Source organism: Pongo abelii, chromosome 9 (assembly GCF_028885655.2).
Source record: "Pongo abelii isolate AG06213 chromosome 9, NHGRI_mPonAbe1-v2.0_pri, whole genome shotgun sequence".
In the NCBI taxonomy this organism is placed as follows: Eukaryota; Metazoa; Chordata; class Mammalia; order Primates; family Hominidae; genus Pongo; species Pongo abelii.
Window position 1 is genome coordinate 43447638 of NC_071994.2, and position 144179 is coordinate 43591816.

Consider the following 144179-nt stretch of genomic DNA (forward strand, 5'->3'; position numbering starts at 1 on the left):
GACACAGAATTTGAACAATATTCATGTAAATAAATGTATGAAAATTGTTACTAATGGGTGGAAGGGAAGGTACTACAAAGATTAAGACAAATTTCAGAGTCAGTACATTCAGTAACCCCTATATCATATACTATTGGAGGTAGTGGCCAATAGTTGGAGAAAAGAGCCAGGAGAAAAAGAGAAAGAGCCAGGAGACTGAATGATTATTTTTAACATGTCACCTGTCCAGGTAAGGAAAAGCAAAGATGGTGGCAAAAATCAAATTAAACAGGAGCTTATAAAGTTGAATGATAATATATACTATAAAATGATTTGGTTTCAGAGTGGGTAAGAGGGATGAAAGGGTAAACTCTATCGAGTTCAATGTCTGCATAAGTACAGAATGGCAATGCTATTAATAAAAATAGAAAAGGAAAAGTATCATGGGCTTACAAAAGCGAATTGTCTTCATCTCTGTGCACAGCAAATTGGAACTGACATGCGTTTAAACAGAGAGGGCCTTGAATCAGGAATGAACATAGATTTGGAGATCAGTAAGAGTTTAGGTCAGGGATACAGAATTAGAGGTCATAATCTTAGAGGAGATGGATGAAACTACAGGACTTGTACCAAGAAGATAGCATACCCAAACATGGATTCTCAGAGGAAGAAGGAGGCTGACACAAAATGTAGAAAACAAAAAGATAAAATAACAAGATGAAACCTTAATAAACATCAAAGAAAGTGAGGATATTTAGTTTGGGAAGTGACCTTAAAGCAATTTGCTTTATTAGAGTAAAGAAAGTAAAGGGAATTCACAGTGCTTCAACCACGGGGTACTAAGGAAGAAATAGGTGATATAAAAATAGAATTCGGTCTTTTTGTTTGTTTTTTAAGAATTTGTCTGGAAGAACAAAGCTGCAATTGGTAACTGTAAACAGTAATAAGACTTCAATATAGCAACTTCTCAGAAATAATAGCAGATAATAATAATGGGAAACATGATCCTTGATATAAATTATATAAAACAAAACAGCATATTAATAACAGTTCAGAAGTTAGAAAATAACATTTTAAAAGTTAAATAACAAAAGCCACATATTTAAAGTGTTGTTCATTTTGTTTCTCACCAGTAGATTCCTGGCATAATATGACATCACAATAATATGAAGTTGGGACAGTCAAATATCAAATGAAAAAACATTGTATCTTAGTATCTTCTTATTGTTTTTGTTATCTTTATATTGGATCATTTGGATTTATTTCTTGAGTTCATTCAGAATTTATATATATATATATAATCTCCCTGAAAAATCTTGAAAAGGCACAACACTGCCACATATTAAATCCATGCATATCTCGTTATATTGCTCTCTACTTTATTGTGCTTCACATATCATTGTGTTTTTTAAAACTTGAAGGTTTGTGGCAACCCTGCATCCAGCAAGTCCACTGGTACAATTATTCAAATATTGTGTGCTCACCTCATGTCTCTGTGTCATATTTTGACAATTCTTGCGATATTTCAAATTTTCTCTTTACTGTATCTGTTCTGATGATCTGTGATTAGTGATCTTTGATGTTATTATTATAATTGTTTCGGGGCACCATGAGTCGTGTTGTATAAAATGGTTAACTTGGCCAGGCGCAGTGGCTCATGGATGTAATCCCAGCACTTTAGGAGGCCGAAGTGGGCAGATCACCTGAGGTCGAGAGTTCGAGACCAGCCTGACCAACATGGACAAACCTTGTCCCTACTAACAACAACAACAACAACAACAAAGCAAAATTAGCCAGGTGTGGTGGTGCATGCCTGTAATCCCAGCTACTCCGGAGGCTGAGACAGGAGAATCACTTGAACCTGGGAGGCAGAGGTTGCGGTGAGCCGAGACGATGCCATTGCACTCCAGCCTGGACAACAAGAGCAAAACTTCGTCTCAAGAAACAAACAGAAAAAGATGGCTAACTTAACCAATAAATGTTGTGTGTGCTCTGACTGCTCCACCAACTGGCCATTCCAGTCTCTTTCCCTTCCCTTGGACCTCCCTATTCCCTAAGACACAGCAGTATTGAAATCAGACTAATTCATAACCCTACAGTGGCCTTTAAATGTTCAAGTGAAAAGAAGAATCGCGTCTCTCACTTTAAATTAAAGGCTAGAAATGATTAAATTTAGTGAAGAAGGCATATTGAAAGCCATGAAAGGCAGAAAGCTAGGCCTCTTGCACCCAACAGTTAGCTGAGTTATGAATGCAAAGAAAATGTTCTTAAAGAAAATTAAAAATGCTAGTCTAGTAAAAACAAGAATAAGTAAGTGGAACAGCCTTATTGCTAATATGAAGAAAGTTTTAGTAGCCAAAAGAGAAGATCAAATCAGCTATGACATTCCCTTAGGCCAAAGCCTTACCCATTCTACCAAGGGTGAGAGAGGTAAGGAAGCTCTGAAGAAAAGCTTGAAGCTAGTAGAGGCTGGTTCATGAGGTTTAAGGAAAGAAGCCAATTTTATTACATGGAAGTGCAAAATGAAGCAACAGGAGCTGATGTAGAAGCTGCAGCAAGTTATATAGAAGTGCTAGCTAAGGTAATTGATGAAGGTAACTACACTAAATAACAGATTTTCAACATAGATAAAACAGCCTTATACTGGAAGGAGATGTCACGTCAGACTTTATAGAGAAGAGAATTCAATGTCTGGCTTCAAAACTTCAAAGGACAGGCTGACTCTCTTGTCAGGGAATAATGCAGCTGGTGACATTAACTGAGGCCAATGCTCATTCACCATTCCCCAAATCCTAGGACCCTTAAGAATTATGCTAAATCTATTCTTCCTGTGCTGCAGAATGGATTTACAATCATTCTGTAGCCATAGATGATGAATAATTTTGACTTTCAAGTCTTATTATTTAAGAAATACATTTGGTAAGCCTACATCTGTCATATATAGTGATTCTTATGATGGATTTGGGCATAATAAATTGAAAGCCTTTTGGAAAAGATTCACCATACAAGACGTGAAAAAGAATATTTGTGATTCGTGGGAGGACGTCAAAATATCAACATTAACAGACATTTGGAAGAAGTTAATTCCAACTCTCATGGATGACTTTGAGGGGTTCAAGATTTCAGTGGAGGCAGTAACTACACATGTGGTGGAAATAGTAAGATAATGACAATTAGAAGTGTGGCCTGAACATGTGACTGAATTGCTTCAATCTCTTGAACAAATTTGAATTGATGAAGAGTTGCTTGTTACAAATGAAAAAAAAAACGTTTTCTTGAGGTGAGTCTACTCTTAGTGAAGATAATGTTAATATTATTGAAATGTCAGCAAAGGATTTAGAATATTTCATAAACTTAGGTGATGAAGCAGCAGCCAGGTTTGAGAGGACTGATTCCAATTTTGAAATATCTTCTACTGCAGGTAAACTGATATCAAACAGCAGCACGTGCTACAGAGAATTCGTTTGTGAAAGAGAGAGTCAACTGATGTGACAAACTTAATTGTTGTCTTATTTTAAGCAGTTGTCACAGTCATTCCAATCTTCTGCAAGTACCAAGCTGATCTGTCAGCAGTCATCAGCATTGAGTCAAGATCTTCCCTCCACCAGCAAAAGGATTACAGCTCTCTGAATGATCAAATGATTATTAGTAATCTTAGCAATAAGTATTTTAAAAATTAAGGTAGGTACATTTTTAGACTTAATACTATTGCATACTCGATAGACACAATATAGTGTAAATGTAACTTTTTTATGTACTGGAAAACCCAAAAATATGTGTAATTCACTTTTTTGAGCCAAACCCACAATATCTCTGAGGTCCAATAGTGCTGTCCAGTCTAGTGCTGTCCAATAGAAATATAATGTGAAGAACATATAAATATGAATTTCTTATAACCGCATTTCAGCAGCATAAAAACTAACAGGTGAAGTTAGTTTTAATATAAATTATACTTAATCCAATATGTCCAAAATACTATAATTTCAATACTTAATTAACATAAAAGTATCTAATAAGATATTTTTCATTCTTGTTTTTATGTAACTCTTTGAAATCTAGTGTTTATTTTACACTTTAAGACATCTCATCTCAGACCAGCCAAAGTTCAACTGCTCAATAGCCACATGTAGTACTGTACTAGACAAAACTAGTGTAGATAGTTGCCTATTTCCAATAGAATATTTTATTTCAAGATGACCATTGTATAATTTAAAATTTTGAAAACATTTTAAAAATCACAATTAATGGTGGGATTTAATATTATGATGTTTTAACTCTGTTTTGAGGATTTTCACCTTTTTCTCTTTCTCCAAGACTAAAATTCAGTCTAATGTTTCAGACTGTTGAAGTTTAGACCATTCATATTGTCCTTTATAAACATAGTTTACCAAAGGTAATTTTTTGTAGTTTCCTATATAAATGAATTAAATGCTAACACCATTTTTTACAATTTTATCTAAACCAAGTTCTGAATATTAATGTATTGCTATGTTCTTTAAACTTAACCAATGTCTACCAGCCTCAGTACCTATAAGAAGGGCTTATTGGTGTTGCAGTTCTTGAGTTATCATGTTCCTTATACTTGAACAACTATAGTAGGTAAAAAAGTTTGGGGGCCACACTTTCTCTCACATATAAATATAAATCATCTGGCTTCTGTCATTGGGTGTTATTAGGCCATTGATTGTGGCCATCTCATTATCTATTAGCTGAATTTTGTGGCCAACTCAATCCTGGATTTTGTTTTCAAATTTACAAATGCTCATCTATTGCGTTTATATATAAATAACAAACAGCCTTGGTATGATAGTATCAGGATGCTCTTTTTGTCGCACTCAATATGCTGTATACATTTCCACTATATCTAGACATTGCATGTTACTACATTGGAAGTGAAAGGCTAACCATGTTGTTTCACTCATTAGAGGTGACTTAATTGCATTGCTTTGGTTCTGAACATATGTTTTTATTTTATGTTGGAACTTCAATAATGTAATAAAGCTATAGCTTAATTTTTTCATTATGGATTTTTTTTCTCTAAAACATGTTTGGCCCTTTAAATCTGAAGATTCTTTTTTTCTCTCAAAAACTATTTTTAAAATTATAATATCTTTAAAAATATTTTAAATATTAATGTTTGTTATTAATGTTTCTGTTGGAACATTTTTGGCATTTGCATCTTTCTTTCTCCTATCATTACTTCAAGTGAATTGTTTTATTTAATAAAATACAAATCTATTTATAGGAGGAACTTCATTTTTCAATTTTAAGTTATCGCATTCTTTTAATTTTACTTTATATATTACTTATCTGATGGATTTATTTTGGTTATCAGTTTGTTTTCTTAGTTCTGCAATCTCCATTTTTATCTCTGTTGTTTTATCGTTATATCTTTGAGATCCTGTCGTAGTGAATTATATTTAACAGTAAATTCTCTTGTTGAAATTTTTTTGTGTCTCTGAATTTTATACTTAGAGAAGTTAATATTTTGTCTTACCGTTTCTCACCCGTCTCCTGCATGTAAATTCTATTCCTTTTACTTTTTTTTTCTTTAGATTCTTTTCCTAGCTAATGTCTGTTTTTAAAGGAGATTTAATGTAATCTACTTTCTTTATTATACTACGTGGGAAACTTTCATTACTTTAGTGTCATCTTACCTGCAGCTAGTTTGCCTTCCTTGCTGAACTATTAACTCTGTGTGTGTGTGTGTGTTGTGTGTGTGTGTGTTTACATGCAACCAGTGAGGGATAGATCAGTTGAAACTCTGAAAATACTTTATTGGAGAGAATATTTTTCCTGTAGTATTTTAAGTGTCTTGTTAAATTTTCCCCACCAAATAAGAGTTATATCTCACTGCCACGGAGGGATATTCTTGGAGTTCGCACTATACCCCTGATTAAGCGTGCATAACTAGAGCATCTCCTTTTATTGGAAGAAGTTAACACAGGATGTTCATTTTCATTGTTTTATCCTGCTAGTAACTACAGTCAGAAAACATCACCAAAAAGATATGAAAAAAATTAAAAATATATTTTATTTAGGTTTATTATTTCAATATATATTGCCTATATATTGCCTGTCTACTAGATACATTTTTACAATAATTTTTGCAAAAATATTATATGGTCTTTGTTAAATTACCTTACATTGAATGAAAACATGATGAGCTTTAAATAATTCTTGTTGCTTTCAATCTAAATTTAATTATTCTGTATTACCAGAATAATTATGCAAAGAAAATTTAATCCGATAATGTAAATGCATATATGTAATAAAGAGACATACATCTTCAGGAAGAAATATTAATTAGATTCCACAGTGCTGATAATGTTGTATGTGTTATAAGTAAGAAAGTCATTATTAAAATCCAATTGGTATAATTTAGTTCAAAGAAGAAATCAGAGATGTACATAATTAATTTTTTCAAAAATATCAAAGAAGAAATAAGGAATGTACATCATTAATTCTTTAAAAATATACTTACTGAGCTCCTACTCTGAGAACAGCACTTTTCAAGATTCAGAGTATATAGGAGACAATTAGGTACATACAGTCTTATACTCCAGAAGAGGTGGTAGATAACATATAAGTAGACAAATAAATATGCAATATACTTACAGACTTTATGAAAAATAATGAGTCTCTATATCCTCTGATATAGAGGATATAGAGAGGTATGTGGCTATTTGATATGTTACTTTTCAAAGACAACTAAATGTGTTTATTTGTGCATTTATTTGATGAAATAGTTTGGAGGATTTAGTTTGTGCAAAATATTTTCAATTTATCTGCTTGAGAGTTTGGGTATTTTAAAAATATTTTTATAAAGTATAACACTTACACAATATAATAAAATATTTTGTGTATTTAGATAAATTTTAGTACACCATCAACTAAATAATGAAAAAACACAGAATAATTGTACTGATGGAATAAAAACAATGGCACAAAATTAGAGAAACACCAGCTCATATGAAGTCTGTTGAAATACATTCAGATAGGAATGAGATATTATTTAGATAAGCAGTGGTAATTTAGTTGATGCCAGCATTAACAAATTACATGTTAAATAATGGCATATAAATGTGAATTCATTAAGTTTTGAAATTGCTGACATTCCGAATTTATTTTTAATAAAACAAGAAGTGCTTTGCAGAATTTGCTTTTTATCTGCTGAAGCTCATTGGGTGTCCTGAGGGAAGGTGCTGCTATACACCTTTTTAATGAGGCAAGAAATCACTATTTTTTTATGACAAAGAAAATCCATTATTGAAATACTTATCTGATACAACATGATTATACCAACTTGCATCCTTCGCTATTTTTCAAGAGATAAGTAAACTTGATTAGATGTTTCAGTCTTGCAAAGCTAACACTTTGTTGAAGAATTCAGAATGCAATGAGAAACTTCAAACAAAGTTTGGGCTGACTAACCAATCTGAATTTTTATAATTTTTTATGAATTAATTTAAAGATATGCAATACAGTATCTGAGATTTTTTAATGGATATAATTGAACATATGGAAATATTATATGATATACTTGTAAAGATACAATCTGAAAAATAAACTAAACTTGCTGAGAATCTATTCACCAACTCCTAAATGTAAAATTTACTAATTCAAGTAAGTGGGCAATTTGTATTAATACCTCAAATTTGAAAGCAAAATGACATTTTTTTCTGTTTTTAAACTTCTATCCTATGTGAACTAAACACTGAAAGGTTAGAAAGTACATAGTGTTATAATTTATAGTAATTTATGATGAGAATACATTTCAATATTCTATTTTACAACAAGAATATGACATACAATGGTTGGCTATAATATTTTCTTAATGGTATATATAATATCTCCAAATGAGAAAGACATTGATTAAAAAATGCAACTGTTACCTAGAAAATCTAGTTTAAAAACATTATTAAAATCAAAATGATTTTAAAATAATTTAATAATTGGCTTTACAATAAACAAATGTTAAAATTGTATCATAGATGCACATTTAATTACATAGATATACGTAATTATTTGGTTATATTGGTGCCTCACATATGACTTTGTGAAAAATAAATTATTTCTTAGCTAGAAAAGTTTGAGAATCAGTTTTATGGAAAATATGGAGCCATTAAAGCATTTTGCAAAGGACCATATTTGAATTTAGATAGCTCCTTAAGGCTGAAGAGTGAAAAGTCTAACAAAGTAGGTGTGATGGGAGCCTGGGAGTACAGTCAGAACTCTATTATGGAATTGCAGAGCCTAAGTAATGAGAATCTAAATTATGAGGATGGTAATAGAAATTTAGATGAGGGAAATGACTCAGATGAATTCAGAATTATTTTTACAATGAAATCAAGATGTTTTTGCTGATTAGAAGTGGGGAACAAACATATGGACTGCTTTATATTAATATGGCATCAACATTTCCAAGATTGATCATATAATTAATTATTGAATAAAAACCACGTCTAAAAAAGTATTCTCACAAAACCAAACACCACAGCTTTGTGTCTCATGTGAGTAGTGAAAGTTTCTCACCAACCTCAGGACAGATTTTGCCTAAACCTAAAATCCTCTTTCTATCTCATGGCAAATACAGAGCCTCTTCAACATCTCATCAAACTGAAACTATGGATGGACTAAATAATAAAGTGCTGAGTGAAATGATCCTGAACCCTGAGGGAATATTGTAAGGCAAATGGAATTAGGTAGACTGGGTGCATTGTCCTCATCTCACCATTAGTTGGCTAAATAATGACCCTCATTATTGCAAAATGCATATTGAAGTTTTAATAGTTTCTACATCATCTTTGTTGCTGCCTTTCCTCAAATACCTCCAGTGATGGGGAATTTTCTTTTTCTCGTAGTCACACAATTTAATTAAAAATAATTGTAAATATTAGAATGCTCTCTTTTGATTCAAACTGAAATGGCCCTTCCCCTCAACAAGTGATCCTGGATTTACCTATATTCCAGAGCCATGCAAAACAAGGTCTAATTTCTCTTTATTTTTATACTGATTCCAAATATTCATGCAGTTTTCAAATTTACCCTCTCAGTTTAATAATGACTTCTGTAGATTAAATATGAGAGCTCCTAAGTCCCTGCACTGATGTCTTAGGTAACATGATTATAGCCCTGATCTTTGTCCTTTATGCTACACAATGTGTCTGCAACTCTCCTAGCACCTTACAAAAAATTCAGATTTTCCAGCCAATTGTCTTATTGTTCTGCCTGAGTAGGAGATATTCCTTGGCTCACTCTTGTGTTTGCATGTCACTGACTGGCAGCCAGGCATACTTACACACTACCATGCTAGAAATTTCAGATAAGGGCTAAAGGGACAGCATGAGGGGAATCAGTAACAGTTTGCCTTCCCTGGGAGCTTTGACAAAACATACTCAGATGCTGCTTACAATTAGGCAGTGAAGAGTAAGTGCTTCATCAATTATTCCCCTGTTCATGCTACATCAAGAAGAGGGAACCTCTCCCCCTGACCCCAGTATCTACAACTGTCCATTTATGCACAGCCACCCAAACCATATGAGAACAGCTGGAATGAGTAGTTAAAATAGTAGCATGTTTATTTGCAAACGACATTCAAGCAGGGTTGGATATGCAACATTAACACTCATGCCGGGTTTCAAGACAGCCAAATCCACAAGCACTAGATGACAGAAAACTCAGAAAGGACAGGTGTAATTCTTGGCTAGGCTATGCCGATGCATAATTTTTTTTGATAATTCTTTTTCATTAGAACAGCACTGGAATTGTACTTGTCATGAAAAAACAAGCATTAAAAACTTGACTTTGAAATTACCTGCATTATCTGTACTCTAAACAATAATAATCCTTGAAAGTTTTTCCAAATTCCTCAAATTATTGACTGAGAAATTTGCTCAGTACCCAAGAAATGTATTTTGATTTGTTGTCTAGGAAAATCTCACTTAAATATAAGAAACATACTGATATGGTTTAGCTCATCTCAAATTGTAACTTTCACATGTTGAGGGAGAAACCTGGTGGTAGTTGATTGGGTCATGAGGACGGTTTCTCCAATGTTGTTCTCATGATAGTGAGTGTGTTCTCACGATATCTGATGCTTTAAAAGTGTTTGGCAGTTTCTCCCTTGCTATCTCTGTCTCCTGTCACCATGTAAGAAGATGCTTGCTTGTCATTCACCTTCTGCCATAATTGTACATTTCTTGAGGCCTCCCCAGCCATGCAGAACTGTGAATCAATTAAACCTCTTTTTTTAATAAATGACCAAGTCTTAGGTACTTCTTTATGGCTTGTGAAAATGGTCTAATACAGAAAACTGGTACTGAGAGTAGGGTTTAGAGACCTCCACCTAGAATTCAGAGGATGTATGGAAATGCCTGGATGTCCAGACACAACTCTGTTGCAAGGGCAAAGCTTTCACGGAGAACCTCTACTAGGGCAATTCAGAGGGGAAATGTGGGGTTGGAGCCCCCACACAGAATCACCAATGGGGAACTGCCTAGTAGAGCTGTGGGAAGAGGGCCATCATCCTCCAGACCCCAGAATGGTAGATCCACCATTCTGGCTTGCACCAAGGGTCTGTAAAAGCCATAGGCATTCAACGCCAGCCCGTGAAAGCAGTCACGGGAGCTGTACCCTGCAGAGTGGGCCTTGGGAGCCCATCCCCTGCATCAGTGTGCCCCAGATTTGAGACACGGAGCCAAAACATATTATTTTGGAGCTTTAAGATTTAATAAGTGCCCTGCTGGGTTTTGGACTTGCATGAGGCCTGTGGCCATTTGTTTTGGCCAATTTTTCCCATTTTAAATGAGAACATTTACCCAATACCTGTATCCCCATTGTATGTTGGAAGTAACTAACTTGTTTTTGATTTTACAGGCTCATAGGCAGAAGGGACTTGCCTTGTCTCAGATGAGATTCTGGACTTGGACTTTTGAGTTAATAATGGAATGAGTTAAGACTTTGGGGAGGGTTAGGAAGGCATGATTGGTTTTGAAATGTAAAAATGACATGAGATTTTGGAGGAGCCAGGGGCAGAATTATATGGTTTGGCTTTGTGTCCCCACTGAAATCTCATCTTAAGTTGTAATCCCTACATGTGGAAGGAGGGACCAGGTGGGAGGTGATTGAATCAAGAGGTCTGTTTCCCTATGATGTTCTCATGATAGTGAGTGAGTTCTTATGATATCTGATGCTTTAAAAGTGTTCGGCAGTTTTTTTTTTTTTTCTCTCTCTCTCTCCTGCCATTATGTAAGAGGGTGCTTGCTTCCTCTTTGCCTTCCACCATGATTGTAAGTTTCGTGGGGTTTCCTCAGCCATGTGGAACTATGAGTCAATTAAACCTCTTTTCTTTATAAATGACCCAATATTAGGTAGTTCTTTATAGCAGCATGAAAATAGACCAATACACATACGTTCTTTAAACATCCTACCTTGGCTGTATTCAAGAACTTTAGTACTTTATATTGAATGTTTATTGTGTTATAATTCATTTCTCAATAGTATTTTGTAGATACCATTACCTCTGTTTTGTAGATAATACAAAGTAAGGCTGAAAAAGCCAAGCAATCTGCTTACAGCAAAAATAAAAATAAAAAATAAGAACCAACTAGTGGTAGAACTGGGATTTGAATTTCATTTAACTTAAAGCTCAAACCGGTGTTCTTGTCCATTTACACACTGTTACGAATTTGATTTCACAGTATCTTCCATCAAACCAATTTTTTCTCTGCAAGTGAAAGCCTACATCAGTTTACTGGAACATGTGCTTCTCCACAAATTTCTAAGTACACACAAACAATATGCATTAAAGACAAAGTACTAAGTTATCCAGTGTTTTTTTTTTTAAAAAAGAAAATTATCTTTTCAATTGAAAAATAATTTTCCATAATACAATGGCTATCATATTTTGTTTTGTCTTATTGAATCCAATATAACTATGAAGTCAATCTGTTTACTCTGAGTCCTGAATATCTACTTTATCTATGATTAGCAGGAAATAATTTAGTGCTAATAGTAATAATTAATAATATTAACTTTTGTATTGTTTGATTATTTAGTTTTTATTCTGTGCTGTTGTTTCTTTGTGAGAAGTAATAAGAAGCAGGTCTTTCTTTTTACTGTCTTACCAAATAAAAACTCAACTGATACTCTCTGAGTATCAGATTTCTAGTAGTTTAACTGCTCCTCAATGCTTAAAAAATTCATGATGCAATATTCAAATACTTTAAGACTTCTGTGATGTCTAAGGTAAAAAAGAACCAGCATTGATATCAACAGGACCTAAGTTGAATTCTGGCTTCAACATTTTCTAGCTGTATCACCTTGAGAAAATATTTGACATATTTATTTATATGAGTATATAAGCATATGTTTGTATTTAACATATACTTAATCATATATTTATATTTTATCATCTAAAGTAGAGGTTCTTTACATCATGAAGTTGAGTTGAAGATAAATGCAATAACATGAAAAACAACAAGTATTGTCTCTTTTTAATTTCATTTTTACCAGAATTAACAAATATGATTAACTTCAGGAAGAAAAGCTTTAGATGTTAAAGAATTTCTAATTTAAAAAGTCGCCAAAACAAAGACACAAGCAAAATTTAGCATAAATCTATTATTATGCTGAAGATTCAGGGGGGAAGTCAGTTTCATGTCCTTCTAGTGTTCTTTCTATTCTTTTCCCTTTCATAAGTATTTTATTTGTCTAACTCTGCTTACAAAGTGTTTTCATGTTTCATCTGTCTTTAAGTATATACTAGTTATTATGAAGCCTACTGGCATTGTGTACAATCATGATTTGTATTCTCACCACATGATTTGCCTACCTATTGCCAATTTCTTAATCAAAGAAGAAAACATGTTTACAAAGTAAAGGATAGAGACGGGGAAGGACACGGGAGGAGGGAAAGTATACAAACAGTAGTATCATCAGATCATCAAGCATTTTCTCTTTTCTTCGCATTGAAATTAGAAAAGATGAGACAGCTCTCTTGAATATTTTGGAAACCAACTAACTCATTTATATAAAGTTCTCTTATTATAAAATGTTTATTTGCATAATTGTAAAAATATGAACTGTCAAGACTGAAGCCACTCACGTTTTCTCAAAATACAAATTGGCCTTGGTTTCTTTATTATACAAGATACTGAAATTAGGCCACAGCACCTAGGGTGGGAGAAGTGAGAGGGTGAAAGTTCTAACTCAAGACGAATATTTGACTGCTGATGTAACACTGTTCAAATATCAGTTTTCAAAACAAACAGAAACACACTTTGTTCAATAAATCTAATTTAAAAAGTACTGAGTAATTGGTCTCTAAATAACTTGTTTGTATTTTCCTTGAAGTAGAATTTCAAAAAAATTAGAGCATGCATTTCTTGGCCGTTTTCATTTCATTAGGGCTAAATTTTGGCATTTTGCTTATAAGTATTTCCTGGGAGAGTATTTTATGTAGAAAAGTATAAAAGTATGCATAAATAACAAGCATAAGTATATAAAATAAACCTGTGTTGTCTTAGATTCTATTTTCTCTTCCTTTTCCATCAATCCTTAACAAATCAGGGTTTGCATATCAAATATATATAATTTTATCCCTTATACCTTATATAACATAACAAATCATTAATTCTAGTAGGCGATATTGCATAATGATTTAAAGTAGATGTAAGACAAACCTGTTCAAATCTACATTCTACAATCATTAATTGTATAACTTTGGACTAGTTACTTCATAGTTTTGAACCTAAGACTCCATGCATCTCTGTAGTCTGTGCTGCTATAACAAAATGCATTAGACTGGGTAATTATAAATGACGGAAATTTATTTCTCACAGTTCTTGTGGCTGTTATGTTCAAGATCAAGATTCTGGCAGATTTGGTGTCTGGTAAAAGTGCAGTCTCTGCTTCCAACATGGCACCGTGAACACTGTGTCCTCCAGAGGGACAGAATGCTATATTCTCACATGGCTGAAGGAACAGAAGGCAAAAGAAGCAAACGCTTCATGAAGCCTCTGTTGTAAGATATTAATGGCATTCATGAGGGTGAGGCCCTAATGATCTAATCACCCCCACCAAAGGCCTCACCTTCTAATACCATCACTTTGGTAATTAATTTTCCACATATAAATTTTGGAGCTGACACAAACATTCAGAACACAGCAATGTATAAACTATGTACAACAATAGCACGGTATTCTTAAGGTTGCTACAATGAATATATGGGAACTCCCTTAAGATCTTAGCTAGGCACAAAGGAAGAGTGTGACAAATGTAGGCTCCTCTTGTTTATCATTAAGCTCAGAGTAACTAGATTGAGCACAAGTGTGATGAGGCAACAAAAAATAAATGGGACCAAAAAAAAAAGGATCGAAAACTGAACTGAATATTTTATATTTGATTTTCAAAGTAACAGGTGGTTGTAGAAATTAAGAAAGTGTTTTATTTGTAAGAGACCAAAAGCCCAACCACCAGAGTCTTCACGTATAGGGGTATTACTTCCTCATGCGGTGAGAAATAATGACGTGTGTTGCTGCTATTATCATTTTTGTTGCTCAGTAATATCACCAGACTCAAGCTTTTCTATGTTTAAGCTTTACTATTTGTGGTCTTTAAATTTTTTTTCTACATTGAATTTCTTGCTTGCAATATGACTCTGGCTGCAATAAAATCTTTTTTATTATTACATGTCTTAAAAACTTTCTTCATTTTGTGGACACTTCTCTCCAATATTCAGGGAACTTTTCATGGTTACATCTTGCCATCATGACAACTGTTTGATTTTGCTTATGTCTCCTCTAAAGCATTAAGTATTATTTAAAAATAATTATCAGATAAAATTTCACATATTTTGTGTACATTGGAGCACCTGTCTGTAGTCTCTGTATACTAAAAGACGTTCATTAAGAATGCTTTAAAATGGTGCCTTACATTGTCATTTGTATCTACCAAAATGCTGATTTATCATCTTTCTCCTTTTGTGTATACTGAAAAACATAAGAGTCCAAAAGTTCCCAAACTTTATTTAATTCAGGACTATGAGTCTGTGCTTCTCAGAGAACAGATTGCTTTTGGAAATTTTTGTTAAAATTTGGTAGTAACATTGACCAAATGCATTTAAACTAAAATACAAATTTGATTTTATTCTAAAAGGTGATTATTTGGCTCTAAGATAAAATGAATGTATATTTATAGGATATAGCATGTGGGATGTATCATTGTCACATTAAATGATAGAAAATTATATATCTCAAATTTGGATATAAAAACAAATTCCTGTTTCAGCAGACCAATAAAAATTAAGGTCCTGTAACAAACTTCTATATAGCACGTGTAATGACATGGTAAGTAGTCCCCATGGTCTTTTGCCACACACCAAGTTGTACTTTGAGTCAAGGCTTGAATTGTTAGTCATGATAAGTATGAGTACATATTCAATATCATAACTTTTAATTCATGTAAAGATAATTAGATCTAACAAAAAGTTATCTTTTATCTCTATCAGGAAATTTCATTGCCATTATTATATGAATGGTGTAGTTTTTTCACATTTGTCATTTCTCTACAAATAATTGAGTCAAGTTCAGGACTTTAGAAACTGTGAAAATGGCTGTGTCATTTACAAAATCTGTAAGTTTCATTGATTGCTGCCCTCCTGTCTCATTCTATAGTCAGATAAAAGGTTACTTTCTCATTGATAAACGTCTACCAGGAAGCATAGCAGTAGAAGCTATTGGTAAAATGTCTGAAGGGGGAAAATGCAATTGTGATATACTGTGGAATTGCAACTGGGGATCTGTTTTAAGACTTCACATCTGAGAAACAGCTTTATCTGTTTTCTCCCGCTTATAAGTCAGTGTTTTATATCATAGGTTATTGCCACAGGATGCTGCAATGGCAGTTCTCAAATTTCTTATAGTCTCTTTCTGACTACTCTTTATCTTAACTGCAACATCGCCTTTCCCCAAGACCACATCTTTTCATGTTTTCCCAGCAGAGGTTAAAAATAGAAATAGATGCCACTTTTTTGAAGGAACACCAGTGTCCAGTCCTTTACTCAGCATTTCATTGATAGTGTTACATTTATCAGAATAATAATTCCCTGAGTTTGACATTATTATTACAATTTTATATAACCTGAGACTCAGAAGACCTTAATAACTTGCGTGATGTTAGAAACCTAGTATGCGGGTTGTACATAGCATTTGAGTTGTAAAACTTGCTCTTTACCTTTGATTTGTCCTCTCCCCACATACCATAATGCCACGAAATGGAGAAACATCAATATTCTCCACGTCTTAATATTGCTTCGTGTTCACTCTGCTTCCACCTTCTCATGTATGAAGAGCTTTTCATTGTAAATCTTGTGTTACCTTGCTAAGTTTCTCTCTGTCAACTTAATGATGTCATCTGCTATCTCCTGGTCACTATACTGAGTCTTTGTTCCTGGTCTTGGGTGATTTTAATATCCATCTTGACCACCTACTTTATACCTCCATATTAATGTCTCTTGATTAATGTCTTCAAGGGCCTGAAAATCCACTCCAGCAAACTATACTCACATATATGTCTAGGCTTTTTCCTTACCACAAAATGCTTCACATATGAAATATTATACTCCAGCATCTCACTCTTAACACAACTAGTTGTTCCATCTCTACTACTTTTACTGCTTATTTTCTTTTCCTCATTATTGTATTTCATGTGTTGACATTTTTAAAATTTTAATCTATTAACTCATTTTTTTCAATTACTTTCTCAATAAAGCAAAAGCATAAAAACATCAAAAATGTCATCTGTTAATTTTTAAAAACTAAGTGCTAGAAACTTTATATGTGATCACAGCTGAAGATCATAAAACTGAAGCAAAGTACCCAAGTTCAAACAGGAAGTAAATGAGTAAATAGGATAAAGAAACATGTCTGCCTTATGATTCCAAAGTCATGTTTCTATCACTACACCATGTTGCCATTATGGCAACAATAAGAGGATATAATAGTTTAGTAACCTTTCACCTATTTTTGGTGGGGGCCAAGTAAGAAAACTCTTTATCTAAATAATCATTTATCTCAAAAGGTTGAAAATTGATTATTGGGTTGGGGGTAAGGATGGAAGAAAAGTTGACATATTGTAGTGGTTTTTTGACCTCTAAAAGAGAAAGTTGAGTATATCAAACATTAAGTGTGTATATCAAAACATAAAAGTGAGTCTATTGAGACATTAAAATTTGTATAGTGAGTATATCAAAACATTAATGATATATCAAATCATAATGAGAGTATCAAAACATTAAAATTTTATGGAGAAAACATACTTAAAAAGTTTAACTAGGGGATGAAAAGCGATGGAGAAACACTGCTATTAGGTCACGTTTCAAACTACAGCTGAGTCCCCAATTTGTGTAGAATCTATCTGTACTATTTCAGTCAGTTACAATTCTAATTCACTTCAACTTTTACTTCAATCTTTATTATTTCTTAGAATACTCAATCTTTCAGCAAACAATCACATGCAAAATCACACACGTTTAAACACAGAATTAATAGATGACCTCCCATCTTACCTCATAGAGAAAACTAAAGTTTTTAGGCAAGATATTTCTCAATATTTTACCCCTCCTTACTTGCCATCCTCTGATATGAATCTATACACAGGCTAATATCTTCTTCCTGTCCCAGTAGAAAATGTCTTTCCTCACTTGCAATCTGAAATTTCAACACCTCAGTGTTTTGACACATTGACCCTTTTCTCATATATATATATATATATATATATATATATATATATATATATATGAGAGAGAGAGAGAGAGAGACTGTGTCTTGTTCTAGCTCCCAGGTTGGAGTGCAGTGGTGCGATCTCGGCTTACTGCAACTTCTACCTCCTGGGTTCAAGCGATTCTCATTCCTCAGCCTCCCGAGTAGCTGGGATTACAGACACCTGCCACCATAGCTGGCTAATTTTTTTTTTTTTTTTTTTTTTTTTAGTAGAGACAGGTTTTTACCACGTTGGCCAGTCTGGTCTCAAACTCCTGACCTCAGGTAATCTGCCCTCCTCTGCTTCCCAAAGTGCTGGGATTATAGGCATGAGCCACCACACCTGGCTCATATATTTTTACTTTTTCTTTTGATGTGGATTTTCTATGTTCCCACCCAAATCTCATCTTGAATTGTAGCTCTCATGATTCCCACATGTTGTGGGAGGGACCAGGTGGAAGGTAATTGAATAATGAGGGTGGGTCTTTCCCATGCTGGTCTCATGATAGTGACTAAGTCTTGTGAGATCTGATGGTTTTATAAGGAGGAGTTCTCCTCAACAAGCTCTCTTGCCTGCCACCATGTAAGATGTGACTTTGTTCCTCATTTGCTTTCCACCATTATTGTGAGGCCTCCCCAGCAACATGGAACTGTGAGTCAATTAAACCTCTTCCCTTTATAAATTACCCAGTCTCACATATGTATTTATTAGCAGTGTGAGAACAGACTAATACAGTAAATTGGAACCAGTAGAGTGGGTGCTGCTATAAAGATACCCAAAAATGTGAAAGCAACTTTGGAACTGGGTAACAGACAGAGTTTGTAACATTTTGGAGGGCTCAGAAGAAGACAGAAAAATGTGGAAAAGTTTGGAATGTCCTAGAGACTGGTTGAATGGCTTTGACCAAAATGCTGATAGTGATATGGACAATAAAGTTGAGACTAAGGTGGTCTCAGGTGGAGATAAGAAACTTGTTTGGAACTGGAATAAAGGTGACTCTTGCTATGTTTTAACAAAGAGACTGGTGGCATTTTGCCCCTGTCCCATAGATCTGTGGAACTTTTAACTTAAGAGATTATTTAGGGCATCTGGCGGAAGAAATTTCTAAGCAGCAAAGCATTCAAGATGTAACTTGGGTACTGTCAAAAGCATTCAGTTTTATGTATTCACAAGATGTGGTTTGGAATTGGAACTTATGTTTAAAAGGGAAGCAGAAGGGAAGCAGAGCATAAAAGTTCAGAAAATTTGCAGCCTGAAGATACAACAGAAAAGAAAAACTCATTTTCTGCAGAGAAATTGAAGCCAGCTGCAGAAATTGGCATCGGTAAAGAGGAGCCAAATGTTAATCACCAAGACAATGGGGAACATATCTCCAGGGAATGTCACAGGTCTTCACGGCAGCCCCCGCCATCACAAGCTGGGAGGCCTAGGAGGAATAAATGGTTTTGTGGTCCGGACCCAGTGCCTTACTGCTTTATGGAGTCTTGGGACTTGATGCCGTGTATCGCAGCCATGACTAAAAGGGGCCAACGTACAGCTCAGGCCATTTTTTTCAGAGAGTGAAAGCCCCAAGCCTTGGTGGCTAACATGTGGCATTGGGCCTGCTTTATGGAGTCTTGGGACTTGATGCCGTGTATCGCAGCCATGACTAAAAGGGGCCAACGTACAGCTCAGGCCATTTTTTTCAGAGAGTGAAAGCCCCAAGCCTTGGTGGCTAACATGTGGCATTGGGCCTGCAGGTCCACAGAAGTTAAGAATTGAGGTTGGGGAACTTCTGCCTAGATTTCAATGCCCAAGCAGATGTGTGCTGCTGGGGCACAGCCCTCATGGAGAACCGCTGCTAAGGCAGTACAGAAGAAAAATGTGGGGTGTGAGGCTCCATACAGAGTCCCCACTGGGGCACTGCATAGTAGAGCTGTGAGAAGAGGGCCACCATTCTCCACACCCCAGAATCGTAGACCCACCAAGAGCTTGCACCGTGTGCCTGGAAAAGTTGACGACACTCAATGCCAGTCTGTGAAAGCAACCAAGAGAGGTGCTGTACCCTGCAAAGCCACAGGGAAGAGCTGCCCAAGGTAACAGCAACCCACCTCTTGCATCAGCATGACCTGGATGTGAGACATAGAGTCAAAGAAGATCATTTTGGAGCTTTATGATTCGATGGCCTTGCTGTATTTTGGACTTGCATGAGGTCTGTAGTCCTTTGGTTTTGGTCAATTTCTCCCATTTGGAATAGCTGTATTTACCCAATGTCTGTACCGTCAATGTATCTAGGAAGTAACTAAATTGCTTTTGATTTTACAGGCTCATAAACATTAGGAATTTCCCTTCTCTCAGATATGACTTTGGACTACGGACTTTTCAGTTAATGCTGAAATGAGTTAAGACTTTGGGGGACTGTAGGGAAGGCATGATTGATTTTGAAATGTGAGGACACGAGATTTGGGAGGGGCCGGGGTGGAATGATATGGTTTGGCTTTGTCCTCACCCAACTCTCATCTTGAATTGTAGCTCCTATAATTTGGAGCTACAATGTGTCATGGGAGGGACTCAGTGAGAGGTAATTGTATCATGGGAGCAGGTCTTTCCTATGCTGTTCTCATGATGGAGAATAAGTCTCATGAGATCTGGTGGTTTTACAAAGGAGAATTCCCCTCCATGTGCTCTCTTGCCTGCCAACATGTAAGACATGCCTTTGCTCCTCATTCAACTTCCACCATGATTGTAAGGCCTCCCCAGTGATGTGGAACTATGAGTCAATTAAATTTCTTTCCTTTATAAATTACCCAGTCTCAAATATGTGTTTACTAGCAGCATGAGAACAGATGAATACATCTTTCAGCCTCTACTACCTCAATGCATATGCATATGCCATCATCGGTTATGTCTGCAAATAACAATGCAACTATTACTGTCTTAAAATTTTTATTTTATTTTATTTTTTTCACACAACAGAAATTCTGGAATTAGGTAGTTGATGTCATTGGTTTAGCAGCTTAGCAATGTCATGGGCTATGTCTCAATTATTTTGCCTTTACCTCATAATATCAATATGCAGCTGCAGCTTCATAAATTACACCTCTTAGAGGCCTCCCACAGAATTCTACTTTGGTCATGTTGGCCAAATTTATTTCATGCATGGTTATTGAAACTGCATGAGAGGCTAGAAGGGTGAATAATTTTTCATGCCCCAATAGTGGAAGCAAAAGAGAAGACGAGAGTTGAACAAGAGTACAGAGGTAGTACAGTCTACAGTACCTAACACACCATTTATGTATACTCTGGTGTCTTCTGTCTTTATTAAAAGGAGTATTATACAAAGGAGTACAGTATACAGATACAGAATTTTGAATAGTTCCTGTGTGTTCAGCCTTGTTTCCTTCTCCTTACTGTGTGGCATTTGGTCTCTAAGTCTTAGCCTCTGCAGTGTGTGAATGAACAATCCACTTTCCTATTTTCTGGATCCTTGTCTGTGAACATTCTGAGTTGTGACTTCCTCTGCTTTGAATTAGGAATTATTAATTGTTCTTCCTGACTTAAAAAACAAACTATTACGCAGGCTGTTATTCTACCTCATTTCCTTTGCAATTATAAGTGTCTATATATTTTTATTCCTTTAATAACACTTTGATTTGTTTTTGGTAAAGAAAAAATAAAAGTATGTTCAACATGCCATCTTTATCTGGAAGTTTCATACATTTATGCTGGTATTTTACATATCTGTATCTGTGAGAAGACCGTGAGCCCTTGAGGGCAATGACAATAATAAGTTGATGTTTTTTTAAATTTTTAAATCTTCAGAACCAAGTGTGGTGTTTAAATGACACTCACTTACTTATTACAAGATGAAAGAGAGAGACAGAGAGAGAGGAGAGAAAAAGAAGCAGAAGAAGAAGAAGAAGAAGGAAGAAGAAGAGAGAAGAGAAGAGAAGAGAGAGGAGAAGGAGGAGGAGAAGAAGCAGCAGCTGCAGAAGGAGGAGGAAGTAGAAGAGGAGGATGGTGGAGGAGGAGGATAAAAGGAACAGGAGTACGAGGAGGAAAAAACGGGGAAGGGAAGGGAGGAAGGAAGGAAATTTGTAGATTGTAATTCAGAGGCTTTACTTGGAAGTTATAATTATCTCTTTCAAACTTTATGAACCATTAAAGTGAATTTCAAGCCTCTGGCCATCAGTTTTCTTCTCGATAAACTTGAAATAATACTGTCTGTTTCATGTACCTCAAGTGATTGATATTCCTAAAATGAGATCAGATAATAATTCTGAGCATACTTTTTAAATTTTAAATAGTTACAAAATTTCAGGAGTTATTTCTCTACAAATTTTAACTTCAGCAATTGCCATATTAGGACATTAACAAATGGATGAATATAAAATGACATTCTACATTCATTTCAAACCTACCATGTGCCAGGCTCTATTCATGAGGCTGGAAATATAGCGGTGATCATGAGGACTGATCCTAAACCACATGGCACTATCTTCCCTTACTTTACACTGGAGGGATATAGGGAAAATTGTTTTGTAAGTCATTACAGCTCTTCATTACAGCTATTTATACTAAAGACTAACACGTTATATCATAGCATGTTTTTATATGAGTCTGTGACTTACAAACCAAATGGAAAGAAAAGGAAAAACAAAAATCAAACCTTTAAAACATTCTAGCTAGCACTAGAGTGACAAAACTCTGGATTTACTCAGTTCAAGTAACTTTTATTTTGATAAATTTTTTAAACTTTTGTGTATTTTATAAATATTCTTCTCTCTGATTTAGTACATTTATATTCTACAGTATACTCAAATTAGGATTTTGCTTCTTATCCCTTTTTAAATATATCACTAGTAAAGAGATCCAGCATTTAGTCCAAATTCTTCAGATTGGAATGGAAATTGATGACAATATATGTCCCAAGCACAACTGACACTTACTGCAAAACAATACCTCTCTTTCTCTCAATTTTAATCCATGTATTTTAGAACAATTTTATATATGTTGAGGAAATAATTAAGGAAAAATGATCACATACAATTATTTCAGGATTGTAATAAGACTCCATTAAAAAGTGAAGAAGAGAGAAAAGATGAACAATGATTGCAGCTTACTGCTTTTCATAAGCTATGTCAAATATTTTCTCACTTAGGCTCTGTGCTGATTGTTGGAGGTAGACATTGTTAGTCCTATAGTTTCTTAACTAATGAGGAAACTGAATTCTCAGCAAGATTAAATAACTTTCCCCAAATTTGTCTGTGACTAGTAGCTCTTGGAAAAAAATCTACTGTACCCCAACCAACACACCTACCTGCTTAGTGTGTATTAGGAGGTCTTTATTGTATTCACAAATGGCCTCTTTAGAGAAGGCATAAGAAATACCATAAGCAAAGAGACTATAAACAATCCCACATTATTAATTCACTATTTTTTCACAAAGTTCACGTTAAGACAAGCAAAAGACACATATTTTGAAGGCAGTGTTTCATTAAGAAGAGAAAAAAGATAGCATACCACACTATTATGTAATCCTTCTGTGTTAGACTGGAGATTAAAAAATGCTTTGAAAGAGCTACACTTAAACAGAAGATTATTCAATTTACACAAAGGGAGAGAAAGTAAGTGAATATAAAAGTACAATGCTTTCAAGAGTGAGAGTCTTGGAATTGTAACTATTGACAGATAATTTTAAACACCAGCCAGTTTTTAATTTTGTTTTTTAAATCCAGTAAGGATTATGTGCCCGGTGCCCTAGATGCTAACTGGGAAATGACATGTTTACAAGTCAGTAGATAGGCAGCATGGTGTTGCTGGTAGGATAAGAATATTACATTCAGGCAGATGCTAGTTCAACTTCAGGCAGTGTGCACTCAAGTAGGTTATTTTTTTCTGACTGAATTTGTATTTTTTCTGTAAAACAATGATTTAAAAAGATAAAATTTAGAAAGAGCTTATCAGAGGCGCTGATATGTACTTAACCTCACCATATCAACTGTATCTATTCTTTTATTTATGATATTATATACTAAACACAAGACAACAAAGCCCTTGCCTAAGGAATGTGAATCCAGAAAGAAAGACATACAAGGAATTAGGTGATTACAGTGTAAAATGAAGATATGATGTAAAAACATGGTGCTAGGAGAACATATAGATGGGTCTTTCAGATATGCCAGAGCATCAGCAGAAACATTCAAGAAGAGGCAATGACTAAACTGAATGAGGGATGAAAACAGATGAAGGATACAGGAAAGTATTCTCAAACTGGAGGAACTGGGATGTGGCCAAGTCAAAGCATATTGCAGTGGTCGGTCTGCTGCTGCTAGTCTCTAAAAGTGAATCCTGTGGATGAGAGCTAACAGAAGCTGGAGAGGAAATCTCATTCATCCATTCATCTTTTGCCTTAAAGAGATAGGGAAATGTGAGAGAGAAAATACTTACAGCACCAATCAATGAGAACAGTGCCACAGCACTGAAGCAAGATCCACAAAGACCCTGCTCATTCAGGGACTAATAGTTGGGAGCTGGATGATGGGAGTTCTAGGGATGGAGGATCAGGATGGTGTACAGGCTCTTGGGGAGCTCAGCACAGAAGCTATTTAAAATTGCCATAGAAAAATTTCAACACTTACCAACGATAATAATATTGCTTTTGTGTACTAGATAAATGTCAGTCCCAGAATTAAGTTAAAAGACTGGTAAATTAAATTATGGCTTGAATTTATTTTTGTTTAAAGTTACTTTATTGTAATTTAACATTTTCTCCCCATCCTTTCTGTGTGTATGTGTTTGCATGTGTTCCACAGGATCTGTACATCAGCTAGCAATGGACAGGCCAGGTTTCAAAAAGAAATTTCTTGCTTTATAACATTGAATAGTGAATAAAATTTATGGTATAAAATTTGTGATGCTGGCATGATGAAGACTGTGTCATTCATCTAAATTGACTTACAAATCAGTGACAATCACATTTGGATATCATTTCACCATTTCCAAAACACTTCCACGTTATGAAATGTAATCTCACATTAATGTAGTGTGGTAGATAGAGCAGCTATTCAATAATTTATAAACACTCTTTAAGTGAACTTTCATTGCTGCCATAGCACCGGGAGCAAAGAGGGACATATATTACCATTATATTCACTTTGTAAAGGTGTCACTTGAAACTTGAGAGATAAAATGTATCTTGACAGGCAAAATAAGTTTGGCATCCCCAGACTGAAAATCCAAAGAAATATATGTGGACATAAAACTTCAAAATGAAAGAACTTTCACAAGTGTTCTCATTTCAGTTGTTATGATTTTTAAAAAGGCCAGAAGGTTACTTTCCTCCAAGATCTCTGAAGCACACAAATTTTGGAACTAGATTCTCATCTGAAAGCTTCTTTTCACTACACCAGTTTAATTTAACATGGAGTCAAAGTTTAAAATTTGGTTTCGGAATCAGTAATTACAACTATCTATTTAGTAGAACTTTGAAACTGGAATTCACAAAATATTTTTGGTTAGACAGGAGGCAACAACAAGGATTCTAAACTGGAACAAATGGAAGACTACTGTATGGATAAAATAATGCTCACTTTTAGTAAAATTATTTCAAACCACTCTTATGGTCTTTGTAAAAGTTACTACTAATATTGATTGCACTAAACAATTACTGAGGGGCTCCGAGGATACAGAAGATAGGACCTCTGTTCTCACAGAACTATGTCTGATATAGCACATACATATGAAAGAGAATTATGAAAAATATTATAATTGAGGTTAGAGAAAAACACCTTAAAAGTCAAAAATAAAAAATTCAAAGATAGTGGACATACTTTCTACTTGTGTATTCTTGGCAATTTATTTTGAAGAGTTAGTATCTACAAAATATTATATGTAAAAATATTATAAATCGTTACAAACTAGATATAATACTAATAAAATATAAGAGTAAGAGAGAAAAAGGGGAAAGAGTAAACTCATTTGTTAGTCAATAACTGAAAGTTACATGCTTACATTAAATAACACTAGTGGATGATTGATGCATGCAGAAAAAATAAAAACTAATTTTAAAAATGAGCAAAATAGCTAGTTTAACATAAAATAAGCTACCAGGAAACTAAGAACATTAAAAATATGTACAACTAATAGCACTAGAACAAAAAAACAAAACTCCTCCACACATCCCTGGTTTTGGTTAGAGAGTCTCACTGTAAGAAGATGTTATCTCTAAGTTGATTTGTAAATTTAATAAAATTCTAAAAGAATATAAAGCAGACTTTGTATGCAGTTAGATAAGTTGGTTCAAAAGTTCATATGAATAAACAAATAGGCAAGACCAGCCAGTAAAATGCTGAAAAGATGAAACCAGAAATTAAAATATTAAAACAGATAAACCAGATTTCATTGCATACCATAAAGACTCTAATTAAAATAATGTGGTACTGGTGTATGAATAGAAAAACAGAGTAGTTTTAATTACTTGAGGTATGGAACTTATTTAATCTTTTTTTGTGTGTGGAATGTCTATTCATGACTTTTCTCATTTTTCCATCATGCTTTTGTCCTTTATTCCCCATTTAAAAAAATATTTCGGAAGGACTTTTGTTAATGGTCCCGAAAAGATATTAAAACTCATAGTTTTAAAAATGCAAGTGAAAAAATCATTGAGACATTATTTTTTTCACACTAGATTGTCAAAAATTAAAGTGACAACATATTCTGTCGTAATGCTGTGAGTAAATAGGCATTCTCACACATTGCTGTTGGGAATATAACCTGATACAATCCTTCTAGTGAAAAATTCTGAAACTACACAAGCACTTGCCCATTTGACCCAGAAATCCAAGAGAGTGGTTGAATAAACTATGGTACATGCACACATTGGAGTATTAAGCAGCCATTCAAATGGAGGAGGAAGGTCTCTATGAACTTAGACAAGTGGTTTTTAGCACATATTGTTAAATTTAAAAAAATTAAGTGCAAAATAGTGTTTCTGTTTCCTCATATGTAAAAAGAAGCATATACATGCATATAAAAATAAAGATATATAGGGAGAGGAATGAAAACTCAGAAATGAGATATGCTACCTACAAGGCATAGACTGGGAAGGGGTAAAACAAATAGGGAAATGGAACCAGTTAAGAAGAGACAGGGGAGAGTGATACATCTCTAATTATACATTTTTTATATTTTACTTTTCAAACTCTAGTAAAGTTTCACATACTCCCAGAATAAATTAGATAATATCAACCAGGAAGAAAAAGAGGGCAAAATGGAATACAAATGCTAACAAATAACCTTAAATTGATTACATATGCATGTATTTGCATACCTGGTTTAACCTGATTAGAGATGTAGAAGAAACAAAATGAATTCTAGAAACAGAATTTTTACAGAAAATCAAAATATCTGTACACAAATACTGTACCCTAGTTGGTTAATTTATTTTTTACAAGAATACAGGTTAACATTTCTGAAACAATGTGGATTGTATATTTAAAAAAACATAAATATATTGTATGTAACTCACTATACAAGAAAGAATTTACAAATAAAATAACAGCTATGGAAATAATTAAAATATGTGTATATCTAATATAAAGGTGTGCATTTCTGCGTGAATAGTGCGTATATTTCCTAGCTATGTCCAGTGTTGGGATTCAGAAAAAGTGACACCTGGGTAGCCATGACGGCACTTACAGCGTTCGCTTGTTAGTGTCACTATTACATAACAGAAATGAGAACTCCTGGGAGAAATAGGCAGATTCCAGGAGTGGGGCAGGGCAAATACAATATGAGTCTTAAATATCTTGTGGTGCCAGAAGGTAAGAAAGTGCTTAAAAAATGATGAGGTCATGTTGAAATTACACAGAAGCCAGTGTTCAAATCTGGGACAACTGGAACTAAATAAATAAGTATAGTAATAGATTAAAAGTCATTAACTAAAATAAACATTAGTAAGTCTATATGACATAAATAAATGGATAAATAAATGAGGTAAAGAAACAGCCCTATTCACATTAGAATTCAAACTAACAAGTGTAGAAATACTGATGGAAATTATCATGTGGCAGACAGCAGAGTAATATTTATTGTAGGAAAGATTTATCAAGGAATGCTAAACTTAGGGAGCAAGTATATATTAATAATGAGATAAAAGAATATTTTTATTGTTTTAAAGTATATTTCCCAAGATAATTGTTGATTATACTGAAAAAAATTATAATGTTACAGAGGAGAAACGTGATTTATACCAACTGTCTTAAATAAGTGATCAAAATTAACAACATAAATAATAAGAAATTTCAACATCATGTATTGCCCAATGCAATATACTAAGAAAAATGTAACATCATTCATAGGGCAACCTACTCCAAAATGCAGAATCTCAATGTAAACATGAGACAACATCAGACAAACCCAAACTGGTAAAACATGTAAAAAATAACTAGTCAGTATTTTTTAAAGGTGTCAAAGTTATCAATGTAAACAAAGTCTGAGGGCTGTCTCAGATTGGAAGAAACCAGGAAAACATAACAAACTGAATTCAATCTGGGTCCTAAATAGCTCTTATATTAGTAAAAGAAAATTAGTAAGACCATTTGGTAAGTTTTAGTAGGCCTATAGATTATGTAATAGAATTGTTATCAATTAAATTTCCTGATTTTGATATTTGTACTCTGGTTGTATAAGTTAGTAATATTTAGAGAATTAGGGTGAAGGGTATGTGAGATGCTTTATTATATTTGAAACTCTTCTCTAGGTCTGAAATTATTTAAAATAATAAGTTAAAAAGAAAACAGAATAAAATCTCAGAAATCAACTTGACATTTCACCCATTCCTGTATTCTTTCATTCATTTAACAAAGGATTAACAAGATTTATTATGTGCTAGGAATTGTTTTCTGTGTTGGGAGGAGAGACACATAAGGTAGATAAAACCATTGTTGTCTTTGAGCTTCTGTACTGTTGAAAGGGAGAATTTATAAAGAAAATTTACACCGTGATTTTACACAGTAAGTACAAGTCCCTTTTAGATTTGCAAAGATAAAGAAAATAAAATAGAGTGATTATACAATTCCTGTTAACAGAAAAGGGACAGGGAAAAGAGACAGCTTTATAACTACAGTGAGTCCATTCAGTATGGCACCTCTTCAAAGTCCACTAACCAAAGCTTACCACACATGAAGATCTGACAGAAAAGGAAAGATGCATCTTGGTGATGAAAATTAAAGCAACTGATGTCAATAGATGGGTCTTTTGATTCTTAAAAGAATGTCAGCTATATTATACGCATTAAGGTTTTTAAAAATACCTTGCGATACAAGCCATAGAATGTCTGTGCTAAGCTGGTCATATATAGGGAATTAAGTATTACAATACACTTCTCAAGGAAAATTGATTAGTTGGAAAGGAATATGCTTCTCTCATTGGAATATTTCTATTCAGCAAAAAATATGTGTTCAATATTTACCTACTTATAGATGCTTCACAAACCACTGATTCCCTTTGAAAGGATAATGAAACTATCTCATTCACAAAAATGCAACTTCCAAGCCAAGCTGAGGCCTGGATGATAAATTATTTTTCAGAACGGGAAGACTAGTGCCAATAGATTTACTTCAATGTAAACATGGTTACATTGGAAACTAAAATTAGGTCACATTTAGTAGGAAAAAAGCACATGACAAAATGATTCTATACTGACAAGAGTGGATTTGGAGATCATAAATTTTGTCATTTTTTAAATAAACGAAGCTCAGGACATTTTGGAATTTTTCAGATGTTCCAAAACTTAAATTATTGTCTTTCATCAAAATTGATTCTTCCCTTTGTTATTTTTGTGGTGAAAAAACAACATCCACTCTCCTAGCATTTTTCAATAATATATTGTCACTTTTGAGAAATGGAGACTGTGTTTTAATAATTATCACATCTCCAATACTCAGCACATATGTGGCACTTAATGAGTTCAATAGCTTGTAAATGAATGCTACAATTTAGAAAGATTTAGTAAATTAAAACAAATTAAGACTTTTTCATGCATTTATAGTTAAAAAACAATTTATTTTTATTTTTATTTTTTTTTTGGACAGGGTCTCACTCTGTCACCTAGGCTGGATTGAAGTGGCACCATCTTGGCTCACTGAAACCTCTGCCTCTCAGGTTCAAGTGATTCTCGTGCCTCAGCCTCCCGAGTAGCTGGGATTACAGGTGTAGGCAGGTGGTGGTAGCAGCAGGCACCTGTAGTCCCAGCTACTTGGAGGCTGAGGAAGGATAATCACTTGAACCTGGAAGATGGAGGGTGCAGTGAGCTGAGATCACACCACCGCTCTCCAGCCTGGGTGACTGAGCAAGACTCTGTCTCAAAAAAAAAAAAAAAGAGGTTATGCGGTTATGCAGACAGCCTTCCAAGATGTCCTGAAATTCCTGGAAATGGTGTCTTTAGTGATACTGTTGGTATGCCAAATTCTTCACGACCTCTTAGTAAACTTAGAACAATAGAACAGGTTTAATTTGTAATTCAACATCCTCTGAGCACTAAAGTCGAATTAATGCCGTTTGGATAACTTGTCACTGTGCAGACATAATATTCAGTAAGCTCAAGTCATCCTCTGTGGTTCCTATAATGGCTCATCCTGAATTTCCCACGTGTCAGTGTCCTGGTAATAGATAGCACTGATGCAGAGAGAATATTTCTTCACCTGTGGCCATCCACTCAAGTTGGCCATGCTGCGTCTCTTACTGCTGAGAAATACTGTGTTTCCCTCTTAAAATTTCAAAGTCCCTAAGCTGGATAAATGACTGCCGGTCACAACATCATAAATGATCTCAGTTTTTCTCCCTAATGGTCATTAATATTGAAAATATTGTCTTCATGGGCAGGAGAGAAGGGTTACCTAATACACTTGATGCTCACCAGAGCTGATCACAGTGCAAAACGGAACTCTGAATTCAGAAAAGGAAGTGGCCACCACTCTGTGTGTGAATGCATTTATTTTCTTTATCTCGTTATTAAAGTTTCCTCTGCTTTGGATTTATAGGACACTATTAAAATGTAACAGCACATGTTACCTACCAGACGGAGAGAAAAGGCCCATCTAAAATTTTAAAACAACACTAAGACTGGCAAGCAAGAAAAAAAAAGCCATATATTTATTTGGTGGAAAGCCCTCACAAACTACTCGATTTGAGGGCAATGTGTACAACTTCTCTAAATTTCACCTTCTAAGATGTGGCTTGTATATACTGTGGATTATTCCAGCTAGGAATTTTTAACCTTACCCCGTTTGAATTCATCAGTACCTTGTGCTCACATGACTCTTCTGGTCTTTATTTCAGGAGTGGATGTTATGACAGAGGAATGTAGGAAGGAAGGATATCAGCCTCTGAACATCCATCCATGTAAAACATTGAATAAGACTAGCTGTTAAACAGGGCTTTTTCTCAGAAAGTTGTCATAATTGTGACTCCATCAAATTCTTCTAACAGCAAGTACTCGTTTGGGCCCATTTTACAAAAGAAGGAAAATTCTTGAGGTGGTTAAGTGAATATAGAAATTTTACTCAAACTTGGCTTCTATTCCACATTTCATGTTCTTTTTACCATGCCACACCATGTATGGCATACCATGCCACACCATGTATGGCATACCATGTCACACCATGTATGGCATACCATGTCACACCATGTATGGCATACCATGTCACACCATGTATGGCATACCATGCCATACCAATGGTTCTAAACAGCCAAAATATATTTTCTAGAATAAGTATCATATTGATGTTAATCTATATATTTCTAAAGTACAGTTACTACCATATATTAACTTTTATCATAAGGTGAACGTATTTTATCAAAACTCCAAGTGTATCTGTTATTATTAGACAATGAAAGCATATGGAAAGAAATCCTTATAATATTGTGTGTATATACACAATTTATATAGAATGTATAATAAATATATGATGTGTATATATCTTACAATATGTCCTTATATTGTGTATATATGCACACAATTTTATATACACAATATTTAAGGATCTCTTAATGTACATTAAGAAATATATACACATTATATATATAACTTCTTAATATGTATATTAAGAAATATGTACACATTCTATTTTTCACCTTAGGCTTTACTATGTAAGAGTTTTTAAAGATCTAGTTCAACTCCTCCTTTGATAGATGAAGAAAAAGAGGCTCCATTAGGTTAAGGGATTTATAGTTTATTCAACTGATAGGTATAACTGGCACCTTGAACTCGGTCTCTATAACTCATTTTATCTTCTACTATATTTGAGCTTTTTTTATATTCTCATAGAATATTTAGGGAAGAAATTATCAATATTTTACACATAGGGAAGTATACCTAAAGTGAGTGATAGAGATACATCTTTCCAGTTAACTAACCTTAGATGTAACATGGCTAATTGGTGGCAAGGATGTCAATAAAACCTGATAAACTAAAACATAACAGAAAAGCTGTTAGGCAGTGTGAGCAGGAGAACGTCATAAAGAAAATGTGAGAGAAAGTGCTTATTTCCTGCATCCATATTTTTAGTGATTATAACTTTGGAATATGGAGATAATTAAAAACAGTCTGTAAGTAATTTTCATTATGAAACGTCTGTCACTAAACGATAAATAAAGATCATTTAAAAAATATAATTATTGGCCGGGTGTGGTGACTCACGCCTGTAATCCCAGCACTTTGGGAGGCCAAGGAGGAGGGATCACTTGAGGTCGGGAATTCAAGACCTGCCTGACCAACATGGAGAAACCCCATCTCTATTAACAATACAAAATTAGTCGGGCGTAGTGGTGCCTGTCTGTAATCCCAGCTACTCGGGAGGCTGAGGCAAGAGAATCGCTTGAACCTGGGAGGTGGAGGTTGCCATGAGCTGAGATCGCACCATTGCACTCTGTACTCCAGCCTGGGCAACAAGAGCGAAACTGTGTCTCAAAAAATAGAAAATAAAAAAAAAGTATGTATATACACACACACACACACACACACACACACACACACCATAATTCTGTAATGTTCTAACTGAAAGGTCTGGCTAAGACACAAGGAAATCATTTATGATCTTTCATTTGCTATCCTTACTTCCAGCATTTGCTACCAACAAGCTCTAATTTAGTGCTGTGCTCATATTAACAATTAAAACGCTATTTATGCTTTTACGACAGTAGTATCTTACATTTTTATTGCAGAGAGGTATTTTGAAATAAATCCGAGAGAATATTTGTTATAATAGCATATATATAATTCTTTTCAGTACTTTTCTTAGACTGAAATTTGTTGACAGCAACAGAAATATGCATTTATGTATAATGATAACTGGTATCATTGAAAGAAAGACAAAACAGAGGATTAGGGTAATTATTTTGTTTCTTAAGAAGTTGTGTAATTTTAAGCAAGACATATTGGGTTTTAAGGGTCTTATTGCTTATCACATCTAGAAAATATGTCTTGATTGTTAAATTAGATGTGAATGCATTGTTCTTCCCTCAATGTTGCTAACATTCCTAGAGCATTCCCTGTGAACAAGGCACTATCTATTCTTGATATCTTACATTCACAATCTCATTTAGTCTGTGCGTAACTCCTTAAAAGTTGTCTTTACTTCATAAATACAACCATTAGGAATCAGAAAAGTTAATAGCTATTTGTAGGCCACAGAGCTACAACATGTCAGAACAGGGATTTACACTTACAGCTTTCTCTGAGAACTGAGTTTTCTGCTGTATTATACAGAACCCCAAACATCAAGGAGGCGTTTCCTGACATGTGAACCCTAAACGACTTAAGGAAATGAGAAAAAGGTATTAAAATTTAAGTCCTGTCAACAAATGAAAACCCTTACTTGAAAGTGCAAATGATTGGGTAAAGATTTGGTTTATTAGATTATTGAAGATTACAACTTCAGTAAAGCAATACTTATAAAAGAAGATTTCATATCTTTGTTCCTTCCCAAATTTAATAGGGTCTCTAAATTATTAAGGACACTATTAATACATATCTCAGATGAGTAAGATTCTCAGATGTTCTTGCATTTTGATAAAAACATACAGAAAATGTAGCATATTCTAACTAAGGAAAGTGAAGAAAAAGAACACATATGATGTCACATGAGAAATATTTGAGAGGACTAGTTGTTTAGCCTGAGTAGGATGAAATTATGGAGCACATTTGCTATGTGTAAGCATTAAAAGTGTCTACATGCAGGACAACAATTAAACAATGGACAAGACATTACAGGCTAGGTTCAACAGATGACGATTGCTAGCAATATATGGAAGGATTTCCTAACAATTAAAGTGGCCCAAACACAGAATAGGCTATCAAACACAGAATAGGCTATCATCTGAAAGGAAAATAACCAATCAAAGAGAAGTCAGTTGACTACCTGTCAGAGAAGTTCTGGCATGGATTCGCTGATAAATTCAGAGTAGGGGTGATGATATTGCTATAAGATGTAAATTAATAATGTTGCAACTTCTTCCAAGTTCAATTCTAGTAAAGCCAGCTCCTTTTGTGTTTATATATGAGTGTTTTTCTTTCAACTTGACTGCTTCAAACACAAAGGAGTGATTGTCTTAACATCATTTTTTTATTAATGGACATAATTCTGTCTTAAATTAAGACTGAGAAGCCTTAGTTGATAATTCAAACAAAACAAAGCTAAAGAAACTTTGTCATGAGCTATCTACCTAGATAACCAATTTAGAAGAAAAATTTCAAAGAGCACAGCATGGCTTGAAAGAATAGAAAACCACCATTTGGCCATGTGTACAGATCTAGAGATGCCACCATGATTACCATGCCAACCCCTCATTTGTTCCTGATTCTTTTGTACTAGCAACAAGTCTATCTTTGGGATTGATTTTCTGGAGACAGGAGGCAGTCATATCCCAGGGTGCTTTCAACAGCTGCAGATTTTCCATATCTTAAAATGTTTTATTTTTGATAGACACAAACCAGATTGCTTTCCTACTTTGGCAAATCTCTTTTTCTAAAGATGTATGCCATGGGAGTTATCCTTTTAAAAGATATCTTTTTTTCTTTTTTGGCTGTAACTAATTTAGCTCATTTTCAGGGACAATATGGAAGAATTTATTTTTATTCTATCAACACATAAGAAATGTGTATCTTCGACTTCCAGTTTCTACTCAACATTACCCCCCTTCCAACCTTAACCACTTCATACCTTCTTCATCTGAATTACTCTAAAACCTGCTCCAATATATCAGCTCAATCACCAGCTTTCTAGAAGTCATTCAGGCCACCTTCTCCCTGACTTCTTGGGAGCCCTTCTCTAGTTCTCATAAACCACTAGGCATAATGATTTCTACCACTATTACTATAACCATTCATTTACCTGTCTCTTATTAAGAATTTAAAAAAATGCTGCTGAGAGGTATAAACTTTGGTTTTCCTCATTACCTTTTCAGAATCTGGCCCAATAATTTTGTTTCTGCAAGACAAAGAATAGGCACTCGGTGAATGTTTGTTAGCCTAATTACATATAAGTCATTACTGTTATTTACAGCCTGAACTTCTTTTTGAGGTAAAGACACTGGAGAGGGCTATTTCTAGTGGCTACTGAAAGGAAAATGCTTTTATTTTGCTTTACACAATGTAGGACCTCTTTCCATTAAGCTCATCCAGTCCTAGAACTCAAGTAAAGTCTGTTACTTTGACTAGATGTGTATTTTTTTGGTCACACAGTCTCTCTTTGTAGAGACACATATCTCATCTTCTTCATAAATTTGATACTATTTATATCCTTAAATCTCCTTATACTTGATTTTTAAACCCATACTGCCCAGCATACTATACATATAGTCAGTAAGTCTGGTATCTTTGAGTATATGCTAACCCAGAATTCTGATCATAGAAAATCTAATTATATCATATTTGGGGGTATTTTGAATAAAGCTATTCTATGGCAATCATGTTGTTACCTATGCAAGATATTCCCCTTGTGCAGTAAACACAGCCCTAGTCTAATGCATTACAGTGGACTATAATAAAACACTTCAAGAACATGCTTATTAGTTACATTTTATAAAAATAATTTCCCACACTTTACCTAATGTATCCACATGATACATTATATATATATATATGTTAGGTTTTTTTTCACAATTTTTATTGTTCTTTCCTAATGGACCACCTTTTTTTTAAGGCAACTATGTCTTCACTAGTGAAAGAAATTTTTCAGGCACAGAGTGTAGACAGTAGTCACATCTTCCCAAATACAGGTCTCCCAGAACAATTAAACCAATGCAATGCCCCTTTCTCAGTATTTGAGAGTTCAGTAGAAATGGTTTGTTTTTCCATTTCCTCTGAGCAGAGGTATCTTAACTAGATTGTTCCTGCTATGAAACTGTTTTTTTGGTCTCTGTCCCTTAATTCCTGGATACGGATGGTTTTGAAACCTGCTTTTTCTATCCTTCTATAGTTATCCTATGGCATTTTCTCTTTAATCTCCTCTTTCTAGGCCTTGAACCAACTTTATTGCCAATCAACCATATTAAAAAATGTAAACAAATTAAAATATAAAATTGTACCAATGAAAGAAGAATGAGTGGAATTAAGATAAAGATATTTGTTTTTGTGTTTATTAAATGAGTTATATAATATTCATTAAATGCAATTTACTCTCAGAGGTAGATGTACAGAGGTGACATAACAACAAATTGAATTCTGGTATCAGAGAGATTACGTAATATATGGAAGAAAATATGAATAGTGAAGGATATGAGACATCCACATAAATGAGTTAATGTATGGTAGAAAATATGGTAAAATACCCTGTGAAAGATCTACACACATTGCTATGGGAGTTTTTAAGACAGTAAAATTATTTATGGCTTAAGGAACAAAGTTAATCAGAGTAATATTTAAAGGGGAAATAATAAACATTGACAAGTGGAAATAGAAAAGTTGCAGCAAAATCAAAACTTTGTAGACAGCATGTGAAATATGAGTAAAATAATGGAAGTGAGAAAGCGTAGGGATATTTCAACCAGTAGGTCACTTGACTGGAAAGCCAAATAAGTGTAAAGGAGCAGTGAGAAAAGGTCATAAAATAAACTGGAGATGAGATCATCGTAGGTCTTGAATGCATTTATTTGCAAACTAACTAGGAGCCAGCATGCTTTAAGAAGAGTATATTGAGTTCTTTGAAGGATAGATGGGAGGTATGAGAGAAGATGCAAGTCCTACTGGGAGACCATCACCACTGTCTCCCTGAGACTCAGCGTGAGCTAGCCTTTAAAATTCTGAATGTGTTCATCCTTACAAACAGGGATCCTTTTTATTCTCCAACCCTTTTCATTACACTTTCTAAAAAATGAAAAACATACTCTTTGGCATATCATTTTATTTTAAAATAGCATTCAATTTTTATATAAAAAGTTGAAAGTCTATTTGAATCAGTAGAAACTGAAAAATGGGCATTGTTTGAATTGTGTGCATCACTGATATGTATCTTTAATTGATTCCATTCTTGAAAGCACAAAGAATTCTCCTGAAAGACTTTTTTTTTTCTTTTTCTTTCTCTAATTTTCTTTGCCTTCTTTACTTCTGTTATTATTTGGCTCTGACTTTTAAAATAAATGTTTCTTCTCTTTATAAACTAGGTAATAACTTTCCCCCAAACATATTTAGAAAGTCATTTGTATTATTCTTTCTTTTTCAATGCAGAGAAAGACACTCAGATAATATTTTTCTCCTACCACACTCTTGTGAATATAAAGACAGCACTTTTTTGGAGTGCTCGTGGACTTTATTGAATCATTTAGCATTCAGTAGAACATGTTCAGGCACCCAATCTGGCTTGGGGAAATACTTGCAGATATAATTTAAAAAGCCATATGTAGTAAGCCATATAAAAACAATAGTAGCTGAGGTATCTTTAAATGTTTAAAACATACCATAAAATATGCTGACTTCCTTAATAATCACACAGCGTGTTTTTGCACACACTGTTTTGTTCCAGTGTTTAAATAAACAATTGCATTTAAAGAACATATGCTAATACTCCTTCTACAGATATTAAGAAAAATCAAAGTACCAAATTTAATGTAAAAAGGTCTCACAGATATTACTAACAGATAATACAAATGTTGTTCTGTTTAAATGTAACACTATGAAATTTATGGTGCCATATTACATGGCACATACTGCTGTCAGGCACTGTGTAATCTAAAATCCTGGCAAAACATCCAGGTTAAAGTTGTTAATGTTTGCTCAGTGCAAGTATTATAAAATCTCAGTGAGAAGTGCTGCTGGCTGATTGGTAATTGTGCACAGAATGTGTCCTGGTAGGGTTTCCCTTTCCTGCCAGCATAGTCCAGTGCTGTTGCCCAAAGGCTCTTTGTCAACCTGTGAGAAACTCTTACAGAACAGTAACAATTTGCTAAAATGTACTTTCATGAATACTGGAAGATATTTATTTGTTTTTAATTAGAGGTCAATATATCCCGGACAACAGATGGCCAAATCTATTTAGGGTATACCTGGAACATAAATATGTTTTAATGTTATTCTTGCTATAACTTTTATTGCAAGTGGCACTTGTCTTTCCCCAGATTATAGCCTGCTTTATGGATGTTACTACATCTATCTTCACAGCATGGTGAACAGGTGTCAACTATTCACCTGTTCAAAATAGCAACTCTGAGAACTTACGTGACTTGATCAAAATCATCAAATGATCTGAAATTGCAGCTGTTACAGACCTCTTAGTTTTTTCATTAATTTAATGAGGGGACCAGTTAAGTAGGGGACAGTAGAAGGAAAGGGGTATTTTTAAAATGACTACTCACCAGAATCCTGGTTTATACAATATTACTTAATCTTAATAATCCTTCAGATAAGGAAATTAGTTTTTTAGAAGTAGCCCATGTTATCTAAGTTCTTGGAGCAAATAAAGAGAAAGAATCCATATTTGAAGCAAATGATCCCTATAACTCTTCCCATTTCCTTTTGAAGGTTAATATTCACTACTATAACAGTTTGTCTTTATCTGCCAAGGGAACTAAACAGAAACAGCAAGTATGATTCAGCTATCTGGGCTTAAGAATGTAAGAGAAGTAGGAGGCAATGGAATCCATCAATATCAAAATCCATTTATTTATACTCCCTATGTCTAGAATGGTAGCTTGCTTTAATTTCCTAAATATTTTTCTGTGTCCTTTCAACTATTATATAGCACAGCTTGCATCTTAAGGTTGACAGAGGATCTTCTCTCCCCATTCCAGTTTTACAGATGAATAATCTATTGAAATGCTTCTCTGAGGGCCACAAGCATAGACAGAAATCTCACTATCAAGATTCCTTTTGCTCTTGGTAAAGGAGACTCCAGAGAAAAAAGTCAGAAAAAGATATATAACTAATTACCTACTTCTCATATATACAATTCCAGATTAACTACACCTGTGGCTCTCTCACATTTTTTAAATTCAGAATGATAGACTCATTAATTTAATTATAAATCTTACAAGAATAATTTCTTATGCATTTAATTCTCATTTAGCACCAACATTTATAAGAAAAATTTTCTTAATAAGAAGGTTGTATTGAATTATAGGTTCCCTGGAGTGTATGTGACCATGTGCATGTGTGTGTGTATTTATGAAATAACAAGTAAGAATCTCTAATTTTCAAAAAAGCTTACTTGTAATATATCCAAAAAGTGGTGGTGGGAGTCATATGAGTTCATACTGCCTTTCCAATGAGAGAAAATAGTTAAATTTTGATAACCCCAAACCAATAAATGTTATTTGTTTTATTTAAGCACACAGAACTGAAAGGGCTCTGATGTCAAATACTAGAAAAGGAGCACAAAAATCATAGTTATCCAAAATATCTTGGTCTTATTTCCATTGCAGGAATTTTTTTATAGTAAACACTAATTCCCCAGACTTTCCACCCATTTTAATCCCAACAATAAGTAGGTCATATCTGGCCAGTCCATTGATTTTTGATCCTACTTAACATAAGAATATTAATTAATGAAAATGAATAAATCACAATTTTTTATCTTTAATGGTTATTGTTCCTATGAAATTAAAGTCAAAAAACCTAAATGTTGTATTTACTAAATTTGTGGGCAGGGTTGCTCTTAATATATGAGAGACAGAGAGAGAGAGAGAAGAAGAAGAAAGAGAGAGAGAAAGGGAAGAAGAGGGAGAGAGGGAAGATTCTTGTTAGGTCTAAAACATAATAAATTTTAATCAATTTATCTATGAAAAAGAATACTATTTAGGCAAATTCTTCAAGAGAACTCAAATACCCTATTTAAAATTTGGAAATAAAAACATTTCTAAACAAGAATCACAAAAGCATGTTTAACTTCAGAAGCAAGTGGCAGAGTTGAAAAGAGGTGAATAATTTTTATTTAGGATCCAAATTTTGAGCTCCTTCATAATATAGTTGATTGGATCACGGTTTAATAACTTTTTTTCTCAGTTCTAAAAAATGAAGAAATGAATAGCTTCCAAAGCAATGGCTTCCTTTAATGTTATTTCTGGGTTCATTTAAATCACTTATTTGAATCTCAATAAAAGTTATTTCAGAAAGAAATTGGGGAAAGATGGCAGTTAATTTTGTTGTATCTGCAAACCCAGAAAAAATCAGATATTGCATATTTCAATATGAATATTAATATTTGGTTCTTTTCCTGGAAATTTGATTTTTCTTCTAAAGTGTCTTACCAGTCTTCTTCTAAGTTCTTTACAATAGTTATAATAATTGATTTGAAGCTCTAAATGCTATTTCCATTAACTGGGTGACCTATCGGTCTGTTTCAATTATTTTCTTTTGACTATAAGTTACATTGTCCTACTTTTTTCCATGTCTGGTAATTTTTAATTACATTCAAAACATGGTATATGAAAGAACTATTAGAGACTAAAGTATGGATATTTCACAAGCCCTTTCTTCTACCTGGAAATTAGGGTATAGACTAACCTTTCTGATTTCTTCAGGAGTTGAGTTGATTCAGGCTGAGTTGCAGCTCATACCAAATTTTACCTGTGATTATTCTAACCACTAACCAACCCAACAACCCAGGGGCTTCCTTCCTTTCTCTGTTATTTTTTCCTACTTTACTAATGTATTTACTTTTATACAATACAAAACCTAGAGGAAAATTGCCAAAAAACAAAAGTGTAAAGCATTCTCATACATCTTTTAACTGTATTTACCAGTGATTTATATTTGTTTCCTTTGTGTTATCTCTCTTTCTCCCTTTGTCTTTTTCTCTCTCCTGGAAAACATATTTATATTTTTATATATATTTTGTCTTCTGTAAACACTTTGATACCATTTTTTCGTACAATTTGTGAATAAGTTGGAGTCATCTTTTTTCCTTTACCCCTAAAAACTCAGCTGCATATTTCCTTAGAGCAAGAGTATGACTACATGACCACATTACTGCATTAAACATGGATTTATTAAATACTACTCTCTACTCTATAGTCTTCGTATTTATATTTTTCTGCCTAGGATCTAATCCTGTATGAAACATCATATTAAGTGGTCATGTCTCTGTGGTCTCCTTTAATCTGGAACAGCTACTTAGCCTTTCCTTATCTTTCTCATCCTTGATATTTTAAAAGAATACAGAGCAGTTATTTTGTAGAATATTTTTCAACTTATGTTCGTCTAATGATTGTTCATGATGAGACTGAGGGTACACATTTTCTGGCAAAAATATTGTTTTCAATGTCATGGTGTCATTTCAAGGAAGCCTATTATGTCAGTTTGGACAGCTCTTAGCTATAGCACAGTCTAAGAAAGGTTTGGCCAAGCCAGTAAAGAGGTTCTGAAGACAAAGCTGCCCTTAGAAGGGTCCAAGTCTTGTAGGGTTGAATAATTCTTTGTTGTGGGGAGCTGTCCTGTGCATTACAGAATGTATAGCACCATTTTTGGCCTCTGCCTGCTAGATGCCAGTAACAATCTCCCATTAGTGACAATTAAAAAAAAAAATGGCTCTAGACATCGCCAAATGTCACGTGGTGGGGGCAGGTATAAAATTGTTTCCACTTGAGAACCACTGCCTTATACATGTAGGTCTCCTGTTCTCTGGTGATGATTAACATATCTCTGAAATCTACCCTTTGCAAACATGAGATTGCCCCGACAGCTGTCTTGTCTTCAGTGGTGAGATATGACATTGCCAAAGCTTTGCCTACACTCCCTGTACATAAATCTTCTCTACAACAAGTGTGTCCTCTGGTGTCTAGTAAGGTGTGACTTCAATGTAAAACCCTCCCCACACCTATTGCAAACATAAGACTTCTCCCCTGAGTGTGTTCTCTGATGCATGATGAGGGTTGCCTTATCACTAAACCCCCACTCACACTTCTTGCACACATAAGGCTTCTCTCCTGAATGTGTCCTCTGATGTCTTATGAGGGCTGACTTCAGGCTGAAGCCTCATCCACACTCCCTGCACACAAAGGGCTTCTCCTTTGAGTGAGCTATCTTGCCTAAATAGATTTGCTTTCTGGCTAAAGCCTTGCCCCCACTCTGTGCAGACAGATGCCTTCTCTCCGGAGTGTGTTCTCTGATAACTGAAGAGGTGTGACTTTTTTCTAAAGGCTCATCCACATTCCTTCTACACATAAGGCTTCTCACCAGAGTGGGTCCTGATGTGCAACAAGAGTTGATTTATGTTTAAAGCCTCACCTACATTCTGTGCACATGTAAATCTTCTGTCCTGAGTGTGTTCTCTGGTGTGTAATGAAAGCTGACTTAACATTAAACCCTCGTCCACACTCCACACACATATACGGGTTCTCTCCTGAGTGAGTGCTCTGGTGTGTGGTAAGGTTTGACTTATCGCTAAACCCTCGCCCACACTCTCGACACACAAAAGGCTTCTCTCTTGAATGTGTGCTCTTGTGTTTAATGTAAGTATGATTTCTGACTAAAGCTCTGGCCACATTCACTGCACAAATAAGGATTCTCTCCTGAATGAACTCTCTGGTGTTTACTGACAACTGATTTATCTCTAGAGTCTCCCACAATCCCTGCACACGTAAGGCTTCTCCCAGGAGTGAGTCCTCTTGTGTGTGATAAGGTTGGATTTATCCCTAAAGCCTCGCCCACACTCCCTGCACGCAAAGGGCTTCTCCCCTGAGTGTATCCTAAGATGTCTGATGAAGGTTGACTTCTGGCTAAAGCTCCGCCCACACTCCTCACAGGTGTGCCATTTTGTGTGTGACTAGGTTTAACTTCTGGCTAAAAGTGTGCCCACCATCTGGGCAGAGATAAGCCTTCTTCCCGGTATGTGATCTCTTGTGTGTGACAAGAGCTGATTTATAGCTAAAGCTTCATCTACACTCACTGCAAATATAAAGCTTTCCTCCTGAGTGAGTCGTCTGATGAGTAAAGAGGACTGACTTCTGGTTAAAGTCTAGCCCACAGTTTTTACAACTGACTATTTCAAATCCTGGCATTTCTGCCCACTTCAATAATTTGCCTGTTTCTATGGGATTTGGCTTCCCTGCTGAGCTCAGTTTTATTTCTCCCATTGTGTTGTCCTCCCTAGAGCTTAGTAGCTGTTGTTTAGGTGGGCTGGAGGTCATTGAAGTAATCTTTTCCTGTATTGTCCCCAAAAAGGATTTAGAGCCCTGTTTCCTGTTTTGACTTTCCACTCTCTCATTCCAATAGCTTTGATAAGAGAGTGGTGTTTGCTTCTCCTGATCTACTTGGCATAAATTCATTATTTGAAAAGTTTCTGCAGCCAATCCTGGGTAGCCCTGAAGGTGATGATAATGTAGCACGTTTTGGCATAATTGCTGACTGCAGAAGGCCAGAGGGGAGGAGAAGCAGGGCTTGAATTTCTGGGTTTGGATCTACTAAACAGGAGGTGGGCAGACATTGGCTCTCCTCTCTCCAAGGCTCTCCCCCTTGCTCCAGCAAAATGACCAATGTTGGTTTGGAAAATGGAATACGCAGGAAGAGTAAGTTGCTCTAGTTTTCCAGCATCATGTCCCTGTACAGAGTCCTCTGGGCAACGCTCGATAGCTTCCACTCTTCGTGGGTGAAATCCACAGCCATATCATGGAATAACAAGAATGCCTCTTCTCTCTTGGCTCTCAAGAGCTCTGTACACATTTTTCTGGTCCCTTGAACAATGTTCCTGAGGAGAGGTGAGGTGTTATCCTCACCCAGCCTTGAAATCTGTTCAGTAGCACAGGAGTAACCTCTGGGCTTGAGCCCCCATTTCCCTCAGTTCTGGCAGGGTAATCTGAACCCAACCCTGGCCATGACCCCAAATGGAAGTGGCTCTTGCTGTCCCCTTCTCTCTGAAGGGCTTCTTTTTCCCTGGAATTCATTTTATTTAGCTTCCTTGAACCTACCGCTCTTCTCTACCCTTAAAGAAGCATATAATTTTTATTATATTCCATCTTTTCTTTTTCTTGTTACCATTGGAACAAAGGTCGTTTCTGTCCTTTTATATTCTAACTGGCAGCTGAAGAATCTTGGCAGGGAAAAAATGAAGGAAAAGTTTAGAATTGTTCATAACAAAAGAACTAGCATTTTGATCTTTTATGCTTCCAATTCTCTCCTCTTTTTCTTTATTATGGCTATCACTAATTGGCTACTTTTTATCTTCAGCCATTAGAATTTTCTCTTAAGCCTTTGAAACAATCTAATCTTTCATTTTAGAAACATTATTCTAGATTAAAATGTCAAAAGTTTTACCTTGCTTTTCCGAACAGGAAAAAAATAAAAAGACAGGTTCATGTGACAACTAAAAAGAAAAAAACACAGAAGTCACCTTAATAATGCTTTTCTTTTTCTTTTCTTTTTTTTTTTTTGAGATGGAGTCTCGCTCTGTTACCCAGGCTGGAGTGCAGTGGCACAATCTCGGCTCACTGCAACATCCACCTCCTGGGTTCAAGTGATTCTCTTGCCTCAGCCTCCCGAGTAGCTGTGACTATAGGTGCGTGCCACCACTCCCGGCTAATTTTTTGTGTTTTTTAGTAGAGATGAGGTTTCACCGTGGTAGCCAGGATGGTCTCGATCTTCTGACCTCATGGTCCACCTGCTTCAGCCTCCTAAAGTATTCTCATTTTCTTTTGACCATTGAGTATGTTACCCAAAGGACTTTCTCATCAATCCGTGAGAAAATCTCTTTCAGCAGTGGCAGAATAGAAAAGCGAGTAGCGAATACAACACATTTTGAGGCATTAAAATTAAGATAAAATAAAATAAGCTAGAGAAATTACCTCTGTTGGTGTAACTGATGCAAAGGGACTTTAAATGATGACTCACAAAACTAACAGTAATAACATTTAATTTAGATCTGACACTAGATATTGATTTACAAGTAACCCTCAGTCTTGAATACTAACCAACAGCATTTGGAGATGCAGTAAAACACAGCTTTACTGAATGTACAGACTATTTAAAAGAGCTTTTCATTTTTTTTCAAAGGCAGCGTTCACTGTAGCTCTCCTATGGTGTTTCAAGGCATGAAAACCAAATAAATAGACATGCTAAAGGAGAAAAATAGTCTTGTGTGTGTTCCCTGGTTTTCACTTATCTACCTATGGTTACACATCCCTTGCATTGTTACAACATTTAGAGTACACAGGAGGAATAATTAAGTGACAGCACTGTTCACACTGATGGACATAATTTAATAATAATAATAAAGAAATGCATTTGTGCTCTACATAGGGGCAGGACTAGTAGGCATTTCTAGTGCCAACTACAAGAGAAGAAAATTCAAGAATCAAAATGCTTACTCTGGAATCTGAGCACAGGGCAATATGAAAAAATGAAATGTAAATCCTCAGCATTTAACGAAGTTAAAATAAAGCAGAAAGTTTAAACATCCACAATAAAAGAAAAACTACAAAATGTTTACATTTAAAATGTAAAATGTAAAAATTGAAAATTCAAGCAGTCATAGCAGCTGGGACGGGGGCTGTTACCTGAAAAACCACAGGGGTGGAGCTGCCCAAGGCTGTGGGAGCCCACCTCTTGCATCAGTGTGACCAGGATGTGAGACATGGAGTCACAGGAGATCATTTCGGAACTTTAAGGTTTAATGACTGCCCTATTGGATCTCAAACTTGCATAGGGCCTGTAGCCCCTTTGTTGTGGCCAATTTCTCCCATTTAGAATGGGTATATTTACCCAGTGCCTGTATCTCCATTGTATCTAGGAAGTAATTAACTTGATTTTCGCTTTACAGGCTCGTAGGGGAAAGGGATTTGCCTTGTCTCAGATGAGACTTTGGACTTGGACTTTTGGGTTAATTCTGGAATGAGTTAAGACTTTGGGGGACTGTTGGAAGGGCATGATTGTGTTTTGAAATGTGAGGACATGAGATTTGGGAGGGGCCAGGGGCTAAATGATATGGTTTTGTTTTGTGTCCCCACCCAGATCTCATCTTGAATTATAATTCCATAATCTCCACATGTCATGGGAGGGACCAGGTGGAAGGTAATTTAATCGTGGGGGTGGTTTCTCTCATGCTATCCTCATGATAGTGAGTGGATTCTCATGAGATCTGGTGATTTTATAAGTATCTGGCATTTCCCCTGCTGACACTCATTCTCTCTCCTGCCGCTCTGTCAAGAGATGCCTTCAGCCATAATTGTAAGTTTCCTGAGGCCTTCCTAGCCATGAGGAACTGTGAGTCAATTAAACCTCTTTCCTTTTTAAATCACCCAGACTTTTAGCAGTATGTCATAGCAGTGTGAGAATGGAGTAATACACATGGGCAGTTCATAAGTGCTAAAGATTCTTCTATTACCCCTGCTCATCCTTCAAGAGGCTAAAAAAATTGGGGCACAACATAGTTACTAATACAGAGGTAGTTTGGACTTACTAACTTCAATTAAGAGTTCTAAATATTTGTGAGAAAGCTAGTACAGTATTTAATCCCTAAAACTTGTGCTGAAATTGACATGCATTTGCTATTATTAACATGGTAAGAAAACCACTAGTCTCTATCTATTCCTTAAGTATACTTCTGATATATCGCTCTCTAGGTGATTAAGAGTGAATAGAGGTCTTAATTTCTCTTGATCAAGAGAAATTAAGCTAAGTGAGATTGAGAGAGCCCTCCGTTAAGCTAAGTGAGATTGCAGTACAGTATTAAAAGAAATTTACAAATTCTCAAGTACTGAAAAGCATATCAGATGTACACAAGAATTTTGGCTAGGGCACTGTGGTAGTCAGTAGTGTGGTGTGGGATAAAGATAAAATCACGTGAGAAATGAGATAAGAGTATAAGTGGAAGTCGAAGTAGATTGAGAATGATTAACTAGCAAAAGAATTGAAAAAGCTGGAAGTTCTTATTTGGTCTACCAGCATCTGGAATCCATATAATTTCTACTAAAATTAAGGAAATAATGTGTGATTCACAGTAGGTACTATATATCTATCTATAGATATATATATATATAGATAGATATATATACACACACACATACAGACAAGAGAGAGAGACAAAGAAAGAGAGGGAAAGAGAATGAAAATGCAAATGCAGACAGAGAGATAAAATCCAGAATTTTAGTGCCTGGAGGGCTTTAACATGCAGTGCCAAGTGTTTTCTTTGCATTTGTATAATATTAAAGGGCAAATAAGATATCTCCAGATAACAGTAGCTTTCTTGTTGAGGTTCTCCATTTCACTACCTACAAGGCTGATGTTTATGGTGCTTGATAAGGTTTTGCAACTTAAACTTTTAGTCCCTTTCCAAGTCAGGTTTTATCTGGAGTGTTCAGTTGGATAGAGGAAGTCATATAGGCTAAGATTTTGCCATTTAAATAATCTCAGTGTAAAATTACATTTGTTTAGGACCCAGAAAGTCAAGACTTAAAGGAAGAAAAGGGGTCTCAGTCCCCTTAACAGCTATGGCAACATGAAATTAGGGTTCACATACTTATAACAGTGTATCAGCAAAGGAATAAAGTTTAATTATATTTAAGAGTGAGAAAGGCATCCTAGACAAAGAATCTTGCAACACCAATATGCAGGATATTGTTTAAATGATAACAGGCCTCCCCCTAAATCCAACAACTTTTGTAAAGCTAATGGGAAGTCATCAGGCTGAAGAGAGGAGAGGAGCCTGAGTGCTGCTAAGGTGCAGACATAAATGATTGTCAGCCATTATTGCAGAGGTTATAAGATATGCAACTTCCTCAATTACTTTTGCAAATCATATCACTATTGTAGAACCTAAAATTGGCCTTTAGAGATATCTTTTCAGGTTTTTTGCAAGTGTGACACCCATGGCTCCACCCAGATACACCTGCTGCTATAGCCCCACCCAGAAGCAATGTAGCAGACAGGAGGACAGCTTTGACCCTCTACGATTTCCTCTCTTCCCCAACCAATCAGCAGCAAGCCTAGCCATCTCCACCCTTCCCCCAAACTGCCTGAGAAACCTCTACCCTAGGAGCTTTGAAGGAGAGCATGTGAGTACTGACATGTCTTCTTTGTGATGTGGCTGGCCTCATGTCTATTCAATTCTTTCTTTACTGTAATGCTATTGTCTTTATTTGTACAGTGGGCAGGAAGAACACCTTGGCAGTTAAATACCTAAATACCTTCAAAATATATAATAGTCTCTCTGTGTCTATAGGAAAAAATAGTGGGGACACAGAGAGTATCTTTTAAGGGGATTAGTTTAAATTTTATTGTGTGAATTATAAAGGAAGGCCAGTAATCAAGGATGGAAGATGACAAGAGCCACAGAGGATTTCATGAAAGCACATTTAGCACTCTTCTTTATGCATTACTGCCCTTTGCCCCCGTGGTCAAGCCAGAACAATGACTGCATAGGGCTACTCTTCTCAAATGCTCTCTCCTCCTCATCCCATGTCAACCATAAATCAATGGGAAGGATTTATGTGGTTTTATGCATTCCTTTTCAACTTGCTAATAGTTGAAGAAATGGATTGTTCTTATATTACTATCTTGTAAGTTTACTGACACAGAACAAACGGAAAAATATAAAAAAATTTATGTATCTTACTATAGCAACAAAGTCGAAACTAGAACATGTAACTCATAGATTATCAATCTGCCACCAAAATCAGAAAATATACACTTTTGCTAGAACTGTATCATGTACATTATTCTTGAATTTAATATAAAGCCATTTTTGAATAGCTTTTGTAGAGTTTTAGAGGAAGGCATAATTAAAGTAACATTTATTGGTGCTACTATTATTTACAAGAAATGTAACAAATTTTTAAGATTAAGTCAATCTTTTAATCTACATAAAAGAAAAAACTGATGAAAATTTTTAAAAGAATTTGGTTCTATATTTCTTATTATTGAAAATTTGAAAGCTAAAATTTTAAAATAAAATGTCAAATATATCTCTTTGTTGACTATAGATCCACTTTATTTAGTTTCATCTCTCTACTCTGTCCTCTTAGAGAAAACAATTCCAGGATTAAAGTGAGGAAAATCCAATTGAAAATTGTGTTGGCTGTCAGCCTCAATTATACTTAGAAAAATCTTGAAAAAAGCATTTTCAAAATTCGCACGTAGGTTGTAATTAGAGTTGGTGAGACAACGTACATTTTATAAGTTAGCAAGATTCTTGAAGAATATTACATGAGTTACTGTACAGCTGTGAGGAAAACACACAATTTACTTCCTTCAAATTAAAGCAATAAAAAAATAAATAATGGCTTCAACCTAGAAGAATGCATTCCCAGCATGAGTTAAAGAGGGCAATAGTGGGAGGTGACACTTTACCCCTTTGCTAAACTGCTTGGTATGACATAGGAAAGTCACTTCACTTGTCTGAACCTCAGTTCTTCATCAACAATGTGGAGAAAATAATAACTCCTACATCATAGTATTGCTTCCTGGGAGGATTAAATTAGAAAAAGTGTATATATATATAAAATGAGTAATAAAAGTTACTAATATGCTTTTATTGTTTTTAGTAGTAGTGTATTTCTAACCACTTTAATGAGATCTGTGGTGTAAAAATTACAAAAGACAAGAATAGTTCAGTTTTTAAAACTGAACTGTTTTTTAATAGCATAAAATGGCAGGAACCATCCAAATACCTCTCAATGTCGCTTTGCCAATAAAAATAATAAAAGACGTTTTATGTCCTTCTGAATAAAAAATGATATGGTTTGGCTCTGTGTCCCCACTAGTATCTCATGTCCAGTTGTAATCCCTACATGATGAAGAAGGGGCCTGCTGGGAAGTGATTGGATCATGGGCGAGGCCATGGCGGGGGGAATTTCCCCCTTGACGCTCTCGTGATGGAGTCCTCATGAAATCTGGTTGTTTAAAAGTGTGTAGCACTTCCCACTTCACTGTCTCTCTTCTTCCTGCTCCAGCCATCTAGGACCTGCCAGCTTCCCCTTCACCTTCTGCCAGGATTGTAAAATTTCCTTAAGCCTCCCTAGCCATGCTTCCTGTACAGCCTGTGGAACTGTGAGCCAATTAAACCTTTTTTTTTTTTTTTTTTTTTTTTTTTGAAGGAGACTCTCACTGTTGCTGGTGCTGGTGTGCAGTGGCGTGATCTCTGCTCACTTGCTCACTACAACCTCCACCTCCCAGGTTCAAGAGATTCTCCTGCCTCAGCCTCCCGAGTAGCTAGGATTACAGGCACTCGCCACCACATCTGGCTATTTTTTATTTTATTTATTTTTATTTTTAGTAGAGATGGGGTTTCACTGTGTTGTCAGACTGTTCTCGAACTCCTCACCTCGTGATCCCCCTACCTCGGCCTTCCAAAGTGCTGTGATTACAGGCGTGAGCCACCGTGCCTGGCCTAAAACTCTTTTCTTTGTAAGATACAGTCTCAGGTAGTTCTTTATAGCAATGTGAGAACGGACTAATACATATATATATAATATATATTATAATATATACTACATATATCAAATGTGTATACATATATTTGAAGCAAAACTTTGTATACGTAGCAGTTTTCTTCACTGAGCTTTGAGCCAGGCAGTTCAAGAGCGAGACACACTAAAATAGCCTAGAGTATTGACACATACTTGAAGTTGAGCTCTATGTAATTGTTTTAAACATAGCTTCTGGGTATAAGTGTAATCAAACTGAAAAGATTTCCACTTATATTTTGCTTACATTTCTATACCACAATAAGATAATTAAAACAATATTTATCAGTACAAGAAATTCTACAGCAAAAACTACAAAACTTGCTGAAAATACGTTTTTAGCTTTCCTTATTTGCAAGATATGGTAAATTGATAAATAAATTTTTCTAATGAATACTATTTAATAAAAACAACTGGAAATAAAATAATTTGGTATGAAAGTCAAATTAGGGAGGCACATTACAATCTGTACATCTTCCAAGGATGCAGAGTGTTGAATAATTCATTCGCTGCTTAACATATTTACACACACTTAAAAACCATGCAAACTGTTTTTATTACTGAGCATTTTTTCATTCTGTAAAAGAATTATGTATTTTTTTCATTTGCAAGACTCCAAAAATTTAGATGCAAAGTAATTAATATTAAGATCTTTCTAATTAAGTCAGCAGAGGAGATTTAGCTGAAACTATGCTAGGTACTCAAATTAAGAAACTGTCTCATTGCATTAAACAGAGTGCATTTATCACAGATAAACTCCCAGACTATGTATTTGATATGCCATTCAATGAGGAAGGAAAATGAATCTTCCCAGTATTGTACGCAAGATGCACAGCATCTTGTGTCTATCTGGTCTAGAAGTCTTGAAGCAAATATAAAAAATATAAACACTATTGTCTTTTAACTGAACCAAAATATAATAGAACCCAAAGTAAGTTCTGTTAAGCTGACTAGCTTTATAGAACAAAATAAACGAAATAATTTTGCAGATATATGCATAAACAGACATAGGTTGTGCACAAGCATCAGAGTATATATGATAACTTACATGATACTAAACAGACATAAATTTGAAACAACTAGGCTATCATGTGCTTTTTTAAAATATCATGAAATATGTCTATTTAGAAAATCTGTCACCAGCTTTGTTTAATATTTTAATATATTAATTTATTCATATATGTTGAATTCCGATTATATGCCAATAACCATGGTACGTGCTACAAACGTAACTCTGAGGAACAGCACGTCTGTCTCAGTTCCTCCCTAAGTAATCTGTTTTATAAAAGTTTCTGATACTTTTCTATATGAATATACATGAACATACAGATATAATTTGGTATCTTTTAGACTGAAAGAGAAATGTTGCTTAAATATTGAGAGTAGCATAGATGAATGCAGATAATAGATTTCTAAATTTCAACATCTGCTTGAGAAATTTTAGTTTCATTTAGATAAAATAAACTGGTTTTAGAATTGACTACATTAATTGAAGTATTTTCTTCATATTTTTATGTAAACACTATAAATGAATTTTTTTTAACTGCCACATTCCTAACAAACAAGTGATGTTCTTTTTAATGCATTTACCTGTGGTTTGGATATATTTAACTAACTTAATTCTACATGACCTTGTTTTGCTTCTTCAGTGGCTCAATCTTGGCTCGCCACAACCTCTGCCTCCTAGATTCAAGCGATTCTACTCCCTAGCATACCGAGAAGCTGGGATTACAGGCATGTATCACCACACCCGGCTAATTTTTTTTTTTTTTTTTTTTGTATTTTTAGTAGAGACACGATTTCTCCATGTTGGCCAGGCTGGTCTTGAACTTCTGACCTCAAGCGATCTGCCCGCCTTGGCCTCCCAAAGTGCCAGGATTATAGGCATGAGCCACTGTGCCTGGCTGCTGCTTAGCATACTTTATCAATTTATTGTGTAAAGTCCTCAATTTTCAAGTAAGGGCTCCCCCCAAAAAAACAATCTCTAATGAGCATGTAATTATTTCAGTTACCACCATTATTCAAGGTTGGATTAAAGTCAGACATGTAGGTTTCTAAGATGAAGGAATCAAATGCTAAAACTAGAAGGAATTTGAGCATTTATAATAACTTTGCTCAAATACTTCTGCAGAAATACCTTTTTATGCCCTATAAAATAGGGAATGGAAAGTAATAAATCAACGTTGCTATAGTAGACTTAGATTTCACTTATGCACATAAAAAATTGTTTCTTACACTCACATAGCATATTTCCCTCATTCTTGACATTTCACAATTTTCTCTTACAGTCAAGTAGGGTCAGCATGGCAAATTGGAAATATTTTACAAGGTTTCAATTTTCAGGAGAATAAACCAAAAAAAGAGAAGCCTTTTATATATTGTTTATGACTCACCATATTTATAAAGCTGTCTTTTGCTTACTACTTCACTCCCAATTGATATACTGACATTTGTGACATTTATCAGATTCAAAAAATATTTATCACATTCTTTTCTATTCTATTTTTTCTGAGTTTTTTTTATGTGCCTGAGGCCAGGGAAAATATGGCATGTTCTGAAAGGTAGTGATTATCTGCCCTGGGTTTGACATTAGAAAATCTTGCTTTAGATCCTAGCTCTTCTCTCCTTTATGATCTAGCTTTTTGGTTGCTATAAGACCTATCCTCCCATTCTTTTTTACTACTAGAATCTTGATTTTGCTGTAGTAGTAAAGTGCTTAGATAAAAAGTTGTGTTCAGCTTCCTTTGCTATTAAATCTGACTATGCAATATGTTTTTGTCTGATGATATTTCAGCAGAAGTTTTCAGAAGGGGCTTGGGAAAGTATCTTAATATGAGGACAGGGACTCAGGGGAAAAGAACTGCTGACTTCTGGCCTTTCTTTTTTCTATTTGAAAGGAAAATGAAAACTAGCTAGAATTGAAGCTGCTCTTTTTTAGTTGACTATGAAAGAGTGAGCACATAGTACTGATGGATAAGTTTATAGAAATATCAAAGTCCAAAATCCTGATTTCATCATGGAACCACTATCCTACCTTGAAATGCTTACTTCTAGACTGTTAAAAGTGTAATAAAAATGAAATTGTTATTTTGTTTAAGCTACTGCTTACTTGGTTTAGTCTGTTTAGATAAATGCAATTCCTAATTCATACATTAGTTTCATCCTCATAGGTATGATATTAAATCCAATCTGAACTTCAGCTCAGAATTGAAAAAACTTCATTCATAAAATGTGTCTATCAATAATTATTTCAATAAGTGAGAGAATCAAATAAGAACCATGAGGGAGAGGACTTATCACATTGCTTGCTACCAAATTTGCCATCAATGAGTCACAATAATTATTGTTCTGTGCTATTTCAGAGGCAGAGACTTTCCATTCTTTTTCTTATTTTCTTCTTTTAAATTGTCCACTTGATATGTTACATCTGAGAAACAAAAAAAGCTATCAATTATTTAATAACCTACTTTTAAGATAAGTACAATCATGTGTCTTCACAAGTCTTTTAATTCTTAAGTGTAACTAATCTATTTATTGGTTAATCTAAATAATTATGAGTTATATAAATTATGGGTACAATTAGTACAGTTATTTAACTGGGTGAATATCAGCAGTCATGCATGATGCATTGCTTTTAAAGTTTGCTTTTTCAAAAGTTGCTCTGAATTTAAGTCTTTGAAAAATCTTAAGTGCACACTACTATTTATTTCAAAATACTGAAACAAAGATTGCTTTAAAATGAGATAAACTGATTATTTTATGAATGAAAAACGAAGGAATGAAAAAGTTAAAAAATATTAAGTATAACTTGAGTTTCCATGCCTTTTAAATGAATGTTTGGCTTTTTATAAGGCCCTAGAAAGGCACAAGTGGTATCAATTTAGACAGTATCTGAATTGTTTTAAATATACCAAGAATTAAAAAGAATTACTGTAGCAAATTTATTAATGATTTGAAGAGGCTGTTTTAAGAAAAAAAAACTAAAAAAAGCCCAAATCATGACTCTACATGTTCTATGAAAAGCTGAATCTTTATTCATCATTTTCACTGTGTTATCTCAATTTTAGTGATGAGTTTCTGATGAATTAATATAAATTAATTTATGTTAAATAATTTTTTAACTTATATTTCAAAGAACCATAGAAGTTGAAAATAGCATATTTATTACAATCTTAATATTTAACACTTTAAATTATCCCTTTACACAAATAAACTACTTGATGAACTGCATTTACCATTTTTTCTTTCTTCTTCTACTGTGCCTTCTTTACAAATTCACTCAGAAAAGTAATTCTCTATTACTCAACAGTTTCTCTGGCTTATTTAGTTGAGTTGTTGTAATGCTTGATTTGAGATATTTAATTCTGACATTGTCAATTACTTCCAAAAAGCAATTGTTGACATTGACAATCAGACACAGACTTATTCAATTATATATTCTCCCCACCAGACTCTTCTGAAAATTTTCCAAACTGATGCTTCCTCCTCTCATCCAGACATTCTAATTACATAGAGTCTAAAATATGTCACTGTAATCTGTATAATATGAAACAAAAGTATTTGACTATAGAAAAAAATAGCTAGTACTGAGTTGAGAGAGTTCTAAAATATAACAAATTATCAAAAGATATAACTTTAGTACTTGCTTAACTAAAAACAGAAATGGAAGAATTTAAGCTTTCTTGAGATAAATTGAAATTCAATTTTTTATGTATTTAAAAATATTTAGAAAATGCCAATTACATACATATTATATGATTAAATAAAAAATGAGCCTGTGAATTACCTGAGTGTAAGGTCCTTATCTGTTTCATCTTTGACTCCTTTCTCTTTTAACATAGAAGTGAAAGGAATCCTATAGAGGAATGAAGCTGAAAAGATGGGAATAAAGAAGAAAGCATTCAGGCAGGAGAGGAAGAAAGGGTCAGTGGGAGACAATGCCTCATGGTAAATTGAAGTGTGGCCTGTGGCAGAAGATAGATCTTTCCTCCAAAGCCAACTTTTATATTTACCACCTGTTCTTGGGCCTCATTCCCTCATCTGAATAATGGAGATGATAATATCCACCCCATAGAATCCTTGTGAAGATTAAATAAGACCATCACTACAAAGTACCTGATACATAGTCAATACTTAATACGTTGAATTTCAAATATTAGGCCAGATATAAAATAAGAATCTTCAGTTTTGAGGCACATACTATCCTAAATCCTTGTTGACGAAAAAAGGACTCAAGACCAAGGCAATTTTGTCAGACAAAATGATGAAATTACATGAACTCAAAACTTTAAAATCTAAAATAATGCACATATGTTAAAAAGTCAAAATAACGAAATCCAATAGAGCAAGCAAAAATCCAAATGCAGAATAAAGAAGTAACTAAGGAGTTCCAAAGGAAAATGTAAACTCAAGCCCTGGTAGACAAAGCTAAGGGAAATTCGAAAGGATGAGAATGTGCAAGGATTCTTTCATTCCATATTGAGCAACCCCATGTTAACACCCTGGGTCCTGCCATAGCCATCTCAATGTAAAAGGATAAAGTAAAACTAGAAACTGAAGGAAGGGTGATAAATAATAAATATAGAAAGAAAACTTTAAGACAAATGAAAGAAATTATTTAAGGCATTTGACTTAGCAAGGAGTACTCAGTAAAGTGACATAATTAGAACCAAATATCAACAACTCTAGTTTTCTGTTGTTTTCATTTTTATCTTTTTTTCTGTAAACAGCTGAAGTTCACAAAATATCAGCAAGAAAAACAAGAAAAGAAAGATAAAATAAAATTTAAAGACTTAGAGGTCAAATTAAAATGAGGAGAGCATTTAGTTAGAATTAAGAGTCCCTTGTGTAAGAAAACTTTGGAGAAGAGGTCCAGGGGTGTTGTACCATATTTATCCTTCATGTATCCTTAAGCATCTCTGAAGAAATAAATGATGCACTGAATTATAAGGCACACTAGCTTAATTTCTAGTGAGACTAGAAATTAAACTCACATTATAATATAAAACAGATAATTACATATATGTATTTTTATGTATATAATATATATAATATATATAAAAATATATATAACATCCAATATCCTTTTTTTTGTGGTGAGAACACTGAAAATCTACTCTTTTAGATATTACCAGTATACAATATACATGCTGCATACATTGTATACTGAAAAAAATGCATTTGTGTTTCTGTGTATACAGGTATACACACACACAGAGAAAGAGGGAGAGAGAGGGTCTCATTCTGTTACCTAGGCTGGAGTGCAGCAGCATCATCATAGCTTACTGCAGTCTTGGGCTCCTGGGCTGAAGCCTTCCTCCCACCTCAGTCTCCTAAGTAGTTGGGACTACAGGCATGTGCCACCATGCCTGGCTAATTTTTAATTTAATTTAATTTAATTTAATTTAATTTAATTTATAAAGACTGGATCTTGCTATGTTGCCAAGACTGCTCTAGAACTCCTGGCTTCAAGCAATCCTCCCATCTCAGCCTCCTTAAGCTGCTAGGATTAAAGACTTAAGCTACCACACCTGGCAATAATAATGTTTAATATTTGTCAAGCATCTCACTTACTAAGCACTCCAGTAAGTCATTTCAATGTTTTCTTGTTTTGCATTTTTACAATTTTATGTTTGTTTTGTTGATGTATTTAGTTTTAATAGAAAAAAATTGTATATATTTATTGTATACAACATGTTTTGCATAGTGGCTGAATTGAGCTAAGTAACATATGCATTACCTTATACACTTGTCCTTTTTTTGTTGTGAAAACGCTTAAAATCTCTCTTAGCTATTTTCAGTATACAAAACATTGTTTTTTACTATACTCATCATGTTTAATAGATCTCTTTAACCTATTCCTTATGTCTAACTGAAATAAAGTTTATTCTCCATTAAACTTTCAGATAGGATGCTAATATTATTATTATTATTATTATTATTATTTCAAGTTTTGTAATAGAGATTTAGAGAAAATGTACCTCTAGTAAATTGCAGACCTGAAATATAATCCCAGGTGAGCCTGATGCCTAAAGTCCTCATCACTAAACTACATTACCTTTAATATAATTAGAATCCTGGCTTGTAATCCTGTAAGGAACTTGAAGAAGAGTACAGATAACTCTTGTGGACTACAGGAGTGTAAAAAATATTCATTTACATTAAGAAAAGACTTACATAATTTTTTTCTTCTTCTTAAATATCTCTGCTTGTTCTTTGAAAAGTTCCTGCTATGAAATTACACACTTGGAAATAATTATGGATATTTTGTATGTATTTATTTCCTTTGTGCCCGCCATCATGCCATGATACTGTTTTCTACTTACAAGACAGAAAATTGCATATGTTATCTAAGACTGAACCTTCTCAATTTCAATAGCTTCCATGAAATTGCAATGGTACTTTTCTAGAAAAAGCAGCACAATTTTCCTTGTTACTCTTCTTTTTAAGAAAAGAAAGGAAAAATAATTTCCTACAACACCAAGTTTAACAAACACGTCTTATTTTTTATTTCTGGTTAAAGCACAATTATTAACTGGACCATACCTCTGCCATACCTCAGAATTAGCATGTTTGGAAAATGAACCAAAAGGCACCAAAACATTCTCATCTGAGGTCCTTGCTATGGATCAGATCAAGCTGCCTCAGTACCTGGGCTTCATACTTTGAGAATGGTTTCACCTTTCCTATGACACCATCTTTGCACTCAGAAAAAGATTTCACAGGTGATAAACAAGACGAGTTAGAAAAATAGCACAAGTTACTGTCGAGTTTTCTTCCTCTTAATAGATGGCATGCTTTAATCACTGGCCTTTCAAAGTTAAATAGCATTCTGGTTTACAAAAGTAAAGCTCTAAGAAGGCTGATAGAAAATAAACTATTTAGTTCAATGTTTGCCAAATTTAATAATCATTACAAGACTTTTGTATTCTCATAAAATTCCTGAATATCCAATGAAAGTAATATTTCACAGAATATAATCTTCTAATTCAGGGGTCCCCAATACCCTGGGCTGCTGACCAGTACCAGTACATGTCTTGTTAGGAACCAGGCCACACAGCAGAAGGTGAGCAGCAGGCAAGCCAGCATTACCTCCTGAGGCCTGCCTCCTGTCAGATCAGCAGCAGGCACTAGGTTCTCATAGGAGTGTGAACCCTATTGTGAACTGCACATATGAGGGAACTAGGCCGTGCGCTCCTTATGAGAATCTAATCTCTGATGATCTTAGGTGGAACAGTTTCATTCGGAAGCCATGCCCATCCCTGCCCCACATCTATGGAAAAATTGTCTTTCATGAAACCAGTCCCCCGTGCCAAAAAGTTTAGGGACCGATGTTCTAATTGCTAATAAATTGTATTGCTTACCAATTCCAGCTGTAAACTATTGGATATATTCATTACTTTTATTTTGTTTGCTGGTGTATTCCAGTTTACTGTTTTTATTAATTATTCCTTCACTTTGTTCTTGCATTTTGTTAGGATTTACCTAAGTCTTGAATTAACTATCTACTTCAGTGTTTCTCCAAAACCCCCAAATCTCTGATCTTTTAAAAACTGTTTACAAAACACATTTCACTTGATTTCAATATAGTCATGCTTAATTTGATATAAAATATTTTTTCAAAATAATGTAAGATCAATAAATCAGAATGTCAGATATGGAGCCAAAGCATCCATGTTTTAACCTTTCCATGTGATTCTGTACCATTATTGATGAGGTTCCATCATCCCCACAAGGCTATATATCCACTTTAGGGCCCCAACAGATGGTTTGGTCCATCTCCCTCACAGACAACAGTCTTAAAGGCAGGAATCGTGCCTTATTATTATTGTTTTTATTCCCAGCACACGCACAGTGATTCATGCACAGTAAAAGCTTAACTATTATCCCTTCTCTTAGTTTAAAAGTATGCCATTGTTCACACTAAACATCAACTCTTACCCACCACATATTAATTTAACTCAGATTTTTCCTTATTCTCTTTGAAAGATATTTTGAGCTTTTTTCATGTCTTTTTCAGGACTAGAAAAGCCTTGGCCTATTATATGCTTTCTTGACTTTTATCCTATTTCACTTATGTCAGGATTTCATCAGTAGGTTCTCAGAACAGCTGGAAATCAAAAGGCTTTAATCACTTGCTAGTAACTCAGCATGAAAAAAAAAATGTTACTTTATTTTAGAATAGATTTTTCTTGCACTGATAGCATTTGCCCCAAAATTTATTCTGCCTAAGCAGGTAAAGAAAAAGACAAAATTTATGTCCAAGTTTACTTCCAATAATTACAAGGGGTTTGAAAACTTGGACATAAACTCTCTAGTTTAAAACTGTATTAAAAAATACTAGTTTCTTATCCATTAGTGGAGAGAAAGTCTTTTCTGACATGTTTTGCACAAACTTTCCCTGCTTTCCATTGTGACAGACAATTCTTACTCTATGTTTCTGTAGTCATAGTAGTCTTGCAGGATTTTATACTGTCACACAACTTATACTTAGAACAATTGGTTTTCCTGATTCTTATCCGTGAACAGTTTTTCTCAAAGAGAATTTGATTATTGTGAAATGTCATGAAGCTTTACAATTCTACATATTTTGATTTAAATTGTGTTCAGCCACAGCCTTCAGACTTTTTGTTTGTTTCTGCTATATTTATTCCTAGGCAGTTTTGTTCCTGATCAATTATTCTAAATGTTAGAATAACACACACACACACACACACCCCACATATTTGTCCTAAGTATATTATTCTATGTTCCCATCACAATTTATTCTTAATATGTAGAACTAATTTCTTTTATTTGTTAAATCTATATGAGCTTTTTTCTGCTTATCAGTATATTAACTATGTCTAATTTAATATTATTTGTAAACTGATCATCATATTCTCGAAATCTTTGTCACAGTCTTCCAAATTAAGCTTGGCTTCTCCATATATCATTTCAAGACATACTTGTGTAAAAGTTTTATTTTAAAGGCAAGGAATATGGTACAACAAGAGAAAGAGAATACAGACACCAATCTAACCATGAGACATCCCATGTACAAGTGCCTTAAAGGCTCTTTTGTAGATTTCTGGCTTGAACCACCAACCAAGATATACGCAAGGAATCTTGGTTTTGGCAAAACTCAAAGAGAAGCTCCTTAAGTGATCATGCTAAGCTTGTCAAACAAGTTAGGCTAGTTGGAAATCATTAGTAAAAACAAAATTGACCCAGAGAGTCTCCAGAGTATTTCTGATCTTAAACAGTTTATCTTAAATTCAACTGTCTTATCTTGGCCAAGAGTCAAAATGTAAACATCCAGCTTTACTCAGAAATAAGAATAGAGCTTTTCCAGTCTAGCTAAAACTCAAACTATTTCCACAATTTCATAAGTAGATTTCTTTTTACTAATGTTTAATGAAAGAAAATAACACCAAAAACTGAATATTGAATGCAAAATAAAAACTTGATCTTAAATGAAAAAAAAAAACATAGTTAAGAGCTTATTTAAAATTTCAATAATTAATATCAGCCATTACTCATGTCAACCAACTTGATACAATTCACAGAGGCGTTTGAACCAGAACAACTCCATCTTGAATAGGAGCTGGGTAATATAAGGCTGAAACCAACTGGGCTGTATTCCAAGATGGTTAGGTATTTTAAGTCACAGGATGAAATAGGAGGTCAGCATAAGATACAGGTCATAAAGTTCTTGCTGATAAAACAGATTGCAGTAAAGAAGCCAACTAAAACCTACCAAAACCAAGATGGTGACAAGAGTGACTTCTGGTCATCTTCACTGCTACCCTCCCACCAGCGTCATGACAGTAAAAAAAATGCCATGGCAACATCAGGAAGTTAACCTACATGGTCTAAAAAGGGGAGGCCTGAATAATCCACACCTTGTTTAGCACATAATCAAGACATAACCATAAAAATGTGCAACCAGCAGCCCTTGGGGCTGCCCTGTTTATGGAGTAGCCATTCTTTTATTCCTCTACTTTCTTAATAAACTTGCCTTCACTTTACTCTATGGACTTGCCCTGCATTCTTTCTTGTGCGAGATCCAAGAATTCCCTCTTGGAGTCTGTTGGGACCCTTTTCTGGAAACATCTTCCTGGCGACCACGAAGCAACAATACTAAGGAAACCTGTGACCCAAAGGCTAACCTTGGGTAAGTGGTGGGGTCTGATGACATCTTTCTGGTGAACCATGGAAGAGACAATACTGAAGAAATCCTCCCAGCCCAAATGAAATGACTGCAGCACTGACTGGCTGCCTTTGGGTAACTGGTGGGGTATATGTATAAAGGATGGGATTGGGTTAGAGACCCGACTTAGGGGAGTTACAGTTTTTCCTAAGACAGAGAGAGTTAAAGGCTCCTCTCAATAAAAAGCAAGGACTTGACAGACCTTGGATTTGAAGCCCAGTGTTGGAAGGTTTGAGTCTTTCCTAAATTTTAGGGGGTTAGAGGCCCCTCTCCGTAAAGTCCCTTTCTGATGAGAATGGGTTTGAAATTACAAGATGTTAATTGCTTTTCTCTTTGGATTAATCTGCCTTGCACTCTTTGCTGATGGGTATGGGTGACAGAATTAGGCAGGTACAGGATCATGGGACACGGGAAGCTTTTTCCTATCCAAAAGGAGAAACTTAAGAGCTGATGGGACTGCTGGAAAGGATCCCTTCCCTACCAACTAACAGCCACGTGAACTTGTCAGTGTCACTGCAATGGGTGGGTCTTTCTCTGGTCTCCCTGAACTATTGGCCGTCCCCACCCTGCCACAGACAATGCTTTTCTCTCTCTCTTTTTTCTTTCCTATATTTCCTATTACTCAGGCCAACCATCTTGCCCAGAGACCACAAGCTGAAACTCCTGATCAGAGGTTGGATTAAAAATGTCATGGGCCAACCTGGGGCAAGTTTGAGTCTTGCCAGTTTAATATTGGGTGCTAAGCAGAGTGGCTAATGTCTTGTTTTGTCACATATATTTTTCTCTGGCCAGAGAGGAAAAAGATAATTTTCTTTTGTGTTGCAGCTTGGCCCCCCAGGGCTATGGGCCAGCAAGCCAGGTTATTAGGCACTCAGGGAAAGGTAACCCAGAAGGCTAGTATGTCAGCAAAAGAGTAAAAATTTCTTACCAGTCAGACTTCTGACCTCTCTCTCTCTCTCTGTGCAAAACAGTTGAACGAATGGTAAAAATCACTGTTTGTCTCATCTGTAATGTTTTGATTAACAGGAAAAAGGATTTGTGACACTAGCTGTAGTGAATCTGGTGTGCTTTGTGTGTCTTTCTGTATTGTTCTGTCATAAGGAGGGATACCTTAGGATAGAACATGGGTTTAGGACACCTGTAAGCCTGTTTTTCAAGACGGCCTGGCAGACTGGTCACTTACAAACTTTGCTGCATATCCTTAAAAAAGAAAACAACAACAACAAAATACTGGATGAGGTTTCATTCTTGTTTTGTTTGTCCTTGGGAGCTTTACCTTGTAACCAGATGGCCACGCTTTCTTTTATCATAATGGCAGACTGGTTTCACGTATCTGTGTGTCTGTGTATTTATATGTGTCATATGTGTGATATTTGTATATGAAAGAACTTTGAATAATTGGCTTAAATATAAGTGCTTAAATTAAATATTTTGTCAGAAATGTAAAAGGTATAATGCTTTTTAGTCCATGTAATCTAAGTAGTCTTTGGGAAATAAAAACAGTTTTATTTTATTTATTTTTATTTTAGTAAAATAAAAATGTCTTTGAAATTTACATATTTAGTCTAAATTAGGTCAGATATTAAGTTTACTAAATGCTATAAGATCATAAACTGCTTCTCTGGCTTTTGAAAATTGTTCAATTTACCTACCTTGGAGACATTAGATTCTATATAAGGCCTGCAGACATGTGGAATTAGCCATGCTCCCTAGCTATGCAAATAAGGTTATAAAGAAAGTAGATTTTATATAAGAAAGTATGTTGTATGGTAAATTCTTGTCCTAAAGTAAAATGATTGGCTACTTAATAAGTGGGATTTTTAGGGCAAGTCAGAAAGTCTAAGCATGTAGTAGATGGTCTGTGTACACTGTGAAAGGATTTATGAAAGGGAATTTATTTGAGAAATGTAAAATTTAAAGGGTGTTAGGACTCCTAAATGCTTCATAAAATGTCACTATGACTCTTACTGTACAACTTGATTGCTTTACAGTTAGGTAAAGCCTGGCACACATGGATTTAGCTATGCCCTCTATCCATGCTGGAAAGAGTCAGATTTTCTGGTGTACTAGGCTCCACACCTGGTACATAATTAAAATTGCTTGTCAACCAGGTTTTTTACCGAAAGTAAAAGTTGCTAAGAGTTAACAGTGTAACATGTATTTGAGACTACTGAAAAAAGAATTCTATGTGCAAGGTGTGTAAGGCAAGTAGAATGTACTTTCGGTAAAATATTATAAGAAGGCCTGGGCATGCAAATTTCTTGCCTAAGTTTAAAGGGTTAAAGGATTGTTTTAAATTAGATAGAATAAAGTTGAAGGTTTAAGCAAGTTATGGAAGGTTTGTGAAAAATTAATTGTAAAATAGATTCTGTGTCTAAACATATTGCCCAAAGTTAAAAGGGTATTATTCAGTTTTTCCATAAATTGAACATTTGAATAAAAGCACAACAGGCTTTTCCTAGAGCAAACAACCACTTATAATCTGCTTTTTAACAAAAATTTGTGAAGGCTTATAGAAGATTTATGAGAATCTTACCCTATGGTCAAACATTAAAATTTAGTAGATATATCTATAGGATTTTATTAAGAATTGGGTTTAACATTAATAGTACGTGAATGCAAAGGTTAAATTTGGCTCATTTGGTATAAAAATCATACAGGAAGCACTGTCAAATGTGAAATAGTGTTTGGCTGTCTTTGAGCTATATTTGCCTAAATATGCTATTGGTATCTGTCCCAAAATAGTGGGAAACTCCCATAATTCTGATATGACTTAGTGTGTTTCATTAATAATTATAATTGTTACATAAAATTATTGTATGTCACAGAGGTAAACACATTTCTTTGTCAATCATGTTTTTGACTGTGGCTGACCTAAGACCTTTTGTCATCCACAAACAATTTTTGTCTTGTTTTAACCCTCCTTAAGAGGTGGTTTTATAATCAACTATAGGACTTTGACAGGTGCACTTAAATGCAAATTTTCTGATAACATTGGAGATTGTGATGCCAGAATAGAGGAAAACACTTTCAGGACTCAAGAGAGCTAAAGTGTTTATGTCTATAAAACAGAACAGAAGTTAACTTCATGGACTAAACTAATAGAAGTCTAAAGTAATCTTTTTAACTTTTTGTTTAAAACGTTGCTGATCTTTTGTTTTGTTTTCCATAGTCAAGGAAACATTTTGAGTTATTTACAGCTTTAGGCAATTGAGGAAACTATACTCCTTTGAACAAAATTTGGAGGATATTTGTTTCTCTATATCTCATTTCTCCAGAATTTGGAAGCTAGTTGTGAAGATGCTTAATTTATGGCAACATAGTTAATTGCATAAGTGTAATAAGGATCTGTTTTCCTTTGTAACAGGACACAATTGGAAAAACTGCTTATTTTACCAAGGCTTTGACTGGAATGTGTGCTTTCCTTTAAGGAATCAAATTTGACTTGTAAAGCCAGTAAAATCCCCTCGGGAAAACTGGCCTTGTCATACCTTGTCTACACAGTACATATACCAGGTTTCTGACCTGTGGTAAGTAAAGAATGTCACTTTCTAACAAGGCCAGGAGGCCAAAGTTATCTTGGAACCTCAAATGAGAGGCATTTACTCAACTCATAGCTATTTGAGGGTACAAACCCATGAAAAGGCTCAACTCTAAAAAAAAGTCTTATCTAAAATTCCTTCTATGACACAGAGTTCCATCAAAGCCTATTTAAAAAGAGCTCATGTGAAAAAATAATTATTCTTGCTGCACTTTATACAAATAACCAAGTCAAGCATAATAAAGCAAATAAGTTTTACTATGATTTGTCTTTAGTGAAAATAAGAAACTGGAGAGATTAAAAATTATGTTTCAAGAACTATAGCACACCTGTTATTAGATTCTAGTCTCATCAGTTGTTTTTAGTTTTTTTTTCCCTGTAATTTAGACTCAATCCTTATTCCTGTGAACCAACCAGTGATCTCTGACTGCTGCTCATAATAAATAAGAGGGATGGGTATTGTAAAAATCTGAGTCAGTATTCTAATTCTGAGCACACTGGAATCAGCTAGTGACCCCATAACAGCTTGGTTCCAACAGTTGCCCAGTTCATGGAAAGCCTTCAAGTTTAGTTTACATGGGATAATTTTACTCACTTTGCTTTATTCTGTGAAATATATTGCTGTTGTACTCTTTGTGTAGGATTGCAGGTTAAGCTTATTCAACATTTTCTCAAATTGAACACATTAATATTTCAGATATCACCTTTTGTCAAAAGGTGGAGTTATGAATGGACCTCACCATACTGATGCTTTCTGATTCAGCTCCTCTCTACCAAGAGACCCTCATATTTAGGCAGGAATATCATCACCCCTATTCACCCTGAAGAAGTTATAGATGGTTCTTCATCCCTCTGCAACCCTTAGAATTAAGGGTTCTCTTATAAAAGGGAGGTGGAAAATGTCAGAAGAGTTTGAGCCAGAGGAACTCCACCTTGAATAGGACATGGGTAAAATAAGGCTGAAACCTACTGGGCTGCATTCCCAGACAGTTAGGCATTCTAAAGGACAGGATGAGACAGGAGGTCAGCACAAGATACAGGTCATAAAGAACTTGCTGATAAAACAGTTCACAGTAAAGAAGCTGGCTAAAACCCACTAAAACCAAGATGATGACAAGAGTTACCTCTGGTTGTCCTCCCTGCTACACTCTCACCCGTGCCATGACAGCTTACAAATGCCATGGCAATGTCAGGAAGTTACCCTATATGGTCTAAAAAGGGGAAGCATGAATAATACATCCCTTGTTTAGCATATAATCAAGAAATAACCATAAAAATAGGCAATCAACAGCCTTTGAGGCTGTTCTGTCTATGGAGCAGCCATTCTTTTATTCCTCTACTTTCTTAATGAAGTTGCTTTCACTTTATGGACTCACTATGAATTCTTTCTTGAGTGAGATCTAAGAACCCTCTGTTGGGGCTTGGATTGGGATCTTTCTCCAGTAATACAATCATCATTTTTTAAAAATACAGTCTATTATTGATTTTTTTTCCTCAGCTGTATAATTACTATCATTTTTTGATCAATGACTTGGACTATCAGTTTGCCTTTATTTGGCATAAAATATGGAAGTATATTCTTTTTCCTATCATTATATTGCTATAAATCTCTTTTTCTCACATTTTAACTCACCATTTGCTTCTTTTAGAGTGAATTCTAAATTGGTGTCTCACTGACTAGTCATCAGAATCTAATCAAGAAGATATTTTAACTGCTTAGTCTGTTCAAGGTCTCCAACCATAGAAACTGTCTCTATGCCACTGGCTTTGGCCCTTATTTATATGTTAATAATTCTCAATACATTAAGATGCTAATTTCTTCTGTACTCATTTGCTGACTCATTCACTGACCCAAAAAATAATTGCTTTGTACATATATACTACTTGGAAACCACAGTGCTAGGTAGTGGAGAAACAAAAGCAATAGTGCTCCTGCTCTCATGCATTTGCAGGATAATAGCGAATACAGATAGGGAAAAAGAAAATTGCAATGAAGTGTGATGAATGCTCATGATGATTGATTTTAGGTGTCAATTATTATTCAGAAAAAAAGCCAAACTCTGTAAAATATTTAAAAGGTTTATTCTCATCCAAATATAAATGACCACAGTCTGAGGCACAGTCTTAAGTCCTGAGAACATGTGCCAAAGGAGGTTGTGTTACAGTTTTATTTAATACATTTTAGGGGGACATAAGACATCAATGAACACATGTGAAGCACACATTGGTTGGGTTCTGAAAGGCAAGAAAACTAGAAGTGAGGGTGGAGATGATGGGGGTGATGGAGGGCTTACAGGTCATAGGTGGATTCAAAGATTTTCTGATTGGCAATTGATTGAAAGAGTTAAGTTATAATCCAAAGATCCAGTATCAATAGAAAGGATTGTGTGGGTTAAGATAAGTGGTTGTTGAGACCAGGGTTCCTATTATGTAGATGAAGTGTCGTAAGTGGCTGCTCTTGGAGATAATAAATGGCAAATATTTCTTTCCTATTTAGACCTTTAATAGGTGCTAGACTGTCAGTTAATTTCATAAGGTTTGAGAGGACCTGGAAGAAGAAAAATCTAGTTATGTTAATAGAGATTCTTTATACATGCAAAATTTTCCCCCACAAAAAGACAGCTTTTCAGGACCATTCAAAATATATCAAATAAATATAATTTCTTTGAATATATTTTGAACTCCTTTGGGGCCTGTTCTCTGTCGTATGATGCTATACTAGAGTCAAGTTGGAATGTGGTATCTTATTGGTACAAAGAGTCTCTTTTGTCAGTCTTAAGATCTCTGTTTCAATGTTAATGTTGGTCAGTTGTGCCTAAACTCCAAAGGGCAGAGAGCATAATGAGACATGTTTGACCTCAATTACTGTCATGGCCTGAGCTAGCTTTTCAGGGGTTTTTTTAGGTCCCCTTGACCAAGAGATGGTCTATGCAGTTGGATGGGGGGGCATATAATTTTTTGTTGTTATTTATACTATATTTAAAAATTCCCAGGTAGCTGGTGAAGGAAATTGAATTATTATACTCCAAAATATATTTCTTTGATGTATTTTGAAATGACTGCCACTTGGCCAGAAAACTCAGCCAAGAAAACTTGCCACTTGGCCACAAAAGTGGCCTTCCATAGCTGTCCTTTCTGGGGTAATTTTGTATCTGTAAGAATTTCCATGCTCTCTCCCCTTTCTATACCTTTCCCAGGTCCAGGAGAAATTGAGAGTCTGACATCTTTAAAAGTCTGAAAAGAAACATTTATCACCCATTCTCTCTGAGGGCAGCCTCATCTACATAACAAGGTTGCTTTTGCTACCCAAGTTTCTTTCTTTCTCTTGCTTTTAACTTGTTATGGTCTTAAATCTGATTGACCAATGTAACCTATTTCTGACCATGCTCTATGTCTGCATTCTTTACTGTGGCTTCAAGATGGAATATAAGTTTCTGTAACTCATTGGGAAGTTGGGTCTTCTTTCTGGTGGCTCCCATGTATACACATTAAATAAATATGTATGCCTTTTTCCTATTAGTCAATCTACCTCATGCCTGTGATGTTTCAGCAAACCTTCAGGGGGCTAAGAGCCTGTGTGGCCCCAGCGCTGGTAAAGCATTATTTCTGGGTATGATGAAAGTGTTTCTCCAAGAGATTGGCATTTGAATCTGTGAACTGCATAAAGAAGAATCTCAAAGAATATCACTATGGGTTGGCACCATCAAATAAGTGGAGGGTCAGCTAGAACAAAAAGGCAGAGGAAAGGCAAAGTCTCTGTCTCTCTCTCCTTTCCTTTTTTGAAGGTGGAACACACTTTTTCTTTTATCTTTAGATTTCAGAACTTCATATTCTTCAACCTTTAGACTTCCAGACTTCCACCAGTAGCTCTCCAGGTTCTGTGGCCTTCAGACTTGGGCTGAGCCATGCTACTGTTTTCCTAGGTTCTCCAGCTTGAAGACAGCATTTTGTAGGACTTTTCAATCTATAAAATCTCAAGATAAGCCAACCCCCCTAATAAATCCCCTTTCCTATATCTCTTTATATATCCTATTGGTTATGTTTCTCTGGAGAACCTTGACTAATAAAATGCTATACTGGTGTAAATTCCTGATGAATTGAAGCACACGGGAAGTGCCCAAGATGAGATACCAAGGAAGACTTTCTGAGGAAAACAGTAGCTACAACATAAAAATTTAAGAAAAATCAACTAGGAAAAATAGGCTTGTATGGGTAGATAGAGATATATTCCAAATCTGGGAGTGATGGCTCACACCTATAATCCCAGTGTTTTGGGAGGTTGAGGCAGGAGGACTGCTTGAGACCAGGAGCTGGAGTCCATCCTTGGGAACATAGTAAGATCCCATTTTTACAAAAAAAAACTTTTTAAAAGTTAGCCAAGTACACTGGTGAGCACCTGCAGTCATGATTACTTTAGAGGCTGAGGTGGGAGGATCTCTTGAGCCCAGGAATTCAAAGTTACAGTAAGCTACAATCACACCACTGCCCTCTAGCCTAGGCCTCAACGTGAGACTCTGTCTCTAAGAGAAATAAAAATTAAAGTAAAATAAGAACATGCCAAGCAGAGGGATCAGAGTTTGTTAGATTTGAGAAAGTGAAATTAATATGATATAACTGGAGGGAAAATTAGAGGAAAAGAGAAGAGAGAAAGAGAGAGAGGAAAAGAGAAGAGAGAAAGAGAGAGAGAAAAAGAGAAAGTGAGAGAGAGAAAGAGAGCAAGAGAGGAGGGGAAGGAGGAAAGAGGTGAAAGAGAGAGAAAGAAAGAGATTTCTGTGTAGTGTAAGCCCAGAAGAAAGCTCTACGAGAAAAGTCTGGAGTTGTGAGCTAAAATAAAACCTGAGGGGACCTAGTAAACCATGTCAGTGGTAGAGTGAATGCACCTTAAATTAGGAAAGTTGCTTGGTAAAGGACTCTAGTTATCCAGGCTTCCACAAGTTCTATATTCCAGTCATAGGAGAATGGTTGATGTAACCTAAGCATGGATGATCTCCCACATGAGCGTTTCTTTCACCCTTTCTTTTTCCCTGAATGACTTTCTTCACCTCTCTCCAAATATCACATTCCAGTTTGATGTATCCATTATATGCCACCTCCCTCATTAAATCTTTAATTGAATTCATTGAGTAAGCACATTTTCTCTTTTTCTCTAAATCTGTGTAACTTTGCTGAGTTTTTTCCTCCCCTAATATCTTAAACATCTATTCTTGAGCTGTATATATTTATAAACTTATCTGTCCTTACCATTAAACTGGCTTCTTTAATGCATGTCTTAAATATTTTAGAATTTCCTATAATACAGTTATTCAAAATGAATTAAACAACACTGTTTACTTAAGAAGAGAGGAAAATGTTAAAAAACAGAAAGTATAATTCTTCATAAGGCTTATACATCACAACAGACTTTTACATTTACCAAACTTGTAAGAGTAAAGTGGAGCAATTGAAAATTCACACTTTTTTTTAACATTCACTCATTCATTCACTTTTACATTTATTTATTTACATTCTTTTTTAAGATTCACTTAATTCTTATTGTCAGTTTAGTTGATGCTACTGTAACTGTAATTTAGAATGCATTTTTTCAGTTGAAAGAGCATTACTTACCACTAATTGAAGGACTGAAAGAAACACTAGCTGGTAGGTGGATTAAATAAAAGAATGAGCTCAAATAAAAGTAATTATGTCTACTTTTCAGCAGCATTTCTTTCCAGTAAGTAAAGATTAGTCAAATTTCTAAATGAATTTCTTTAATCTGAACATTTGCTTTGACATAAAATGCTCATTCAACAAGTTTTGGGAACATGAAAAATATATTTTTACTTTTTATTTAAATGAGAAAGAATTGATTATTCCTCACTGATTAGCTTGATTAGAAGATCAAGTTCTGTTATTAACACCAAACAACAACAATAAAAACATGAAATTCTACTTTCTACATCAATGAAAATTTATAACTATTATTCTAGTAAACTCATACACACTTCTGTTCTCAGTGTGAATAGTATATTTGTATCAGTGAAGTTGAGGATTTCTTATTGTGAAGGTGAGTATACTTCATGTGTAGGAGTACTAAATGTTCGATAATATCGAGCATTTCAAGGAGCCAAGCCATTTACAGTTATTATTTCATTTTTTCCTTATTACTATCCATAATTATGCATTGTACTCTTTCAGTTTTGAAGATGAAGAAAAACCGAAGCTATAAGAACTGAGATAAAATGCCCAAGGACATACAGCTTGAAAAAGGCGTGGCTAGAATGTGCACTCAGTATGACCTCAGCACCCAAGCTCTTTCTCAATATATGCTGCAATCTTAGGCTCATCAACTGCACACAGTGAATTGTGGTGCTACTTCGTCTAAGCCTGCATTCTCCTTCAGAGCCTACACCTCCCTTTCAGTTGTTTTCACCTTCACTGTTCCAAAAAAAGCAGACTTTGAAAACTTAAGAAATGACGTTAAAAAAAAATCAAAATCTATTCAGATTTACATTCAACTTAATTCATTAAGTTGAACTAGATCTAACGTAAATGCGTAGGTATAAAACCTAAAGAATAGGGGCAGATGATTTTGTGAAAAGTAATAATAATAATGACAACCTTTTGCTTTTTATGAACAGATTTACAACTTACATACTTTATGAATCTGAAAGAAACTTAAATGATCTGATTTAACTAACTATCCCCAAATTCTGTCAACATGTCCCTGACAGATGATCTAACAGTGGCTGGGAAATTGGCACCACTCAAAACTTCCAATATTTACTGCTACGTTGCACAAAATTTCTGCTTCCATTTGAGCACACACTCATCTTCCTAAACTGTCAATTTATCTTAATTATACTATCCTGCATCCAGAGCAAAACATTTCTATCTCTTTACTATGTGTCATTCTTTATATATTTGAGACTAACATAAAAAACATGTTCCTCCTGGCTTGTTTCATTTTCCAGGGTAGCCCTGCCTAGTTCCTTCCTCTATTTCTCTGAATGATATTTTCAGAATGTCTTCACTGTTCTTAATGGGTTCAGGTATGAATTTATTTTTCCTAAAATCCAGCAGTCAGAAATGAATAGGCTATTAAAGATCTTGTTTAGCCAGATGAGTGGGACTCTGAATTTCTTTTCTGGAAAATTCTTTTTCTGGTAAATTTTCCATTGGGTTATATTAATTTTGTTTGTAGCTAAATTACACTGATGTGTAACTGAATTTTTTAACCAATGTGTTAACTAAGATATCCAAGATGTTTTCAATGTGTGTTACATGCACAGCCATATCTTCTATCTTGGCTATTATGGTGGTTTCACCAGATGCAAGATCTCCACAAGGTAAATACTAGTTTGTTTACATCATTTTAAATTCTGAATCTAGTAATCCTTGATTTGAAGCACTAAATAGCTAAGGCTGAGACTTACCCATTTTGGTATACAACCTCAGATATCTCTCCCAGCATTAATATCATCAACATTAAATGATCAGTTAATTAATGAATTATTTTAAAGAAAAAAAATTGGGGACAAAATTTTATTTTGAAAGGAATTAAAAATAGGCTAAATTGAAACAGGAGAAACACTTAAAATGAAAAGCATTTTCTTAACACATACTGTTAATAAAAATCAAATTTATGTTTTAAAGTTATATGCAAAGTATAGAGTATAACTTTTTTCAGATAATTTCACATTTTATCATTTACTCAATGTTATAAAATGTTATTTGCTCATTAAACATTTCAAAACTTTAAAAATAAATAATGTGTTTCAATCCCATGACCAAACCAATCAGACTATATTCATTTTCCTGTTTTCTCTTAGTTACGATCCATATACATGAATAATATGTGTATTTTAAAATATTTTTCTTTAATTCTATAATTATTTACCAAGGAAATTATATACCCTTAGAACATTGAGGATGCAAAGAAGCCTAGTAGAAATCAAAGCTTTGCCTAGCCAAATGATTTTAGTTCTCTGCAGTTGCAATTTTCAATTTAGCTCTTTATGTTCTACCTATTGGCAGTTTAGACTGAATACAGAAGCTAAAGCCTAGTCATCAGTACTTTAGCGTCAGATATACAAAGAAAAGCAAACATCAAACTTCTGTGCACTACAGAGTAAATGTGCCAGGAGAAAAAACATTTCCCTTGTGTAGCCTGCACAAAGACTTTCTTCCTCAGTCCTGTAGAGAGAAACACTTTCAAGGTCTTTTCAGTCCCAAAAGAGCTAGAGGACATTCACAACTATAAAAACTTTCCTCTTTTTTTTTTTTTTATATAGAAAGAAGTTGCCACTAAGTGAAATGAACTGATTAAATAGCTCAAATGTGAAAATGGATTTTTAGCACTTAAAAAGGTGAAGATAGGAGTGTACAGAAATGGTATGGGCATAATATACTTTGCCTCAGCTTAGAACTGACCTTTTTCTTGTTGTGATTCTGGGTCCCTAAAACATTATACACTGAATGGCAAATAAACTCTCAAAGGAGAAAAGAAAAGGAGAGAGAAGACTACTTTTCAACGGGAAGATTTTGAAGAATAATTCCTGCTGTAAAACATATCTGTACACTATAAGCAATCACTTTCCTTATAATATCACGTAGCTGTAAGTGACTTAATTTGCCCCAAACCCCAATCTATAAATAAGGCACTTATTGAAGTTTTTGTGTAAGTGACTTGCTATTTATAAGAATTTAAGATTTAGAGGTTAACCTCAGGCACTTAGACATAAATGAAAGAAACAAATTTCCAATTATCAAAGTAATGTATATATTTCCCACAGGGTATTTTATTTTTCACAAGTTTCATTCTAGTAATGGAAGTAATAAGGACGATATTGAATGTGTACTATGCACAAAGCACTTTCTGTGTATTTTATCATTGATTCCTAATTATAAGTATTAAATGTATAAATAGTCCCATTTTGAATATAGACTATTTGAAACAGGTTAATTAACATCACCAAAATAAAATAGTTGATAAGCTTTGAAGTTGAAATTTTAATTCAGTTACATAGATACCAATTCATAAAACAATTTTGGTTTTGATATATAAAATCTAAAAACACACACACACTTGGGCACATAGACTTACACACATACACATACACATACACACACACACAGACACTACTTAAAGACTGAAACAGGCTTGCAAGCTTTGCAAAAACTTTCAGTAAAGGGCCAGAAAGAAAATATTTTAGGCTTTGCAGGATGTATGGGTTGTGTCTCCACGATCCAATGTTGCCACTGTCCTTCAAAAGCAGCCATGAACAATATGTAAGCAAATGAGCAATGGCTTTATTCCAATAAAATTGTATTTATTAAAACAGGGTGCACTCAGATTTGGCCTCTGAGTGGTGGTTTGCCTATCTTGGCTTAAAATAATGCAAATTCTAGAAGTTTATACTTTCTGCCATAATTACATAACCAAGTTTGAAAATGTTAATTTAATATAATGAGGAACAATTGTGTGATAGAAGTTCAGAGTTAAAAAGCAAGACATAAAACAAGTTTGGAGGAACAGAGTAGCTAACTAAACACTTCCTAATATTTTGACTATGCATTATGTAGGTTTTGAGAAAGAGGTTGTTGCAGACTGAATTACTGAATACCAGAAACCAACAGAGACCATGCACATAATAAATTTAAAAAAAACAGAAGGTCAGGGACATGTGACCAATATGCAGAAAGAAAATCTCAAAAATCTTTGTAGTAAAATGCAGTTATCTACAGTCAAAAGAACCAATAAATTTCAAAAAATGATGCTTTCCTTCTATGGTGGGATTATAGGAGAAACTGCTAAATAACTATTTCAGTCTGAAGTAAACATGATTAAATTTATACTCCCACTGGAAGAAATTTGTATTAGTTCATTTTCCTGCTGCTATGAAGAAATAGTGGAGACTGGGTAATTTCTAAAGGCAGGAGTTTTAATTGACTCACAGTTCCCCATGGCTGGGGAGGCCTCAGTAAGCTTACAATCATGGTGGAAAGGAAAGAAAGCACGTCCTTCTTCACATGGCAGTAGCAGAGAGAAGTGCCAAATGAAAGTGGATAAGCTCCCTATAAAACCATCAAATCTCATGAGAACTCACTATCATGAGAACAGCATGGGAGAACTGCCTTTATGATCTAATCACATTCCAAGCGGTCCCACCCCTAACACGTGGGGATTGCAACTTGGATTACAATTCAAGATGAGATTTAGGTGGGACACAGTCAAAGTATATCATTCTACACCTGGGCCCTCCTAAATTCCATGTCCTCACAATTAAAAACACAATTATGACTTCCCAACAGTTCTCCAAAGTCTTAACTATTTTCAGCATTAACTCAAAAGTCCAAGTCCAAAGTCTCATCTGAGATAAGGCAAGTCCTTTCCTCCTATGAGCCTGTAAAATCAAAAGCAAGTTAGTTACTTCCTGGATACAGTAGAGTACAGGCATTGGGTAAACACACCCATTCCAAATGGGAGAAATTGGTCAAAATGAAGGGGCTACAGGGCCCATGCAAGTACAAAATCCAATAAGGCAGTCATTAAACCTTAAAACTCTTAAATACTCTCCTTTGACTCCATGTCTCACATTCAGGTCAACATAATGCAAGAGGTGGACTCCCATGGCTTGGACAGCTCTGTTCCTGTGCCTTTTCAGCCGAGTATCTGCAGCTTTTCCAGGTACACAGTGCAAGCTGTGGGTAGATCTACCATTCTGGGATCCAGAGGACGGTGGCCCTTTTCTCATAGCCGCACTAGGCAGAGCCCCAAGTGGGGACTCTGTGTGAGGGCTCTGACTCCATATTTCCCTAGTGCATTGCCCTAGCAGAGGTTTTCCATGGGGGCTCCTCCCCACAGCAAATTTCTGCCCGGACATCCAGGTGTTTCCACACATCCTCTGAAATCTAGGGGGAGTTTCCCAAAACTTAGTTCTTATCTTCTGTGCACCTGCATGCCCAACACCATGTGGAAGCTCAAGGCTTGCAGCTTTGCACCATCTGAAGCAACACCCAGTGCTGTATGTTGGCCCTTTTTAGTCATGGCTGGAGCAGCTGGAATGCAGGGCACCAAGTCCCAAGGCTGCACACAGCGGGGAGGCCCTGGACCTAACCCAAGAAGCCACATTTCCCTTCTAGGCCTCTAGGCCTGTGATGGGAGGGGCTGACATGAAGACCTCTGACAGGCCTTGGAGACATTTTCCCCATTTTTTTGGTGATTAATATTCATCTCCTCATTACTTATGCAAGTTTCTGCAGCCAGTTTGAATTTCTCCCCGGAAAATGGGGTTTTCTTTTCTATCACATAATCGGCAGAGTATTTTCCAAACTGTTATGCTCTGCTTCCTCTTGAGCATTTTGCTGCTGAGAAATTTCTTCCTCTTGATACCCTAAATCATCTCTCTGAAGTACAAAGTTACACAGATCTCTGGGGTGGGGTAAAATGCCACTAGTCTGTTTGCACAGCAAGAGTGACCTTTACTCCACTTCCCAACAAGTTCCTCATCTCCACCTGAGACCACCTCTGTCTGGGTTTTGTTGTCCATATCACTATCAGCATTTTGGTCAGAGCTATTCAACAAGTCTCTAGGAAGTTCCAAACTTTCCCACATCTTCCTGTCTTCTGAGCCCTCCAAGTCTCTAGAAAGCTCTAAACATTCCCACATTTTCCTGTCTTCTTAGGAGCCTTCTAAACTGTTCCAAACTCTGCCTATTACCCAGTTCCAAAGTTGCTTTGCTTTCATATTTTTCAGTATCTTTAAAGCTGCCCCTGCACCAATGTGTATGGTACCAATTTTCTGTGTTAGTTCATTTTCAGGCTGCTGTGATGAAATATCTGAGATTGGGTAATTTATAAAGAGAAAGGTTTAATTGACTCACAGGTCAGCATGACTGGGGAAGCCTCACATAACTTACAATCATGGCAGAAGGGGAAGCAAACACCTCCTTCTCCACATAGCAGCAGGAGAGAGAGAAGTGCCAAGCAAAGTGGGGGGAAAGCTCCTTATAAAACCATCAGGTCTCATGAGAACTCACTCACTATCATGAGAACAGCCTGGAGGAACTGTCCCCATGATCTAATCACCTCCCATGAGGTCTTTCCCACAACACATAGGGATTATAATTTGGATTACAATTTAAGACGAAATTTGGTTGCAGATACAGAGCCAGAAATAATTTAAAAATATTGAACATCATGTAGTACAGAGAGTGAATTCTGAGAGAGTAGGAAAAAATAAGGGAAGACTCACAATTGTTCTAGTTTACTGCCTAGAGAAATTTTCAAGGTGCAGCACAGGTAGGGGAAACCCAGGTAGAGCCCAGTGGTCTTGCTGAGTTGAGGAAATAGAAGTCGGTGTCTGTGGAAGTAAAGGTATCTAGAGTTTGTTGTAGAAAATACCATAGAAAAGAAAGCTGCACAAAAAGAAACCTCCAGAAATCTGCAAAAGTTCACCCTAGAAGCCCTTAGTGAAGAAATGATCAGCACATAAAGTTGAGGAAACCATCCAAGGCCAGTGAGAGAACCTCCTGGAAGGATTATTTTATGACTTAATCTGAAACAGAACCAGGGCCAGGAATAATTCTTGTTGCCACTAGCCAAGAGGAAAAAGACACATGATTCACAAGGTACCAAATAGAGTAATCAGAAAAGTACTGAATCACTAACATAACAAAATTAGACTTAAACTAATAATTGCTCTCGTCTCATCAAACAAATTTTAACAGTAAGGCTCCAAAAGATCACCTTTTCAAAGAAATGTAACTGTGCCTCAGAAGAAGCTCAAGAAAGTTTACAGGGATTTAAAAAAATATATGTAGCACTCAAGAAGGTAAAATTCACAGAAGCTAATGCCCAATAAAGAAAAAATGACCTGCATGCCAAGAAGCAGGTAATCCACAAGGAGTTGAAAATTTAATCAGTGGAAGCAGATCCACAAATGATACAAATAATAAATTTCATTAATAAGAACAGGAAAAGAGTTATTAAACTATAAAACTATAACTATTATGTATAGTTCAAGGAGGTAGAGGAGATATTGAAAATGTTAAATAGAGAATATAGAAAATGCAAAAAAAAAATAAATCAAACTTCTAAAGATGAAAAAGTAAACATTGATATAACAAATACAATGGATGAGATAAAGAACAAATAAACTGCTGTTAAAGAAAATATTAATGTACTTGATGACACAGCCCTAGAAACTATCTAGAATAAAATCTAGAGCTAAAAATAAAAACACCAAAACTGGGAACTAAAACATAAACAGAGCATCAGTGAGTCATAGAATCATTTCAAACAGTTTTATATACTTATAATTGCAGTCCTTGATCAAACGGACTGAATCAAATGGACTCAGAAAAACAGCTAATTTTTTTTAATCTTCCAATTCAGTGAAAACTATAAATCCACAGATCTAAGAAGCTCAATGAAACCTAAGCACTAAATACAGTTTGGAAATTTTCCTTTATTTCTCAAAAGAATAGAACAAACAACTTTAAAACAATTTTTTTTATAAAGTCTTCTACCAAGTTAAAAGATGTCATTTATTTGCAAATTTACTTCATTGTCTATTTAAATGATGCCTTTTCTTGGGGATACACATGAATGTGCATTTTTGAGATATTATATATACATGATATTCTGTTCATCATTCGTGAAAAAATTTAGCTGGATATTAAAGAGTTGGGATAACTTTATTCACATAGTTATGTGAGATTTTACTCACATATTTTTTAATTTTATGATTCCGTAAGGTAAATTTATTTGTTTTTTTTTTTAGACAGTGTTTCACTCTGTTACCCAGGCTGCAGCATACTGGTGTGATCTTGGCTCACTGCAATCTTGACCTCTGGGCTCAGATGATCCCTGCACCTGAGCTTCCTGAATAGCTGGGATTACAGGCACTTGCCAACAAATTCGGCTACTTTTTTTTTTTAATGGAGTCTCGCTCTGTTGCCCAGACTGGAGTGCATGACACACTCTTGGCTCACTGCAACTTCCACCTCCCGGGTTCAAGGGATTCTCTTGTTTCAACCTCCCGAGTAGCTGGTACCACAGGCATGTGCCACCATGCCCAGTTAATTTTTGTATTTTTAGTAGAGATGAGGTTTCACCATGTTGGTCAGGCTGGTCTTGAACTCCTGACCTCAGGGGATGCACCCGCCTCTGCCTCCCAAAGTGCTGGGATTACAGGCTGAGCCACCGTGCCTGGTTTTTTGTATTCTCTGAAATTCTCTGAATTTCTCTCTTTTTTTTTTAATTTGCAAGTTTGGTGTATAAGAAATAATAGTATTTTTTTTTGTACAATGTTCATTATTTAGAGGTTAAGAATATTTTATATACTTACTTTATATTTAAATTATCTTCTCCTAGGAGTTTTCTATTTGTGTCCTTGATCAAGTCTTCTAATAATGTATATGAATAATTTTAACTATTTTAACAAGTGATAGAAATGTGACTGACCTTTTGTTATCTTTTACAGAAGAATGAAGAGATAAACAAGAACAACAAAAAACTATACTAGCATATTTGTGATGAGTACATATAATTGCTCTTGAGGAAAGCAAATGTGTAGCTCAATACTATCTATCTTTTATCTGACACAGCTTGGCTTTTTGAAAAATAAAGCTAGGCATCAAAATAATGGTTCAAAGTACATATTTAAAACTGAGGTAGATTCTACTCATACAAGGAAGAAATCTTTTTTGTGTTTCTTGCCTTATAAAATGTGCAGATCCAATGTGCGAAGCTGTCTTTAAGAATAAAATATGTTTTTAGTAGCCAATGTCTCCTTAATATAAATAAATATAATATAACTTGAATACATATATGCTCAATTTTAAATATCTCTGTTAAAACAGCAATCTTGTGCCTAAACCATTATGAGTTCAAAAATGTTTCCAAATCACATATGAAGAAAATAAGTAAAGCATCCATTATTAAAAGCAATATATTTTGGATATCAGGATTTTTACAAACATATGTAAAGGTATTTTTTCAGAAATAACTATTGATTTTGTTTTAGAAATGTTTGTATTTAATTTGTCAACAATATTTATTTATTAATTACATCATTTAAGTTTCAACAGTTCGAGTCTGTTTAAACTAGTAGTACTAAAAAGGTCAACACATTGACTTGTTTCATAGAGCTTAGTACAAACAAATAAAAAAACCAAGGTCAATCTTTATGTAATTTGTAGAGGGAAGTGTCTTAAGGGAGGTTTAGAAATTTAATTCATCAGACGTCCAATAGTTTGCATTACCGAGAGTCAATCCAAAAAAACAGTCACTTCTGTAGTCGTTCTGTCACAATGAGATGCCCAACATGTTGCTAAACATTTCCTGAAGATGGATCTATGAAATACTTGTTTTACAATTTAATGCCATGAAAAAATATTTTATCTGTAAAAATCAGTATGACTTATTTCTCATAATTATATCAAAAGATTTGTATAAGCTTGCTTAATGTTTCTTTCTGCAAGAAAACTCAGAAACAAATTTAATATTGAATTACTTCACCCTACAGGAGTATTTATCTCTCTTCCTTTTCATAAGTAGTTTCAAATGAAATTCTAAAATGTATTTCTACCTTTGGACATGTTTACTTTGCATATATTTTTGTAATATGTCTTTTTAATGCCTAGTAAAGTATGTAAAATGTATGCATACATATACTTTTCTTAACTTTATCACACCATGGAAAGTCTAACTTCAGTGCATACCATCTTTTTATGTCTAATCTTCTATGTTATATATTATTTAACTTATTCCTTTTTTAAATTTAGTTTTTTCCATATTGATCCACTACTTGGCATAAGTGTTCTTGTGAAGCATGTGGGAGTGTATATGCCTTTGCCTTTTGTCTTTTTATAATTTTGTAGTAGTCTAAAATCAAGATCAAATAGCCATATTTTATTTCTCTAGTAGATAAAATTCTTCTATATTTGATATGCCTTTGACTAAAAACAAAATATATACATTGGAAAAACTAACATGAAACAAAACCAGATACTGCTGTGAATATTATCAGAAATTAGTAAGGATACTCTAAAGATGAAACAGAATGTTAGATTTCTTTAAGTTGAAATCTATTAAGCTAATAAAGAATTTCAGTGGAGTCTAATTTAAGTCATTACTAAAGTTGCCATTTCTTAGACAGTTTAAATATTAAAGATCCAAAGAAAGAAATAGACAATGTATGGAAAAACTTTTAGATGTGAAAATGATTCAGTTTAATCAAACACAATTATTAAAGCATTTTGGTTACACTGAATGACTTGTGAAATATAAATGATCTAATTCTTTGTATACTGATAGGCTAATATAAGTTATTATGCATCAATTTGGAACTACACATCACCAGAAGTAAATTCGTCTACTTGGTGGGATTAAGAAAAATGTAGATACTCACTAAGGCTAAAAAAAGAAAAAATGTTCAGTATCTCAATCTATACTCTAGACGATAAGGGAAAAATGCCATTTGTATTAATGAATTAAAAAAACTCAAACATAATCAAATTTCATACATTTATAAACATAACTTCAAGGATTATAAATATTATAAATTAACATTCTAAATGCTAACTCTGAAATATTGAGACATGAGTAATTAAACAGAAAAATTTTAAATACATGTGAAGCAATAAGGCAGAAGACAAATGTGCAAATGCGTTTGTGTCTGTATGTTTAATTGAGTACTCAAAAATCAGAAAGTAAAAAGTTAAAATAAAACTTGTGATGCCATTATAATATTCACTGAACTGTGTACAAATACTCTAGATTTTAAATTTGAAAGCTCTGATAATATAGCACAACATTTTCAGAAAAGTTATTTTAAATCTTGTTAGCAGATAGAAACAATTTAGTTGAGTGGAGATATATAGATTGTTATGGTTCTGTCTTTGTAGGGCTTCCCTCTTTCGTGTGTGTTTGTGCGTATATGTGTCATGTGTATGTGTGTATGTGACAGAGCCTTGCTCTGTAGCCCAGGCTGGAGGGCAATGGCATGATGACAGCTCACTGTAACCTCTGCCTCCTGGCCTCATGTTATCCTCCTACCTCAGCTTCCTGAGTAGCTGGGACTACAGGTGTGTGCCACCATGCCCAGCTAAATTTTGTATTCCTTTTAGAGACAGGGTTTTGCTATGTTTCCCCAGCTGGTTATGAACTCCTGGGCTCAACCTATCCACCTGACTTGGCCTCCCAAAGTGCTGAGATTACAAGTGTAAGCCACCATGCCTGGCCTACGGCTCTCAACATTTTTAAAGACAATTTTGTGGATTATATCTAAAAAGGTTTATGCTGTCTATCTATCTATCTATCTATCTATCTATCTATCATCTATGTACCTACTTATCTATATCTATCTACCTACCTACCTACATACCTTCCTACCTGTCTGTCAATATTTGCTCATCTTCTATAAAAGTAATCTACTGTAAAATTACATGTATGTAATTTTAGGGACAATTTGACATACAAACAAATAAAAATCCTTAATGAATTACTCTAAGAAGAATGAGTGTTGCCTTGACAGTGGAGAATGGGAGAAGATTTCCTTGCTGGTAATTGCAGCTACATTTATCTTTATGAGCTCACTAGCCTTTATAGTTGTTCAAAATCTACATTTGTTTAAGATATTTCAGGAAATGACATTGTCATAATTGCCCTGATCAAATCAAGGAAAGTTTGATTTAGCAAGACTTTTGGACACTTTCCCTGCAGCAGAGGTTATTATTCATTGGTGATTTCATATACAAATACTGAAAGCTAAAAGATAGATTTTTCCAGCTCAGCAAAGCCAAGGAGGGAGAAGATTCTGCATTCTTTTTCAAGGTCACTTTAATTGTCTCTACTCTATGACTTATAACTTAAGGTTTGTAAACTCTAGTTTATTCAGAGTCAAATGTGTAAAGCTTAAGTGATTTTTGAGATCATAACACCAGGGAATCATAAAAATATGAAGTCCTTCCTTGTAAATTAACAAAAAATATATTTATATTGCATGATATTTGAGTTCAGGATTTTCAAAGTCTCATAAACCTAGCCCACTGCTGCCTATCATTTTAATCTTGAAAAAATGCTTTTCAATAGTTTATAATTAAGTTGGTGGGCTGATTTGATTTTGGAACTGTGATTTGAGTTGAAAGCTTGCTTTCTCTCTGGATATAGTACCAACGAATTTAAAACAGTTAATGAGCTAAGTACAAACATTGCTCTTTTCTGCTCATTAAAGGCATCACTATTATCATATACAGTGTATCTCAGGGAAAGGGGTGATTATCATTTCAGTATTATTTACTTAGACTCTACGTAATAGATTCAACCTCAGAATTGCAAAGAAAAATTAATAGATAAAGTTTAAATTAGATGTACCAATAGTTGATAGAGAAGAATCTTTCCATGAAAAAGGTTTCACCTGTTAAATGAAGTTCTGCTACCAGCCTGTTTCAAAACAGCTTGAATTTTCAGCAATATAAATATATCATTTTTCAAATTAGGCTATACATGGTTAAATCAGTCCCATTCCATTACACTGTGTGGTTTGCGTAAGAGGTGTGTTAATAGTGACCTGAATTACAATGTGAAAACTATGTTTTATTTTAAAACTTTATTATTTTTCCTAATGAAATGTAGCAAATAAAATCTCTATGACTTGATAGAAAATGACACAACTGGTCAGCTCACCTCCTGAAGCACCTCCAGGATTCAAGATAATTAATTTGAGAACCAGACTGTCATCCCATATCAGTATTTGTGAAATGTTCTTGTTTAGGGTAAATTAAATTCTGACTCATTTGTGTAATAAACAAGCAAAAAATCCATTCAATCCTCTCCTTATGCTTCACTTAACCTGGAGCATTTTGATGTTTTCACATAAGGAGAATAAATTAAGAAATCTTTGTTTTATGTTGTTTAAACAAAATGTTTTTTAAATAAAAGTTGCATTTTATCTACTGTTTTCCCCCAACCGCTTCGAAGGTCCAAGATTAGAGATATTTGAATAAGCCCAGAGTTAGTATATACTACAAAAGTTATAATGCAAGCACGAACTAAAAACCAAGTCAACTAAAACTGACACCCAGAGAAATTAGGTAAAACCTCATTTAACTACTAAGATAATATTATCTCATTTGCCACATTTACTTGTAAATCTTGGTTACAGAATCCTTAACTGGAACTAAATATGGATTCTAAATGTGCTACCCTGATAGGCTGAATACCATTGCCAAAATCTGCATTGCAATAAATTGTTAAATGTGAACTATCAAATTCAAAACATAATTGCAGTTTTATAATTATCCTAAATGAAGAGCTTGATTTATATTAAGACATTTAAAACTTGATAAGTGAATTAACATATGGACACAATCACAAATCATTATTATTTATTTCATTTTTTGAGATGGAGTTTAGCTCTTGTGGCCCAGGCCGGAGTGCAATGGTGCAATTTTCGGCTCACTGCAAATGGGTTCAAGCAATTCTCCTGCCTCAGCCTCCCAAGTAGCTGGGATTACAGGCGCCCACCATCACACCCACCTGATTTTTTTGTATTTTTAGTAGAGATAGGGTTTTACCATGTTGGTCAGGCCGTCTTGAACTCCTGACCTCAGGTGATCCACCCGCCTCAGGCTCCCAAAGGGCTGAGATTACAGGCATGAGCCACCTCGCCCAGCCCCACAACTCATTATCAAACAATTATTTTATATGATCCCATTATTGTAAAAAGTTTCCATCAAAATGGCAATAGTTCTCAAGTGCTGGAATTACATATGGTTTTAATTTTTGATCTTGTAGGAGGAAGTATATCTTGGCATTCTGGAAACAAAATGTCTCTTTAAAAAGAAAGAACAGACTTCCTAGAGTCCTATATTTAAGGACAATGAATATATAAGGCATAGTTTACTGGGACATAGAATACAGACAGAAATTATATTTCTTAAATTTAAGAGTAAATATAAGTATACATAGAAGACAATACATATGTAAGCATATGATTAGAGAGAGCTTCATGCTCCACAACTGATACTGACTGAAAACTGGTCAGGGAAAGATGTTTTAGAAACATTCATTGCGTTTATCTGAGTTTTGAAAGATGAAGAAGAAACTGACAGAAAAAAGTAGGAAGGAAGATGTTTCACGTTAAGATTGAGAAGGAAACAAGGTCAAAGTAATAGTTTGAAAGCAAGTACTGGTGAGCATATCTGTGTGTGTGTGTGACTAACAGAGAAAGAGAGAAAGATCTATAGAGACAGAGTAAAAGAGAGAGAGAGAAGAGAGAGAGATTGAGAGAGAGAGAGAGAATCCTGTGGAGATAAATTAAGTGGCTCTTAGATACCGTAAGCATAAGTAGGCCAAGGGCATATTTTTAAATGTGTTTCTTTGCTTCTCAAAATCAGAAATCAGAAATAGCTTTATTAAGTAAAATGCATTTGGAATTTATCATAATTATCCTGTAAAAGACAATAACTATAAATACAACTTAAAAGCCCAATGAGCTTCTTGTTGTCAAAAAGTATGATCATGGGACTCATGGGATTCTTATTTATTGTACCTATCAACTTCTTCCTATTTATTATATAAAATCCAAAAGATACAACATCTTAGAAGTAAAAATAGCATTTAGAGGTCAGGTGAGAAAAAAGAACACCTGGCTGTTTCCTCAAGTAAATATGTATGCAGCACCTGTGCCAGGCTCTTAAAAATGATCCATGCAGGGCATTAAGAATAGTAAGACTCAGACCTTGTCCTCAAAGGACTTTCTTCCTGATCCAGAAGCTGCCACTTACTTCACATGTCTAGGACTTCATTATAGAAACTTTTACATTGTCTGGAGCTATATTTATATTTTTAGGCCAGGTATTTAGATATATGTATCAGATTTTTGTTTCTTTGAAAATATGCAAAAATACTCAACAATTTAACACAGATACTTGATATGCCTGCTATGATGTCATGAGTAAAGAAAGCAAGGTAATTTGATGGTTTTCTCCCATTGCACATTCTTCCATGTCTTAGGCTTTTCAAGTGAGAGTGTATACCTCTTATTCAAACCTCCTATTTTTCATCTATTACAAACAAAAACAAAACAAAACAAAATATTAAACCAGTTAAGATACTCAAGGCAAATTCTTATGTGAAATTTAATTTGCTTTTATTTTATATTAAAACAATGCAAGAGAAAACAATATTATTACTATTTTAATTGGTTGAAGTGGCAGATTTGAGAAAAAAGGAAAATGTGTATATACTATTAGTAACATTTTAAACCTTTTTCCAGAAAAGTAAAAAAAAAGAAACAAACAAACAAACAAAATAACTGGCATACATATATCTCCTAAATACAGGAAGAAGTATTCATAATCTCACTCTTCAGCATGGTACAAAGCTAACTACAACTAAATTATTGTATATAAAGCCACGTGAAGTGGTGTGTGACAGCCTTATTTTGTGAATAGGGCTGAGAAAACCAGCTCAAATTCTCCCGAGACTATTTCAGAGGAGTTAAATTTGAACTGGTTTAAAAATCATGATTTATTTATTTAATACTTAGATTAACGGACAGAAAAAGAGGAGCCTGGGGCATCACCAAAATATAGCATTTTTTAAAACAGAATACAAATAAACATGTTGTATAGTCACTTATCAGGGGGCCCAAGAGAGACTCCTGATGGTGACTTCTATTGGGAGGACTATGACCAAATATAACAGCTTGCTTGACACAAAATCACCTACAGTTAGAATTTTGCTCCTTTACTTGGGTGTCTCTCTCTACAAACCACTTAAAATTTAACAAACCAAAGGAGACTGTAGAACCATGACATAAAGGAACATAGGTTCAGCAGAATAAAGCAACAGCCTTCTCATGCATCCCATAGGTATCTTTTCATCAAGAACTACTGAAAAAAGTTTTCATGTGTTACCTTCTTTTTTTCAATACACAGACTCTTTCCTTCTGCAGTGAATTACAGGCTGCCCTATAATAACAATTTAATACTTTTACAGGAATGAGATTATTTAAAAAGCACAGTTATTCTATGCTGCATGTATTAAACTGACACGTTTACTTTCTTTGACCACAGTTACTTGTGTGTATGTTAGATGAGTTTCAATATTAGCTACATTATTCTTGTCATAAATTGCTGACATTTTACTGAGTATACACACCATCTTCTCAGAGAAAGAGACAATTGTCAAGATTAAATAGCTTTCTTTATCTCTATGGGATTTATTAGTTTAAAAAAGAAAAATGCTTAGCTTTTGGTGAAGGCTCACTATTGAGTCTTTCTGCAGGGCAACCAAGGAAAATTTAACTAGAGGTCCTGATATTGTTTATTATGTAGAATATTATGAGCTAATAAGTTCAACCATGATGAAGCTTCCATAGTTGCAAATAGAAAATGGAAAGGTGGTGGTGGAGGGAGAAATTGAAAAGCATATAAAATTTCATATTAAAGAGCCTTTATCCCTCTAGTTACAATAGTATTATATAATGACTATAATTTCTTTAATTAGAGTGAACATTTTCTTTAAAACAATGTTGAGCTTTTACCCTACCAAAGAAAAAGTAGCAAAATATTGAGTAATATAATATGTTTTTGAATGAAGAGCCTCAACTCCACATTGCTGCCAAAACAAAAAAAAACAACAACAACCAAACAAACAACCACATTGACTAAGCATGGCATGGCAATTGATTTGCTTTACAAACACAACTTAAGTTTGAAAATTCTCGAGATAAACGAGCCTGACCAACATGGTGAAACCCTGTCTCTACTAAAAATACAAAAATTAGCTAGGTGTGGTGGTGTGTGCCTGTAATCCTAGCTACTTAGGAGGCTGAGCCAGGAGTGTCGCTTGAACCCAGGAGACAGAGGTTGCAGTGAGCCAAGTTCACACCACTGCACTCCAGCTTGGGCTACAGGGCGAGTCTCTGTTTCAAAAAAAAAAAAAAAAAAAGGTTCGAGATAGAAAATCTCCTGTAACTGGTGGCCATTGAGAAGCTCAGCAGTTTTTACCAGTAGGAAAAATAACTTGCCTGCCTACAACTACAACATTTCTTGTAAATTTGTCTGGTTCAGACTTTAGTCTGCATATTAATTAAATGTATATAAGAACAATGAAGGAAAAGCATGGGAGAATGAGGGGAACTGGAGAGAAAGGAGACATAGGGGAAAGAGCAGGTGAAGAAGAAGAAAAAAAAGAGTTCCTTCCATTAGAGCCGATTAAAGCTTAATTTATTCTTGCAAAATGATACACTGTTAGCCCCATATGATTTTCAAATTTGCTCACAGTGATGAAGGGCTATGGAATCCATGTAAATAATTTAACAGTAACCATACTAGCAAGAAATGCTTTATTTGGCTTTTGCTTCTTAAAGAGCCTTCTTTGATATTATTTTCATTTTGTTTGAGGATAATTGTCAACAAATGGAAGACAATTTGAGGAAGAACCTATCACAGTCTTCATATATAATCTAAAATTCATGTGTCCTATCCTAATTAACTAATGTGAATTACAATGCTAATTTTTGTTCAAATAAATATGTTAAATTTTAAATTAAAGTCTTATAGAAACTCACAACAGCGGAATGGAGCCAAGATGGCCGAATAGGAACAGCTCCGGTCTACAGCTCCCAGCGCGAGCGACGCAGAAGACGGGTGATTTCTGCATTTCCATCTGAGGTACCGTGTTCATCTCACTAGGGAGTGCCAGACAGTGGGCGCAGGTCAGTGGGTGAGTGCACCGTGTGCCAGCCGAAGCAGGGGCGAGGCATTGCCTCACTCGGGAAGCACAAGGGGTCAGGGAGTTCCCCTTCCAGAGGTGACAGACAGCACCTGGAAAATCGGGCCACTCCCACCCGAATACTGTGCTTTTCCGACGGGCTTAGGAAACGGTGCCCCAGGAGAGTATAGCCCGCACCTGGCTCAGAGGGTCCTACGCCCACGGAGTCTCGCTGATTCCTAGCACAGCAGTCTGAGATCAAGCAGCAAGTCGGCAGCGAGGCTGGGGGAGGGGCGCCCACCATTGCCCAGGCTCGCTTAGGTAAACAAAGCAGCCTGGAAGCTTGAACTGGGTGGAGCCCACCACAGCTCAAGGAGGCCTGCCTGCCTCTGTAGGCTCCACCTCTGGGGGCAGGGCACAGACAAACAAAAAGACAGCAGTAACCTCTGCAGACTTAAATGTCCCTGTCTGACAGCTGTGAGGAGAGCAGTGGTTCTCCCAGCACGCAGCTGGAGATCTGAGAACGGGCTGACTGCCTCTTCAAGTGGGTCCCTGACCCCTGACCCCCGAGCAGCCTAACTGGGAGGCACCCCCCAGCAGGGGCAGACTGACACCTCACACGGCCGGCCAGGTACTCCAACAGACCTGCAGCTGAGGGTTCTGTCTGTTAGAAGGAAAACTAACAGAAAGGACATCCACACCAAAAACCCATCTGTACATCACCATCATCAAAGACCAAAAGTAGATAAAACCACAAAGATGGGGAAAAAACAGAGCAGAAAAACTGGAAACTCTAAAAAGCAGAGTACCTCTCCTCCTCCAAAGGAACGCAGTTCCTCACCAGCAACGGAACAAAGCTGGACGGAGAATGACTTTGACGAGCTGAGAGAAGAAGGCTTCAGACGATCAAATTACTCCGAGCTACGGGAGGATATTCAATCCAAAGGCAAAGAAGTTGAAAACTTTGAAAAAAATTTAGAAGAATGTATAACTAGAATAACCAATACAGAGAAGTGCTTAAAGGAGCTGATGGAGCTGAAAACCAAGGCTCGAGAACTACGTGAAGAATGCAGAAGCCTCAGGAGCCGATGCGATCAAATGGAAGAAAGGGTATCAGCCCTGGAAGATGAAATGAATGAAATGAAGCGAGAAGGGAAGTTTAGAGAAAAAAGAATAAAAAGAAACGAGCAAAGCCTCCAAGAAATGTGGGACTATGTGAAAAGACCAAATCTACGTCTGATTGGTGTACCTGAAAGTGATGGGGAGAATGGAAACAAGTTGGAAAACACTCTGCAGGATATTATCCAGGAGAACTTCCCCAATCTAGCAAGACAGGCCAACATTCAGATTCAGGAAATACAGAGAACGCCACAGAGATACTCCTCGAGAAGAGCAACTCCAAGACACATAATTGTCAGATTCACCAAAGTTGAAATGAAGGAAAAAATGTTAAGGGCAGCCAGAGAGAAAGGTTGGGTTACCATCAAAGGGAAGCCCATCAGACTAACAGCGGATCTCTCAGCAGAAACCCTACAAGCCAGAAGAGAGTGGGGGCCAATATTCAACATTCTTAAAGAAAAGAATTTTCAACCCAGAATTTCATATCCTGCCAAACTAAGCTTCATAAGTGAAGGAGAAATAAAATACTTTACAGACAAGCAAATGCTAAGAGATTTTGCCACCACCAGGCCTGCCCTAAAAGAGCTCCTGAAGGAAGCGCTAAACATGGAAAGGCACAACCGGTACCAGCCACTGCAAAATCATACCGAAATGTAAAGACCATTGAGACTAGGAAGAGACTGCATCAACTAACGAGCGAAACATCGAGCTAACATCATAATGACAGGATCAAATTCACACATAACAATATTAACTTTAAATGTAAATGGACTAAATGGTCCAATTAAAAGACACAGAATGGCAAATTGGATAAAGACTCAAGACCCATCAGTGTGCTGTATTCAGGAAACCCATCTCACGTGCAGAGACACACATAGGTTCAAAATAAAAGGATGGAGGAAGATCTACCAAGCAAATGGAAAACAAAAAAAGGCAGGGGTTGCAATCCTAGTCTCTGATAAAACAGACTTTAAACCAACAAAGATCAAAAGAGACAAAGAAGGCCATTACATAATGGTAAAGGGATTAATTCAACAAGAAGAGCTAACTATCCTAAATATATATGCACCCAATACAGGAGCACCCAGATTCATAAAGCAAGTCCTGAGTGACCTACAAAGAGACTTAGACTCCCACACATTAATAATGGGAGACTTTAACACCCCACTGTCAACATTAGACAGATCAACGAGACAGAAAGTCAACAAGGATACCCAGGAATTGAACTCAGCTCTGCACCAAGCAGACCTAATAGACATCTACAGAACTCTCCACCCCAAATCAACAGAATATACATTTTTTTCAGCACCACACCACACCTATTCCAAAATTGACGATATCCTTGGAAGTAAAGCTCTCCTCAATAAATGTAAAAGAACAGAAATTGTAACAAACTGTCTCTCAGATCACAGTGCAATCAAGCTAGAACTCAGGATTAAGAATCTCACTCAAAACCGCTCAACTACGTGGAAACTGAACAACCTGCTCCTGAATGACTACTGGGTACATAACGAAATGAAGGCAGAAATAAAGATGTTCTTTGAAACCAACGAGAACCAAGACACAACATACCAGAATCTCTGGGATGCATTCAAAGCAGTGTGTAGAGGGAAATTTATAGCACTAAATGCCCACAAGAGAAAGCAGGAAAGATCCAAAATTGACACCCTAACATCACAATTAAAAGAACTAGAAAAGCAAGAGCAAACACATTCAAAAGCTAGCAGAAGGCAAGAAATAACTAAAATCAGAGCAGAACTGAAGGAAATAGAGACACAAAAAACCCTTCAAAAAATCAATGAATCCAGGAGCTGGTTTTTTGAAAGGATCAACAAAATTGATAGACCGCTAGCAAGATTAATAAAGAAAAAAAGAGAGAAGAATCAAATAGATGCAATAAAAAATGATAAAGGGGATATCACCACTGATCCCACAGAAATACAAACTACCATCAGAGAATATTACAAACACCTCTATGCAAATAAACTAGAAAATCTAGAAGAAATGGATAAATTCCTCAACACATACACCCTCCCAAGACTAAACCAAGAAGAAGTTCAATCTCTGAATAGACCAATAACAGGAGCTGAAATTATGGCAATAATCAATAGCTTACCAACCAAAAAAAGTCCAGGACCAGATGGGTTCACAGCCGAATTCTACCAGAGGTACAAGGAGGAGCTGGTACCATTCCTTCTGAAACTATTCCAATCAATAGAAAAAGAGGGAATCCTCCCTAACTCATTTTATGAGGCCAGCATCATCCTGATACCAAAGCCTGGCAGAGACACAACAAAAAAAGAGAATTTTAGACCAATATCCTTGATGAACATTGATGCAAAAATCCTCAATAAAATACTGGCAAACAGAATCCAGCAGCACATCAAAAAGCTTATCCACCATGATCAAGTGGGCTTCATCCCTGGGATGCAAGGCTGGTTCAATATATGCAAATCAATAAATGTAATCCAGCATATAAACAGAACCAAAGACAAAAACCACATGATTATCTCAATAGATGCAGAAAAGGCCTTTGACAAAATTCAACAACCCTTCATGCTAAAAACTCTCAATAAATTAGGAATTGATGGGACGTATCTCAAAATAATAAGAGCTATTTATGACAAACCCACAGCCAATATCATACTGAATGGGCAAAAACTGAAAGCATTCCCTTTGAAAACTGGCACAAGACAGGGATGCCCTCTCTCGCCACTTCTATTCAACATAGTGTTGGAAGTTCTGGCCAGGGCAATTAGGCAGGAGAAGGAAATCAAGGGTATTCAATTAAGAAAAGAGGAAGTCAAATTGTCCCTGTTTGCAGATGACATGATAGTATATCTAGAAAACCCCATTGTCTCAGCCCAAAATCTCCTTAAGCTGATAAGCAACTTCAGCAAAATCTCAGGATACAAAATCAATGTGCAAAAATCACAAGCATTCTTATACATCAATAACAGACAAACAGAGAGCCAAATCATGAGTGAACTCCCATTCACAATTGCTTCAAAGAGAATAAAATACCTAGGAATCCAACTTACAAGGGATGTGAAAGACCTCTTCAAGGAGAACTACAAACCACTGCTCAAGGAAATAAAAGAGGATACAAACAAATGGAAGAACATTCCATGCTCATGGGTAGGAAGAATCAATATCATGAAAATGGCCATCCTTCCCAAGGTAATTTACAGATTCAATGCCATCCCCATCAAGATACCAATGACTTTCTTCACAGAATTGGAAAAAACTACTTTAAAGTTCATATGGAACCAAAAAAGAGCCCGCATCGCCAAGTCAATCCTAAGCCAAAAGAACAAAGCTGGAGGCATCACGCTACCTGACTTCAAACTATACTACAAGGCTACAGTAACCAAAACAGCATGGTACTGGTACCAAAACAGAGATATAGATCAATGGAACAGAACAGAGCCGTCAGAAATAATGCCACATATCTACAACCATCTGATCTTTGACAAACCTGAGAAAAACAAGAAATGGGGAAAGGATTCCCTATTTAATAAATGGTGCTGGGAAAACTGGCTAGCCATATGTAGAAAGCTGAAACTGGATCCCTTCCTTACACCTTATACAAAAATCAATTCAAGATGGATTAAAGACTTAAATGTTAGACCTAAAACCATAAAAACCCTAGAAGAAAACCTAGGCAATACCATTCAGGACATAGGCATGGGCAAGGACTTCATGTCTAAAACTCCAAAAGCAATGGCAACAAAAGCCAAAATTGACAAATGGGATCTAATTAAACTAAAGAGCTTCTGCACAGCAAAGGAAACTACCATCAGAGTGAACAGGCAACCTACAAAATGGGAGAAAATTTTCGCAACCTACTCATCTGACAAAGGGCTAATATCCAGAATCTACAATGAACTCCAACAAATTTACAAGAAAAAAACAAACAACCCCATCAAAAAGTGGGCAAAGGACATGAACAGACACTTCTCAAAAGAAGACATTTATGCAGCCAAAAGACACATGAAAAAATGCTCACCATCACTGGCCATCAGAGAAATGCAAATCAAAACCACAATGAGATACCATCTCACACCAGTTAGAATGGCGATCATTAAAAAGTCAGGAAACAACAGGTGCTGGAGAGGATGTGGAGAAATAGGAACACTTTTACACTGTTGGTGGGACTGTAAACTAGTTCAACCCTTGTGGAAGTCAGTGTGGCGATTCCTCAGGGATCTAGAACTAGAAATTCCATTCGACCCAGCCATACCATTACTGGGTATATACCCAAAGGACTATAAATCATGCTGCTATAAAGACACATGCACACATATGTTTATTGCCGCATTATTCACAATAGCAAAGACTTGGAACCAACCCAAATGTCCAACAATGATAGACTGGATTAAGAAAATGTGGCACATCTACACCATGGAATACTATGCAGCCATAAGAAATGATGAGTTCATGTCCTTTGTAGGGACATGGATGAAATTGGAAATCATCATTCTCAGTAAACTATCGCAAGAACAAAAAACCAAACACCGCATATTCTCACTCATAGGTGGGAATTGAACAATGAGAACACATGGACACAGGAAGGGGAACATCACACTTCAGGGACTGTTGTGGGTTGGGGGGGAGGGGGGAGGGATAACATTGGGAGATATACCTAATGCTAGATGACGAGTTGGTGGGTGCAGTGCACCAGCACGGCACATGTATACATATGTAACTTACCTGCACATTGGGCACATGTACCATAAAACCTAAAGTATAATAATAATAATAATAATAATAATAATTACAATAAAAGAAAAAAAAAAAACAAAACAAACAAAAAAAAAAAACAAAAAAAAAAAAACAAGAAACTCACAACAGCAATACAAGATTATGGTTTTTGCCTTGCCGAATTTAACCATCATTAATATTTTGACAGTCAGAAACTTTAAAGATTTCTGGGACAGTTAAATTATAGCATATTCAAAAGGCAAATGTATTCTTGCAATTTTAAGAATTTTATATCCTGTGTCTTTGATACTATTGCACTGTTATGTTTACAAATTATATTTTGAAAATACATTTAAGCATACGTTGGCAGGTATCTGCCTAGGTGCACTATTTTGAGCATTTCTTTTCTCTAGAAAAATAAACATTTAATTATTAAATTTCAGCACTAGAGTCAGGAAAAAGAGCACAAAATTCCACCAAACAGCTGATTCAAAATTTGCATGGTACTTAGAGAACTAATTGAAAGTACTGAAATGCCTACAGATGGAGTAAATTATAAAGATATTAAGGAAACAAATGTGTTCTCTTTCAACCATCTATATTTTATTAAATTTATTGAAAAGCAACTAGAGAGAAAGTAAATTAGAGGCATTGCTTTTCATTTGTGGAGAACATCTAGATTTTAGGTGCAAGGTAAGACATATATCAGAAAATCTTGTAGTAAATCCAACAATCCTTACAGTAAAAGGAAAACCTAGGCCAGGTGCAGCGGCTGACTCCTGTAATCCCAGCACTTTGGGAGGCCAAGGCAGGTGGATCACGAGGTCAGGAGTTTGAGGCCAGCCTGGCCAACATGGTGAAACCTGGTCTCTACTAAAAATACAAAAATTAGCTGGGCATGGTGGCGGGTGCCTGTAATCGCAGCTACTCAGGAGGCTGAGGCAGGAGAATCACTTGAACTCGCGAGGTGGAGTTTGCAATGAGCCAAGATAGCGTAATTGCACTCCAGCCTCGGCGACAGAATGAGGCTCTGTCTCAAAATAAAAAAAAGGAAAACCCAGTGTGTTAGATTGAGTGATAGCTGGGTGGCTTAGGGATGGATTCATAAGTTCTAAATTTTCATTTCAAAATATATGATAGAATTTTCCCATTTTCAAATTTCATATTTATATTCACTCTATTTTATTTATTCTGCTTTATCCAAAGTATAATTATATAATGTTTCCATTCATGCACATTCTATCTTTGAAGAATTATTTTGCTTTAAATTATTAGCTCAAAAAAAGGAGTTTCTGGCAATAACAAGGTATTCAGAGTAAAGAGAGACAGCCCTGGGGGTAAAACGGTTCAAGTTTGTGTGGCTCTTCTTTTTGAAAGGAAAGCCTCTCATGAATTCTGGGCTTTAATCAAAAGTCACAAAGATCTAGATCTACAGTCATTGCATTTGCAATTTTCAATAAATATACTTCATCTGCTTTCAGAATATAAATAATTTTAATGGACATTCAGCTCCCATTTTGTAGAATAACTTGCATAGAACTATGTATGTTAGGTAATGCATATATTAAGTAGTTTACTTTGATATTTCACGATATGTACATATATCAAAACATCAAGTTAAGCACCATGAATATATACAATTTTTACTTTTCAAAAAAATAAATAAAGGGGAATACATAAAATATCTTTTGTTTAAATGTGTTTTAAATTTTATCTTGACAAAAAATAAGGGATAATTGAGGCTATAAAAAACAGCTGAGGTATAAACTGTAGAACAAAAATTTCAATAGTAAAACAGTGTTAAAGTTTTAGAGAAGATTAGTTTGTAGTGAGTAGCACTAGTTGCAAAGTGGCTGGAGTTAGAAAAACTAGAGGAAATGAATAAATTCTTGGAAACATACAACCTCTCAAGATTGAATCAGAAAAAAAAAATGGGAATCCTGAAGAGATCCATAACAAGTGGTTACATTGAATCAGTAATAAAACTCTCCCCACAAAAAGAAAATGCTAAGAACCAGATGGATTCGTGGTTGAATCCTACCAGATGCACAAAGAACTGGTAAGATTCCTACTGAAACTTCCAAAAAAATCCTAGCTAACTCATTTTACAAATCAGTATCACCCTAATACCAATGATAAAAAAGGAGATAACAACAAAAAAGATAACTACAGACCAATATTTCAGATGAACATATATGTCAAAGTCCTTAACAAAACACTAGCAAGTCAAATCCAACAACACATCAAAAAGATAATACACTGTGATCAAGTGGGATTTATTCGAGAGGTACAAGAATGGTTTAAGATATGCAAATAAATAAATGTGATTCATCACATAAACCGAATTAAAAACAAAAACCATATGATTATCTAAATAGATGCAGAAAAGGCATCTAAAACAATTCAACATCCTTTCATGATAAAATTCCTCAACAAACTGGGCATAGAAGGAACATACCTCAAATTAATACAAACTGAATGGGACAAATCCACAGCCAATATCATACTGAATGGAGAAAACATAAAAATATTTTCCTAAGAACCAGAGCAAGACAAAGATGCCCATTCTTACCACTCCTATTCAACATAGTATTAAAAGTGCCAGCCAGAACAATCAGGCAAGAGAAAGAAATGAAAGACATCCAAATTGGAAAACAGGAAGTCAAATTATCTCTATTTGCTGATGATATAATCTTATATCTTGAAAAATCTAAAGACTCTTCTAGAAGACTCCTAAGGCTTAATAAATAAATTTAGTAAAGTTTCAGGATACAAATATCAGTAGGATTTCTATACATCAATAAAAATCAAGCTGAAAACCAAATCAAGAAGTCAATCTCATTTACACACACACACAAAATAAAATACCTAGGAATTTATATAACCAATGAGGTAAAAGATCTCTGCAAGAAAATCTACAAAACAGTGATGAAAGAAATTGTAGACAACACAAACAAATGGAAAAATATTCCATGCTCATGGATCAGAAGAATCAATATTGTTAAAATGACCATACTGACCAAAGCAATCTATATATTCAATGCAATTTCTATCAAAATATCAACATTATTTTTCACAGACTGAGAAAAAACAATCCTAAAAAAATTTAAGGAGGAATAAAAGAACACAAATGTTGAAAACAATCCTAAGTGAAAAGAATAAAACTGGAGATATTGCATTATCTAACTTCAAATTACACTAGAAGAGTATAATAACCAAAACAGCATGGTACTGGTATAAAAATAGACACATAAATCAATGGAACAGAACAGCGAATCTAGAAATAAAGTCACACACCTACAGCCAACTAATCTTTGAAAAAGTTGACAAAAACATACACTGGGGAAAGGACACTCTATTTAGTAAATACTTCTGAGAAAAGTGGATTGCCGTATGCAGAAGGATGAAAATGGACCCCAATCTCTTACAATATACAGAAATTAACTCAAGATGGATTAAAGACAAATGTAAGACCTCAAACTGTAAAAACCCTGGAAGAAAACCTCAGAAAAACTCCCCTGGACATTGACTTAGGCAAAAATTTATATCTAAGACCTGGAAAAGTAAATGCAACAATACCAAAAATAGATAGATGAGATTTAATTAAACTAAAAACCTTCTGTAGAACCAAAAAAAAATAATAATAAATGGAGTAAACAGACAACCGGAATGGGAGAAAATATTTGCCAACCATGCATCCAACAAAGAATTAATATCCAGACTCTATAAATAACTCAAACAACTTAATGAGGAAAAATAAAACAACTCTTTTAAAAAGTGGGCAAAGAACGTGAACATTTTTCAAAAGAAGACATGCAAGCAACCAACAAACAAGTAAAAATGCTGAACATTACTAATCATCCAAAAATCCAAATTAAAATATAATGAGATACCATCTTATGCCAGTTAGAATGTGCAAAAAGGCAAAAAAATAACAGATGTTGGTGAGGATGTGGAGAAAAGGTAACATACACTGTTGGTAGGAAAGTAAATTAATAAATCTCTGTGGAAAATAGTATAGAGATTTCTGGAAGAACTAGAAGTAAAACTACCATTCAATCCTGTTATCCCACTGCTGAGTAATACCCGAAAGAAAAGAAATCATTATACGAAAAAGATATTTGCAATAATATGTTTATCATAGCACTATTCTCAATAGCAAAGATTTGGAATCAACCTAAGTGTCCCTCAATGGATGATTAGATAAAAAGTCATATATTGCGTTAGTCCATTTTCACACTGCTATGAAGAAATACCTGAGACTCGGTAATTTATAAAGAAAAAGAGATTTAAGGGATTCACAGTTCCACATGGCTGGGGAGTTCTCAGAATCATGATGGAAGGTAAAGGAAAAGCAAACGCACATCTTACATGGCAACAGGCAAGAGAGCATGTTCAGAGAAACTGCCTTTTATAAAACCATCAGATCTCATGGAGACTTATTCACTATCATGAGAAGAGCATGATAAAACCTGCCCCCATGATTCAATTACCTCCCACTGGGTCCCTCCCACTACACATGGGGATTATGGGAGCTACCATTCAAGATGAGATTTGGGTGGGAACCCAGCAAAACCATGTTATACACACACACACACACATGCACACACACACACACAATGGAATACTACTTAGCCATAAAGAATGAATAAAATGACTTCCTTTGCAGCAACTTGGATGAAACTGGAGGCCATTATCTTAAGTGAAACAACTCAGAAAGTCAAATATCAATGTTCTCACTTATGATGGGAGCTAAATAAGTACACATGGATGGAGAGTGTGGAATGATAGGTACAGGAGACTTGGAAGGGCTAGAGAGTGGGAGGGATAAAGAATGAGAAAATACTTAATGGGTACAATGTATATTATAAGGTGACAGCTACACTAAAAGCCCAGATTTCACCACTATTCCATATATGCATGTAACAAAACTGCACTTGTACCCCTTAAATCTATAAAAATTTTTAAAAAGAAACTGCCCATACAAATTCTATTTTAAGATTTAAGAATATTGCTCCAGTTGTACATTTTTTTTTTAGTGTAAGAAAATCAGAAGTTTTCTGGAGAAAAAGTAGATCTGCCTAGAAAAATATATATACAAATACAAAATCCTTGAAATTGCAAAAAAAAAGTCAAAGGATTCATGCCGCCCTTTGCCCTCTGACTTTCCTCCCAGAGACACAGGTTAGGAACTTTTTCATCCTACCTTAGTGCACCATGCTCCATCTCTAAGCAATAAGTGTCTGTTTAATCCCTGGAGTTGATTGGAGGAAATACATAAAGTAAGTAACTGTCCCAGAGGGAAGAAAAGTTTCTGTCATAATGGTAAAATGATTAATTCATCAAAAAACGATCCAAAAATATATGTCCCACAAGAAAGTATTTCAGAAACCATTTTGAAAAAATTGACAGTACTAAGTTATTAATGCATAGTTGGGGATTTTTATCTTCCTCTCCTGGTAATCAATAAAACAAGAAGATGAAAAATACATAAGAATACAGAATCTCTGAATAATACCCTCACCAAACTTGGAACTAACCACAAAAAAAAATGAATATGAGACTTCTTCAAGACAAAAAAAAAGTCTGCTTTGGAGAGGGCACAAGAAATAACATGAAAATGCATACTATAGACTAGAATTTATACAATTAAAGAGATTGAAATACCAAACGTAGTCAAGGATGTGGAGCAGCTAGATCTAACATGTTGCTGGTCAGAGTAAAAACTGGTGCAACTACTTCCAAAACCATGTGGCCTGTGTTCCTTAATGTTAAACGATACCTATATTACCACCCAGCAATTCACATAAGATACATATTATGTATATTCTCTCAGGGTGAATTGAAAACAAATATCTACAAAAATATTGTACAATAATATTCTTGGCAACTTTATTTTATAAAAGGCAAAGAGTGAAAATAATCCAACTGTCATGAACAAATAAAATGATAAAATAATTTAACGTTTCGTCATAAAATGCAATACCACTCGGCAACAAAAAGTAGTAAATTACTGATTGAAAAACATGCATGAATCTGAGATATTTTATTAAGTGAAGGAAGCTAGACACAAAATCATATATACTGTATGATTCTATTCCTATAAATGAAAAGAACAGGCAAATTTAAACTATAAATACTAGAAGTTTTAAAAGCACTTACTTTTAAGTGGGTTTTGCCGGAAAGGGAGCACATGAGTAATTTCTGGGGTGATGTAAATAGTTTGTGTTAATATACCTTGTCAAAACTCCTTCAGCTGTACAACTAAAATTTGTATTTTTTGTTGTTGTTACATGTTCAAGTATATATTCTTTATTATTATTATTATACTTTAAGTTCTCAAATACCTGTGCAGAACATGCAGGTTTGTTACATAAGTACACCTGTGCCATGATGGTTTGCACACCCATCAACCCATTATCTACATTAGGTATTTTTCCTAATGCTATTCCTCCCCTTGCCCCCTAACCCCCGTCAGGCCCCGGTGTGTGATGCTCCCCTCCCTGTGCCCATAAGTTCTCATTGTTCAATTCCCACTTTTGAGTGAGAACATGCAGTGTTTGGTTTTCTGTTCCTGTGTTAGTTTGCTGAGAATGATAGTTTACAACTTCATCAATGTTCCCGCAAAGGACATGAACTCATTGCTTCTTATGACTGCATAGTATTCCGTGGTATATACGTGCCACATTTTCTTTATTCAGTCTATCATTGATGGGCATTTTGGTTGGTTCCAAGTCTTTGCTATTGTGAATAGTGCTGCAATAAGCATACATGTGTGTGTCTTTCTAGTAGAATGATTTACAGTCCTTTGGGTATATACCCAGTAATGGGATTGCCAGATCAAATGACATTTCTAGTTCTAGATCCTTGAGGAATAGCCACACTGTCTTCCAGAATTGTGGAACTAATTTACACTCCCACCAACATGTAAAAGCATTCCTATTTCTCCACATCCTCTTCAGCATCTGCTGTTTCCTGATATTTTAATGATCGCCATTCTAACTGGCGTGAGATGGTATCTCATTGTGGATTTGATTTGCATTTCTCTAATGACCAGTGATGATGAGCTTTTTTTTCATATGTTTGTTGGCTGCATAAATGTCTTCTTTTGAGAAGTGTCTGTTTCATCCTTCACCCACTTTTTGATGAGGCTCTTTGTTTTTTTCTTGTAAATTTGTTTAAGTTCCTTGTAGATTCTAGATATTAGCCCTTTGTCAGACGGATAGATTGCAAAATTTTTCTCCCATTCTGTAGGGTGCCTGTTCACTCTGATGATGGTTTCTTTTGCTGTGCAGAAGCTCTTTCATTTAATTAGATCCCATTTGTCAATTTTGGGTTCTGTTGCAATCACTTTTGGTGTTTTAAGTCATGAAGTCTTTGCCCATGCCTATGTCCTGAATGGTATTGCCTAGGTTTTCTTCTAGGGTTTTTATGGTTTTAGGTCTTTGTTTAAATCTTTAATCCATCTGGAGTTAATTTTTGTATAAGGTGTAACGGAGGGGTCCAGTTTCAGTTTTCTGCATATGGCTATCCAGTTTTCCCAACACCATTTATTAAATAGGGAATCCTTTCCCCATTGCTGGTTTTTGTCAGGTTTGTCAAAGATCAGGTAGTTCTAGATGTGTGGTGTTATGTCTGAGGCCTCTGTTCTATTCCATTGGTCTATACATCTTTTTTGGTACCAGTACCATGCTGTTTTGGTTACAGTAGCATTGTAGTATAGTTTGAGGTCAGGTAGCATGATGCCTCCATCTTTCTTTTTGCTTAGGATTGTCTTAGCTATATGGGCTCTTTTTTGGATCCATATAAAACTTAAAGTAGCTTTTACTAATTCTGTGAAGAAAGTCAGTGGTAGCTTGATGGGAATAGCATTGAATACATGAATTACTTTGGGTAGTATGGCCACTTACACGATATTGATTCTTCCTATCCATCAGCATGGAATATTTTTCCATTTGTTTGTGTCCTTTCTTATTTCCTTGAGCAGTGGTCTGTAGTTCTCCTTGAAGAGGTCCTTCACATCCCTTGTAAGTTGTATTCCTAGATATTTTGTTCTCTTTGTAGCCATTGTGAGTGGGAGTTCACTCATGATTTGGCTCTCTATTTGTCTGTTACTGGTGCACAGGAATGCTTATGAATTTTGCACATTGATTTTGTATCCTGAGACTTTGCTGAACCTGCTTATCAGCTTAAGAAGTTTTTGGGTTGAGATGATGGGGTTTTCTAAACATACAATCATGTCATCTGCAAAAAGAGATAATTTTACTTCCTCTCTTCCTATTTGAATATGCTTTATTTCTTTCTCTTGCTTGATTGCCCTGGCCAGAACTTCCAATACTATGTTGAATAGGAGTGGTGACAGAGGGCATCCTTGTCTTGTGCCAGTTTTCAAATTGAATGCTTCCAGCTTTTGTCCATTCAGTCTGATATTGGCTGTGGGTTTGTCATAAATACCTCTTATTATTTTGTGAAATGTTCCATCAATACCTAGTTTATTGAGTGTTTTCAGCATGAAGGGGTGTTGAATTTTATCAAAGGCCTTTTCTGCATCTATTGAGATAATCATGTGGTTTTTGTCATTGGTTCTCTTTGTGATAGATTATGTTTATTGATTTGCGTATGGTGAACCAGGCTTGCATCCCAGGGATGAAGCCAACTTGATCATGGTGGTTGAGCTTTTTGATGTGCTGCTGGATTTGTTTTGCCAGTATTTTATTGAGGATTTTCGCATCAATGTTCATGAGGGACATTGGCCTGAAATTTTCTTTTTTGGTTGTGTCTCTGCCAGGTTTTGGTATCAGGATGATGTTGGCCTCATAAAATGAGTCAGGGATGAGTCCCTCTTTTTCTATTGTTTAGAATAGTTTTAGAAGGAATGGTACCAGCCCCTCTCTGTACCTCTAGTAGAATTTGGCTGTGAATCCTTCTGGTCCTGGACTTTTTTTAGTTGGTAGGGTATTAATTACTGCCTCAATTTCAGAACTTGTTATTGGTCTATTCAGGGATTTGATTTCTTCTTGGTTTAGTCTTGGGAGGATATATGTATACAGGAATTTATCCATTTCTTCCAGATTCCTTGGTTTATTTGCGTAGAGGCATTTACAGTATTCTCTGATGGTAGTTTGTGCTTCTGTGGGATCAGTGGTGATCTCCCCTTTATCTTTTTTTATTGTGTCTATTTGATTTGTCTCTCTTTTCTTCTTTATTTGTCTGGCTAGTGGTTTATTTTGTTAATCTTTTCCAAAAAAATCTCCTGGATTCATTGATTTTTTGAACTGATTTTCATCTCTATCTCCTTCAGTTCTTCTCTGATCTTGGTTATTTCTTGTCTTCTGCTAGCTTTTGAATTTGTTTGCTCTTGCTTTTCTAGTTCTTTTAATTGTCATGTTAGGGTGTCTATTTTAGACCTTTCCTGCTCTCTCTTGTGGGCATTTAATGCTATAAATTTCCCTCTAAACAGTGTTATAGCTGTGTCCCAGTGATACTGGTACATTGTGTATTTGTTCTCATTGGTTGCAAGGAACTTATTTATTTAGGCCTTCATTTTCTTATTTACCCAGCAGTCATTCAGGAGCAGGTTGTTCAGTTTCCACGTAGTCGTGTGTTTTTTAATGAGTTTCTTAATCCTGAGTTCTAATTTGATTGCACTGTGGTCTGAGAGACTGTTTGCTATGATTTCCATTATTTTCCATTTGCTGAGGAGTATTTTACTTCCAAGTATAGGGTCGATTTTAGAATAACTGCTATGTGGTGCTGAGAAGAATGCATATTCTGTTCATTTGGGGTGGAGAGTTCTGCAGATGTCTATTAGACCCGCTTGTTCCAGCACTGAATTCAAGTCCTGAATATCCTTGTTAATTTTCTGTCTAGTTGATCTGTCTAATATTGACAGAGGGGTGTTAAAGTCTCCCACTATTACTGTGTGGGAGTCTGTCTTTTTGCAGGACTCTAAGAACTAGCTTTATGAATCTGGGTGCTCGTGTATTGGGTGCACATATATTTAGGATAGTTAGCTCTTCTTGTTGCATTGATCCTTTACCATTATGTAATGCCCTTCTTTGTCTTTTTTGTGCTTTGTTGATTTAAAGTCTGTTTTATCAGAGTCTAGGATTGCAACCACTGCTTTTTTGTGCTTTCCATTTTTTTGGTAAGTCTTCCCCCATCCCTTAATTTTGAGCTTATGTGTGTCTTTGCACATGAGATGGGTCTCCTGAATACAGGACACTGATGGGTCTTGACTCTTTATCCAATTTGCCAGTCTGTGTCTTTTAATTGGGTCATTTAGCTCATTTATATTTAAGGTAAATATTGTTTGTTAAGTGTGAATTTGGTCCTGTCATTATGATGCTAGCTGATTATTTTGCCCATTAGTTGATGCAGTTTCTTCGCAGTGTTGACAGTCTTTACATTTTGGTTTGTTTTTGCACTGGCTGGTACCAGTTTTCCTTTCCATATTTAGTCCTTCCTTCAGGAGCTCTTGTAAAGCAGGCCTGGTGGTGACAAAATCCCTCAGCATTTGCTTGTCTGGAAAAAAATTGTATTTCTCCTTTGCCTATGAAGCTCAGTTTGGCTGGATATGAACTTCTTGGTTGAAAATTATTTTCATTAAGAATGTTGAATATTGCCCCACCCCCCCAACTCTCTTCTGGCTTGTAGGGATTCTACAGAGATATCCACTGTTAGTCTGATGGGCTTCCCTTTGTGGATAACCCAACCTTTCTCTCTGGCTGCCCGTAACATTTTTTCCTTCATTTTACTCTTGGTGAATCTGATGATTATGTGTCTCGGGGTAGCTATTTTCAAGGAGTATCTTTATGGTGTTCTTTCTAATTCCTGAATTTGGATGATGGCCTGTATTGCTAGGTTGGGGAAATTCTCCTGGATAATACCCTGAAGTGTGTTTTCCAACTTGGTTCCATTCTCCCTGTCACTTTCACGTACACCAATCAAACATAGGTTTGGTGTTTTCATATATTCCCATATTTCTTGAAGGCTTTTTCATTCCCTTTCATTCTTTTTTCTCTAATCTTATCTTCACACTTTATTTCATTAAGTTGATCTTCAATCTCTGATATCCTTTCTTCTGGTTGATCGACTCGGCTATTTATACTTGTGTGTGCCTCACCAAGTTCCCATGCTGTGTTTTTCAGCTCCATCAGGTCATTTATGTTCTTCTCTAAACTGGTTAATCTAGTTAGCAATTCATCTAACCTTTTATCAAGATTCTTAGCTTCCTTGCATTGGGATAGAACATGTTCCTTTAGCTTGGAGGAGTTTGTTATTAGCCACCTTCTGAAGCCTACTTCTGTCAATTTGTCAAACTCAATCTCCGTCCAGTTTTGTTCCCTTGCTGGCAAGGAGTTGTGATCCTTTGGAGGAGAAAAGGCATTCTGGTTTTTGAATTTTCAGCCTTTTTGGGCTCGTTTTTCTTTGTCTTCATGAATTTATCTACCTTTGGTCTTTGCCACTGGTGACCTTTGGATGGAATTTTTGGGTGGTCCTACTTTTTGTTGATGTTGATGTTATTCCTTTCTATTTGTTAGTTTTCCTTCTAACAGCAGACCTTCTGCAGGTCTGCTAGAGTTTGCTGGGGGTCAACCCCAGACGCTGTTTGCCTAGGTATCACCAGCGGAGGCTGCAGAACAGCAAAGATTGCTGCCTGCTCCTTCCTCTGGAAGCTTCATTCCAGAGGGGCACCCGCCAGATGCCAGTCGGAGCTTTCCTGTATGAGGTGTCTGTCGACCCCTGCTGGGAGGTGTCTCCCAGTCAGGAGGCACGGCACAGGGGTCAGGGTCCCACTTGAGGAGACATCCTGTCCCTTAGTAGAGCTCAAGCACAGTGCTGGGAGATCCACTGCTCTCTTCAGAGTCAGCAGGCAGGAATGTTTAAGTCTGTTGAAGCTGCACACACAGGTGCCCCTTCCCCCAGGTGCTTTGTCCCATGAGATGGGAGTTTTATCTATAAGCCCCTGACTGGGACTGCTGCCTTTCTTTCAGAGATGCCCTGCCCAGAGAGGAGGAATCTAGAGAGGCAGTCTGGCTACAGCAGCTTTGTGTCACTGTGGTGGGCTCTGCCCAGCCAGAACTTCCCTTCAGCTTTGTTTATACTATGAGGGGAAAACTGCTTACTCAAGCCTCAGTAATGGCAGACGCCCCTCCCCACCACCAAGCTCGGGCATCCCAGGTGGACTTCAGACTGCTGTGCTGGCAGCGAGAGTTTCAAGCAAGAGGATGTTAGCTTGCTGGGCTCCATGGGGGTGGGATCTGCTGAGCAAGACCACTTGGCTCCTTGGCTTCCGCCCCCTTTCCAGGGGAGTGAATGGTTCTGTCTCACTGATGTACCAGGCACCACTGTGGTACAAAAAAAAAAAAAAAAAAAAATCCTGCAGCTAGTTTGGTGTCTGCCCAAACAGCTGCCCAGTTTTGTGCTTGAAACCTAGGGTCTTTGTGGTATAGGCACCCAAGGGTATCTCCTGGTCTGTGGGTGGCGAAGACCACGGGAAAAGCCTAGTATCTCGGCTAGATAGCACGGTCCTTCACAGCACGGTCCCTCATGGCAGAGTCCCTCATGGCTTCCCTTGGGTAGGGGAGGGAGTTCCCCAACCCCTTGTGCTTCCCCACCCTGCTTCTGCTCACCTTCTGTGGGCTGTACCCATTGTCTAACCAGTCCCAATGAGATGAACCCGGTACCTCAGTTGGAAATATAGAAATCACCTGCCTTCTGCGTTGGTCTTGCTGGGTGCTGCAGACCGGAGCCGTTCCTATTTGGCCATCTTGCCCGGGAAAAAACGTATATTCTTTTATATATAAATAATACCTTAAAAAGTCCCATCTGGAGTCATTAAGAGAGTATCAGTACTCTGGAAGAGTTTCTAACTGTAAATTGTCTCTTTTGCTCCTTTTTTAGTTTGGCTTCTAGGAAACATAAAAACTTATGCATTCTCTCACTATTTAGCCTCTTCCAGACATTGAAACAGGTCATTTCAGAGGTCCAGAGACATTAAAAACAAACAAACAACAAGGTTACACATATCCCAGAACCTATCTGTCATCTCTGGCTCCTTATACCCTAAAATCAAACACCTGTTTTGGGAGGGCCCTGTGACTGAGACAGCTCCAGTGTAAGGGCAATGCTTGGTGACAATTTCCTTCTTGATATTTTGATTCTATTTCAGTTCTTTGTTATCTGCGGAGTTCATGTTCAATACAATTAGCGCTGGAGATAAACGTGTTGCCTTTGGTAGGAAAACAAAACAAAACAAAACAAAAAACCTTTGTCCCTGCACACAGGAAGCAGTCCTGAGATTACCTCCAAAAGGCCTTTGTTGCTGTAGTGTATTAGAGTCCTAATTATAGAAACTCTAACCGAGGAAGGAAATTCAGAGTTCACTGAGTGCCTTTGACCCCTGGTGGTTCGCAGTAGGACCCACCTTGCACGGACAGCGCCCCTGGGCTCAGGTCACTCAGGATCCTGGACTCACCTGGTGCTGAGGACCAGCGCGGGCAGGAGAGGCAGCAGGTAGGGCACTGAGCTGAATTTCATGCTGCTGCCCGCCCCGCCCTCGTTTCCTCGCTGCCTCTCTCCAGCTTCCTCTGGGTTCTGTCACTTCTCGGTGTCTACCTGTCTCCGGCTAGCGCTCAGACCTCTCCGAAGGTCGACAGACTGAGGCCGACTAGGGGACTGAAGCCTCACCAAGAAAGGAGCTGGGCACAGGGAATCAGCTCCGGGAGTGGTGTGTTGGCGGCCAAGGAAGGCCCTGCGGGGCTTGTTCAGCGCCACAGCTCCAGAGCCAGAGACCGGGTTGTCACTCGCGCTGGAGGCGGGGAGGGCGGGGGTGTCCGGCGATCGCCCCGCCCCCGCGCGCTGAGGTCACCGGGCTACGCATTCACCTCAGCTTGATCCTTTAGTCCCGCTTCTCCCTAGGATTCGGAGGGACGGGACGGCCAGCACAGGAACTCGTTTACTTGGCAGGAAGTGAGACTGAATTCACCAGGAAACACTCTCGGATGTTTTGAGTCGCAGGCAGATGTCCTGTCGCAGGCAGATGTCCTGTCGCAGGCGGATGTCTGTCACCTGATTACGTAGCTTTTGAAAAAAAAAAGTTTTAGAAATGGCATTTGAAATGTTAATTTGATTAAAGAGTCAAGGTGATCCGCCTGAGGCAGACACTAAAGGGAGTGATGAAAGTCGATAGCAGGAGTGAACAGCACCCAGAAACGTACTCTTGCACTTTTGAGGCTATAACGGCACTTGCCAACTTCATAACGCGAGTCCCTTTCCTCAAGTGAGACTCAGCACGTGAAAAGAATTAAATGAAAATGCATCAGTAATTGACTCAGAATGGCCGGGATTGGATGATAGGAGTTATTATGTTTTGTATATTTTCTATTTAGATTTCCTATAAGAATGAGGCATTTGGTGGTCTTTATGTTGAAAAATAAAATTTGAAAAAATAAATCTCATTAAAAAACTTCAAATTGTTATTTTTGGAGCAAATATACCTAATCTCCTTTTTGAAGCTTTATTATAAAAAGAAGCAGTTTTTGTCCTGGTGTGGTGGCTTATGTTAATCCAAGATATACCAGAACAAACTATTTTTTTTCAGATTTGTTCACATAAAGTCTGTCCATAGTGTGCCATTGCATTGGATACTCATAAATCACTCTGAAATTATTGGGCCTGTTGTTCATTTCCTGAAAGTAGAAAAATGCCACCTAATTTAGAAGGTCAGGAAGCACATCTTAAAAAATGATCTGAAGTGATACTTCGGAAATTTTTGTAATTTTAGCGGATTGAAGAATTATACCCTGGATTCTGGTACAGCTTTGTCTCTTTGCAGAAGTCTTCTTTTCTTGGGGCATTATAAGGCCATAACCTTTCATCATCCATGACAGTCTCACTGTCTCATCATGGGGATATGCAAATCCATAATTGACTTTATGGCTTCAAAGAGTTAGTACAAAAGCTTTAAAGATCCAACTGTTAAGCAGATACTTAGCACTACAGCATTTGTACTTAATCAAACATTGCTGAGCAACAGCTCTTTGCAAAACTTAAACCCTATCCTGGATAAATGACATCAGGAGAATCCATGCAATCACACTAAGACTCCAGGCCCCATAATCTAATAGGATTGGGAATCACAGGCTAACTGCATCAAGAAGACTTTCCTTGTAAATAACTTACCCTGTGGAATGTTATTTTTTCTTGGGTAAACTCTGAATATGTATAATGAGTTTGGCCTTGGTTTTTATACACCTATTCTCTTTACCTCTTCTCTTACAATGAACTCTATTCATTCTCCTAATAAACACTTATTAAAAACCTATGTACCATGGGTTTTAAAACAGAAGTTACACTTTACTCGGAATTTAACTCACTGTGTTACTTGCTAAATTCTACTGGATTGGAGATTCTCTAGATGATTTTTTTCTCATTAATTTTCAAGGACTGATTATATTGTTTCACCAGGAACACTAACTTCTATATTCTTTTTACATTTAAGATCTTTTTAATGACTACATAAAGAAGAGAAAGAAACTCATTAAAGTTTTCTAACTTTTCCAAAGTCATAAAGCAAAAAGACAATAGAGTCTGACTTTAAGGCAGATCAACCCTATTTTTCTTTAAAATTTTTTTCTTTAAAAATTTAAGAATGTTGAGTGTGTGTGTGTGTGTGTGTGTGTGTGGTTTAGCCTGAGGTCAATAGTGTATTAATACACATTATTCCACAATACACAATTAATATATAATAATTCACAATAGTATATCCTCAATAGCAGTAAATTGTCCCTTTCTGCTAATACTACAAACTTCAAAAATTATCTAGATAGACAGAAAGATAGATACAAATACAAAATATTTAGACAAAATATATAAATAAAAATATCTAAACAGATTAGAGACCTAAATTCATTACTTATTTTTCCAAAGTTCTTCATTATATCAATGTATATCAACTGTTAAGTGCCAAGTGTTAGAGCTATAATACCTGCTATTGACAATCAAGCTACACACTAAATGTGATATCTAAGCTTATACTGTTCTGATTTTAAATGTTTGCAATAAAATATGGTGATATAAAATTTCATAAGTTTCCCCCTCATTAAAACTGCCTATTTTTATATTTTATGGTGGAACTATCTTGTTTGTTTTGTTTTATTTTGCTTTTTTAATTCACTAACTTTGAAAAATCAACAGTGTGAGAATAGCACTAAAAAATATGTGAATACTCACTGTATCAATTTTTTATTGATAAGATATATTTTTGGGTGTCTGTGACATTTCCTCAAAGGTCCAGACCAACAAATATAAGAGAGAGCTAGAAGACTCATGAAACCTGATCACTCAAACACGCCTCTGCACATACCATTGAAATCAAAGCTGAAGTCTCCAGGAAAATCCCCACCAAAGTTGGCTTCACACAAAGATAATTATCGTCAACTACTTGACTCTCAAATAGTTTTAGCAGAGTAAGAAAGAGGTAAGTTAGTGTAATGTATGTGTGCATATGTGCATATACATACATATATACATGTTTATGCATTTATAATGTGTGTATATATGTATATGTATATTATGGTTGCTTAATATATATTCATTATTTTTCTCTTGTTTGCTTAGGGTACATTATCCTACTTTCAAAATAAACACTGGTTTTCTCTTGAAAAAATATAATTTTTATTTTTATCAGTCCTTATGTTTTAAATGGGATTAAAAACACTGCTAACTCTTAGTGGCACACTTATGTCTCAAATCTGACCAATTGGCATATTCTGTCTCAGGTTACAAAGATAGTGTCAGGCACAGACTTTTATGAATATTGAAAGAGATATTTTATGTGTAAATTCATAGTTTTGTTATAAAAGCTTACCACATAAAATATCTCATCAATCTGTGAAGACTTTCTAGACCACACTTGAAATTTCATTTTACTCTTTTTCTGCCTTCTGTGAAATTTGAAAGTGATGGCATCTGTCTATTTCATTTCCTTTTTTTCTGGATTCTTCGTAACTTCTGACATTACTACTATGAACTACTTGTGTCCAATTGAATGAGTTTCCAAAGTTTAATTGCCATAGTGAATCTTGTCCTGAAGTTTAGTTTTTGTTCTTATGATCTTTAGTCTGAAACTATAACTACTGAGATTTCTTATATTTCCATGCATTGCCTCATTGGAATTATCAAAGGCACAGTCCAGTTTACTGTACTGTAGCCTGTCAAGTAATTTGAAAATCCATGTAACATTTAAGTTAGTATTTAAATCAGGCCTTTATTTTTTATTTGATTATCTGTCTTACATTCACACCTACTGTACTATTTCTATGCTATCTAAGGAAATCAGGCTGCCCATAAACAACTACCTGGAATTATGCTGAGGCCTTAGCCATTCAGTGAAAAATCAAACAATTCAAATAGGGAATGTACCTCTTTGGAAAAAAAAAAGAAAAACTGACTGAAAATGCTTTTGACTAAAATTGCATACAAATGCATTTGACAATAAAACTTGGCCTTTATAACACTCTGACACTCTCAGAGCGTGCAGGACATAAAAACAAGTATTATTAGGCTATATGGAAAAAGAAGCACAGGAAGTTAAAGTAATATCCCTAAAGTCACCCTGAATGATGATCAGTGAGCTGGGATTATGATATAGAACAAGGAATCCAATTTACTGGTCTACCTGCTATAACCCTCTGCAAGCACTGTTTTTATCGAGTGCTTCTATATGTTATTCTTGTAATAGGTGTTGTGGAGAATGCAGGAATTAATAAGATGCCTCTCAGCAATGTACTGGCTACCTCAAATATTTTGATTTTTCTCCTTTTTACTTATTTGAACATAAACTAATTATTTTTAAAAAGCTGTAAATGGATTTAAATAATTAGGCTCTAGATTACTCCTCATCCTATTTCTATTTGATAAATGCTATACCTCTTTTATAACTGCTTTTAAAACAATATTTTGTGATATAGATATTTCTGTTTTGAAAAGATGACAAAAGCTTTAGATGGGTAATATGGACTAGAACTAGGTTCAGGGTCACCGACTAAACGATCTCAGATAATTTAAGTACATCAATATTATGGATGGCAAGGAGTTGGTTACTTTTTGCTCTTTGGTCCGTTCCTGAAATCTGCCTTAGATTTCAATAGAATCAAGAAGTTTTAGGCAGTACAAAGTATTGAAAAATTTACTCCTCCAGAAAAGTATGTATTATTGGGATGAATTGATTTGATGATTTTAATTTTATAATCTTCTCATAGCTTGCGTTGTGTCCTAAAAAAGTATAAATGCTCTGCATGATTGAAAATAATCTGTGTTAAAGAGAGGGATAGGAGAGTGAATCAACACATGTTGAGTGGGTCCTGCTCTGTGCTAGGCGGTGTGTCAAATTCTCTACATTTCTTAAATATCCTAACGGTGACTTAACCTTTCTAACATTTGGGAAATTGCTGAGAAACTGCAACAATTCAAATTTTAGACTGCTGGTAGAGCTGTAACTTGACTAAAGAGAATAAGTATTTTAGGGCGATCGAGTGAACAAAGTATCAATTATTAGTTGTGTAGCCTTGGGCTGGGTAGTTTCATGGTCTATAAAATAAGGACGATAACAGTACTTAGTCCATTAGGTTTCTGTGAGGATTAAATGAGATAATGATTGCAAATCTCTAAGTACAGTTTTAGGCACAAAGTACATACACAATAATAAACTCTTTGTTGTTGTTGTTTTTGCGACAGGGTCTTACTCTGTCATCGAGGCTGGAGTGCTGTCATCGACCTCCTGGGCTTAAGTGATCCTGCCACCTCAGCCTCCCGAGCAGCTGGGATTACAAATGTGTGGCACTATGCCCAGCTAATTTTTTATTTTTTAGTAGAGACAGGGTCTTACTATGTTGCCTAGTCTGGTGTCTAACTTCTGGATGCAAGTGATCCCGCCACCTTGGTCCCCCAAGATGCTGGGATTACAGGTCTGAGCCCCAAGCCCAGACCACAATAATAAACTGTACTGAAGATGATGATTGGATAACAGTAAGTGGGGATAGTGATGTTCATAACTACCCCTAAATTTCCTCTATCTCACACTACCACACTGGACTTGGGCTTGGCTCTATTACTCACTAGTGAGAAGAAGAAAAGCAGCATCGGACAGCCAGGACTTGGCCTGGCACTCAAGCTAGGCCAGAGACTACTATTGAACATAAAAACACAGAAACAATGTCAAAACCAAAAAAATAAAAATATAGGAACTTATCTTCACTGTTTCTTTACAAATTACAGCTTGAAATTTACATCATATATCTTGCCCTTAGACTCAGAATTATAAAGATATCAAATCACAGAATTATCTTTGCTGACAGAATCAATTCATAGAAAAGCCTTAAACTACAGTTCAAATTCTGTATCCAGGCATTTTATTGTACACTTTTAGTGAAATGCCCCATATTTCCTCAAGGTATGAGCTCACTCTCATTGAACTAACCAATACACCCTATTTTATTAAACTAAAAGTATGGTTCTGGTAGTCTTCAGCTGGTCAATATTAATAGATATGGAGTTTCAAAAGTATTTATCTGAGTTATTTCTACTTTTGACCAGACCAGACCATTGATTCCATAATAATGCACACATCTGAGATCCCTTATATCTGTTTGAGGGCCACTCTGTCCATGGATGGGAGGTAAATGCATTCTGAATTGCGTTCTCATGTTTTTTGAGACTCTTAAGCACTGGGTTTATTATACTTGTATTGCTAAGAATAAGGTCACCTGGGAATTTTTGGTTATTGAATCACATTGGTACTGTTTTTGGAAAAAGTATTTTCTGGCCCTTTGATGCCTGTTTCTACTGTCTACTTGTCTAATGTCTTGAGTTTTGCTTATCTAGAAGAGAAAATGTCTATAAGGTGTATGAATGAAAAGCCTATTTTTAAGATTTATCTGAGGAACAAGGAATTCAGATCTCTCTAAACCAGTGTCCTTTGAATACCCTTTTACCTCAGGTCTCATTTCAAAGTTTTATAAGGATGACTTCTTAGGTCTTGTGTTTTTCTACCTTTAGTGGAAGGAATTTTAAGATTACTTATGTGCCCTATTGATATGCCCAAGATTATTTTATGTTACATAGGAAATGGGATTTTGAAAATGTAATTAAGGTTACTATTAAGTTTACTTTACTCTAGAGAAGTTACCTGGTGAGCCTGACTTAGTCACATTAATGACTAAGTCATTTGAAAGCAGAGAGTTTCTCTGTCTAGTAGAAGAAGTAGAAACCAGAAAGGTAAGTCTGAAAAGAGCTGATGTGCAGTTACTGGTTCTGCAGATGGAGGTACTCATGTGTCAAAAAATGCGAGTGACCTCTGGGAACTGAGAGTAGCTTCTAGTTGACACCCAGGAAGGATGGGGGAAGAAAAGAAATATACTTACAATCACAGAGAAATGAATTCAAGTAACAACCTGAATGAGCCCAGAAACCAATCCTCTCCCAAATCCTCTAGATAAAAGTCACACACAGTTGACATTTCAGTTTCAGCTTTATGAGAACCTCAGCAGAGAATCCAGGTAAGCCTGCCTGGACTTCTGACCTACAGAACAAAGCTGCTTACTTAATTTCCTACTGACTCAAAAAATTGAATTTTTGTAGTTTATTACTTCACCAGTCTTCCTGTACTCCAGCCATGTAAATGATTCCTTGTTGCATTCTTCCAGGCCACCAATACAAATGATTTGACAACCTTTCTGGATTCATTGCATCAAATTTTCCAGCATTTTATCTCTCTATATTCTATCATACCTTCTTTACAAGGACCAATTGGCATTTAAGGGTTTTCAACATATGTCACCTCACTTCCTGCATTAATGAGTATTAAATTTGATAAATGTATTAACAAATAATTATTTCAATACTGTCACATACAAAACACCGTTCTAGGTATAAATATGACTTAGGTCTGGTCCTTGACCACAGATATCTCATGATTTAATGGAAGATGCAGACATATCTATTGGACAAATCTCAATAAAATAAATACTGCAATTTATTTTATCTAAACCAGCATTTATTGATCATCTAATATATTTCAAATAGTAAGTTTTAGTCTAATTATAATCAACATGCTATATGATTAAAAAATTGGTAGGTTTTCTTTAATATAGTCCTTGAAGAATAGAAAGATTTTGGTATATAAAAATTAACTGTGATTTTTTTTTTTAATAAGCACCACTCACATTCATAGTGTGTGACTATATATATATATATATATATATATATATATACACACACATATAGTGTGTGTAGGGGGAGGAGGTGAGTGTATCCAAGTCCAGAAGATAACAGTAAATAATAAGAGAAGAAGCATGGAAAAGAAAATAAAGGTAAGTTGAATCATTCATCATTCCATTAATTCATTGATGAAAAAGTTATTCCGTATTTTCTAAGCATCAAGCACTTGACATTCAGTGGTGGCCTGAGCTGTGACCTTAAAAAATGTAATATAATAGAGGCAACTACTCAGCTGTGCACTCCTCAGTTACTAGACGCCTGTTTCCTTGAAAATATACACTTCCCATGACTGTCTTATGTGATTTTTGGCTAATGTTTTGCCATTTGACCCTTAATACGCTTTATCTACCTTCCCTACTATGCTCTGTGCTCCAGGTGTCTGACCTATAAAGGGAATATCATCAATCTTCCTTGACAACTAGCTTCTGGTAGAGTTCAGCCAATTAGGCATCTGCGTGAATACACAGGGATAAAGCAAAAGTAAGACAGAGACATTTATTCTCCTTATCCTTTCTCTGAAGTATCTTTTATGCCCCACTATTAAAGTAGTTCTCCCTCTGAATTCTGGTAGCTGCTTTCTATCCATATTCCTACCCCAGGATTACTGCCCTTAGTCTATGATTACTTCTGTAGCATCCTAAGTCTTTGAAAATAACATTTAAAAAAGAAAAAAACTTATGAAAATAACCCAGCTTGGATTTGTCATCAGTTTCATTATAAGACCCAGGCTGCTACTAATTTGGAATGTGTATGTTTTTCAATTAGTTTTTAAATTTTGTCATTCATTCCTATACTAACATTCTTGACTGTTGTATTTTTTTTAACATTCTTTAAATTTGATGCTTGTTTCTACTAACCTCCCTTCAGATCATATGTGATGGGTGAGCGTACTTAGCTTAAATGTACATGATTAAGAATGACATTCATAGCCAGGTACGTTGGCTCACGCCTGTAATCCCAGCACTTTGGGAGGACGAGGTGGGTGGATCATGAGGTCAGGAGTTTGAGACCAGCTTTACCAACATGGCGAAAACCCATATCTACTAAAAAATTCAAAAATTAGCCGGGAATGCTGGCATATGCCTGTAAAATCAGCTACTCAGGAGGCTTAGGCAGGAGAATCACTTGAATCCCGGAGGCGGAGATTGCAGTGAGCTGAGATCATGCCATCGCACTCCAGCCTAGGCAACAGAGTGAGACTCTGTCTCAAAAAAAAAAAAAAAAAAAAAAAAAGATATCCATTACACCTTAGGTGGATATTTGAACGGTATTCCCATTAATCTATAGTGCTTCAACCTCTAGATGTTCCAAATCTAACTGACTCACAACAGTGCCTTCAAGGCAATTTTTCTGAAACATGAATAATTAAATAATTACAAAGTATTCAAATCTAAGAGTTTCCACTCCTAGCTTTCTTCAAGGAACAGTTTTATGTTATTCTTTTAAATATCCTTATGTAATTTTGAGACCAAGAAATATTTATCTTACTATTACCATATATTGTAGAAGTTTATCTGTAATCATAACTAAAAAAGGAATACAAATATATGCAAATTACAGCAGATATTATAGTAGTAATATCTGGTTTACTTTTCTGATGCCTTGTCCAGACTGTGACTATTTGCATAGAGAGACAGTGTCTTTTATTCCCATATTTCAAACTCCTAGCAGAAAGTGTAGCCCAAGATAGACTTGCTGGCATCAAATAAACATGTGCTAGATAAATGAATGACTGTATCCCATCTAGGAGCATATAAATTTTAAAAGAGTAACAAAATGGGTTTCTTTGAATTTATTCCTAGTCAGTGTAGGCTAAGTGTTCAACAAATATATGAACGGTTAAGTGTTTGTAATAGGTAAAAACAAGATTTCATGGCCCTTCCAGATTTAAAGTTCAATGATTTTGGAGTGTAATTATAGTTTAAAAAGTGGAGAAACAGAACACATTAAGGCCTCATTTTGTGGTTTCATTCGTCCCTGTATAGTTACCCTAGAGCTGGTTTATAATTATAGTGACAATGCATATGGGATATCAAATAGAATAAGACATTGTGGTGCCTTTCTTTATCTTCATTGTTTTTTATTTTTACAATATAAGTCAGCACAGGCTCTGTTGGGTATGTCAGTAATAAATAGAGTTACAAAAGCCAAAATATAATAATATTGTGTTCTTTCGTTCCAATATTTATTCTGAAGACTAAAGAATAATGTTTCTTTTTCTATTCAAAAATATTAGCAAATAATAAATGGAAGTATCCCTGCTATTTAAAATATAGCAAAGAGCAAGACAAGGTTTCTCCTCTTGAAAATATAATGAGCAATCGAAACAATATTTATGTTTAAAAAATGTAGTTGCTACAGCTTCCAGTATGGATAAAAGATAAGAATAAAATAAAAAATTAAAAAGTTATAGGTCTACAGAATGAAGCCAGATGGGAATTCTTTATCAGAATTACCAAGTATATGTAATATAAAAGTAATCAACTAAGTGTTTTCAAAAGCCAAAGCTGGTCTTAAACTCCTGAGCTCAAGCAATCTGCTCACCTCAGCCTCCTGAGTAGCTGGGACTACAGGTGTGTGCCACCACTCCCAACTAAAGCCATTTTCTAATGTAATCCTCACAACTCCTAAATGGAGATATTTTTAATTCTCATTTTACATATAGGGACTTTGAGACTCAGAGAAGCTAAGTGACTGTTTTACAGGTGCACAGCAATAGAGAGGTAGTATTTGCATTAAATGACAGCTCTTTTTGAGACCAAAAGCCAGGGAAATTTCAGAGATCTTCCAAACTCTACAATTCTGCTTTTCATGATCTTCCAACCCATTTTTCATTACGCGCAACAATAACCCTGAACACTGTAGACCCAGGATTTCAGGTCAGTCACAAAATGGAGCACTAATTATCACAGAAAGTGGAGTTATAAAAGGAAAGAGATGAAAAGCTTTTCAGAGGCCACAGATATAGGCAACCTCAAGTCAGCCAGGACATCATCTGAAGACAAAGAAAGACGGCTTGTATACCAGCTCAGCACTGAAGCATGGCAGTGGGGTTATCAGACATAAATCAGAGGAAAAGGGTCCAAACACCTCAAAGGGAGGGATTCAGTTTCAAGTTTTCATACTTGATTTCAGAAAAACATTGGGCAGATATTTTGAATCTATTCCAGGAAGCATGCTCATAAACTAGTTGTTTTCTTTTTAAATTTTATGTAAATACAGAGTAAGAAATAAAACAGATGGCCAAATATTGTAGTAGTTTTATAAATTTTATCAACATTGTTTTTCATTTACATACCATTTGATAAATGGAAAAACACATTTTTAGCACACTTAAAGTATGCCACCTGTATTATTTTGCTAGGACTGTCATAACAAAGTGACTTAAAGAACAGAGATGTACCTACTAACAGTTATGGAGTCTGGAATGTGTTGGCAGAGTTGGTTTTTCTCCTTGGCTTAGAGCTGGCTGTATTAGTCTATTCTCACACTGCTATAAAGAACTACCCAAGACTGGGTAATTTATGAAGAAAAGAGGTATAATTGCCTCACAGTTCCATAGGCTTACCAGGAACCATAAACGGGAGGCCTCAGAAAACTTACAATCATTGTGGAAGGTGAAGGGAAAGCATACACCTTCTTCACGTGGTGGTAGAAGAGAGAAAGAGAGAGAGAGAGAAATGTGAGGTGCCACACACTTTTAAATGATCAGATCTCATGAGAACTCACTCACCATCATGAGAACAGCAAAGGGGAAATCTACCTCCATGATCCAATCACCTCCCACCAAGCCCCTCCCCCAACATTCAGAATTACAATTCAACATGAGATTTGGACAGGGACACAAATGCAATCCATATCATTCTGCCGCTGGCCCCTCCCAAACCTCATGACTTTTTCACACTGCAAAATACAATTATCACTTCTCAATAGTTCTCTAGTCTTAACGCATTTCAGCATTAACTCAAAAGTCCACAGTCCAAAGTCTCATCTGAGACAAGTTAAGTCCCTTCTGCCTATGAGCCTGTAAAACCAAAACGAGTTATTTACTTCTAAGATATAATGAGAGTATAGGCATTGGTAAATGCTCTGATGCAAGTCCAAAACCCATCAGGGCAATCGTTAAATCTTAAAGCTCCAAAATGATCTCCTTTGACAACATGTCTCACATCCAGGCCATGCTGATGCAACTGGTGGGCTCCCAAGGCCTCGGGCAGCTCTGACCCTGTGGCTCTTCAGGGTATAGCCCCAAGGCTGCTTTCACAAGCTGGCATTGAGGGCTTGTGGCTTCTCTTTTCTTTTCCTCTTTTTTTGAGACAGAATCTCGCTCTTGTCACCCAGACTGGAGTGCAGTGGCATGATCTCGGCTCACTGCAACCTCTACTTCCCGGGTTCAAGTGAATCCCCTGTTTCAGCCTCCCGAGTAGCTGGGATTACAGGCACCTGCCATCACGCTTGGTAATTTTTGTATTTTTAGTAGAGATGGGGTTTTACTATGTTGGCCAGACTGGTCTTGAACTCCTGATCTCAGGTGATCTGCCCACCTTGGCCTCCCAAAGTGTTGAGATGACAGGTGTGAGCCACTGTGCCTGGCTGGGCCTGTGGCTTTTCTAGAAGCACAGTGCAAGCTGTCACTGGATCTGATATTTTGGGGTCTAAAGAATGGCCCTCTTTTCACAGTTCCACTAGACAGTGTCCCACTGGGACTCTGTGTTGGGGCTTCAACCCCACATTTCCTATTTGCACTGCCCTAGGAGAGGCTCTCCATGAGAGCTCTGGCCCTGCAGCAGACATCTGCCTGGACATCCCATTCAGGAGTTTCCATACATCCTCTGAACTTTAAGTGGAGGTTCCCAAACCTCAACCCTTGCCTTCTGAGTACCTACAGGCTCAACACCATGTGGAAGCTGTCAAGGCTTGGGGCTTGCACTCTCTGAGGCAATGGCCTGAGCTGTGCCTTGGACCCTTTTAGCCACAGCTGGAGCTGGAGTGGCTGGGATGCAGGGCACCATGTCCTGAGGCTGCACAGAGTGGCTAGGCCCCGGGCCTGACCCAGGAAACCATTTTTCCCTCCTAGGCCTTGGGACCTGTGATGGGAGGGGTTGCCTTGATGTTCTCTGAAATGCTTGGGACAAATTTCCTCCATTGTCTTGGCTATTAACAGTCAGTTCCTTTTACTTAAGCAAATATCTGCAGTCAGCTTGGGCTTGAATTTCTTCTGAGAAAATGGGGTTTTCTTTTCTACCACATGGCTGGACTGCAAATTTTTCAAGCTTTTATGCACTGTTTCCCTTTAAAATGTGTGTTCCAGTTTCAGATAATCTCTTTGTTCATGTATATGAGTGCACACTTTAAAAAATATCTAGGTCACATTTTGAATGCTTTGCTGCTTAGAAATTTATTCTACCAGATACCCTAAATCATCTTTCTCAAGTTCAAATTTTCACAGATCTCTAGGGCAGGGGGCAAAATGCTGCCACTGCCTTTGCTAAAGCATAGCAAAAGTGACCTTTACTACAGTTTCCTGTAAACTCCGCATCTCTATCTGAAACCACCTCAGCCTGGACTTCATAAACCATTCAACAGGTCTCTAGGAGGTTTCAAATTTTTCCATATCTTCCTATCTTCTTCCGCACCCTCCAAACTGTTCAAGCCTCTGCCTATTACCCAGTTCCAAAGTTGCTTCCACATTTTCAGGTATCTTTATAGCAGTGCCCCACTCTTCTGGTACCAATTTTCACACTGTGCAATTCTCACACTGCTATGAAGAACCACCTAAGACTCGGCAATTTATGAAGAAAACAGGTTTCACTGACTTGCAGTTCCACAAGATTAACAGGAAGAACTACTGGGTGGCCTCAGGAAACTTTCAGTCATGGTGGAGGAAGAAGCAGAAGCATAAGCAAACACTTTCTTCACATGGTGGTAGGAGAGAAAGAGAGAGCAACAGGGGAAGTGCCTCACACTTTTAAACTATCAGATCTCATGAGAACTCACTCACTGTCAGGAGACCAGCAAGGGGGAAATCTGCTCGCATGAACCATTCATTTCCCAACAAGCACCTCTTCCAATTCGACATGAGATTTGAGTGGGGACACAAATCCAAATCATATCAATGGCCATCTTTTCCCCGTGTCCTCATATGGTTTTCCCTCTCTACATGTTTGTGTCTGTATTTCCTCTTCCTATATGGACACCAGCTATATTGGATTAGGGTCCCCCCATTTACTTCATTTTAACTTAATTACATCTTAAAATATCTTATATGTAAATATGGTCACCTTCTGAGCTACTCAGGTGTTAAGATTTTAACATATGAATTTGGGGGCTACATAATTTAGCCTCTAACAATACTTGTTGATACATTCTTGTTTTTAAAATGAAGTTTTGTGGATGAAACTTGATCTATGAGAGGACAAATGATTTTTCCATGATAAAAGAAGTCTTCAGTAGTGCATAAAAGGATTAAGATTTAGAAAGGGATGGCATTGACAGAGAGAAAGTATACATTATTCTATAATGACTCTAGAAAAATTATTTAATCAGATAGAAAAAATAAATAAAGAAAATGAGATTTCTCCTCAGTACCATTCACAGATATTTATGATTGACTAAAAACTTGAATATAGGCCAGGCGTGAGCCATAACGCCTAGCACTTTGGGACGCCGAGGTGGGCGGGTCATGAGGTCAGGAGATTGAGATCATCCTGGCTAACACGGTGAAATCCCGTCTCTACTAAAAATACAAAAAATTAGCCTGGCGTGGTAGTGGGCGCCTGTAGTCCCAGCTACTCGGGAGGCTGAGGCAGGAGAATGCCATGAACCTGAGAGGCAGAGCTTGCAGTTAGCCGAGATCGTGCCACTGCACTCCAGCCTGGGCGACAGAGCAAGACTCCGTCTCAAAAAAAAAGAAAAAAAAAAAAAAACCCCAAATATACTAATTAAATTTCTGAATAAGCATTGGGGAAAAAAATCTCATAATGACATACCATGATATAAACCATTAAGAACAACATTGGCACATTTAACATTTTAGTATTTTCCCACTTGCTTGTCTCAGTATTCACCTCCAGCCCATTTTCAGGCTTTGAAAACTTCTTAGGAAACTGCAAGATGCTTGAGTCCTTAAGGAGCCCACTGATTAGATCATCTTTAAGGAAAATAGCAACTGACTCTTAAATGAATGTAAATACTTTATTTAATACTTACAAAACACTCTGACCTTAACTTGGCTTATGTATTTCCATTCACAGATGATAAATAACACTCAGCGAGAGGATTAATATTTGACTAAATCTGTACGGTGATGGCATCATGTGAAGTGAGAGACTTAAGATGATTCAATAATCAAAAATCTTGGCCAAGTATCTCATACTAGAATACAGCCAAATTTTCAACCTTGAAGCATTTTGGCATCATACAGAACTAAAATTATTATGAAATCCTTTTCCAGAAGATGATTAATGTTATTCTAAAAACCAAAATTTATAATCTTTTGTTTCAGAAGAGTAGCATGTTGATAGGCTTGGAAAAATAAAAAGAATTTCAGCTTCAATGAAAGCCATGTAACTGTTACTCACCCCAGTTAGCACCAAGCATAAGCTTCCTCATCACATCACCAGCGTTTCAACTCCAACATGTAAATTTCTCAAAGTTCAATTATTCTTAATTATTTGTCATATTCATGAGACTGAGATTTTTGCTTGTGTTTACTGAAGCATGAATCTGTCTTCCGTTCTTTAGACTTACTGCTTTTATTTTCTTTTGAATAGCAAATTCAGTCAATTGTAGCACATATGACTCTCCTTAAAAACTAAAATGCACTGAAGACTTCAGAGGTATTTAGCAGAACACAACAGTCCTTTTATATTATTATCTTTTTACTGTAGGTAAAGTGGACATTTTAAAATATGAGAGTTGAACAATGACAAAAATATTTCAACTGGCTGGTTCTGTGTTGTTAAAATTATACCAGATCACCTTGCTAGAATTAATCTCCTCAAACACTTCACTTTTATTATGGCTCTTTGTATGAGCACATTTATGTAAAATTCTAACTCGGATTGTAAGTTTCTTGAGGAAAGAGGCTTTTCTCTGTTACTTTTCATATCTCCCATAGTTTTACTTGGTTCTGATGCACAAATTATAGAATTAAGGAGATGTTAAAGATATGAAGGGTTGGGGGAAAGCTGTAGGCTATATTATTTTTTAAATTTTGTGGGGGTTTTTTCTTTATTAAATTGCAAAAGGCTTTATTTTTCTGATATTTGCTTATTTGACAAATTATAAAAACTGTAATTTATTAAAAAACTGTAATTTATTAAAGCTCCTAGTATGTACCAGGGCTTGTGCTATGAAATTTGTATATATTATCTTCTTAAATACTCATGACAACCCTATGGAGTCAATCTTAAGATTTTCATTTTACAACTAAGGAAACTAAAGCTCAGGCAGGATAAATAAATAAATAAATAGAATTCTTAATTCTATTCAATATTCCAAGGTTGTATCTATGCAATGTATTTATGTTTACTGCATCTTTTGCATGCCATTTAAGAGAACTTTTAATTTTGATAAGATAAATATTAGCCTCCAAAATTATTCTGTACAGCCCTTTTACATTTCTCCATTTACCATAACAAATGTTAATGCACTGTTGTTTTCTGGAATGTTTATATTCATAGATTTCAGGCATTTGAGGATATAGCTTGTATTAGTCTGTTTTCATGCTGCTTGTAAAGACATACCTGAGACTGGCTAATTTATAAAGAAAAAGAGGTTTAATGGACTCACAGTTCCACATGGCTGCAGAGTCCTCACAATCATGACAGGAGGTGAAAGGCACATCTTACATCACAGCAGACAAGAGAGAATGAGAACCAAGCCAAAGGGTTTCCCCTTATAAAACCATCAGATCTCGTGAGACTTATTCACTACCAAGAGAACAGTAGGGGGGAACTGCTCCTATGATGCAACTATTTTCCACCAGGACCCTCCCACTGTATGTGGGAATTATGGGAGCTGCAATCCAAGATGAGATATGGGTATGGACATAGAACCACATCATATCAAGCTGATACTCTTTTTATTAATCTTTGACCTTATAGGCAAAATAAAGCAGCAATTCCTTCCATATAATGTCATAAATGAAATCTATTAGCTATCTGTAATACCATCTAGTCTGACTTAGTTTATTCCTAGTCATTAGTGTTCAAGGCTGTTGTAAATTGAAGTCTGATAATCTAATTTGATTAACAGATAGGTATGCTTATATAAATTTTAAGTTCAAGGCAGGATACACTTCTTTTTTCCCTCCAGAAAAATCAGTATTTTTAGATTTCTTGTGGATAAGTATTCAGTAAATTTATTTTTGTTCTGAGTTATCATAATTTATATGTAGTAAATCTTTTTTATATTATTTGGAGGAAAAGTGTAAGGCAGGAGAGGCTAAAAGATCAGAAAATGAGAAAATATTTACAAAACATAAGGTTAAAAAACTATTAATTTCCTAAAGATTAAATCTATTATTTAGTAAACATACCTCCACACACAAATGCACATACCTATATGTACACACCCTTATAACATGGCTTAACATGATTACTGTGTATATGTACATAGATGTGTTTTTATCTATTGTTTTAAATATAAATCTTGAATTAAAAAATATTATAACCAGAAATTCAGTATTAATGATGACTGGCCTATCCTCACAGACAACTTTTAATTTCTTATATTTTTCACTTAGATTTTAAAAATTTCATTCTGTATTTATTACAGAACAGAGAAGTTCAAGTAAAGTTGTTAATCCAACCATGAGAGCTAATAAGGTTTAAAAAAAAAAATAAGTGGACCAAATTATACAGGTTTTTAATCTTTTTGTTATATCTAAAGTAGCCATATATTGAATCAATATATTTCTTCATAATTATCCATCTGATTCATGAAGATATGTGTCATTTATCAGAAATGTAAAATTTGTTGGAGGAGTAATATCACCAAGATGGCAGAATTGGAAGCACAAGACCCTCCTCCCTGCATAGAAATGTTAATTCAAAAACAATATATGAACCACTTAACATAAAGTATGAGTGAGTCAGGGAGGAGGCAGCAAAAAGTAATATTTCTTTATGAAGTTGAGATGATTGCATTGTCAGCTTAAAATATACTTTTATAAATATAAGATGTTTTATGTAAAGTACATGGTAACTATAAAGAAAATACAGAAGACGCACAAGAGAAAATGAGAAAGGAATCAAAGCATGTCACAATAAAAAAAAAATGGAACATAGAAGACAGCAAGAGAGGAAAAGAACAATAACCATCACCAAAGCAATAAGACATGAAAACCTACAAAACAGACAGAATACAGTTAACAAAATGGCAGTAGTAATTCCTTCCCTTTCAGTAATCATTTTACAGGTAAGTGGATTAAATTCCCCAGTCAGAAGACACAAAGTGGCTTGATAGATTTAAAAAACATCAAAAACAAAATCCAACTATATTCTGCCTATAAGAGACTCATGTTAGATTTAAGGATATAAGTAAATTGAAAGAGAAAGGATGGAAAAAAGACATCCAATACAAATGGTAACCATATGGGAGCAGGAGCGGTCATACTTATACCAAACAAAATAGACTGTAAGTCAAAAACTTTCAAAAGAGACAAAGAAATATATTATGTAATAATAAAAATATAAATTCTCCAGGAAAATAAAACAATTATAAATATTCATGCACCTGACATCGAAGTACCCAAATATATGCAGCAAACATTAAGAGTACTGAAAGGAAAAATAGACCACAACACAATAGCAGTAGGATATTTTAATATCCTACATTCAATAATGAATAGAGAACAACACTGCAGACCAAATGGATCTAACAGACTTGTCCCAAACTTCACAACTATGAAGAACATAATACACATTCTTTTCAAGTGCACACAAGATATTTTTCAGGATAAATGTTAGGCCACAAAACACATTTTAAAATATTTAAGATTGAAATCATAGTGAGTAACTTCTGTTACAACAATGAAATGAAACTAGAAATCAAGAGCAGAAGGAAAACTGAAAAGTTCATAAATATGAAAATTAAATCAGACAAAAAAATGAAAGAAAAGGTATCCAAATAGGAAAAGAAGTCAAACTATCTTTCTTCAAAAACAGTATGGTTCTATTTATAGAAAACCCTAACTACCCTGCCAATAGGCACCCGGAACTGACAAATAACTTCAGTAAAGTTTCAAGATTAAAAAATCAATGTATAAAAATCAGTAGCACTTTTATACACCAATAACATTCAAGCTGAGAACCAAATCAAGAAAGCAATCCCTTTTAAAATACACACACACACACACATACACACAAAATGTAGGAATGCATATAACCAAGGAGGTAAAAGTTGTCTACAGGGGCAATAAAACACTGCTGAAAGAAATCAGAGATGACACAAACAAATGGAAAAACATTGCATGCTCATGAATTGGGAGAATCAATACTGTTAAAAAAAATAGCCATACTGCCCAAAGCAATGTACAGATTCAACACTATTCCAGTCAAATTACCAATTTCATTTTTCATAGAATTAGAAAAATCTATTCTAAAATTTGTGTGGAACCAAAAAGGAGCCCCAACAGCCAAAGCAATTCTACACAAAAAGAACACAATTAGAAGCATCACATTACCTGACTTCAAACTGTACTACAGAGCTACAATAATCAAAACAGCATAGTACTGTACAAAACAGACACACAAACTTATGAAATATAAAAGAGAATCCAGAAATAAAGCTACACACTTACAGCCTTCTGATCTTTGACAAAGTCGACAAAAATAAGCAATGGAGAAAGGACTGTCTAGTCAATAAATGATGTTAGAATAGCTGGCTAGCCATATGCGGAAGGATGAAACTGGCTCCCTATCTTTCACCATATACAAAATTAACTCAAGATGGATTACAGGTTTAAATGTATAACCTCAAACTATAAGAATCTTAAAAGAAAACCTTGGAAACACCATTCTGTATATCGGCCTTGGGAAATAATTTATGACTAAGCTCAAAGCAATTACAACAAAAACAAAAATTAACATGTGGAACCTAATTAAACTAAAGAGCTTCTGCACAGCAAAAGAGACTATTATTAATAAACAGACAACCTACAGAATTGCAGAAAATAGTTGTAAACTATGGATCTGAAAAATGTCTAATATACATAATCTGTAAGGAACTTAAACAATTAAACAAGCAAAGAAACAAATAACTGCCTATTCTCACTTATATGTGAGAGCTAAACAGTAAGTACATGTGGATATAAAGAGGGAACAATAGCTGGCCTGGCATGGTGGCTCACGCCTGTAATCTCAGCATTTTGGGAGGCCGAGGTGGGTGGATTACTTGAGCCCAGGAGTTCGAGGCCAACCTGAGCAACATGCCAAGACCTCGTCTCTATTTAAAAAAAAAAAAAAAATCCAAAAATTATCTGGGTGTGGTAGTGTGTGCCTGCAAATCCCAGCTCCTTGGGAAGCTGAGGTGGGAGGATTGCTTGAGCCCAGGAGATTGAGGCTGCAGTGAGCCATGATCATGCCACTGCACTTCAGCCTAGGAGACAAAGCAAGACCTTGTCTAAAAAACAAAAAAAAAAAAAGAAAGATGGGATGGGAACAATAGACACAGGTTACTACTAAAGGGGAGAGGAAAGGATGGGGGAAGGGTTAAAAGAAAACCAAAACTGTTGTGTGCTATTCTAATTTCCTAGGTGACAGCATTATTTGTATTCCAAACATTAGCGTCATCCATATAACAAAAACTCACACACATAACAAATATAACAAACTCACACATGTACCCCACTGAATCTAAAATAAAAGTTGAAATTATTTTTAAAAAATAAATTAAACAGCACTCCTCCGAGCAACCAATGGGTCAAAGAAAAAATCAAAGGGAAATTAGAAACTATTTTGAGACAAATGAAAACAGAAAACATAGCATACTAAATCTTAAATTGTATTGTGCACCTTATTTTTATTAAGGTGCACAATAATAATTTTATTGTGGTAGGTAGGTATTAAATTGTATTGTGCACCTTATTTTTATTATTATTACATTGTAAAATATAATAAAATACACAACTCACCATAATGTAGAATCAGTGGGAATCCTGAGCTTCTTTTTCTAAAGCTAGATGGTCCCATCTGTGGTTGATGGGAGACAGTGACAGATCATCAGGCATTACATTCCCATAAGGAATGTACAACCTAGATCCCTAACATAGGAAGTTCACAACAGTATTTGCATTCTGATGAGAATCTAATGCTACCACTGATCTGACAGGAAGTGGAGCTCAGGTGGTAATAAGAGTGATAGGGAGCTGCTGTAAATACAGAGGAAGCTTTGCTCGCTTGCTGGTCACTCACCTCCTGCTGTGCAGCCCACTTCAAGGAAGAAGGAAGAAGAAACAAGAAAGAAAGAAAGAAGAAACTAAGCCAAAATGTAGCAAAATGAAGGAAATAATAAAGATTAGGAGCAGAAATAAATAAAATAAATAATATAAAATATTAAAAAAGAAATCAACAAAACTGATATTTGACATTTGAAAAGATCAACAAAATTGAAATACTCTTAGCTATCTTTACTAATTGAAAAAGAGAGAGGACTCAAATAACTGATATCAGAAATGAAAGAGGAGACATTACAACTAATGTCACAGAAATTTTTAAAAAAGACTGTAGGAGACAAATATGAACAATTACTCACCAACAAGTTGAATAACCTGGAAGGAATAAATTCTTAGAAACATACAACCTACCATGACTGACTTATGAAATAATAGAAAATCTTAACAGACTTACAACTAGTAAAATGATTAAATCAGTAATCAAAAATATCTCAACAACAACAACAACAACAAAGCTCAAGACAAGATGGCTTCACTAGTGAATTCTACCAAGCATTTATTTTATTTTATTTTATTTTTAATTTTGATTTTTGTGGGTACATAGTAGTTTCATGTATTTATGGGGTTAAAAAATTAATGCCAAGCTTTACTGAACTGTTCCAAAAAATTGAGAAGAGAAAATATTTCCAAACTCATTTTACTAGGCCAGTACGACTCTCATACCAACATGAGACCAAAAAAAAAAAGAAATTATAGACCAGTATCCCTGATAAGTATTAATGCAAAAATTATCAAAAAACTAACAGCAAACCAGTAGAAAGTCACATGATCACTTCAACTGATACACAAGAAAAGCATCTGACAAAATTTGACACCCTTTCATGATAAAAATCACTCAAAAAACTAGAAATAGAAGGATGTTACTTTAACATAATGAAGTATGAAAATCCACAACTATCATAGTCAACAGTGAAGAACTAAAAGAATTCTTGAAGATTATTAACAAGGCAAGGACTCTCACTTCCATAACTTCTGTGCAACATAGTACTAAGTTTTACAGCCCTCAGGAAGGAAGGAAGGAAGGGAGAAAGAGAGGGAGACAAGGAAAGAGGGAATGAGGAAAAGAAAGAGGCACTCAAGTTGGAAATGAAGAAATAATATTATTTACAGAGGACATGATCTTATACGTAAAATACTCTGAATCTTCCACACATAGAAAAAAATGAAGAGCTAATAAATAAATTCAGCAATATTGCAGCATACATGATCAACATACAAAAATCAGCTATACACTAACAATAAACAATCTGAAAAAGAAATTGAAAAAAAATGATTTCTTTATAATAGCATAAAAATACTGAAGAATAAACTTAACCAAAGAGGTAAATTATTTATACTCTAAAAACTACAAAACATTGCTGATAGAGAATTGCTAGAACCCAGCATGTGGAGGTGGCATTGAGCTGAGATCGCACCACTGCACTAGAGCCTGGGTGACAGAGCGAGACTTCGTCTGAAAAAAAAAAAAAAAAAAAAAAGACAGACTAGACTTTACACCAATAGACTAGAATAGAATGGAATAGAATAGAATAGAATCAAATAAATAGAATAGAGTGCTCAGAAAACCCTTGTGTATATGATCAATTGGTCTTTGAAAAGGCGCCAGGAATAGACACCAAGGAAAGGATATTCTCTTCAACAAATGGGCTCAAGAAAAGTCGATAAAATTTTTTATCCTTCATCACTTTAAGTATGTTATCCCACTGTCTCATGGCCTATAAGATTTCCACTGAAAAGTCTGCTGCCAGGCATATAGATGCTCTATTGTACATTGTTTGTTTCTTTTCTCTTGATGCTTTTAGAATCCTTTCTTTATTCTTGACCTTTGGGAGTTTAATTATTAAATGCCTTGAGGTAGTATTTTTGGGGTTAAATCTGCTTGGTTTTCTATAACCTTCTTGTACTTAGATATGGACATTTTTCTGTAAGTTTGAAAAGTTATCCGTTATTATCCCTTTGAATAAACTTTCTACCCCTATCTTTTTCTCTACCTACTCTTTAAGGCCAATAACCTTTAGATTTTCCCTTTTGAGGCTATTTTCTAGTTCCTGCAGCAGTGCTTCACTTTTTATTCCTTCTTTTTTTATCTCTTCTGACTGTGTATTTTCTTTCTTTTTCTTTTTCACTTTCTTTTTTTGTTTTTCAGATGGAGTCTCTCTCTGTCACCCAGGCTGGAGTGCAGTGGCATGATCTCAGCTCACTGCAAGCTCCGCCTCCTGGGTTCATGCCATTCTCCTGCCTCAGCCTCCCGAGTAACTGGGACTACAGGCGCCCGCCACCATGCCCGGCTAACTTTTTGCATTTTTAGTAGAGACGGGATTTCATCCTGTTAGCCAGGATGGTCTCAATCTCCCGACCTTGTGATCCACCTGGCTCGGCCTCCCAAAGTGCTAGGATTACAGGGGTGAGCCACCGCACCCAGCCCTGACTGTGTATTTTCAAATAGCTTGTCTTCAAGCTCGCTAATTCTTCTGCATGATTCATTCTGCTATTAAGGGACTCTGATGCATTAGTCAGTATAAGAATTGCATTTTTCAGTTTCGGAATTTCTGCTAGATTTTTAAAAATTATTTTCATATCTTTGTTAAGTTTACTTCATAGAATTCTGAATTCCTTTTCTGTGATATCTTGAATTTCTTTGTATTTTCTCAACACAGCTATTTTGAATTCTCTGTCTAAAAGGTCACACATCTCTGTTTCTTCAGGAGTGATCCCTGGTGTCTTATTTAGTTCATTTTGTGAGGTAATGTTTTTCTGGATGGTGTTGATCCTAGTAAAAGTTCTTTGGTGTCTGGGCATTGAAGAGTTAGGTATTTATTGTAGTCTTCACTCTATGGGTTTATTTGCAGCCATTCTTTTTGGGAAGGGTTTCCAAATATTTGAAAGGACTTGAGTGTTGTGATCTAATCTGTCTCTACTTTAGGAGGCACTTTAAGCCTAGTAACACTGGTGGTTCTTGCAGATTCAGAGATATCACCTTGATGGTCTTGGACAAGATCTGGGAGAATTCTCTGAGTTACCAGGCAGGGACTCTTGTTGTCCTGCCTTCCTTTATCCCAAACATAGGAAGCCTCTCTCCCTTCTGAACCATCTATTGCTGGGCATGGAGTGACACACACACTCCTATGGCTACCACCACTATGGCTGCACTGGGTTAGACCTTAAGTCAGCAAAGTGCTGGGTCTTGCCCAAAGCCTATTGTAACCACTCTCTGCCTACTGCCTATGTTTGCTTAAGGCCTGGGGACTCTACAATCAGCAGGTGACAAAGGCAGCCAGGCCTGTGTTCTTCCCTTAAGGGCATGAGGTCCCAGCAGTGGGTGGGTCCAAAACTGCCCTCCATGAGTCAGGGGACTAGAGTCAAACACCTTAAAAGTCTATCTGGTATTTAATCGTATTGTGGCTGACCTTGCACTCAAACCACAAGACACAGTCCTTCCCACTCTTTCCTCCCTTTTCTAAAGGCAGAGGAGCTCACCTGAAAGCCACTGCCAACTCTTGCCATGAGGACCACTGCCAGACTACTACTAATGTTCCCTTAATGCCCAAGGGCTCTTAAGTCAGCTTGTGGTGAATGTTGCCTGGCTTGGAACTCACCATTCAGGGCAGTGGCCTGCCCTCCCCAGGGCAGGTCCAGAAATGCTGTCCAAAAGTCAAGTCCTGAAATTGAAGACCCCAAGAGCCTGCTTGGTGCTCTACCCCACTGTGGTGGTGTTGGTACCTAAGGTGAAAGACAAAGCCCTCTTTACATTCCCCTCTGCTTTTCTCCCCCAGAAGGAGTTTTGCCTGGTAGCCATCACAGTTGGTAATGTGCTGAATCTCACCTGAAGCCAACAAGTCTGAGAGGCTCACCAAGCCCCGAGATGTTGTACCTGGGTATTGCTGCTGGTTATTCAGGGCCCAAGGAATCTTCAATTAGCAGGTGATTAATGCTGGCAGGACTGGGTCCTTTCCTTCAAGGCAATGAATTAGTTTCTGGCCTAAAGTTTGTCTGGAAATGTCATCTGGGTTCTTGGACCAAGAAAGGGAACCTCACGACTCTGCTCAGTGCCCTATCCTGCTGTGGCTGAGATAGTATCCAAGATGTAAGATGAAGTCCTCCTCACTCTTCCCTCTCTTCTCCTCAAGCAGAAAGAACGGTTGTCTTGGAGCCAGGAGCTGTGCAGCCTGGGAGGGGTAATGCCAGTACTCCTTTGGCCTCCCCAGCTGGTGACTCAGAATGTCATGTGTTCCCACTACCCAGTCCACTGTCTCTAGTTTATCCCTAAGACTTGCCTAAGGGTTGCAGTCCTTATGGATTGACTGCCTTTCAACTTTACTTACAGACTGAGGGCACTGAGTACCTCAGTGGCAAGGTTTACAGGCATTCCATTTCTGATCACTGCAATGGGCTATTCCCTCTGGCCAGGGCTGGTTTAAATGCGTCTTCTCTGTGAGCAAGGTGTCAGTTAAGTTTGGTTTGTTTGTTTTTTGTTTGGTTGGTTGGTTTTTTTTTTGGTCTACAGAACAGCACTGAGTTCAATGCCTTACGATTACTTTGTTCTCCCTCCCCCAGTGCCCAGAGAGGCTTGTGCACCGCATTGCAGATGCTGGGGGTTGGGGGGAGGTGGTGTTGGCATTCAGGACTGTTTTTTCTATGCCTTCTGTGACTCTTTCAGGGATATGAAGTTAAAATGAGTACTATGAGTACTCATATGATTTCTGGTTCTTATGAAGGTATTTTTTTATTTGTAGAAAGTTTTTTACTCGGGGTCCTTGTTGGAGCTGGGGGGTGATGATCTGTCATCTTGCTCCTCCTCTCTCTAGATCCCTTTTGAACTGTTGGTTGGAATGTAAAATGGTGCTTTTGCTATGAAAAACAGCATGGAGGGTCCCTAAAAAAATTAAACATAGAAGTGCCCATCTAACCCAGCAATCTCACTTCTAGGTATTTATCCAAGATAATGGAAAAGAGAATCTTGAAGAGATATTTGCACTCCCATGTTTATTACAGCATTATTTACAATAACCAAGAGGCAGAAACAACCTAAATATCTATCAGCAGCTGAATGGATAAAGAAAATGTGATATATGCATACAGTGGAATATTATTCCATCTTGAAAAAAAAGAAATTCTTGCCATATGCTACAACATAGATGAACCTTAAAGACATTATGCTAAGTGAAATAAGTCATTCAAAGATGGACAAAACCTACATGATTCCACTTATATGAGGCATCTAAAGTAGTCAAATTTATATAAGCAGAAAATAGAATGGTGGCTCCCAGAAGCAGTGTGGAGAGATAAATATGAATTTGCTGTACAATGGATATGTTTTCAGTCATACAAGAAGAAAGAGTTCTAGAAATCTATTCTACAACAAGGCACAGATAGTCAGTAATATTGTACTGGGTAATTAAAAGTTTAGTGGAGTATATTTTAAGTTACATGACTTTTTACCAACATAAAAATAAAATATAGAGAATTTGCTGTACAATGGATATGTTTTCAGTCATGCAAGATGAAAGAGTTCTAGAAATCTGTTCTACAGCAATGCACAGACAATCAATAATATTGTACTGTGTAATTAAAAGTTTAGTGGAGTATATTTTAAGTTACATGTTTTTTTACCAACATAAAAATAAAATTTAGAGATTTTTAGGTACACTTAATATAAATACGACTTTTTTTCTCAAATCAATTTAGACATTATGCTCAATTTCATTTCTTTAACTTTCTAATGTTCTGTTTGATATGAGAGTATTTAAATTTTACCAAATATGAAAGTGTAACATAAACATGAAGTAATATCTATGGAGATAAAAACAAGCAAAAATGAATGGTATATGACTTTATAAAGAAAAGCAAAAGGATAATTTAAAAATTGAATCAAAACAAGCAAATAGTTCAAGACATTATCTCTTGAGTATGTAGTCACAGAAGAATAAGAGGAGTTGGTCCAGGAAGGACACAAGAGGAAACCAAGTATATTAGCAATATTCAAATTCTTAAGTCAGGTGATAGGCTCCCAAGTGTTCATCTGAGTGTTATATATACTTGCTAAACGTATTCATTTGTATCAAATGTTTTGAAATAAAATATCAATGCAGTTATATGAATAAAATTAATGTGTGATCAAAAATATGTGCAAATCAAAATATGTTTAATAAACATATTACATGTCCCAGATATAACGAGAAGCTAAACTTCTAAATATAAAAGAAATTGTCCATTTACATAATAATAAAGGACCATGTGGGAAATAAAAATAATACATTATTTAGAAATACATGCACTTCAATTTCATGTTTTGTAGTTTTTCCCTATTCCTACTAATTCCTTATGTTTACTATTTTTATAGTCAACTACAGTATTTATATTTAATAGGTAAGAAAAAGAGTATTAGACTCAGAAATGAGATCTATTATTTTAAGCCCCTTTTCTAGTAGCTATTTGATCTTAGGCTGATTGTTTAGGTTCCTTGAATTTCAGGGACCCTATCTCTAAAATGAGGAAATGGAGCAAGATAGAGCTCATCTATCACTTAAGTTTCATGACTTTTTATGCTGAAGAAGCCTAATTTTCAGTGTGTATTTCTCTTACTCTCTTTACTCTTATGTGTTATTCTAAGAAATAGTTACCAAAATCTGAGACTTGTGTTCTACAATCAAAGACCATAAAAAGCATATCCATCACTGATCAGCTTCAGGGGCCACAATGTTCTCCAATCACAGTTCTTATTAACAAAGTTGTCTTTTTAAGTGTATTATTTCGAGAATTGGGACAGAGAATGACAGAAATAAGTGTTAGGCACGTGTTAATTTTTGTTTTACCTTTTTCCCCTGGTTAGGTCTGTTTTCTTCAATGAAATCTCCAAAGATTATTTTGGTTAATCTTCAACAAAAGGAATATACTTTGTATTCTGGATAACCACAGGTGTTTACTTAGTGAGGGCAAATAAAATCATTGAAGGAATCTCGAGTTATTTTTCAGTAATAGTGCCATCATTTGCATGTGGTTTGTGTCCACTAAAATTTTTGCTGAAATTTGATGCGTAGTGTGGCAATGTTGGGAGATGGGACATAGTGGAGGCATTTGATTGTGAGGGGAGATCCCTCATGCATAGATTAGTGCCCTCGCATGGGGTAAGTTCTTCTTCAGGTGGGAATGAATTAGAGCAAGTTGTTGAAAAGAGTCTGGCTTTCTCAGTTTCCCTCTCTTACCTCCTATCATATCATGCGGTCTCTTTGCACACATCTGCTCCCGTTCTGCTTTCTGCCATGATTAGAAGCAGCCTGAGGTTCTTAGCAGATGCAGCTGCTCAGCCTTGAATCTTTCAGCTACCAGAATTATGAGCCAAATAAACCTATTTTCTTTGTAAATTATCTAGTCTCAGGTATTCAGCTATAGCAACGCAAGACAGACTAAGACAAATAGTTTTAAACTATGTTGATGTTATATATTGTTGTGTGCTGTTGGTGTATGGTGGGCCATAGGAAAGGCATCTGGAAGCACTTTTCTCTGCACTTCTCTAGCAATTGCCATGCCAAAGCTAAACAAATAAGATGAATAAATAGATTTGGCGGCTTCTTGCAACTTTGAGGTGACAGCTGTTTTTGCGTCTTCCCAAGATTTTAATGGCATAAAAATAATTAAAGTAACTATTGATGAATACCTTTAGTTTGTCACCTTTAATCTTTATAATAACTCTTGACATTATTACAATTAAAGCAAAGTATTGGCCCTTGGGCCTTGTAAATATAAGTAGATTGCTCAAGATCAACTTTAACATGACAGTTGCTCGTACCCTGGTCTCGATCAAAAGCACATGCTTTTCCTCATGTTCCTGTGAATAATCGACTAATGAAATTTTATTTCACTGAGCAGGGGTCTGTATATTATTTCAGTGCCTATCTGTCATGTGTATGTCCAATTGTTTTATGAAAATACATGATTATCTTAAAAACTCCATTAAACTATTTACTTAAATTAGTATGGTTTATATTTCTTGTACTACTAATGCACATGCAGTGCATTTACAAAATGTAATTATTATTCATCAGAAAACCTTTGTAAATATGACTATTATGGGTAAGAATTTATCTGAAACAGTAGATGTTAGAATACAAGCTGAAATGCACTACGTAACTCCTTTTCATCAAACCAAAAGACAATGGTGATTAAACCTCAGTCTGATGGTGAAGCAAACGGTGAAAAACAAGCTGTAATTATTTATATCTTCACTTACTTGTTTATATAGCTACAATGCCTTCCCAGTTTCATTCATTAGAATATAAGCCACTTAAGCTGGGGAATCAACTTTAACTATTTTAACTATAGAGTTTAACATATTATCTGCCATATATTAGATGCTTAATAAATCTTTAAGTGAATAAATTGATATTCTTTGAGGTGGTTCTATAATTTCATTTGACTGAAGAAATTTTATAATAATCTAATAATATTTGCTTTATTAATGTTGCCAATAGTGAAATTCTGAAACAAAATGTATTACAAGTTTCTTGCTTTTGGGGTTTTTTTTTTTTTTCTTTAGATGGAGTCTTGCTCTGTCGCCCAGGCTGGAGTGCAGTGGGGTGATCTTGGTTCACTTCAACCTCCACCTCCTGGGTTCAAGCAATTCTATTCTTCTGCCTCACCCTTCCGAGTAGCTGGGATTACAGGCGGATGCCACCATGCCCAGCTAATTTTTGTATTTTTTTAGTAGACGGGGTTCTACCATGTTGGCCAGTCTGGTCTCAAAATCCTGACCTTGTGATCCACCTGCCTCGATCTCCCAAAGTGCTGGGATTACAGGCGTGAGCCACCATGCCCAGCCTGTATTACAAGTTTTAAGTTACCTAGTCAACATTCTTTCATTCAGTGCAACATTTCTCAACTGTTATTTCTGATGCTGCAGGAAAAACATTTTCCTAATTCTTTCTTTGCTCCTGATGAAATGAGACTTGTAATTTTTCTTCATTATGATCCTCCATTTTCCTCTTCCTCATGCCTATCATCCTCAGAAGAAAGTATCTATTTTTACTGGTTCAAAATATGATTAGGGCATGACAAACACTGTTTTGCCACACAAACCTGGATTTAAAGACCCATTCTACTTCCTACTAGCTGTACCGCCATGGGAAAATTACATTAAATTTACCTTTATTTATTTTTGTGACGTGATTTTTTTTAACCATTAGCTATAATATATGAGAAGCAAAGTATTTAGTGCACAGGGATCAATCCTTTAAAGATAAGTGATAAATATTATATTGATTGCTATTTCATCTAGTCTGGTGAATGAAAAGCCTAATAGATTTTCCTATATACTTCTCCTACTGTAATTAGCTACCTTAAAACTCAATTGACACTAACTTATTTGTGGTCATTATACATTGAGATTTTTCCAATGTACTTGTTAAGCATGAAATACAAATTGTGCCTCAGGTTCAAGATCATTTAATGTAGCAGATAATATGACAAGAAAGTAAAAGATCACAATGAAGTTACTACTGTGTAAAGATGATTTCAGCCCAGTCTATTCTGTTCACACGTGCAATTGCAAACTATGCAACCAGCATGGATATTGATTGAGAGCTTTTAGTGTGATAAATTCTGTTTTAGACATCTATGCTATAGCCTTCTATTTTAACAGATATCCCAGCAAGTCAGCAGTGCTTTCTGTGGTGCAATCAGAATACTTTCCTGCTAAATCCTCTTTCTTCTTTTTCTGATATTTACCACCGGACTGTGTCTATAGTTTCCTCAGAGCCAGGTAGCCCTTTTAAGTGAGATTTACATCTACCTTTGGCTCATCTGTCTCCAAATGAAGTGAATACCCTTCACCTGCTGTGATGCAGGATCCTGCAGAAAAAAATGTATTGGTTTGATTCGTATCCTTCATGTGGTTGTCCCAGTTCTGCTGCTACTGCTGTCACTCCTACCTTATACTATGGCTCAAATATGATGCAATGAAACAGGAACAGAGACGTTGATGGTCATTTCTGTGGCAGACACACTCTATCTTGAGCTGTAAGTTACCCTTAATCAACTATGTACCTTGGTAATCCCCATCACTTGAATTCAGTCAGGATCTATGACACACTTCTTATAAATATGGCAAAGTTGATTAGCTGTCACATCCGTAATTTCATTATATTTTATATATGTATGGTATTATATTATATGAATATTTTAGCAAATTGGAGAGAGACCTTCTTTTTTTAAACTTGAATAAATTCCTCAATTCTATTGCCACACTGAGATGAACTCTGCCAAAACTTAAAGAAGTTTGGAAGTAAATTCATAAAAATAAAACAAAATACATACTTTCTTTTCAAAGTAGCGTTTTTCCTTTAAAGAAACTATGAACTATCTGATTAAATGTTTTTTAATACATCATAAAATAAACATCTATGATTTATTTGTTGGAGAGTAAACCTCAGTAAGGGATTTATCATCCATTCCAAAGCTGTGAAGAGAAATCATCAATATAAATAAATCATTACTTGTCTTCAAATCTGTTTTAAAACATCCTAAATATCACAACATATACCCTAAAATATCTCAACTTATATATTAGCTTGGTGGCTGTGCAACCAACAACATTCCAAGTGCTACAAAGATAGCACTTTATAAATCTATAAATCTTTATAAATCTATAAATATTTTCATAGAATAATTTGTAAATATTTTCTCCCATTGGGTAGGTTGTTTCTTCACTTTGTTGTTTGTTTTCTTTGCTGTGAAGAAGCTTTTTAGCTCTATGTAATCCCATTTATCTACTTTTGCTTTTGTTGCTTCTGTTTTGAGATCTTACTCCAAACATTTTTGTCCAATCAAATGTCCTGGAGAATTTTCCCAATTTTTCTTCTAGGAGTTTCACAGTTTCGTTTCTTGCATGTCAGTCATTAATCCATTTCAAATTGATTTTTGTATAAGGTGAACAATGAGGGTCTAGTTTTATACTTCTGCGTATAGATATACAGCTTTTCCAGCAACATTTGTTAGAAACTGTTCTTTCCCCAATGTATGTTCTCGGTGTCTGATTTGGTTTGGCTGTGTTCCCACCCAAATCTCATCTTGAATTCCCACGTGTTGCAGGAGGGACCTGGTGGGAGGTAACTGGATCACGGAGGCAGGTCTTTCACCTGGTATTCTCGTAGTGGTGGGTGGGTTTCATGAGATCTGATGGTATTATAAGGGGTAGTTTCTCTGAACAAGCTCTTTTTTTCTTCATGTAAGAGGTGACTTTCTCCTTCCTGCCTTCCGCAATGATTGTGAGGCTTCCCCAGCCACGTAGAACTGTAAGTCCATATTAAACTTCTTTCCTTTTTAAATTGCCCAGTCTCGGGTACGTCTTTATCAGCAGTGTGAAAACAAACTAATACAGTGTCTTTGATGAAAATAGGTTGGCTGTAACTACATGAATTTATTTTCAGGGTTGTTTTTTGGTGGGAGAGGGATTCAGGTGTACATGCAGTTATGTTAGAAGGCTGTGTTATGTGATGCTGAGGTTTGGTGTACGATTGATCCCATCACTCATGTATGGACCATAGTGTGCAATAGGAAGTTTTTCGGCCCTTTTCTCCATCCTTCTCACCCACATTTTGGAGTACCCAGTGTCTGTTTTTCCTATTATTATGACTGTGTGTACGCAATGTCTAGCTCTCACCTATAAGTGAGAACATGCAGTATCTGATTTTTCTCTTTCTACATTAAATCGCTTAGAATAATGGCCTCAGCTGCATCCATGTTGCTGCAAATAACATGACTTCATTATTTGTATGGCTGCATAGCATTCCATGGTGTATATGTACCATATTTTCTTTATCCAACCTAGCATTGATGGGCACCTAGGTTGGTTCCATGTCTTTGCTATTGTGAATAGTGCTGTGATAAACATATGGGTGCAGGTGTCTTTCTGGAAGAATGATTTATTTTCCTTTGAGTATATACCCAGTAATGAGATTGCTGGGTAAAATCATAGTTTTATGTTTAGTTCTTTGAGAAATGGCAAACTTCTTTTCGCTGGGGCTGAACTAATTTACATTCCCACAAACACTATAAGCATTCCCCTTTTTTCTGCAAACTTCCCAACATGAGTTATTTTTTTGACTTTCTGACTGGTGTGAGATGGTATCTCATTGTGGTTTTAATTTACATTTCTCTGATTAGTGCTGTCAAGCATATTTTCATGTTCGTTGGCCACTTACATGTCTTCTATTGAGAAGTGTCTGTTCACGTCCTTTGCCCACTTTTTAATGGGCTATTTTATTTTTTTCTTATTGATTTGTTTAAGTTCCTTATAAATTCTGGATATTAGTCCTTTCTCAGATGTGTAGTTTGCAAATATTTTCTCCCATTCTGTAGTTGGTCTGTTTACTTTCTTGACAATTTCTTTTGCTGTGCAGAATCTTTTTAGTTGAATTAGGTCCTATCAATTTTTGTTTTTGTTGCATTTGCTTTTGAGGACTTAGTCATAAATTCTTTGCCTAAGGTGATGTCCAAAAAGGTATTTCCTAGGTTTTCTTCTAGGATATTTACAGTTTGAGGTCTTACACTTAAATCTTTAATCTATCTTGAGTTAACTTTTGCATATGGTTAAAGGAAGGGGTTGGGTTTTATTCTTCTGCATACAGTTAGCCAATTTTTTCCAGCACCATTTACTGAACAGGGATTCCTTGCTAAATTGCTTCTTTTTGTTGACATTGTCAAAGATCAGGGAATAGGACATATATTTACAAGAAAAAAATTATCAGGATTATGAACAAAATCAGATAGAGTGTATAACCAATGGGAAATGAGTTCACTATACGTGTATGTGTGTGTGTGTGTGCTTGCGTATGTAGAGAGAGAGACAGAGAGACAGAGAGATAGAGACAGAAAGATATATTCTAATATAGAGTTGAGCAATACTACTTAGCATATTCAATATCACCAAAGTATCATTGTGATAGTATTGAATGCAACAGCGAAAAATTATATTGCAAAGGAAAATGTTTTTATTTAACCTAGTGACATTTTCCTCAGTAAATAGGAAAGTTTTAAAAGAATACAGATAATTTTGTGCATTATTTTCAGAGACACATTTCAAAAGAAGAAATAGAAATGGCCAAAAAGCATATGAAAAAATTCCCAATATCCCTAAGCATCATATAAATGCAAATTAAAACCACAATTGAGATATCATCTTACATCAGTCAGAATGGTTATTATTAAAGCAAAAAAAGAACAGGTATTGGCAAGGATGCAAAGAAAAGGGAATGCTCATATGTTGTAGGAGGGAGTGTAAATTAGTACAGTCTCTTTGGAAAACAATATTATTTCTCAAAGAACTAGAAATAGAACTTCCATTCAATCCAGCAATCTCAGTACTGGGTATGTACACAAAAGAAAAGAAATCATTATATCAAAAAGATACTCATACTGTATGTTTATCACAGCACTATTTGCAGTAACAAAAATTTCTAATCAATCTAAGGGTCTATCAACAGAAGAATTGATAAAGAATAAGTGATGTATATAATGGAATACTATTCAGCTATAAAAAATAATAAAATATGTATTTTGCTGCAATATGAGAGGAACTGGAGGCCAGTATCTCAAGGGAAATAACTCAGAAAGTTAAATACCATACAATACACTTAGAAATTGGAGTTAAATAATGTGTACACATAGATATACAGTGTGGAATAATATACATTGGAGACTAGGAAGCATGGGAGTGGGGAAAAGGGATGAGAAATTACTTAATGGGTAGAATGTGCATTATTTAGGTGATGATTACTCTAAAAGCCCAGACTTCACCACTACACAATGTATCCATGTAACAAAACTGCATTTGTGTTTTGTATAAATTTAATAATTTATACAAATAATACATTAATAAATAACAAAAACAAATAGAGGCTAATGGAATCCAGGTTTATCTGTCTCTCTAACCTAAATTTTGTTTGTGGAAAAAAGTCTGATACCAGGTCATAATTGTATATGAAAAAGAACAAGCACATCATGTGCTGTGGGTAGGAAAGGCTTATAAATTCAGTGATTTCTTAGTGATTGGCCAAAGCTCTTCTGGTCTTAAGGCTGGCCTTACTCTCTTCCTCAATCACATTAACAGACTGTTGTGTTGAGAGGACTCTGAGCTAAATACTGTAAGATAGGTTAAATACACAGGTCCTTTTTAAAGTGAAAAAAAAAAAACAGGTTAACAAGTGAGAAGCATAGCTATAGCACAACTACACAGCCCTCCGCCCACGTATGTAGCAAAATCCTGCCAGAGAAGAATGCTCTCAGGTGAATAAACTACAAACCAAGTTTAACAAAGTCCTCAGCAGCGTATATTGCTGCCTATCTGTATATTTATCTTGTGAAATATATAACATTTATACAAATACTATACTGAAAAATATTCCAAAATATTGACTCTGAAACTTTCTAATTTGACGCTATAGGAAAATCACTTTGTCTTTTTAATTCTATCTTGTATTTAAAAAATAAGTGATACAAAGAGGAGAAAAAGATGGGTGGGAATAATATTTTAACTGTGTAGGATTATAGAATTAAATGAAATAATATATGAAAAAAG